The sequence below is a fragment of the Pelodiscus sinensis genome, chromosome 9, assembly GCF_049634645.1.
Source record: "Pelodiscus sinensis isolate JC-2024 chromosome 9, ASM4963464v1, whole genome shotgun sequence".
In the NCBI taxonomy this organism is placed as follows: Eukaryota; Metazoa; Chordata; order Testudines; family Trionychidae; genus Pelodiscus; species Pelodiscus sinensis.
In genome coordinates, this window is record NC_134719.1 from 39,779,991 (window position 1) to 39,924,169 (window position 144,179).

The 144,179-nt window shown below is 43.5% G+C and overlaps 1 protein-coding gene across 1 annotated transcript; it reads left to right on the top strand.

The window, feature by feature from the left end:
- Positions 1–24,522: 24,522 nt before the first annotated feature.
- LOC142830640 (uncharacterized) lies at positions 24,523–87,383 on the top strand. Its single transcript, XM_075937117.1, has 4 exons — positions 24,523–25,383; positions 25,579–25,763; positions 72,994–73,127; positions 87,212–87,383. The coding sequence occupies exons 1-4, from the start codon at positions 24,834–24,836 to the stop codon at positions 87,381–87,383; spliced, it is 1,041 nt and encodes a 346-aa protein (XP_075793232.1). The 5' UTR covers positions 24,523–24,833.
- The last annotated feature ends 56,796 nt before the right edge of the window (positions 87,384–144,179 follow it).

The window sequence follows — 144,179 nt, forward strand, 5'->3', positions numbered from 1 at the left end:
GGGGGAGACAAGAAAACAATTTTTCAGATCATTCCCATATCCAGGGCTTTTGTAATTGATCCACAACAACTGGCAACAATTTGAAAGTGCTTGGGGAAGTAAGTGGTAGATCAACTTGTTTGGCAGAAATTAAATTGCTATTTTTAAGCCTTTCAGTATTTCTCAGTTGTATGCTTGGAAAATGGTCAGCCTGTGACACCTTCCAATATCAGTTTACACAATGGTACAAATTGCTATTGTTTCTATGACAGCTCATAGCTTTTTCATTTCCTAAAATCAGATTTTGCTAGCTATGTTACATATTAGTGGGAAGATGGCAAACCTTGTGTATTTAAAAGTTTGTACACTACTGAAACATTTCAAATTCCTCAACCTGTTTTCCTTTCACATATGCTTTACTGTAATGTTTCTTAGCAAGCTATAAAGCAGCTGAAGTAGTACAGCATAGGGTTGGCTTTAAAGAAAAACACGACTGAAAAAGATACAAGATCAGCTTTTCTTTCAGCATCCAAGCCAGCTCAAATGTTACTTTGAATAACAACTCTGGACAAAAAACAGCTGTTCTTAACTACACCATCTCTTTCCTCACTTTTACCTCTAGGTAGTTGCAAATACTTTGAACACCTGATGTTTTACCTTCTCCTCTAATTTCCTCCTGTATGTCCATTCACTACGTGCACCAAAATTATCCTCAGCAATGATTCTTATTGGCCAAGTCTCATGTCCTCTTCTCCAGCCTCAACTTCCTTGATCCTTTTAATATACTTTGATATTTTCTATTCTCCTCTGATCTTTTTCCTCCAATGACCTCCATACTGTTTATTTGCTTCAATCGACTCTTAGCACCTTATTTGAGAGTTCCTCCTCCTTCTTGCTCTTCCTTTCTCTCTGGCTACGTCTACACTATGGGTTTTGCTGGAAGAGGCAATGCAAATGAAACGCTGATTAACATCTTCTCATACTTCATTTGCTTCATTTGCATAATCTCTTCCGATCTGTTTTTGTGCAAAAACATGCAGTGTGAACATTTCCGTTTTGTGCAAAAACCCCTTTTTGTGCAAAATCCTTATGCCTCTCAGGGGGCATAAGGGCCTGAGAGGCATAAGGATCTTGTGCAAAAAGGAGTTTTTGCGCAAAACGGAAATGTCCACACTGCTTGTTTTTGTTCAAAAGCCCCTTGCACAAAAACGGATTGGAAAAGATTATGTAAATGAAGCATGAAAAAATGCTAATCAGCGCTTCATTTGCATTGCCTCTTCTGGCAAAACCCGTAGGCTACGTCTACACTGGCATGATTTTCCAGAAATGCTTTTAACGGAAAAGGTTTTCTGATAAAAGTATTTCCGGAAAAGTGCGTCTAGATTGGCAGGATGCTTTTCCGGAAAAGCACTTTTTCCGGAAAAGTGTCCGTGGCCAATCTAGATGCGCTTTTCCGCAAAAAAGCCCCGATCGTCATTTTTGCGATCAGGGCTTTTTTGCGGAAAACACTACTGTGCTGTCTACACTGGCCCTTTTCCGGAACAGTTTTCCGGAAAAAGACTTTTGCCCAAACAGGAGCAGCATAGTTTTTCTGAAAAAGCACTGATGATTTTACATTAGATCGTCAGTGCTTTTGCGGAAATTCAAGCGGCCAGTGTAGACAGCTGGCAAGTTTTTCTGGAAAAGCGGCTGATTTTCCGGAATAACTTGCCAGTGTAGACACAGCTGTAGTGTAGATGTAGCCTCAATGCCAAACAATGGATTACTAAAGATTATATAGGGTGCCAATGGGCTGAGAGAAGTGATGGGGTGGGAGTTCCTGAGCCCCTGGATAGGTTCTAGCAGCAAGACATAATGAGCACAATAAGCCAATCGTCTAAAAGATTATATAATTGCTCCTCCCATGGTTCAGATTTACATGTATGCTAATAAACAGGTGTTATGGCTCAAGTGTCATTTTTGCAGTAAATAGGTTAAATCCTGATTCCAGGTTCATAGAAATAATGGGTGGCATCTCCCAGACAAGTTTGCTCACAGGTACATTCCTCTGTGGTCTTAAAACAAAGAGAACAATATATACATTGGCAATTGTATATATTTATCAATGTACCCATTTGGACTGGATTGGCATCTGTGAGGGATGGATATATTTATTCATGCTGGCATGCTGGCCCTCTCCTCTCCCCGACTGCTGGCTGGTATGTGGGGAGGATACACTGCTATCTCCTCCTGAACTTGTGAGACAGACTTTCAAGGCCACTCTCTAAGAGTTATGTGTCTATAATTCGCGATAAGGCCCCAACCACTGTCAACCTGGGGTTCTGCTGTCTCAGCTTGTTTCATGCCTAGTTGTACAAACAAGGCCTGTCTTCTGCTTAGCTCTGTTTCCTTTTAGCCATGTGTTGTCTGTTGTTAGCCAGGCCTCAGACCAGGCCCATCCAGTTTAGGCATATGTGAAAGATTCTTAACAGAGACTATGGTCAAGATCTTACATACTCATTATTGGGATTTTGGCCCTTCAACCATTGTGGACGCCCCAGCTGCTAATCCAAATAGTAAAGAACATTGTCCCCAGCCCAGCCATGAACAAATAATAATCCGTAGTAAGCAGAACCTATCTGTAGTTCTCCTTTTGTGTTCTATATCGTCAGTTTGAATTTTAAGTTGTCAGGGGCAAGGGCTATCTGCTACAGTGCTAAACACACTATTTGTGCATAATAAATTGCTACGTGATGTTAATACACAGTTATTCACTTAATCCTGTGCTTTTCAGAAAGCAGCCTTTTTATCTTGTAGCTTCATCATTTGGGTGTTCTGTACTTATCAAAGCCCTTCCAAATTGAAAACTAAAATCAAAGCTGCTCTCCCTTGGATTCTTTTAAACAAGCACTTTTTATTAAAACTTGCCTCTCTGCTATATTCATCGGCCAAACTGGACAGTCCCTATGTAAAAGAATAAATGGACACAAATCAGATATTAGGAATGGCAATATACAAAAACCTGTAGGAGGACATTTCAATCTCCCTGGACACACAGTAGCAGATCTAAAAGTAGCCATCCTGCAGCACAATAACTTCAAGACCAGACTTCAAAGAAAAACTGCTGAGCTACAGTTCATCTGCACATTTGACACCATTAGTTCAGGATTAAACAAAGACTGTGAATGGCTAGCCAAGCACAAAATCAGTTTCTCCTCTCTTGGAATTCACACCTCCACATCAGCTTCTAGAAGTGGGCCTCACCCTTCCTGACTGAATTTACCTCGTTATCTCTCACCTGCATATTTATACCTGCCTCTGGAAATTTCCACAACATGCATCTGACGAAATGGGTCTTGGCCCACGAAAGCTTATGCTCCAATACAACTGTTAGTCTATAAGGTGCCACAGGACTCCTTGTCGCTTTTATTAAAACCTGGTGATAGTGCAAATATAAATGAGTGAATCAAATTAATATCCAGTGTAACTGTCCTGAAATCAATGCACATGAAAATGTAGTCAAAGTTACACTAAATTTGACCAAACATATTTAGTATACTCTTAATCACAAATGGTGCTAAATGCATTACATTGTGTACTATCCTTTGTGTAATACAAAACTGGACTGTTATTGGTATATACCTGTGTATACAAAGATACACAATTAGTATTCTATAGACAGTGGCGATCCAGAGCTGAAATATCCACCTGTTCATTAGGCACTTGTCCATAAAGGCACTTCTGTCCAGTCACTGAAATTCAGATCAGGTATTTGCAGATGGAATCAATCAACGTCTCTCCTGTTTGGGGAAGGGCAAAGAGCTTTTATACATTTGAAAATGTATAAAAATGTATACTGGGTCCTGCTGTGAGGACTGGGGACTGGACTCGATGACTTCTCAAGGTCCCTTCCAGTTCTAGTGTTCTATGACTCTATGAGTCTATGAAAAGGTTCTCACTGATTTGGAAATCTTTCAGCTTAGGTGTCCTATCCATTGCATGATGCAGTGCATGGAAAAAAAGGTATAAATTGCACTCCGGTAAAGGAATGGACAGACTACTTATGAGGAACAATATTCTATTGTGCTGCTTTCTTGTAGAGAGGGATAGTATGATGGTGAGTAAATGTGCATGCATGTGCTGTAGTGGAAAGCATTGGCCTGAGGCAGTGCAGCACATCTTTCCACAGAGAGAATATGGTTCAGTCCAGGGGAGCCAACAGCCACACTGGGCCCTTGGGCAAGATATGGGTGGAGGGGTCTGGCTTCATGATCCTGGAAGGGGCAGGGCTTCGAGTGGAAGGGGTGGGGCAGAGAGCATGCTGCACCGTCCCTCCCACAACCCTCAGTGCTGCATGGAGTTCCAAAGGGTCTGTGATTCCAGGTGCCACTGCTGCTACAGTAGCATCTGTGTTGGCTGGAGGCCCGAGCCCTTTAAAATCACTAGGCCCTGAGACAACTGCCTCTTGGTTCCCCTCCCCTTTCTCATTGGTGGGCTTGGTCCACTAGGTAGGGCACTATACACAGATCAATGGATTCTGTACTCATCAATCACCAATTTTCAGATGAGATTAATAGTTCCATGTGATATTAATACATTAGGTCAAAATAATGAAATATCATATAAACTAAACTCAGCTAGCAACATAATAAGTGCTTCTGGAATATTTGTAAAATAGCAATTATGCTGTTAAGTTTTTGGTTTTTTTAAAGAAGTGATTGCTAGTGGGAGTTGGGCTTAGGAATGCTCTAATGCTGTAGTGTTTGTAACATTTATTTGTTATGTAGTTAGCTAGGTAGGATTAATCTGTGATCCATCAGTCGCAGGTGTAGGGTCAAATTATGGTTGCTCCTGCACGGAGATGAGATAGGCAGAAGAAGGGTAGGGAGATGTTTCTTCCTCAGCATACTCATATGGAAGTCTGCCAAAACATGACTGTTTGCACTCCTGGAGCCTGATCTAAGTCTACCGAAGTCAATGGGCATCTTTCCATTAATTTTAATTGTTTTTTTTGGTCAGATCCTGGAACCCAATAGCAGGGATGTCAACGTGCTGCACACTCAAAGAGTGCATTACCTTACAATGACAGGTGTCAGGAGACTTGTGGTATAGCTACTGCAAGTCCCAGCTCTTCACAGCCAGTAGCTTCTGCTGCTCTTGAGGCCTACTCTGATCTGCCTGAAGATGAGTGCTGTGTGGCGCTCATAAGCTTGTGTCTTTCACTATGTTGGTGATCACCCTCCTTGTCTCACTGTTCTGCATGGGCATAGCACTTCAAGACATTTTATTGCTTAGTCTTTATACTTCCTCACTCAACAATTTCCCACAGCTCTAAGAGGATTTGAGCCTGCAGCTCTCTTAGGCTTCTTTGGCAATGGCCTGCTTAGCAGGAACACAGCTTTTGTGGTAAAATGCTTGACATTTCTTGTTCACTAAAAACCTCTGTTTGCTTGAGGCTCTGGACAGCCATTCATGTTGAATCTTTGCTTCAGCCCTGGGAAGGCATGGTCCTAACTCACTGATGAGCCACCTAGGTAGGCCACATGAGTGTCCCTTCTTCATCTCTGTGGGCCTCAAGATTGTTATAACCAAGACAGTCTCCCGGGAGAGGGTAGTGTTGGTAACTGTACTAGCATGCCTAGAATTTGCCCGTTGTGCTGACTGAACTGTATCAGCGCTTTGACTGAACGCAGAGGAAGCGCGCAGCTCTCACAGTCAATGTTGTGTGCAGTCAGCACACACTTTGCTTCATGTGCCTTTGCTTTATGTGTGTGTCATTTTACTAGTATCAGTAGGGAAAATCCTATGTGGATGGAAACTAACAGAATCTGGCAACCCTGCATGTGGGCAACACTAAACAATGTCCTGTGGGTTCTCTCTAAGGGTATGTCTAGACTACAGGGTTTTGTCGACAGAAGTTTTGTCAACAGATACTGTCGACAAAGCTTCTGTCAACAAAGAGCATCTAGACTATATCCAGTTCTGTCAATAAAGCAAGTCGCTTTGTCGACATAACAGTGTGGACGCAAAAGACAGTGTAGATGCAATAATGCCTTCTATCGACAGAACTCTGTCAACAAAAGGCATTATTCCTCGTAGAATGAGGTTTACATACGTTGACAAAACTGCTGAGTTTTGTCGACGTTATGTCGACATAACTCAAAGGCAGTGTGGACACAGGTATAATTTTGTTGACAAAAGTCCACTTTTGTCGACAAAACCCTGTAGTCTAGACACACCCTTATAGCCCACATATGCCCTATGGGCTGCAGGTTACCCACTACTATGCTAGACCCACATTTCAAATCAGATTTTTAAAAAAATATATATAAATAGTGTTTTCCTCCTGAACGAGAAGCTAACTTTGACTTTCAATGATAGCTGAGTGACTAAGTGAGAGGCTGTTTTGAACATCCCACCTTAATCTCTCATTTCAGCTAATATGTAAATTATTTAATTTCAGTATAATGATCCCATTGTTGCCAAACTTTGCTAGTTCCCACAGAGATCAAAGTAATTATTCAACTGACAAGAATTTAGCATTAAATATGTATAATGTTAAAACTTTGTTAAATGTAAACTTAATGGTCCCAAATGACAGGGCTTATTGTACTCTACAACTGCCTCATTATGAAAATTGTCACCTGAATTTGGCATTTACCATTTCACTTCATAAAATCTTGTTTGGCCCTTTTATCATCCTAAATAATTCCACTACTTTCTTGTGGCTTACACCATTCATATACTTATACAGTTATTTGACTACACATAACTGTTTTTAGCCAAGCCACAGAATATATAGTTAAACCAGTCCCTCTCAAGTCCCTAATAATTTTTGGGTCAGTCTTGTGGAAGACTGCTGAGCACCACTCAAATTCCACTGAAGCTAGGATAAACTGAGTTTCAGCCTTGCACAGGCCCTTTTAGGAAGCCTTTTTTGATTTTCTTCCAATTTATTCATAACCACTCAGAGTTAATATGGTATCTAGGTGCATTTCCTCCTTGCTCATGTACTATCCTTACATGTGCAGTCCAAACCTGTACTGATTTCTTTTGTTACCATATTTTCCAAAGTCATGTTTGATTTGCTCTCTGTGGTCACATAGGGTGTGTCTATACTAGCCCGCTAGTTCGAACTAGGGAGGCTAATGTAGGCATTCGAAGTTGCAAATCAATCCCGGGATTTAAATATCCTGTGCTTGATTTGCATCTTCCCGGCCGGTTGCCATTTTTGAAATTTACAAGTCCGGACTAACTGCCTGCGTCTACATGTGGCAGGGATCCGGTATTTCGAATTAAAGCCCCTAAATCGAACTAGCTGTTAAACCTGCTTGCAGGACTAGGGGGCTAGTGTAGACATACCCATATAGTTTATTTCAGCATTATCATTTTTCCGGTTTCTTTCTTCACACCAGATACGGTAGTTTACATTTCCCCAAGTGCCTCAGTCTCAGTTTCATGGAATTATTTGTGCTTCCTGTTCCATCTGATTTGACTTGGGAGCTAGTGACTAGGGTTAGGGTTAGGGTTAGGGTTAGGGTTTGACTTGGGAGCTAGTGACTATCTGAGCCAGGATTTGACCTTTAAGGGCACACTTCTACACAGAGTTTAACTTGCCCACTGTTTAAAATAACAATGTGTTATGAAGGTATAGAGCAATTTATTTCATTTGTCTTTCTCTGATACATGAAAAAAATACATTTCAAAGAAAGAAAAATAAACTACTACAAAGAAAAATAAACTACCTTTTAATGCAATTAAAACTTCAAAGATATCACCCAGAAAACATTTTTTGCTGCTATGTCAGCAAATTTCAAAAAGATATCCTCTGACAGGCAGAGGGATTGATAGAAAGGGAATTATCAGGCAAAATGTAGTTATAGTTAAAAAAGGGTGTGATAGTAAGCACAGTGATTGAAACACAAAGCAAGCAAAAGGAAACTAAAGCAGTTTTCCTGACTGCATCCTAGAACTGTAAATCTCATGAATTCAAACATATGCAAATAATCCAAATATACTTTTGTGCAAGTAGATAGGCCATCTCTGTGACCCTTCCCTCCCTTGAGAAAATTTTCAAGTGCTGTGACAGCACTTGAATTTGCTTATAGATCATATAAAAACAAGGAACGTTATAATTAGGAAGTGCAGGCTCGGGAGGGAAAGGTCAGACGACATACTAAAAATATCACTTACTATACAGTGAATTGAACAAAAATGCTGATGTAAGAAATATTGATTAAATCTGGTGCTTCAAATCCCTGCTAATGCCATAAAATTTAATGAGTTGCAAAATAAAGTCACGAACAAAAAGGTAAACCGCTGGAAGAGCAGCTACAGCGATTCTATAATTAAGGCAAACCCTAAAACCATAGGTTGGCTTTTTCTAGTCAGAATCATTAGGGACTAAACAGCAAATCTCCCTCCCCCCATACTAAAATTGCTGTAGTTTCCCTGGCCATTTTATTTTATTTTATTTTATTTTATTTTATTTTATTTTTGTGAAGGACTGATGGACCTGGACAAGAAAATCTTCAGGTTAGCCACAAGTCAGACATGGCATGGATACTGGCTAAATGATCTTCACTGTGGTAGAGCAGCAAGCTGTGGCCCTAATTAGCAGGGACTAAGTAGGACTTAGGTGGTGATACAGAATCCCAGCAGTGCCTCTGTGGACACCACCACTATGTGGCTTTTAAAAAAATACGGACATTACCGACAGTATTACTACCACTAACACATTTAACAACTGACTATTGGCCAATAATGACAAAGATCATATCTGAACTGGTAACAATGCCCAGTGAAATCCATGTATAGTATAACCAGCTCAATGCCACACCCTCTTCTCACCCACAGTATAGGGAATGTGCTAGACGTGAGTGGCCTGGGGAAGGGGCCTGGGTGTCATTGTTGGTGCAAATTAAAGCAGCCATGAGGCTGCTCTAACTTATGTTGAGGCAATACAGGATTGGACCCAGGATCTTAAAAAGGAAGGAGGGTCAGGAGGTGAAGGAAGGAAACTCCACACTATGGCGTTGTCTACACTATGTTTTTTTTGTGGAAGAGGCAATGCATTAGCATTTTCTCATGCTTCATTTGCATAATCTCTTCTGATTAGTTTTGGACAAGAGGTTTTTGTGCTAAAATAAACAGTGTGGACGTGTCCATTTTGTGCAAAACCCTCTTTTTGCACAAGATCCTTATGCCTCTATTTTTCAGGCATAAGTATCTTGCACAAAAAGGTTTTTTTGTGCAAAATAGACCCATCCACACTGCTTATTTTTGCACAAAAACCTTTTGCGCAAAACGGATTGGAAGATATTATGCAAATGAAGCACAAGAAAATGCTAATGAGCGCTTCATTTGCATTGCTTCTTTCGCAAAAAGTTCATAGTATAGACATAGAAATGTTTATAGTGACTTCTTGACTGCTGAGATTGCCGATAGCACAGAATACTTGCTTTAAGTCATCACTGGCTAAGCAAAATTCAACATTATCCACCATTTGGTTATAATATGCCTCGCGATTTTGGAGTGCCAGGGTGTTAAATTTTTGCTATAGCTGGTTACAATTGCACTTATTGCCATGCTGGTGAGCTGTGGCCTTCAATGTAATTATCTGGAAGGTCTCTTTTAATGGGATTTTAAAAATCACTCCCTTTTAACAATCTAGGACATTAGTAGCACAGGAATGGAAAGTTATTAGTTTATAAACGTACAGAATACATTCACGGCCCTAAGCCATCTATTTTGTGTTTTGCAGTGGAAAAGGTACAGAATTTATTCCCAATTCTATTACTGGAAACCCTCTAGTGTGACAGAGTCCACAGTAAGCATAGATCTGGTGTAGCCAATTCCAAATGCATGAGGCAGGGAGGACAAGTAACTCAAGCTTGGTGGTATGGTCGTCTTTTGCTCTGATAGTAGATAGTCCATTGGAGATTGTTGCAAGAGGGAGCAGATTAAAGCAGCCCCTATGCTGGAAGCAGGGCCAGATGGAGAACCTCTGATCTGTACCCTTTTAGTATTTTGAATGTTACACACTCCACCACATGTCAACAGGTTTTGCTCTAGGGAATTACATGAAGATTCAGGGAATGGAATCTACTCCCAGCCGCTGACAGAATTATGGGCAACTTCTCAATCTCTTTGTAGCCTCCTCCATTCCAGCCCTATGCTGGAACAGGTGCGATGAGTCTTGCTCAGGGGTGGGCAATAATTTTTATAAGGGGACCACTTCACAAATTTTGATATGTGGTCACAGGTTGGCTCCACCCCCTGGAAGGGGCGAGGCCTTGGGTGGAAGGACTGAGACTGGGGGTGAAAGAGAGAGAAAAAGGAGTGTGTGACTGTGAAAGACAGACACTTTGTGTGAGAGACAGACTTTGTGACACAGATTTAGTGTGTGTGGCACAGAAATGGGAGAGTGTGTGTGGCACAGTGACTGTGTGTGTGTTGTACAGTGACAGTGCAGCACAGACTGGTGTGTATGACAGTGACGCAGAGTGTATCTGCTGACAGCTGCTGGATAACTTTTTGAGAGAAGCAACACTCTGTCTCTTTAAGACAGGGAAAGCTGTCCTGCTTTGTGGTTGCCACCCTCCCACACTCTGCAGAGACGGATTATGGGGGGAAGTCTGTGTGTGTGAGAGAGAGCACTGAAATCTTAGAAACTCTGCAATCCTCTTAAGACAGGCGCTCCTCTGAGTCACTGACCACCCTTGCTTCAGATTGGAGCAGTTTTGCTATGTGTCACCTTCCCTCTGACCTCTGGGATACAGGGGCAGGGGGACACCCTGACTTCAGCACTTTCCTCCCCTCTTCTCTCCTCCAGTCTACACAGCTTGCAGGAGAATCCTGGGAGCAGGTCAGCTGCAGGATGGAGCTAGGTGCAGCTGAACACGCACTGAGAGCTGTAAGTTTGCACCTCTGCTAATCAGCTGAGTAGAGGTGGATTGTGCTCACCTCTGCACTTGCTCAACCTCCAGTTTGTAGTGATTGGATAAATGTGACATCAAGACCCAATGGACCTGCCCTCATCCACTCCAGTAGACCCTCTGTCTTTGCCTATGCAGAGCCCAGCCCATTGCAGATCAGGGGTTTAGACACTTTTAAGCTTAATCTCGAACCACTCAGCCACTTAGAAGTGCCAAGATTCCTCTGTGATGGGGTTCTCTAGCAGCCCCCTGTACTCTATAGTTCTGGGCCCTTTAAATCACCACCAGAGCCCCAGGCGGCATACTCTGGGCAGTGCTGAAGAACTGGCGGGAAGAGGCTAGCCCCAGCCCCAGCCCTTCTGCCTGAGGCCCCACCTCTTATGGGAGTGCCTAGCCAGGCTCCCTCCCTCATCATGCCCAGGAGCCTGGCAATTCTTGTGCCTCTCCTGTTCACTCCTAGGGTATGTCTACACTAGCCCCCTAGTTCGAACTAGGGTGGCTAATGTAGGCATTCGAACTTGCAAATGAAGCCTGGGATTTAAATATCCTGGGCTTCAGTTGTATGTTCCCGGGCGGGCGCCATTTTTAAATCTCCTTAGTTCGAACTGGCTGCCCGCGTCTACATGTGGCAGTCAGAAGTTAATCCGAACTAAATCCTTAGTTCGGACTAACTGTTACACCTCATTGCAGGAGGAGTAACAGTTAATCCAAACTAAGGACTTAGTTCAGATTAATTTCTGACTGCCGCATGTAGCCACGGGCAGTCAGTTCGAACTAAGGGGATTTAAAAATGGCGGCGCACGGGAACATGTAAATGAAGCCCAGGATATTTAAATCCTGGGCTTCATTTGCAAGTTCAAATGCCTACATTAGCCACCCTAGTTTGAACTAGGGGGCTAATGTAGACATACCCCTATTATGTTACTCCCACATTCAGAAACCAAAATGATTGACTGAATTTTAAAACTCTTATTATTTTGAACGTTTACTCTTGACACTAGTTTCCTTTATTCTTTTGCAACATATGGTAAGTGGTTTTCAAAACTCCACAGCCTCATAGACTCAAAGCTCATCATTGCTGTGCAGTTTCTGTGATTAGACACAAAGCTTTCAGCATGCATCATTCATAAGAGGAGATCTTCTGCATAACAAAATTTTTCCTTTCATGCATACATGAAGTCTTAAGATGAAATCACACCAAACAAATGTGTCCAGAAGTGGGGCCTCATTGTGCATGACTACAAGACCCAAGAAATGTGCAGCTATGCACAGCTATACTAAGAAGTTTTAAAAAGGTGTGCTGACTCTTTAGAAGTAAAGATAACTAATAGTAAACTGCAATTTACCAGTGCTGATGGCTAGTACTTATGTGCTGCTGGCCAGATTACCATGGCATGTACACCAGAATAATCTGGATCATGACCATTAAAGATTCATTTTGGATGTGAAAATTTGGATCAGGGTACTCTTTTGCTATATTGTGAAGACTTTGGATTTTCAGAAGTCTATAGAAAGGTGCACCACATAATGTCTTCAAAGCTAGTAAAAATGCTTGATGATCGGAAGTGATGCTACCTGAAAGAGTGCTGAAAGTGAAGCTGAACTTTAATTATAATTGGCTTTTCAGCATTGCCCTTCGTGAAATTGCATCTTTTCAGAAATCTTAGTTGCCTATACTTTAGCACAGCACTCCATCCTATAACCAGGAGAAAAAGATCAGGGAGAGACATGAACCAAAGCTGCTCTTTGCCACCTCACGAATTCTTACTTTTTGGAACCCAGACAGCAGAAGAGACACAAGTGGTAAAAACTGATCTTCTCACACCAGCCTCTTTTACAGGCCAGTACCAATATTAAGGAAAGGGGGAAAGTGTGCTGAACTTAGTTCACATTTCTCAGAGGGGTAGCCGTGTTAGTCTGAATCTGCAAAAGCGGCGAGGAGTCCTGTGGCACCTTATAGACTAACTGAAGTGTTGGAGATAAGATTTCGTGGGCAAAGACCCACTTCGTCAGATGCATGTAGTGGAAATTTCCAGAGGCAGATATAAATATGCAGGCCAGAATCAGGCTGGAGATGACGAGGTGGATCCAATCAGGGAGGATGAGGCCCACTTCTAGTAGCTTATCTGGAGGTGTGAATTCCAAGAGAGGAGAAGCTGCTTTTGTAGTTAGCGAGCTATTCACAGTCTTTGTTTAATCCTGAGTTGATTGTGTCAAACTTGAAGATGTACTGTAGCTCAGCAGTTTCTCTTTGAAGTCTGGTCCTGAAGTTTTTTTGCTGCAGGATGGCTACCTTTAGATCTGCAATCGTATGTCCAGGGAGATTGAAGTGTTCCCCTACAGGTTTTTGTATGTTGCCATTCCTAATATCTGATTAGTGTCCATTGATTCTTTTACGTAGGGACTGTCCAGTTTGGCCGATGTATATAGCAGTGGGGCATTGTTGACACATGATGGCATATATTATGTTAGTAGATGTGCAGGAGAATGAACCAGTGACAGTATGGCTGATCTGGTTAGTTCACATGAAAAACCACAAACATCACCGGATGGGGAGCAGAGAGGAAGTTCATTGAAATAATGATCCTTTTCACTTGAAAAATTTGTGTACCTTAGAAAATCTCAGTAAACTCCTGGGTATGGAATTTGTAAAAGAGCCTGAAACTAGACAGACTGCATGTGGTTTGGGATTTCAGCGTGCAGATTTTATGCAGCACGTAGTTTTCATTATAATTTTTCTAGACTATGTCTTCAGTCTGCAAACAGGAGTTAAGTCACCAGTCTACATCTGCTGCCCCAAAAGTGTTCTTATTCTGACATCAATTTAAATCTGCCGATTCACCCGATAACTTCTTTGATTTATCTTATTTTCTCTGCCTTATGGCTGCTTATGTGAGTGCACAATAGTTTGGTAAAGAATTCAGGGATCCTCTCGTTTGTCCAGATTCAAGTTTCCCCCCGGACTCCTGTACAGATAGCAATAAGAATTTTGGTATTTGTACTTTAGGGCACAAACAAAGGAGAATCCATACTTACAGTGACATTAAAACGCCACAAATGGGGCAGGGTGTGGATATGCCTTTGACATCATTCCACATTCTGTATTGTCTGTTGGCCCAGTTCAGCCAGATGCTGAGTCCCTTGCTCAAAAGGGAGTGGGAAGGTCTTACTGCCTCACAGAAGGTTCTCTGAAGCTTACAGGCTCAGGTTTCATAGCTCTTATATCATGGTCAACGTACAGAATTTGCATCTGTGTCACTAGAAGACAGACTTTAAGAGCAATACAATATGTGTCCCAAGTCAGAAGTCAAGTATATTAGATATTTTGAACATAAACAAAGTGGCTGTCCTGGCAAAAAATATATTGCACTTGAACAGATTCAGAGCAATACCTGCCCCCCGGCTCCACTCTTAATGTTTACATTAACAGAAGAACTGTATAGTGATTATTGATTTTAATGTGTAGAGCTCATTATAGTGTAGGTTAAGTGGAAGTAATAGGTGTGTTTATACATTTCCCATTACCTAGCATTTATCCTTACTCAGATTATTTCCTTAAAGCCATTTGTTATGGCTGTCCTCCAATTATGTTAAAATCAGGACATATCCAAAATTCCACTCTATTTCTCAATCAAACCCCTAGGTTACATTGCACTAAATGTAGCTAAGTCTGCAACCAGCTAAACTATCATTATGTGATGATAAAACTATTTGTACTGTCAAAAAGTTCAGTGCTGGCTTCATTTAGAAATGCATCTATAAAAAGCTGTTAAAAAAGGCAAAACTCACTAAAAAATGAAGTAAGTATAAAGTAACGCATGATCAGAAAAAGCCAAACAAATGTCACATTCAGATATAGTATTCTCATGGGTAACTAGAAAGCTGCCTCTAGCTGTAAGTCAAAAGCAATAAAATAAGAGCTGTGAAAAATATTACGATTTGCTACTGATTTCCTAATTAGGAATTAGGAATGGCTCAAAATGATGATTTCTTCATTATACTTCATTAGAAAAAAAATCACACATGAATTAGCTCATAATTGCACTTTAATTACAACCACTTGTTTGTAAAATAGTTCTGAAACTGATGATCTGTGACACTGTCTACACGCAGAGCTTCATCTCCAAAAACACTGAAGTAAACTGTTACTCTTCATTATATCAATTCTACATACATAAAATACTGAGTTTTGGTGCTACTGCTTTTATAGAATTGGAACACACCATCCCAATGCAAAAGATTCAGTCTACTGTATCATTTCCAGAGAGATAAGAGGGTAGAAATCAGGAAGCAAATTAATTAAAAAAGTGCATATGAAAGGCCAGACTGCATTAGACTCCAATCCAATCTGATTATGGAAGGGATTAAAGTGAGATTTCCAGTGCTAAGAGAAATTCAATATGGGCTTTGTAAGCACTAGCCCTTTCATACTGCACTGTATGAAGCAATCAATTACAGACTCAGAGTTGTTACAATAACAAGATTCCAGAGACACATAGAGATGCTGGGAAGATTGGCCTCTTTTCCCAGCCCCACTCATAACATTCATCAAGATTACAAATGTTTACCCCTTTAAACATGGCAGGGACCAGTATTCATTGACTTCGGTGGCCCTACCATATAACTTTTTGTTTTTAATACTAATTAAATGGAAATAAAATATGTCAACGAAACAACTATAGAACAAATAGAACCAGTAACTTTATCTAGGATGGAAGTTAGGATATAGAACTTGAACTCTGAACAGAGAGGGTGACCAATTGGTCTTTCATTGAACACCTGCCAACAATCGACTTTCTGAACTTCAGTGGCTTTCTGAGCATGTCACTTGTTCTCAAAACAGTTCCTTCTAAAGTGGCCTGTTTGGTCATTAAGCTGTTTGCCACTCCTTGTGTTGAGGGGGCATGTGTTCTTTCCGACAACCAACAAGCACCATCTCAGCAGCCTGCTGGATGACTTTAGGAAACAGTGCTGTTTCTTAGGCGTTGTTAGATGGCTGTCTTTGCCTCTGCCAATGTGACTTTCAGGGCAGTTGTGACACATGCCCACAGTGTAGATAAAATAGTCAATAAACTGCCAGATTACCAGTCGGCTGTGTCTAGACTGCATCCCTTTTCCATAAAAGGGATGCAAATTAGACACATCGCAATAGCAAATGAAGCGGGGATTTAAATCCCCCCCGCTTCATTTGCATAAACATGGCTGCCGCTTTTTTCCGGCTCGGAGCTTTGCCGGAAAAAAGCGCCAGTCTAGACGCGGATCTTTCAGAAAATAAAGCCTTTTCCGAAAGATCCCTTATTCCTCTTAAAATAAGGACTGAGAACTGAATCCAGAGACAGGGCTGAAGACACCAACTAGAGCACAGCAATAGGCCTGTTGGATCTTTGTTACCCCAGAAGGAGTTCTTCCATCTGCCTATTAGCTGTGTGCCCTAGCTGGAGGGCTGAGCCTCTGAAGATATACCTGACAAAGGCAATGGACGGCATGGGGCACAGAGAGTAGAGAAAGGAAGAAGGATTACACTCAGGCACCAGCAGGTACTCGTGAGGTGAATGCAACCAGACAGGCTTTCTTGCAGGCATAGTTTCAGTGGCTTCGTTTGTCCCTTTTTGCCTAAGATTTAATTTCCTTCTGATGCTGTGCTAACATGACACCCGGGAGCACTGGCTTTATTCCCTGGCCCCAGCATCATTATAATCATTGAACACTGTGTAACCATATTAGTTCCACTGTCTCTAAGTCCTCTGCAGGCAGAACCTGGAATTGGCTAGAGTCAGCATTATGTCAAAGAATGTTCCTTGCTATTCTTCATTTTTTCCCCTTTAAACTCAACTCTTCTGGAGACATCTTCCCATTGGGTTCAACGGATCTTCATAGGCTCCTATTGCCCGAGTGATTACTGAAACATCGCTCAAGATTTACACCTATATGCATAAGACCTACTATTTCTCATCACCTAGCCAGTCAACATGCACAGTTTGTTAGGAAACAATCTCTAGAGAGCATAATTAATTTCTTCTTAATCTGGGAATGTGGATAAGTGAGTCATCAGCTTATAACACAAGACTCAGCTTTGTGTCAGTGACAATTAGAAATTGCTCTGGCTTGTCAGGAGTTAAGAACTAACCAACTAAACGGTGGTTAGTAACCAGACTGGTGTATGATCTGTTGTTCTTTACGGGATTTTATTTGAGTATTTATGTGTGTGAGGAATTTTCCTTCTAGTTTCTCTCAGGGCATGTCTAGACTACATGGCTCCATCAACGGAGCCATGTAAACTAGTTTACCCGACATAGTCAATGAAGCGGGGATTTAAATAATCCCTGCTTTATTAAAAAAAATGGCTGCCGCGCTTTGCCGGCATGAGGCATAAGGGAGCGGTCAACAAAGGCTTCCCTTGTTGACCGATCCGCATCTAGACTGCTGCGCTGTGCCAGATCAGCTGATTGTCGGCACAGTACGGTGGCTATATTTTATTTTAATGAAGCGGGGATTATTTAAATCCCCGCTTCATTGACTATGTCGGGTAAACTAGTTTACATGGCTCCACTGATGGAGCCATGTAGTCTAGAAATACCCTCATATCCAATCCCTAATCATCTCCAGTTTGATTTTCCACTATATTTTTAATTTGGGATTCTGGACAGATTTAAGCAGTGAAGTCTCCACATATTAATCCTACCACTGAAATGCTGACAATCAGTTCTTTTTAGATAAATCCTTAGACAAACAAAAATGCTCTAGAAATTGTTTTGGGAAGCTTTGGGATTTGTATTTGTCATGGTTATGAGGGACGGCCAGCAGCCTGGGGACTAAGGGGTTAACTGTATCTAGCCAGGTAGCAGTCAGCCAATAGAAATGCAGATAGGGATTTCAAACTGAGACAAAGGAATTTTTGGGTTTTCCATCCTTTGTCTCTAGGCTGGTTTGCTCTAGATACTGAGGGAGACAGAAGACATGTCTCTCTCTAAGAAAAAGACTCTTCATAATGTGTAAGTAGGGTAAAGTTTAGATACATCCATTGGCTACATCTACATTGGCCCCCTTTCCGGAAGGGGCATGGTAATTTTTGAAATTGCAATAGGGAAATGTGCGGGGGATTTAAATATCCCCCGCGGCATTTAAATAAAAATGTCCGCCGCTTTTTTCCGGCTTTTAGAAAAGCCGGAAAAGAGCGTCTACACTGGCCCCAATCCTCCGGAAAAAAAGCCCTTTTCCGGAGGATCTTATTCCTACTTCAAAGTAGGAATAAGCGCTTTTTCCGGAGGATCGGGGCCAGTGTAGACGCTCTTTTCCGGCTTTTCTAAAAGCCGGAAAAAAGCGGCGGACATTTTTATTTAAATGCCGCGGGGGATATTTAAATCCCCTGCGCATTTCCCTATTGCGATTTCAAAAATTACCATGCCCCTTCCGGAAAGGGGGCCAATGTAGACGAGCCCATTATGTTTTATTGTTTTCTGTTGTGGGACTTTGGATCTGATATCTGTGCTGTTAGAAATGGGTTTTCCTCTTTTTTGTATCTACGTTTTGGACCAAGGGAATTACCATGAGTATATTAAGTGGAGACTTTTTCGATCTAGTCATTATGCTTGTTAACAGGAGTACTGTTTTGATAACAAAAGTTCTTTCTTTTTTTATTAACCTGTCATTGGTTCAGTTCTGTGTCCTGGAAAATCTGTGGGATCTGCATGCCTCTGACTAGGGGATAGCAGCCATAGATTGCAGTTTGTATTTTCTTTTTTCTTTTTCAAGCTCTTTGGGGAAAAGAGCTTGGGGTGCTCTGGGGTTGGTTTCAAGTGTCCACCCTTGTTTGTGAGTTCAAAAGCACTTCATGATGGCAGCAGATTTTTGTCCCCAAAATCTAGGTTTTTAGGATTTTGCGGGGAAGTTTTATACCAAAGCCTGGAGAGATAAGGTTTTGGGGGACATTTGCAGGCCCCCCACTTCTGCATTTATCATGCCAGAGTAGGGAATCAGCCCATGACAGTATTATACAAAAGGTCAGACTAGATCTCAATGGTCCCTTCTAGCTTTGGAATCTATGGGTACATCTACACAGCAATTTCAAAATAACTAGTGTTATTTTGAAATAACTTAACCCATGTCTACACAGCAGGCAGTTATTTCAAAATAATGTTGAAATACTGTTAAGCTGGAGGACTTCTTACTCCAACTCCTGTAGCCCTCACTGTACGAGGAGTAAGGGAAGTCGGAGAAAGAGTGCTCTATTTCGAAATAAGTGCTCCCAATTTCAAAATAAGTTATTTCGAAATAAGCTACATAATTGATGTAGCTCAATTTGCGTAGCTTATTTTGAGTTAAGACTTGCTGTGTAGATGCACCCTTTGAAACAAACTCTGCAACTTCCTTTCTGAAATCCTGGTTGTAGTTGTATTCTTTCAAGTTTTTCACATTCAGGAGAATTGTTCTCTGTGCTAGCAATACTCATGAGAATTGTACTAAGCTCTGCAGGGGTCATGTTTCTATCAGACTGTAAGTGGTATGAGCTTGTAAGCATTTTAAAACAGGTTATGGGATGTGGAAAGCATTATGAGATGGAGAAAGTGCTAAGGTGGGAACTTGAGCCCTAGATCCCAGAAATCCCATGGCAAAATCACTGGTATGCCACAAAGCTCTGTGAAAATGTCCTACAAGGCACTGAACTGGATAGCAGAACAGGGCACACTAGGATATCTACCCATGGTGCACTGCATTTTACATTGATGAAGCATGTGTGATGAGTACATACAGTGCAGATGCAAGCATGCATGTGCCCAAACAATATGCAAAAATTGGTGGCTGTACATCAATGTAACTTGCATCAACTGAACCTTGTCATGTAGATATGGCCTAAGGCAGAGCAAGAAAGCCAAGAAAACAGTCTGTCAGCTGGAGAAGCCCCAACTGGTGCTGGGATGGCGATGCTGGCTGGAAGAAATTTGGGATTGATCCCTTTAGTTTTGATTCCTCCTTCATTCAGAGAAGCAAGACTTTATACAGTCATTGTAAACAAGACTGCATCAAAGAAAATGTCAGATTCCATCACATTTTACTCCCAGTTGGAACATCATCGAATAGGTAGGGTTACCACATTCAAAATGCAAAAAACTATGCATTCCTTCCCTATCCCACAAGGCAAGGCTGCTGCAACCCCACCCACAGTGCAACTCTGCAACCCCCCTCTCCCAACAACCACCGCTTGTAGTAAGACATATAGATAAGACTGATAATATAGCATACCCTTCACTTTTACATGACCCAAATCCTCTCAGACATGTACAGTTTGCTTGCATGTTGGTGGGCAGACACCTACTGTATTTTCAGTGTTTTTGATCTGTTATCATTTAAGCTGCAGAAGTGGGAAACACCACAGCATTTCTAGCTGGACACAAACTTAGCACTAGCTATCCCAGGCTGTGTCTACATTGGCAAGATTTTGTGCAAATGCGGCTGCTTTTGAGCAAAATCTTGCCACCTGTCTACACTGGCCGCAAGTACTTGCGCAAGAACACTGACATTCTAATGTAGGAAATCAGTGCCTCTTGCACAAATACTCTGACATCCCCGCTCAGGGATAAGCCCTCTTGCGCAACTGTTCTTGCGCAAGAGGCCAGTGTAGACAGGCAACATTAATTTCTTGTGCTAGAAAGCCTGATGGCTAAAATGGCCATCGGAGCTTTCTTGCACAAGAGACTGTCTGCACTGGCACGGATGCTTTTGCGGAAAAGCAAATGCCAGTGTAGAAGCTCTCTTGTGCAAAATTCTTTAATGCAAAAACTCTTGCGTTAAAAGTATTTGCGCAAAATCATGCCAGTGTAGAAGTAGCCCCAGTGTATTGTGATGAAAATGCAAATAAATCCCAGCAGATGAATTATTTTTCTAGTAACCGGCAAATCCATACAAAAACCATCCAGGCAAACCAAATACCAGTCAGATGGCAATCCTACCCAAAACGCAACATTTTGAGTAACTACTTGGGTGAAGAAAGGGGGAACACTACACATGTGTATATAAGTAACATTCACAGTGTTTTGGAGAAATGTGGTTTTGCAAAAGACACTGTTGACAGGTAAGTGTGATGCTGTGTTAGACTATAAATATTCCACTGTAGGATGATGATGAGAAGTAATCCTTTGTGCACCTGTACACCAAATGCACATTATGTTAACTCCAAGCTCTTTTTGACATAGCTCTGATATGGGAGGGTATGTCTACACTAGCTCGGTAGTTTTGAACTAGGTAGGCAAATGAGGGCAACCGGAGTTGCAAATGAAGCCCGGGATTTAAATATCCTGGGCTTCATTTTTATCTTCCCGGGCGCTGCCATTTTAAAATCCCCTTTAGTCCGAATTCCATGCCCGCGGCTACACGTGGCACGGAGTAGGTAGTTCGAATTAGGATCTCTAATTTGAACTACCGGTACACCTTGTTCCACGCGGAGTAACGGTAGTTCGATTAGAGATCCTAATTCTAACTACCTACTCCGTGCCGTGTGTAGCCGCAGGCACAGGGTTCGAACTAATAGGGATTTAAAAATGGTGGCACCCGGGAAGATGCAAATGAAGCCCAGGATATTTAAATCTTGGGCTTCATTTGCAACTCCGGTTGCCCTCATTTGCCTACCTAGCTCGAACTACCGAGCTAGTGTTGGCATACCCGGAGGTATTATGGAAGTTGCCTCAAGAGAGCACACTAGCACTTGCATTTGTTGTAAAGTCAGAGCTGCACAGTGGCAAATATGATCTCTTGCTCTTTGGGGACATGATGAACGTCATACCCTCTCCCCATGGGAGCTGAAGGCAGTGTTTTGGGATAGCCCATTTCTGCAAAATAGTTTTAAAAAATGCAGGAAGCCTGATTCCATGGAGGCGGAACATCAATTCACTCATATAGCAAGTCCTTTCATTTTTATAACTGGCAAAATAAGATTGCCTCAAGCCACTACCAGTGAACATGTAGTGATATATAAGGATCTTATATTTATTGAAAAGTCAGTGGGTAGTCTGTTTCCAAGAGTATAATACATAAACCTAAGGATTTCTTCTACTACAAGACAGCTATTGTCTTCTTAGCTGCTCATTTTCAAAGTTTGCCACTAAAATAGCAACATTTTCCTTTTTACATAATCCATCATGGTTCATGATGCTCACTCACATTTTTGTGCTGACATCTCCTGTAATCTGCAAGTATGTTCCCCAGATAAGTTGCTTTTCCATGAACACAGAGCTAACTAAGCTCTATCTGCTTTGCAAAGTTATACCATTCAGACAAGACACAGGAACCCAGCTATATTTTACAATCCTGAAGAATTTATAGTCCTTTTACAAACACTGCTTCATTCAAAAAGAACATGTGACCAGATCCTAAACTAGTGAAAATTAGTACAGGTTGAACCTCTGTTAACCAGGACGCTGTTGTTTGGCAACATCTGTGATCCGGCAGAACCACGGATGTTCCAGGACCAGAAAGTCCTGGTGGAAGGCTGGCAGTTGGGCTCCCCAAGGCTGGTCTGCCTGGCTTAGCAGGGAAGGGGAGGAGGAGAACTGACAGGGTAGTAGAGCTGGCAGGGGAAGGAATGCAGTCAGGAGGCCAGTGGCTGGTCCAGGGCTGGGGGAGGGGGACGTAGCATGCGGGAGCCAGATATGACCTCTCCTGCTCTGGCAAAATCCTTCATCCAGGACCAGTCAGGGATGTCCCACCTATAGTGTAATCAACGGGGTATGACAATTTATACCAGTTGAGGATCTGGCCTCAAATGTGAAAAAGAATACTCTGTTCAATATAAGACTATTGTTGCATGTTGGGAGCTGTGTGGAGAGAGCTAATTTTGATTATGCTGTGAATAGTGAAGACAAAGCCTGCAGTGTTCAGATTAACACTAATATAAAATGGAGCTGTTTGAACTGTTTTATGGATATAAGAAATTGTCTTTTTTTGGTTAGCACACCATTTGCCAACCAGTCCTGATTTCTGCAAATATCTTTGTTCCTCACAAATCACAGCTGAATAGTTTCAACAAAAATTTGAATCCTGCTGGCAGGGGTGGATGAGAGTGCCGCGGGGCCCCAGGCAGCACAATTTCGCGGGGCCCTCCCCCCTTGACACGGCGCATGCACGGGGCTTCTGCAAGCGCAGGGCCCAGGGCAGCTGCCCCGCTCGCCCTGCCCCAAATCCGCCGCTGCCTGCTGGTTGTCTATGAATGGTTTAGTTTGAATATTAACATTGTATGGGATTGGATCAGCTCAAAATCACGGCTTAAGTTTTTAAACATGATTATTAATTTTGGCTGCTCAGTTCTTAGAGGGGCCTGATTTTCAGAGGGCAAATGTTGAGGTCTTTTAAGGAATGACCTATTGGGTATTCAAAACCTGGGTAGCAACTGACCTGAAAACATATATATAGAAATATTGCTTGTTTAAAAATTGCAACTTTTGAGACTTATCAATATTTTCATAAATGAGTAACTTACATTATTGCAACTCATGAAACAAATGCACCATTTTCCTTACAGAAGTGTATTAGAAAGGATTAAACAACTAATAACTCCATCTATCATAGTTTTTTTCTTAGCATTTTCCTTGATTTGATGGACATGGGATCAAAGAGATTGTTTTCCTAAAAACTGCTGGCATCTGACATCTCAAAGCTTGGTTCTCATGCAACTAGAGATGGGTCTGAAAATTGTGTATCTCCGGGGTGCTCATAAAGTTTGGCGCAGGCCCATCTCTACTGGGAAATTCTTCCCTCCTCCTCACTTGCTTCATCTCTATTTGGGGTTGGTGACTTTTACAGCCTTCTTCTAAACATCATGATTGTATACATCACAGTTGTGCAAAATGGTCTAAGGTTCACTGATATCAGGCCCACACATGAGTCTTCAGCCTCTCTTTTGGTCATTTTCCATCCACAATTATTGCAAGGGCCATCCTATCAATGTAACTTAGGTGTTTGCTGGATATAGCCTTCTCTATATAGCCTAGACTTCTGCAATTTATCTTCAGTTGGGACAATCCACATTAGCCCTTTCACAACCACATTTTTTAATCATGAAGTATCCAACTATTTGACCATTTCACAGGATTCTGTGTGTTACCATTTCAAATATCTGATTTGTGTCTATTAATCCTTTATCATAGAGACTGTTCAGTTTGGCCAATATACATGGAAGAGGGGCATTGCTGGCACTTGATGGCAAGACTGATGACCTGGAAGCAACCCTCAAGGGTATATTAAGAGGATATTGAAATGGTAAATAGGGCCATGCCTTCTAGATTATCAAAGCCATATTAAGTAGACTCAAATCTTTAACATGTTTGCCTGTGTTGTTAGAGAATCAAGAAGAGATGTTAATTGTATTTGTCTGTGTTTACTTACATCTTGTTAGGAGTTTAACAATGTGTTCTAGTTAGCTTGTAGATGCTAAAATCCTGACTCTGAATTTTAATCTTCATTACAGTATTCTATTGATTCACAGATGTAAGATTCTGTGGGAACTAATAGTATTTCCATTGTTTTCAGCTTCATTATCTGATGTAGTGAACTCTCTTAGGGTATGTCTACACTACAAAGTTAGTTCGAACTAACGGACGTTAGTTCGAACTAACTTTCCTAGGCGCTACACTAGCGCTCCGTTAGTTCGAACTTAATTCGAACTAACGGAGCGCTTAGTTCGAACTAGGTAAACCTCATTTTACGAGGACTAACGCCTAGTTCGAACTAGCTAGTTCGAACTAAGGGCTGTGTAGCCCTTTAGTTCGAACTAGTGGGAGGCTAAGGCTTCCCAGGTTTCCCTGGTGGCCACTCTGGCCAACACCAGGGAAACTCTATTGCCCCCCTCCCGGCCCCGGAGCCCTTAAAGGGCCACGGGCTGGCTACTCACTTTGTGCCAGTTGCAAGGCTGCAAGCACCCGTGCCTGCACAGCCTGCACCTGCCACACAATGAGCCAGCCATCCGAGGGTTCCCAGCCCTCCACTGCTCCCCACGACCAGCCTGGCGGCTCCCGGGAGCCTGCCCGGGGGCGCAAAAGGCGGGCGCCCGCCTGGTCAAGTGCGGAGATCGTGGACCTCATCGAGGTTTGGGGGGAAGCCTCCAATGTCCACGATCTCCGCACTAGCCACCGGAACGCGGCCGTCTATGGACGCATGGCTGCCAGTCTGGCCGCCAGGGGCCACCAGCGCAGCCGGGAGCAGGTGCGCTGCAAAATTAAGGACTTGCGGCAGTCCTACTCCCGGGCCTGCCTGCCAGGGGCTGACCCGGAGGCCTGCCCCCACTTCCATGCCCTGGACCGCATCCTGGGGCCTCATGCCGTCCCTGCCCCCCGGGACGTGATTGACCCCGGGGCAGAGGGACCGCTCCTGGAGACGGAGGAGGAGGAGGAGGGCTCTGAGAGCCAGGAGCCTGCCGCCAGCCTTCCCAGGACCCGGGACCCCCGAGGCACCCCACAGAGCCGCTCGCCTGCATCATCAGAGGCCGGGGAGGCGTCCACCTGTGAGTACCCTCGTGTTCCCCTTATGTGTACGGGGGGCTGAGGCGAGAGGGAGCCCCGGGACCGTGCGCCTGGGCCTTGCCCACCACGGAGCAGCAGCTGGGGATCCTGCAGGGGCCCTGGCCTTGCAGAGGGGAGCTGGGTTTCACACACCTGGGCCCCTGGGGTAATTGACCGCTGGTCTTCTTGCACCACAGCTGCAGCACCGGGGCCTGCAGGGCGCACCACACCGCCTGCAGCAGCCGCCCGCGCCCGGGCAAGCAGGACAGCCAGGAACCAGGAGGACTACCAGAGGCGGCATCTCCGGTTCCTGGACCGACAGCTCCGTCTCCAGGACCACTGGGTCCAGGAGGACCTCAGGCTGCGCCAGAGGAGTCTGGAGGCCCTGGAGGAGCAGGGCCGTGCCCTGCGAGGCCACCTCCAGAGCCTGCTGGACCGCTTTCCATTTCCTCCTCCCCCTGCTCCCCCTCTTGCTCCCCCTCTTGCTCCCCCTGCTCCCCCTCTTTCTCCCCCTCTTGCTCCCCCTGCTCCCCCTGCTCCTCCTGCTTCCGCTCCTGCTTCCTCCACACCCCCTGTCCTCTCTGCCCCCCCCTCCACAACCATTCCCCACCGACGCCCCCGGACCCGCAGTGTGGCGAGACGGGAGAGGCAGCCGGACTCCCACCCCTGAGCTTTCCTTTCCCTTCCTCCCTTCCCTCCCCTCCCCTTCCAGCTCCCTTGTCCCAGGTTTCCCCCTCCCTTCTCCCACCTTCATTCCTCCCTCCCCCACCCCAGTTCTCTGAAATAAACAGACGTTTTTGTTTGAAAACCAGGTGTCTTTATTGTACAGTAGATAGGGAGGGGAAAGGGGAAGGGGGGGGTAGGGTGGAAGAAGGCCCCGGTGGGGCATGCAGGGAGAGGTCAGTCCTCCTCCTCCTCCACCTGGAAGCTCTCCCGCAGGGCTTCCCGGATCCGGATGGCCCCCCGCTGGGCTTCCCGGACGGCGGCGGTGCGGGGCTGACCGTAGTGTCCAGCCATGCGGTCAGCCTCAGCCATCCAGGCTGGCAAGAAAGCCTCCCCCTTCCGCTCACACAAATTGTGGAGCACACAACATGCCGCCACCACGGGAGGGATGTTGTGCTCGGCCAGGTCCAGACGGGTGAGGAGGCATCGAAAGCGGGCTTTCAGTCGCCCGAAGGCCCCCTCCACCACGATGCGGGCCCTGCTCAGCCTGTTATTGAAGGCCTGGCGGGAGGGATTGAGGTGCCCCGTGTAGGGCTTCATGAGCCACGGCTGCAGTGGGTAGGCGGCATCCCCCACCAGGCAGACGGGCATGTCCACGTCCCCGACCCTGATGTGGCGGTCGGGGAAGAAGGTCCCGTCCTGCAGCCGCTGGCACACGGAGGAGTTCCGGTACACCCGTGCGTCGTGTGCTTTGCCGGACCAGCCCACATTGATGTCCGTGAACTGTCCCCGGTGGTCACACACGGCCTGCAGGATGACGGAGAAGTACCCCTTTCTGTTGACGTACCGGGACGCCTGGTGTTCCGGGGCACGGATGGGGATGTGCGTCCCGTCGATGGCCCCCCCGCAGTTGGGGAAGCCGAGGGCGCCGAATCCCCGGATGACGGCGTCCGGGTCGGCGAGGCGGACCACCCTGCGGAGCAGCACCCGGTTGATGGCCTTGACCACCTGCGGAGAGAGACACAGCAAAGCGTCAATCAGTGGGGCGCCCGGGTGGCTGGGAGCGTGCGTGCCCTGGCAGTGCCCCGCGCCCCACTCCCGGAAGCAACCCCCCTGGCGGCGTGTAGTACGGCCGGGACAGCCCGACCTCTCCGGTGCGGGGCGCCTTCGCCTCCTCCCGCCCCCCCCCTTTGTCCCTGGGGTGGCCCATCCCCTCCTCGCAGCCCCCCTCCCCCCCGGCTCGGTGGCCGACGAGCGCCGTACCTGCATGAGCACTGCTCCGACAGTGGATCTCCCCACGCCGAACTGGTTCCCGACGGATCGGTAGCTGTCCGGCGTGGAGAGCTTCCAGAGGGCGATGGCCACCCGCTTCTGGAGGGGGATGGCGGGCCTCATGCGAGTGTCCCTTCTTTGCAGGGCAGGGGCGAGCCACTCGCAGAGCTCCAGGAAGGTGTCCCTCCTCATCCTAAAGTTCTGGGTCCACTGTCGGTCGTCCCAGTGCTCCAGGACGATGCGGTCCCACCAGTCGCTGCTGGTGTCCAGACGCCAGATGCGGCGGGGCACGCCGGTGCCGGGGCGCCGCCGCGGCTCCTCCACGGCCCCCAGGACGGCCAGGTGGAGAGGCAGGGGGCTGACGTTCCCCAGGTGGTGCCAGGCAGCCTCGAGCCATTGGTGGCAGGCTTGCAGCAGCAAGTCCAGAACGTGCACCAGAAGGTGCAGGGCGAGCCGTGGCTCCATGTTGCCACCTGCGGCGGTCCCCCCCGAAGGGAAGCACCGACACAGACGGGCACAGAGACCGATGCTTTGCTGTCCCTCGGCGAGGTTGGCAAGCAAGCAGGGAAAGCTGAGAACCGGCTGTCCAGGGGGGTCCCTTTAAGCACGAGCCTCAGATAGCCTCAGACAGCAGCCACACAAAGCAACTGCTGACCTGATGCCCTGCCAGAACCGGTTTCAGCTGCCCTTAAATGCCCCCCTGCGTCCAATCAGTGTGGACGCGCTAGTTCGAACTAGCAAAACGCTAGTTCGAACTAGTTTTTAGTTCTAGATGCGCTAGTTCGAACTAGCTTAGTTCGAATTAACTAATTCGAACTAAGTTAGTTCGAACTAGCGCTGTAGTGTAGACGTACCCTTAGTCATTTGAATGGCCTTTGCTGAATGCATTGTCTCAGAAAGGACCCAGTAAATAGAGATCAAATGGTCAGCTCACTTTCATCAAAGACCATCTGGTGGGATTACCTGACAGCATTCCACTTGCTTCTTCTATAAATAAAGCTTTGGGCCTGATTCTTTTATCTCAGATCTGCTTAAACTTTGACAGGGAAGGTATACAACACAAGACCAAGATCTCCAGGTTTACTCTGGAATTTTCATGGAAGTTTTTGAACAAACTGCACCTGGACTGCCTATTGGACTATAACTTTTGAATTCCAGAAAGACCTATAAATCAGCAACCTCATCATCTCTGCCATGAAGCTAATCCCTAGGACTTTATACATATTTATGTGTATAATGATCTCTGAACCATTGTAACTCTCTTACTTTTATGGATATATTTTAAATTTAGTTAACAAGGATAAACATGTATTTGGGTGAGATCTGGAATATTCATTGACCTGGGGGGCAATGGATCAGGGTCTTTTGGGACTGGTGGAATTTTAAGCATTATGAATAAGGTTTTCAATAATCCCTCACTATATTAGTATTAGCTGTCTAGATGGGAACCAAAGGCTGTACTGTGTAAAGGAGATGGTATTTACTTCTGGTTAGCCACGGGTATTACAGAAGTTGTTGCTACTGGCTTGAGTGAATCTAATTGTGGAATAAATCCCCAATCTTTGGGGCTTGTTTGCCCTAATTCTTGCAGTTTATCCAGAGTTGGCATTCTCAGCATGGCCCGTCCAAGCAGCGCCATCATACTAGCATATATTGGAGATTCTCTTCAGTACCATCAACAGTTCACCTGAGCATATCCATGGGATAACAACTATCCAGACCTGATACATTTTGGTTTGACATGTGGGTTTTCCTCCTCTTAAAGGAACTATTGAACCCTATCTGCTCCACCAAGACTTTCTTTAAGGGGACCTTGCAGGTGTGGTATTTTATAGAGGTAGCCACCTCATCACACCACTAAGATACTACCATTTAGTCCATGACTGGTTCTTGGAAATGTGCAGCAGTCCTGAATCTGTGGATATACCGCTATCTACCATCCAGGGATGTACCTCATGAAGTTGGTTGCTCCATCACAGAAGCATAATGTTGGGAAACAAAGACTAAAACCATACTAAACCCATGAAGAAACTTGGTTAAAATGTAACTAATTCCAAGATAAGTATTCTTGGTGACTACAATTTCCTGGGTGAGACATACAAGAAATGGTTCAAACACTGAGTAAAGATTAAGGACTTTGTACATCAATTCAGTATTTCATATGTCATTTATGAGTTGCAAGAAAACTGACATTGTAAGTCCCTTGCCCTAGGAATAAGAGGGTAGCTATATTCTGCAAGTGTGGCTGCTGCTGGATCAGTTTCTAGGTTAAAGTTAGTTTAAGGTATAGGTCACTTAAAAGAATATCACCACTTTCTCTAGATAGTACAAGCACAATGCATCAGCAAAGGAATGATCAATTATAAAATTAACAGAAATTATTTGTTTTGGTACCATGTATCTAGTTCTTGCGATGTAATGGAAAAATGACTGTGTATTAAACAAAAGACCCCCTGCAATTGGAATTATGGTTTGAGTATTAGCTTTTGAAATCATTTTGTCAATTGCAGATATATAAACCAAAGATTAATGTTTTTAATAACCAGTCATTTTACTGTATTAATTTAGAGCAATGCTAGTCAATTATGGCATAATGGCAGAAATGCCTCTGTTAAGGTCTCAGCTGAGTTGCCATTATGAACTCAATTTTATTTTTGTTACCTCTAAAGTCATCCAAAGAGCCATGGAAATAGCAGATTGAATCTGGGGCATAGATACAGTTCACATTTGATAGAAAATGTCTGTAGGTGATTCCTGAAGAATGATATCATAACTTATGGAGATTTTCACTTGAGCTCAGAGAGATCATTTATTTGCAGCTTTTGCCAAAAGGCAGAGGAAGAAAAATTACATGTAATTTGCTGGCTCTGAGCTAATGTCTTGGACCCAATCCTTGCCTATGGCTCACTTAGAAAAAGCACAAGTTTGGGGCTACTGTGCAAAGTTGACAAAGTCAGTGAAACTTCTTGTGTAAGGGTTGCCAGCTGAGAGAAGATTGTAGAACTAGGTGTTAATCTACAAATGCAAGTAAGAAAACTCTCAGAATACTCTCTCTGGTAGGCCTAGGGCTTCATTTACTATTTTAACCGGGTTCTGTTACCACAAAAAACCCAACCAACCAAACTAAAACAAACCCTACACCTTGGAAAACTTATCCCACTTCCATGAATAAATTCTGATTTGCAGCTATGCCATCATTATTGATCTCTCCAACCTTCCTAAGCCATAGAAGAAATCGTGCTTGCTCCTGAGGGTGTTATCCATGTCCTCTAATAAACAGCCTACACATAATCACTCAGATGCCATTCACAATACTTTGCAGAAAAGCTAGTCTGAAAAGAATACTGTTGCTTTATAGTGGCTTTGAAGTCAATGGGAATTTTTCCATTATAAATGGTACTGAAGAGTGTGTTTGTGCCTCAAGCCTCTATGTATTAATAATGAGGTGAAGCTGATTCAGAGGATGGTATTATTAACTGCTATTATTGAAACAAGCTTATAGCACTTTGACACTTTGATTAAAGTTTTGAGGCCTATAGATAAGATACTGATCCACACTTGAACAAAACGTTAAATCAGTCACTACATTTAGTAAGTACATGTATCCACTGAAGTCAAGCACACATTTTGTGAGAAAGAGCAACCCTTTCATTGTACAGTAAAACTCCAATAGTCTGGCATCCAATAGTCCGGCATTCCTGATAGTCCGGCATCAAAATGGCAAGAGCCTAGTGAGTGACCTTCGGCAAAAAATGAATCACAAGGTAACAGTGGCAGCAGCTGAACTGAGCAAAAAGGGTAAAAAAGGGTTAAAAAAACTAAAACATTACAGTATACTGTATACAGTATATACATAACCAGTTTATAGTACCTCTTGATACTCCGGCATATCTGATAATCTGGCACCACCTAGGTCCCATAGGTTCCGGATTATCGGAAGCCTACTGTATTTAACTGTACCACCTCTATCTTGAATTCTTGGTTTTTCAGGTTAGGTGGCACGGATACATATTTGTTTAATATCCACACAGAGCTTTCCTGTATACAGGTTATTGATTCTCTGTTCAGCTCATAGGGTATGTCTAGACTATAGGGTTTTGTTGACAAAAGTGGACTTTTTTGACAAAACTATATCTGCGTCTACACTGCCGCTGAGTTCTGTCGTCAGTAAGTTGACAGAACGCGGCAGTTTTGTCGACAGCGGTAAACCTCATTCTATGAGGAATAATGCCTTTTTTCGACAGAGTTATGTCAAAAAAAGGCGCTATTGCATCCACACTGTGCTTTTTCAAAAGAGAGCATCTAGACTCTCTGTCAAAAAAGCGACTTGCTTTGTCGACAGAACTGGCTGTAGTCTAGACGCTCTTTTTTGACAGAAGCTTTGTCGATAGTATCTGTCAACAAAGAATCTGTCGACAAAAGACTGCAGTCTAGATATATCCATAGTAACACTATTAGGGTATGTCTACACTACCCTCCTAGTTCGAACTAGCGGGGTAATGTAGGCATACCGCACTTGCAAATGAAGCCCGGGATTTGAATTTCCTGGGCTTCATTTGCATAAGCGGGGAGCCGCCATTTTTAAAACCCCGCTGGTTCGAACCCCATGCAGCGCGGCTACACGGGGCTCGAACTAGGTAGTTCGGACTAGGATTCCCACGAGGTGTACCGGTAGTTCGGAATAGGAATCCTAGTCCGAACTACCTAGTTCGAGCCCCGTGTAGCTGCGCTGCACAGGGTTCGAACCAGCGGGGTTTTAAAAATGGCGGCTCCCCGCTTATGCAAATGAAGCCCGGGAAATTCAAATCCCGGGCTTCATTTGCAAGTGCGGTATGCCTACATTACCCCGCTAGTTCGAACTAGCGGGGTAGTGTAGACATACCCTTAGGGTATGTCTACACTACAAAGTTAGTTCGAACTAACTTAGTTCGAATTAGTTAATTCGAACTAAGCTAATTCGAACTAACGCATCTAGAACTAAAAACTAGTTCGAATTAGCGTTTTGCTAATTCGAACTAGCATGTCCACATTGAGTGGACCCTGAACAGGGCTTAAGGATGGCCGGAAGCAGCGCCGGCAGGGCATCATAGGAGGACTTAGAGCGTGGAGATGCTGTCTCAGGCTAGCCGAAGGCTGTGTTTAAAGGGACCCGACCCCCACCCTGGACAGACAGTTCTCAGGGGTGCCCCGCTTGAAAACCAGTCCTTGCTTGGAGTGCCCGGAGTGCCGCCAGCCTGGTCCCGGGAAGAGGGGGAGGGCTGGGGGACATCGGGTGGGTGGCTCTGTGCCGTGCCAGGTGCAGGGTCTGCTGGCTGGGTGCTGGCAGGCTTGCACCTGGCACCGGCACCGTAGCCAGCCCGTGCCCCTTTAAGGGGTCCGGGGCCAGGAGGGGGGCAATAGAGTTTCCCTGGTGTTGGCCAGAGTGGCCACCAGGGAAACCTGGGGAGGGCTAGCCTCCCACTAGTTCGAATTAAGGGGCTACACACCCCTTAATTCGAACTAGTAAGTTCGAACTAGGCTTAATCCTCGTAAAATGAGGTTTTCCTAGTTCGAATAAGCGCTCCGCTAGTTCGATTTAAATTCAAACTAGCGGAGCGCTAGTGTAGCGCCTATGAATGTTAGTTCGAACTAACGTCCGTTAGTTCGAACTAACATTGTAGTGTAGACATACCCTTACTTACTGGTTGAAATAACTCTAACCTTGCAACCTTTTATTCCTTCTATGCACAGCTTCTGTACTTTCAAGAGAGTTATAGTCCTGCCAGAGGCTGGATCAACAGCTCATCCAAACTAAAGGATCTCTCTGCCCTATCTCCTTCTACAGGTTTTTAGATAAATTGCCAGAGAAGCCCATTCAATTTCCATAAGTGTTCTAAATTCCTTAATACATGTTCCGGACTCACCATTAATGATTCAAGCTGAAGTTACTGGACCAGACTCTCAGCTAGTGCAATCTGCATAGTTTCTGTAATCTGCAGTGAAGCTATACTGATTTCTACCAGCTGACAGTCTAGCTCAATTAACTTTTTCCTCCTAGGAAGCAGGCGATTGCCATTTTGCCATTAAAACAGCCCTCATTTGGTTATCTGATCTTTTGACTTCAGCAGTGTTGCTGCAAGCTCACATATTAAGTCATATTCATTCAGCAGCTTGTCATTTTGTCTCTTGGCCCGTACTTGGTCTGATACACTTATCAGAAGTCTCACAATTATTCCCATTCAAGCCATCACTCGGATTTTATGTGACAGTCACCAACCTTCCAGAAGAGTGGCTGGAGTTCTCCTTTGCACTCTTCACTGTCACTCCTTCCTTGGCTTGATTGGACACTGTCGAGTGATACCAGACATTTCTTCAACCCAGAGACTATTCACATGCCAACAAAGCAAGAGGCTAGCATTGGCAATCAAACTGAATCAATGCTGAAGACAAGGTTTGGTATTACGAGGTCTTATACGATGTGGACCTCATTTTAACATGGTCTGGTCCCGCCAGGAACTGCTGAAATTAGCCTGCAATGCATTTAAAACGGTCTTTAATGCAGTTTAGCAAGGTGAAATAAAGAGGTGCTGATGCCATGAGACCAGTCAGGTTGCCATAGAGATCACCACCATGTGGTCCATAGTCCACTGTCGGGGAATCTCTACACTACAATGTGATAGCAGCTTGCATTTTACATATGTGAATCTAGACCAGGGGTGGGGAAGGCAGCCTCCATGGGCTGGATCTGGTCTGCCGAACTCTTTGATTCAGCCTGCGGCTGCTCTGCCAATCCCCCGCTCCCAGGCCAATCAAGACCCAGGGATGGGAGAGTGTGCAAAGTTTCCTTCCCCCTGCCAGGGGTGCATGGGACCAGAGGGAACTGCCAGCTGTTCAAGATGCCATGTGCACCTGGGCAGGGGCAGGGGCAGGGAGTAAAGTAAAGTCGGGTCTGTGGGCAGGGAGCATGCAAAATCTCCTGGTCCCGCCCTTTCTGCATGAGGCCCTGCAACTTTTGGGGTGGCTTCCAACCACTTCTGAAATTCATGAAGTGGCTCCCCTTCAAAAATTATTGCTCACCCCTGATTAAACCCATATCACTGTTCTCGATCCCAACTCATGTATAATTCAAAACTAACCCTTTTCCATGTTGTGTTTTTCAGCATTTCCTGTGATCCCTTGAATGTTTACCTAAGCATATAGAATTCCGTATCTTTATAGTATTAATGCAGTTAAGTCACAATACTTATTTTTAAGGTAACCCTCTCAGGGAGATGATCTGGAATCAGAAGGAGTTACTTTGGTGGATTAACACCCTGACCTGGCTTTGGAAACTGATCTAAGTTTATTTTTAACCTGACTGTAAAACTTAATGTTTATTGATGTCCTGCTACCAGATCTTTAAAAAATATTGCATGTTCAGTGCTTTTAGTCTTGCTGTGACCTCTGGGATGAAATCAGGGGTCATCACACAATTTTTCTGTTTCAACTCTATTACAGAAATAGTCTCTTCTGAGGCAGCTCTTAGCAGCCCTATCTCTGACAGCAGACCATTCACTTTCCTGTTTTATAGCTTTTCTTCTATATGCCCTAGTCTCTACTTTTTCATCACCTGTGTCTAAGCTGTTAATTATGTTGACCTTTTGCTGTTCAGATGGCTACATGGATTGCAGCAATCACAAACCTTCCTCTGCTGCTGCATAGTGTTCTCATTATATTCATAAAGCCATCACATTATATGGGGCTATTTTCAAAACAATACACATTCAGCCAGTTCAGCAGAACTGAATACAGCTTTCCATGATAATATTATTAAATCCTGAAGTGCTACTGATCTCATCAGAAAGTGTCCTTCTCTCATGTGTCAATCACTCCTGTTTTATTGCATTCTTACATAGCCTCTTGCCATCCAACTGCTAGTTATTTTCATGTGACAGAGCACAATGGCTCTGGTTACAAGGAAAGCTTGTGAGGGATTGTAGTTTGTGCGCAAGCTAAAAGTTCATACACAGTATCTCAAGTCTCCATTTCACATTCCCTCAAATTAATATAGCCTATAAATCTTTCCTCCCTAGGAAGTATTCACCTGACACATGCTTGAAGGTTTCTTCTCATTTATTATGCACTAGGCTATTGATCCCTTTTCTGCTGGAGCTGGTTCTTGTTATTGATCTCATTTTGTTCAGAAACAGAGTTCATTTAAAGTTTATCAAAGTTTTAGCGCATTTGAAAAGTATATCTTGTTCTGCACAATCAGGAATGTTGAAATACAGCAAAATGAAGATGGTGACTTTTTCTGTACACACAGTAATGGCAGGAAATTGTTTTCATGTTGCTTCTTCTAATGAAAAACCATTCTTTAAGGGCTGTGGCCTAAATGGGGCTATTCCCAGAGACCTCCGATAATTTTTTAAAATGAATTGAAGGCTTTTGCATTCTAGGCATAGAGTGTATTGCTGTTAAAAGCAGTTGACAGCATAGCTTGGGTATTTTCTAGTGCAGTGCAGCCATTTCACTTGTAATGTGTTCATTAGAGCTTGCCAGGACAGAAAGTTTCACTCCTATTAAAAAAAAATTAGAGTTCTGAAAATAATTCTCATTCCAAATCCAGTGGAAAGGTCAAAGAATTTACATGGTTAATAGGAGGGGAATTTCGGAAACATTGTGTTTCAGAAACAGTGCTCCGAATGCCCAGGCAGTGGAAAATGGTGTTTCCAAAATGCAAGAGGGTCAGAATCCACTGTTCTCCAGCTGCCTGCATGGATCCCCAAAATATATGATTCTACAGCAATCCACCAGGTGGGAAACTGAGCCAGTTGTCTGAGGAGCTGGCCATCCAGGAAACTGTGGAGCCAGCCATCCTCACTGCCAGCCAGTGAACTATGGTGTCATGCAGCATAAATCCCCTGGAAAAATCATGGAAGCCCCACTTCCTTGGCAGCCCACCATGTGGGCTATAGGAACCAGGAGTCCCAGACAACTTGACAGCCTGCCAAGTGGGGATAGTTGGGGAAGTGGATAGCTTAGTGTCTGGAATCTGGCATCCCCTCTAAGAGTACGTCTACACAGCAGAGCTAAAGTTGAATTAAGCTATGCAACTTGAGCTACATCAATTGCGTAGCTTAAGTCGAAACATCTTAATTCAGGTTTTGGCGCAGTCTACGCAGCAAGAAGTCAAAGGAAGAGTGCTCTTCCTTTGACTTCCCTTCCTCCTCATGAAATGAGGGTTACCAGGAGTTGGAGTAAGAAGTCCTTCAGGGTAACATTATTTTGAAATAAAGGCTTGTAGTGTAGATGTGCACGATGTTATTTCAGAATAATGCCGCTGTGTAGATGTATCCTAAGTGGGCTAGTGAGGATTCCAGGGAGCCAGGTGAGCTGGCAGGAAACCAGGCAGATCAGCCAGCTAGTGTGGTTTTGGTAGAAAGTTTAAACATGAAGCCCCTGGAATGTTTTAGTTTTCTGATGGAAAACTGTTCTGTTGGAAGATGTTCAGCTAGTTCTGGGATTCATCTCAAGCAGAGAATCTCTTCATTTTTAACTTATGGCCACACTCCACCTTGTGACCCAATCAGGAACTGCAGTCATTTGGGGGACAGGGAACATTGGGATTTGACTCTCAATCCCTGGAGGGTGCAGGGCTATTTCCACATACACTCTAATTCCCCTGTGACGCTAGGTGGTTGACTCCCGGCTCCTTTGGGATTGTATATGGAGAGCCATGCCTTGAAAGTTCAATCTGTGCATCCGATGTTGCAGTAGAAAATTTAAGTATGATTTAAGTAGAATGATAAATCTAAACAAAGTATCTTTTCCATTCACTAACTAGCCATTGTCTTATCCTGTATCCTGTACTCAGCACTGGAGTAGGTGTAAAATGTCAGCTACTCATTTTTCCCTCTAACTCTACAGTATCAATAAACGTTTACATATTCAGTGATGAATAAAAGATGTTTTTCCTCTGGCTGGGAGTACACCAAGATATGAAATGCTGAAAAACACTTGCCAGAACACATTGCATTATAAAGGGACTGAAATAAGATCTCAGTTATAATCACATAACTCCAGTTATTTTCAGTGACGTTACCCCAGCTTAGAATGGTGGAAAATGAGAAGAATCAGGCCTTGAAGGTCTGAAGATAAAACAGTCTTGAACTTCAATGGACTCTTTGACTCTTACAAAGATTCTTCCTATGGCAGCACTGCACGGAATCAAGTTTTTATGATTTTTCCCAGCTATTCAATACACATTTCTCTGGCTAGGTCTGGACTGCAGGCTTCTTTCGGAAGAAGCTTTTCTGCAAGAGCTCTTCTGAAAAAACTTCTTCCAAAAGAGAGCGTCTACATCTTTTTTGAAAGATAGCATCCACACTGAATGGAAGCTATCTCACATTTAAGCTGTGATTACTATGGAGGGAGTGGCCACCAAGGCACCTGTGCTTTTTTCCTCTTTCCTCTTCTTTCAAAAGAACTCCCTCTTCCCTGTCCACACATGCCTCTTTCCGAAAGAGCTCTTTTGGAAAAAGGCTTCTTCCTCATAGAAAGAGGTTTACCAATGTCGGAAAAACCCCTCTGTTCTTTTGATTTTTTTTTTGAAAGAACGTGATTGCAGTGTGGATGTAAGTGAAGTTTTTTCTGAAAAACTCTGCAGTGTAGACATACCTTCTGTCTGTCCCAGGCAAGTGCAAGACTAGGGAGGTTATCCAGGGTTACTGGTTGAAGCCATTAGACTTTGGCATCTAGAAAAAAAATCAGTTCAGATTTTTGACTGAAAGTTATTTGGAACAGAGGGTGCCACCCCATCCCCCTTTCACACACCGTTTGTTCAATGCTCCCTCCCCATACAGACATGGTCCCGATCCATGTGGGCTCCTCCATGCTATATTGATATAAATAAACAATCAAGCCATGAATCTGGGCACAAAGAAAAGTGCATCTGGTTGCTTATCCTATATGGTAGTCTCTAAATATCTCAGAAGCTCCACACAGATGTCAGATTCCATTCAAGATATACATTGGACTAGATCAGTACAAGTGTAGTGGGTCAAGATAAAAGTATATTGGCAGAGCTCTGTGATGCAGTTTGTACACTGCCTGTCTGGGTTACATATAGCTCTAGTAATTCGCAATTAGTAAAGGGGAAAGAGTCAAAGTCTTGCACCATTTATTTTGGCAAATAAACCCCAGAACTGGGGAGGTGCAAGGGTGGAACAGAGAGATGTGAGTTAATGAAAGCAACAAAAACCTCAGCAGCTCATGACTGCCTGCAAAACTGCTTCTAGTCACCACCCCTCCCAACAACACTCAATACCTTTTCTTGCTTTACTTTATTTAAAACAGATCTTACTGCACAGGCAGATCCACTGACGCTAAAGGAACCACATGGATAGTGAGGTGCTACTATATCAAGATAAGTATAAGAACCTGGTGTTAAACAGTCAAGGTCAGCTATGTCTGTTTTCTTCTGTTTCATGGATAGTTCTGGATGTTACTTATAAGTGTAACCCTTCAGCTAGGCCGAGTTAATAGCAGGAAGGGCTGGGTTCAGTACCCAACAACGTAATGCAACACTAGCTCAAGCCCCCACCCAGTGACCTGGGAAATCTTACACACCTCCCGGGCACCTCAAAGAGGCAATTCTTCACCTTTCGTAAGCACAGAGCCTTGGTATAGCAGCAAATCATTAATAAAATGAGGTAAGTGACATCAGCCTTAAATTGGGAAAACACCACAACTAGGATTCATAGACCAAACAACGAGCAAAGACCCACACCCAGCCAAGAAACACCCAAAGTCCCCAAGAGTCCAACATCCCAAGGGTACATCTACACTGGCATGATTTTGCGCAAGAACTCTTTTCCGGAAGAGTTCTTGTGCAAAAACTCTTCCAGAAGAGAGCGTCTACACTGGCATGGGCCTTTGCGCAAGAGATTTGCTTTTGTGCAAGAGCATCCATGCCAGTGTAGATGCTCTCTTGTGCAAGAAAGCTCTGATGGCCATTTTAACCATAGGGCTTTCTTGCGCAAAAAATTCATGTTGCCTGTCTACACTGGCCTCTTGCGCAAGAACAGTTGTGCAAGAGGGCTTATTCCTGAGTGGGAGCATCTTAGTTCTTGCGCAAGAAGCACTGATTTCATACATTAGAATATTAGTGTTCTTGTGCAAGAACTCGTGGCCAGTGTAGACAGGCAGCAAGTTTTTGCGCAAAAGCAGCAGCTTTTGCACAAAATCACGCCAATGTAGACTCAGCCCAAGAGTCTCTTGAGTCCAGCAGCCCAAAAATCACCCAAAGTCCAACACCCCAAAAGTCTCGGTCCTGGATCAGTGCCACTCCAGGGTTCAAAAGTTTACCTGCAGGGTTCTTACCTCCCAACCTGGGTGGAACGGAGGGGGTGGGGGATTGATATGCCTTACGTGGTCCACTGATGGCCTCGCCTCTCCGCAGGGCTCTGCTGCTGCCTTTAACACGAGTCACTCCACCAGCTGTCCCACGAACTGCCCTGCTCTGCCTCTCCATCTCGTTCCACTCCACTGGTCACCCACTGGTCGTTCCCAAAGCTGCTCTGTTGGCTGCCAGCCACTGATCCTACCAGCCACCTGCGGGTCTTTCCCACCAGCCACTCTGCAGTCTGCCTGCCGCCGCTCCTACCGGTCGTTCCCGCCAGCTGCTCTGCTAAGGAAGCCTCAGAGATGGGAGGAAGGCTAAGGAAATTGTTAGATTGGAGCTGTTTCAAGCCCTCAGTTAAAACCTGAGGGCAAAGAAGAAAACTAGTTGTAGAGAGAGCAGCCTGGACAAACCTCATTCAGTAGTAACCTTCACTTTTTCTCCTGGTAAGAAATTAAATACCTTCTATGAAACCTTGGTGCACTTTTACTAGTGGCCAAATACAGGGTTTGGTCCTGTTCTCATTGAAGTCAATGGCAGTCAAAGCTACCAATGACTATAGTGGAACAGAATCATATTTTATACATTGTTTCCCCACAAAGGTTCACAGCCAGTGACTAGTTCACAAATATGTACAAAATCAGTACAAAGATAACCTTGAAAAGAAAAGAAAAGAAATGGTTGGAAACATGGCTCCTAATTCAGTAGGATCATTGCTCATAGTCAACTCATACTGCTAATTCCCTTTGAATTCCATATTTACAAATTATGTTGCTATTATTTGTCTCCAAACTTTAAATGCAGAGCTATGGTAAATTTGTGTGTGGTTATCACTCCATCACACAACAAATGAAAGTGTGAAAGGAGCACTTAAGGCGCTGGGTTATCATGTTGAACGACACAATGCTTAGAAGTAAATAAAGTGCCTCTACAAACCCCGATATTTACTTTACCATTAGCATTTGAAGGTGTGTGTTTTAAACACACACACAACATGTTGCCCCATTATTATCAAATGAAAAAGAAAATGGTCTGCATGAATATAGGCACAGTAATGCCTGAATCAAGTAAAATACATTTAATAAGATTAGAGAACTACTGAACTTTATGATGAGTACATTGACTCATCCCTTAATACCCTTCTATAACTCAATACGTTACATAAATATCCTCAGCTAGAAGAGAGAAGTTCAATTCTTTGTCTGCTGGGAGAAATATCAGACTATCAATTTGTCAGTAGTCATTTGTATCATTCTTGGCATCAAAGTAGTTGTGACTCAAAACTATTTCTTTTAGGGCCACTTTTCGTTTGATTCCTTGAAGTAACATCACAGGCTAATGTTGGGTATATCTACAGAGGTGCACTTAGGGATTCCAAATTGTAGTTCCTGTGCACTGTTCCTCAGCTAAAAGTGGTACCTTTCCTCCAAATACACCAATAAAGCACAAAGCACCACAGTGCATCAGATCTATTATTTCAGGTAATTTTTGTCTGACTAGAGAAGAAAAAGGTTTCATCAGATGTGGTAGATAATAGTTTATGATTCTATATTTAGTGGTGATACATTTCCTGTTAACCTTGCTTCTTTTATGAACTAAAATCTGATTTAGAAATTGCTTCCTATATCAGTACTGCCTATCTGCATTTCTATTATGAAGCAGTTTATTAAGATTGGGGTGATGTATAGAAAGGAAGGGTACTATAAATAGTCTATAACAATACTAGAAGAAGAGTAAGATGAAAGATCCTGATACAACTATCTTAAAATATGTTAAGAGCTGTAATAAAGAGGATAGTGATCAACTGTTCTTATGTCCACTGAAGGTAAAACAAGTAGAAATGGGCTACATCTGAAGCAAGAGATCTTTAGTCTAGGTCTACACTAATGTGAACTCAGATACATTGCTCACAGATGTGAAAAATCCACATCGCTAAGCAACATGGGTAAATGGACCCTAATGCCTGGTGTAGACAGCACTAGTTGATGGAAGCTTCTGTCAGCCTAGCTACTGACTCTCAGGGTGATGAATTACCTGTGCTGATGGGAGAAGCCCTTCTGTCAGTAAAGGTATTGTCTACACTGAAGTGCTCCAGCGGCACAGCAACACCTCTGCAGGGTAGACACACCCTCAGATTATATACAGGCTGGACGGGATCCAGCACCTTTGGGACCTAATCAGTCCTGAACAAGGGAATTCACTGGACCAGGGGAGGTTCCCTGTCACCAGCCTCCCAGGCACCTGCCAGCTCCATTCCTGGCCCCAGCTGGCCCCCACTGCCTTCAGCCAGCTGTGCTGCTGGACCCCTCAACCTCAGAACTCCTACCTGCGCTGCTGGACCCTTTTGCCACAGCGCTTGCCATGCCACCTGAGCCCCCTGCTGCAGGGCTCCTTGCGATGCCTGAGCCCCTGCTGCACTCCGGGCCAACAGGTGCACCAGGAACCTGGAGGACTACCAGCGGTGGCACCTGTGGTTACTGGAGCACCAGCTCCGCACCCAGGACCACTGGGTCCAGAAGGACCTGTGGGTGTGGCAACGGAGCTTGGAGGCGCTGGAGGAGCAGGGCAGTGCCCTCAGAGATCACCTCCAGACCTTGGTGGACAGGTCCCTGCCTCTTCCTGCTCCAGCCCCTGCGGCCACCCCAGCTCTCACTCCTCCTCCCACCCCTGCTCCCCCTCCCGCTTCCTTCGCACTCCCCATCCCTCCTGCCCCACCCTCCACACTCACTCCCCCCCGACACCCCCACACCCACAGTGCTGTGATACAAGAGAGCCAGCAGGGAGAGCCCCAACCCTGAGCTTTCCCTTCCCTTCCTCCCCTTCCAGCTCCCTCCTCTCAGGTTTCCCCCTCCCCTCTCTCACCCTCCCACCTCCCCAGTTATATAAAATAAAAAGAGATTTTTGTTGGCAAAACAGGTGTCTTTATTTGACATTAGGAAGGGGGGTTAGGGAGGGGACAGGGGAAGGAGGGGAGGGTGGAAGAAGGCCCCAGTGGGGCATGCAGGGAGAGTTCAGTCCTCCTCCATATGGAAGCTCTCCTGCAGGGCTTCCTGGATCTGGATGGCCCCCCGCTGGGTCTCCTGGATGGCGGTGGTGCGGGGCTGCGCGTACTGGCCAGCCATGCAGTCAGCCTCAGCCATCCAGGCTGACAGGAAAGCTTCCCCCTTCCATTCACATAAATTGTGCAGCACACAACATACTGCCACCACGGGAGGGATATTGTGCTCAGCGAGGTTGAGGTGGGTGAGGAGGCATCTAAATCGGGCTTTCACGTGTCCGAAGGTCCTGGTGAGCCTGGCATTGAAGGCCTGCCGGGAGGAGTTGAGGTGCCCCGTGTAGGGCTTCATCAGCCAGGGCTGTAGGGGATAGGCCGCATCTCCCACCAGGAAGACGGGCATGTCCATGTCCCGACTCTGATGTGGTGGTTGAGGAAAAAGGTCCCGGCCTGCAGCCTCTGGCACACAGAGGAGTTGTAGAACACCCTGGCGTCATGTGCCTTGCCAGACTAGCCCACATTAATGTCCGTGAACTGGCCCCAGTGGTCAGACATGGCCTGCAGGAGTACGGAGAAGTACTCCTTGCGGTTGGTGTACTGGGAGGCCTGGTGTTCCAGGGCATGGATGGGGATGTGTGTCCTGTCAATGGCCCCCCCGCAGTTGGGGAAGCCGAGGGCGCCAAACCCCTGGATGACCACCCTGCGGAGCAGCACCCGGTTGATGGCCTTGACCACCTGCAGAGAGAGACAGCAAACTGCAAATCACTGGGGCGCCCGGGGTGGCTGGGAGCGTTCGTTCCCTGGCACTGCCCTGCTCCCCACTCCTGGAAACAAACCCCGCTGCAATCTTGGCCGCCGTGGGTGGCGTGTAGTATGGCCGGGACAGACCAAACCCTCGCCTCCTCCCCCCCCCCGTTTTCCCTGGGATGGCCTATTCCCTCCTTGCAGCCAGATGTGGCGGGGCACGCTGGCATCCGGGCACTGCTGTGGCTCCTCCACGGCCCCCAGGGAGGCCAGAGGGAGAGCCATAGGGCTGATGTGCACTAGATGGAGCCAGGCAGCTTCCAGCCATTGCTGGCGGGCTTGCAGCAGCAAGTCCAAAAACTGGAGCAGCATGCCCAGAGCGAGCTCTGGCTCCATGGTGCCAACTGTGGCAGTGTCCCCAATGGGAACCACCAACACAGGCAGGCAGAGGAAACTGCTTTGCTGTCCCTTGGAGAGATAGGCAAGCAAGCGGAACAGCTGAGAACTGGCTGTCCAGGGGGGTCCCTTTAAGCACGAGCCTCAGATAGCCTCAGACAGCAGCCACACAAAGCAACTACTGATGCTCTGCTGGAACTGGTTTCAGCTGCCCTTAAATGCGACCCAGCGTCCAATTAGTGTGGACATGCTATTTCGAATGAGCAAAATGCTAATTTGAATTAGTTTTTGGGTCTAGATGCATAATTTCAAATTAGCTTATTTAACTAATTTGAAATAAGTTAGTTCAAATTAGTGGTGTAGTGCAGACATACCCTGTCTTATTGGACCAACTTCTGTTGGTAAGAGAGAGGGTATGTCTACACTACCCCGCTAGTTCGAACTACCGGGGTAATGTATTCATACCGAACTTGCTAATGAAGCCCGGGATTTGAATTTCCCGGGCTTCATTAGCATAAAGCCGGCGCCGCCATTTTTAAAAGCCGGCTAGTGCGAACCCCGTGCTCATGGGGTCTGGTATCTTTTGAATCAACTAGCATTGGTCACTGTTAGAGGCCTGGTTTACACTAGGGGATAAGGTTGAATTAAGATGCAGAACTTTAGCTATGTTAATTGTGTAACATAAGTCAAAGTATCTTAACTCAAATTTTGGCGCCATCCAAACTGCAGGATGTCGAAGGGAGCACACTCTCCCTTTGACTTCCCTTATTCCTCATAGAAGCAGGAGTTATCAGCATTGCTGGGAGTGCCCTCTCAATTCAAATGAGCATGTCTTCATTAGATCCACTAGTTTGAACCCCGGAAGATCGACTGTGACAGCTTCGATCCTATCCGAAGTGTAGACGTGGTCAGAGAAACTAACTGAATTAGGAATTTGAGCTCATATAGCAATTCTTGTGTTTTCATGTTTAAAAGACTAGCTTTGATCATATTGAGACCAACCTAGTAGTTTTTATGAGACCATTAAATCAGAATGTGTGTGCAAAAAAAGATGCCAACACTTCTTTGGCTGCCTGCAGAAGCAGATATAACAGTGTTTAAGCTTTTTGATACCAGGAACTGGCTTTTTCCCTTTTTAAACTGTCTCAGGGAAATCTCAGGTACTGGCACCAGTACAAAGACAGGTAATTGAGAAACCACTGATATATAGCATGTTTGATAAGCTATGAAATTTACTCAAAAAACCCAAACAATGGTAGATATACTGCTTGTCAGAAAAGGAAGGGTTCTTGCTTTTCTTCAGTCTGTATTCCTTTCATTTTCCTGAAAACTAGTTTGCACCTTCTGTGGACAATATAAATGACTGTTGCTTGGCTGGTAAAGTCAGAAGAAGTACTTCAATCTGTTTCAGAAAAGGACAAGAAAAGAGAGCAGCATGGTAACAAATCACCAATTACCCTTACTAATTTATCATGAAAAATTGCCACTAAACAACTCATCTTTATTCATGTTACATGTTTGTTTATTATGCCTTGCAGCTCCCAGGAAAAAAAATATAAACTACAAAAAAAGAGTCCAGTTTGATTTGCCGTCTCTCTTGTGTAAAGCCCAGATAGGTTGTTCACTGTCCTTTTTTAAGGGGTTACAGATAACAAACATGCAATGGTCAGAATGGATCTCCAACATTATTGTAAATGGCATGCATTATCTGGTCCATAACAGCATAGTTTGCATCAGCTCCTTGGTTTTTGCTTTGCAGCAGCATTCTATCATTTCATATTTGCTGCATACTCCATCAAGCTAATAAAGCAGCTGTTTATTATGCATGACCTGCTCTGTTGTGTGACTGACTGATAACTGCAGCATTTTAAAGCTTAGCACTATATTATTAGACCTGCTGCCAGGGTCTCAATTATATTCCAGAAAATGTTTCCTGTCATTGAACCTTTAGAAGAATGTTAATTTTTAAAATTTTTTTTATTTCTTTTTGGGTCACAGCAAACTTGCATGATGCTGAGTGTCAAAATCTGTCACAGCCAGGAGCTAACTATGTAGTGTTCAGATGAGATGGGTTTGGACACAAAACAAATCAAGAAAGCACATGCTTCATGATACTATATTACTCTATTTGCACTGGCCAGGGAACTCATTAGAACTTAGCTCTATTGCAACAAGGAATTTGAACTAGCTTTGAGGTATCTTTTGTTAGAAAAATTGTTACCATAGGCAGCTAGTAAAATCTTATTTAGGGATTACAGAAATCTACCAAATGATGTACGAGGGGATGGGTTCCTTTCCTGGGAAATTTCAGTTTGTTTGGTGCCTTCTCATGCATTCCAAAGGCATAATATTGGCTATCCAGAAGCATTCACATGAGAGAGAGTTAAGAGGCAATTTTGTCAGGGGCTGGTTTAGGGGTATCCAAAAATTAGGGAATTCTATGAGACTTCATTTTTACCATTGTATCGCTCCTTCCTCCTGCACCCTGCAACAGAAGCATGATTTGTAATTATCTAATAGAATCTGATTATTTCAAGTACAGTTTTGTTCTGATCACTTAATCCACACTTCTTTTTAAAGTTACCTTAAAGTATCACATCACCAATAGTAGTGAAAGCCACCCCTCCATTATTAAACTGGGGTATCTCTACACTACCCTCCTAGTTCGAACTAGGAGGGTAATGTAGGCATACCGCAATTGCAAATGAAGCCCGGGATTTGAATTTCCCGGGCTTCATTTGCATAAACTGGGTGCCACCATTTTTAAATCCCTGCTCGTTTGAACTCCGTGCCGCGCGGCTACACACGGCACGAACTAGGTAGTTCGAACTAGGCTTCCTAGTCCGATCTACCGTTACTCCTCATGGAATGAGGAATAACGGTAGTTCGGACTAGGAAGCCTAGTCCGAACTACCTAGTTCGTGCTGCGTGTAGCCGTGCGGCACGGGGTTCGAACGAGCAGGGATTTAAAAATGGCGACGCCCAGTTTATGCAAATGAAGCCCGGGAAATTCAAATCCCGGGCTTCATTTGCAATTGCGGTATGCCTACATTACCCGCTAGTTCGAACTAGTGGGGTAGTGTAGACATATCCCTGTTCTCCTTAAAGTTTAAATGACATAGGGCCTTCTTAACCAGGAGAGCTTTCCTGTGTCAACAGAAGTGCTTGCCCTTGGGTACAGAGAAGAGGGGCTGGCTGGCAGAGAATTAGCATAGCATGGAAAAGGCCCGTGACAGGAGCTGCACTATGCAAGTGTGGGAAGTAGAGCCCTCGGTAGTAGACTTATTGGGGAACGGAAGGTCTTTTGTCCCTGCTGTGGGGCAATCCCTCGTCCTTCAGGATATGTCTATACCGCAGAGTTATTTCAAAATAACTTTCCTAGCGTCTACACAGCCATTCCGTTATTTGGAAATTAATTCGAAATAGCGAAGAGCTTATTTTGAAATTGGTAAACCTCATTCCATGAGGAATAGTGACAATTTTGAAATGCTATTTCGAATTAAGTGCTGTGTAGACACTTATTTTGAAGTAGGGGGCCTCCAACCCTTCCCAGGGTGCCCTGCTGGCCGCCCTAGCCAAAAGGCAACTTCTGACCTGATGCCGTGCCGGAACTGGTTCCAACCAGCCTTAAATGCGATTCAACATCCACACAGTGTGGACGTGCTATTTGAAGTAGAAAAATGCTATTTTGAAATGCATTTTGTGTGTAGACGCGTTATTTCAAAATAAGCTATTACGAATTAACTAAATAATAGCTTATTTCAAAATAACACTGTAGTATAGACATACCCTCACTGATTACATTCTCAACAGGATTCAGAAATGCTGAGCAGAATAGACAAAGGTAGATTGATGCCAGACAACTGTTCAGTCAGCGTTATGTCCAAGCGCTAAAGCAGAGCAGTAGACTACACCATAAGAATATACATATCAAGTAGATTTTTTCCCCATATAAGATGAGCAGACCAACATTTGAATTAGGTAGGATGAAATATTTGAGCTATTCAATGATTTTGCACTTGCCACCCTAGTATTAGAGCGCAGCACAAATTCAAAGAGTAATCACACGAAGGACATCATGCACATGGACACAACCCCGCTGTGATGGGGCGGCTCCACCCCGCACTTGGGGAAGCCCTGAACCCCGAGCCAGAGAGCCAAGGGGGGAGGGGCAGGAAGTGACGGAGGTGCGGCGGAACGGCCCGGTAGGGAAGCGGCCGGGGCAGAGAGCGGCAGCGGAGCGAGAGGCATGGTGCACCCACCACTGGAGCCAACTGCGGATAACATCACCCGCAGCATCATGCTGGGGATGCCAAGAGGCGGGGATGGAGACGCGGGGGGGATGATGTCCCCAGGTGCACCGGCGGGGAGCTTAAAAAGGCGTGGGGAAGAGGAAGGAGGGACAGATGCCCGGCTAGAGGACTCAGACCGGGGAACGGCAGCGGTGAGTCTTGGCCCCAATCCAGTGAGCCAGAACTAGGTCCGGGGATGGGGGGAAGAAGTAGCCCAGGGCAGGGCTGTGGAACCCATGAGTGGAGAGATTAGGGGTTACGGTACTCTCCGCTGAGCAGGGATAGAATTCCCTGCCATAGGGCCCTGGGCTGGGGCTTGAAGAAAGGGTGGGCCCGAGCCCTCTTCCCCCATCGCTGAGGCGATTCGAGGACCCTGGCTGGAGTTAAGCCAAAGGGTGCTCGCCTGCCCATCCAGGCACCAGAATTACGAGGGTTGATGCAACCATAACCTACAAACATTGAGACTAAGCTCCAGGACGTGAGGAGCCAAGGGGACTGGGTCCACGGTTGGCAGTATCGTGGGACCACTGGACCCCTGGGGAGAGGGGAGACTTGTTACACCCGTGCTCTGGGTGTCCCTAAGCCTCTGACTGCCAGAAGCTGGGCCTGGATCACTCTAAGTCAGTGGTCGCCAACCTTTTTAAGCACGAGATCACTTTTTGAATTTAAGTGTAATTCAAGATTTACCTCAAACCCAAATACCCTTGTCCGGCCTCCTTTGCGCCCTTTCTCTGAGGCCCCGCTCCTGCTCACTCCATAATCCCTCTGTCCCCTATCGTCCCTCACTTTCACCAGGCTGGGGCAGAGGGATGGGATGAAGGCTCCGGCCCTGGATTAAGGGATTTGAAGTGTGAGAGGGGCTCTGAGCTGAGCTTGGGGCAGGCAGTTGGAGTGCTGAAGGAGGTTCTAGGTGCAGGCTTTGGTAGGGTGTTTGCATGCAGGGGCGCTTGGGGCTAGGGCAGGGGTTTGGGGTGCAGGAGGGGGTTCATGACTGGGTTAGGGTTTCAGGATGTGGGCTCCAGCTGGGCACTGCTTACTGCAGGTGGCTCTTGGGTAGTGGTGCAGTGGGGCTAAGGCAGGCTCGCCCCTACCCTGGCTCTGCACCACTCCCAAAAGTAGCCAGCAAACTCCCTCCCAAGTCCTGTTGTGCCCCCTCTCTGTTCTGAGGAGAATGGATACAGAGTCGGAGAGGGGCACCTTGACATCAGCTCCTGCCTTTCCCTCCCCTGTCCTGCCCAGTGAGCAGGCGGCTCCTAAGGGGACAGCTCCAAAGCCAAGGGCAGGAGATGAGCAGATGAAGTGCTGGCACTTGATAGCCTCTTGGCCAAACCAGTTAGGTTCACCTGTCAGAGGCTCCAAGATCTACCGGTAGATCCGGATCTACTGGTTGGTGACCACTGCTCTAAGTGCTCTCTTCTGTTTATTCCCTCTGAAGCATCTAGCAGCTGCCACTCTCAGAAGTAGCTGGGCCCTTTGTTAGATGTGCCATCAGTCTGACCCAGTGTTGCCGCTTATGTTCAAACACAAAGTAGTTTCCCATGTTTCTTTATCCTCATCGCCCAGTTTAATGACATGTCTTGGAAACCTCCAGCCAGGGCAGAGTCCCTCAAGAGCAGAATCTGTAAATAGATGACAGCCCTTGCACAGGCAGATACTCTTTGCTTTCAACATCCGTGTGAGGATGTCAGATTTGGCCCAATGGCTCTGTGTGACACTTACTCGAATAAGATAGCAGGATACTATTCACGGTCAATAAAATAGCCCAGTCCATCCATCACTATAAACATGGACAAGAGAATAAGTCAAAGGCCAAGTGTCTCAAAAGTGCCTTATATTCAGAAAGTGCTTTCTGCAGAGATGGCTTTCCTACATTTTTCTTGTATTGTGATAAATTATGCATTTTTACGTTGTTGCTCATTTTCATCTAATATTGCTGTAGGAATTGTGTGCATCTTTGATGTATAACATTCTCTGGTATTCTTTTTGTCGCAAGCTATTGTTTGGGTTTTAAAAATCAGAGAAGGTAGTAACAACACTGTATTTTCCTCAGTTTCCCCAGGAGGGAGGATATAATAGAACCTGTTACCACATAAATACTCCTTTGTGGCCAGAGGGTCTTCTGCATGCCCTGTTCTTGTTTAACCCTTCATTAGAGCTTCTTAAACAAACTTTCTAGTCTCTTTCAATGACAGCCCTCCTTATGGTCTTTATTATTATATTAACTAAGCTCTGAAAACCAACACAAAAGAACATTCTTCCACCCTGGCTTAGGCAGTGTAAACATCTCCTCCCTGAGAAACTGTTCCTTCTTCATGGACCACGGCAGGAGACACTCTCTCTTTCCCTCCAGCTGTCTTAATGCAGGAGCCCCATCTCTACAGCCTTTTACCTGGGATCACTGGGCTCAACCCACCAGGTGTAACTGATCTTGTAATTAGGACTGGCTTAGCCCCAGGCTTTCTAGCCCATGGGCAAACCAAATAATTAATGGGGAAATATATTAATTATTGAGTCTGTTTGAAAAGTAGCTAGAAGCATACTCTTCCATCTGTGGGAGAAGGTAAAAATGGGAAAGAGCCTGGCAGTGTCTAGACTGGCACGTTTTTCCGCAAAAGCAGCTGCTTTTGCGGAAAAACTTGCCAGCTGTCTACACTGGCCACTTGAATTTCCGCAAGAACACTGACGATCTCATGTAAGAAATCAGTGCTTCTTGCGGAATTACTATGCTGTTCCTGTTCGGACAAAAGTCCTTTTGTGCAATAGCTTTTGCGCAAAAAGGCCAGTGTAGACAGCTCAGATTTGTTTTGTGCAAAAAAGCCCCGATGGCAAAAATGGCGATCGGGGCTTTTTTGCGCAAAAGCGCATCTAGAATGGCACGGACGCTTTTCCCCAAAAAGTGCTTTTGCGGAAAAGCGTCTGTGCCAATCTAGACACTCTTTTCTGCAAATGCTTTTAACGGAAAACTTTTCCGTTAAAAGCATTTGTGGAAAATCATACCAGTCTAGACGTAGCCCCTCTGTTTTACTACTTCAGTGTCTTGCCTGGTATCCATCCCTTCCTGAGATCATCCTTCTTGACTGGTATCCATTCCTCCCTGAGATCATTTATGGCTGGGGCACCATAGATACATTCACAAAATGTAGTAAACTTTTCTCTTCTCATGATGAGCAGAACCACACACAGGTCATGCCAATTATATTCAAAGCTCTGGTTTCTATGCCTTTGTTTCAATTGTAATAGGAGTGATTCCATTTGTAGTCAGTTATGTGCCACACTCTGTACAATACATAGATAAAGATGGTCTCTGCGCCCCCGCCCCCGAGATTTTGTAATCTAGGTGCCAGACAGACATAGGGTAACAAAACAATACTAGACATCGTTATAAGATGCTGTTACAGCATCTCAGCTGCTTAATCATTGCAAGTTTTGTAGGCATTGCAGCAGAGGAGAATTTGAAGGAGTCTTGAAGAATAATGAGTCTGTGCGTATTTACTTTATTAAATGTGAGTATTTCATAATAGTAACGAAGTATCATAAGGATTTTGAAAAAAAGGTGGTTAAAAAACTCAAAATAGAATTCAAATAGGCTGCGTCTAGACTGGCATGATTTTGCGGAAATACTTTTAACGGAAAAGTTTTTCCTTTAAAAATATTTCCGCAAAAGCGCGTCTAGATTGGCACGGATGCTTTTGCGCAAAAGCATTCGTGCCAATCTAGACTCACTTTTGCGCAAAAAAGGGCCATTTTAGCCATCGGGCTTTCTTGCGCAAAAAATTAAGGTGCCTGTCTACACTGGCCCTCTTGTGCAAGTATTCTTGCGCAAGAGGGCTCATCCCTGAACGGGAGCGTGACAGTATTTGTGCAAGAAGCACTGATTTTGTACATTACAAAGTCAGTGCTCTTGCACAAATTCAAGCGGCCAGTGTAGATAGCTGGGAAGTTTTTGCTTTTGCGCAAAATCATGCCAGTCTAGACCCACCCATACACTTAGGCCTAACTTTGTTTGATCAGAGTGCTCATTACTAATATATGGAAAAACCTATTGGGTTATCTAATCCATCTCCCCACTTTGGAAGTTGACACTGGAATATGTTCCGAATGTGACTGTATGGATTATAATCTTCTCCTATAGTCAGAGTGTTCATCTTTCCAAATAGTGAAGTAATTATTTTGTCTTTATAATCTGAAACATTATCCCAGAACTCAGCAAAGTTTGAAGACTGAAAAGTTATATAGTGGGACAAAAGATTATCATCAAATACCATTTAGATCACTGACTTTTTCACATCCCAAGTGTTACTCACTTATTTTTCCTAAATACTAGATGTTTGCTTTTGACTTTGAGCCTTTTGAGTTTCATGTTAACAATTGCTGGAAAACAACTAGGAGGACAAGACATTTAAAGAAAAAAATTGAATACCCAGATTTTCACATATTCAGCTGGTTTGAGGAACTAAGGTTATTTGAAGAATACTAAGAGCTGCCAACTCTTACTAGAATTGATTCATTGCCTTTGCAATAATTTATTTACTATTTAATGCCTTGTTCTCCCTACCTTCCCCCACCAGGTTTTCATTACCCATCTTTTGGATTTTTCCCTCTTTTTTCCCTCCCCCATCAGATTACTCCCACAATAATATTTTGTCCATTCTGTACTCAAGTTCCAACACATGCTGTCTTTATGCCATATAATTCAGAACTATTTCAAAATCTATTTTTACTTACATATACACAACTGGAGAAGTATTTATCCTATACATCAGGTTTATTTAAACCAGGGTTTCAGTCCAGTGACTTTAGGATAGGTAGCCAATGTTCAGTCCACAAAACTTCTTTCTGCCTCCTCTCTGAACTTCTTTCTATTAGGCTTTCTCCTAGCCATCAAGAGGCTTCCTTTTTCTCACAGGTCCCTTACGTTCCAACTATCAGAAAAGTGACTATAGAATGTTTTCTTTCCACCCTATTCCATTCCATACTTCCTCTGTTTATAACATTACACAGCCCTTCCCTCCAGCTCCAGCTGGGTGGGTCATTAATTAGGTCTGGTCCAGCCTCTAGGTGGGCCAAGTTTGCTGAATCATATTAGGTCTTTGTTCCATTCTATGTGGTAGCTCCCGCCCCCCTCATCACAGATGGCTTTGTTAAAACAAGGGACTGGCACTCAGCAAACCTCTGCCCCAGACTCCCTGTGTGAGTTAAGATGGTTCCTCTTCTGAAAAACAGAGATAATATTGCCTTTCTTCTGCTCTTCATAAATCACATTAAAAGCTCTTTGTGGTGGGCACTTTTACTTGCTATGTATTTGTACAGTGTCTAGCATAGTAGGACATGATTTCAAATGGGGCCTATAGACACATATTTAATACTACTAATAACAACAATAAACTACTTAAAATATTAAGGGTAGAGGATAATCTATACCTGTGGTCCCCAAAACGTTGTACCTTGCACTTCCCTTATTCTACCTCCAGAGCTAAGGCCAGGAGCAGGACTGTAATCTGGGAGAGAGGGTAGAGATGCAGACACAGGGGCTGAGGCTGGGGTCACAGATGGGGATTGCGGCAAAGCCGGGAGCAGAGCCTCAGATCCCCGGCAGTCAGAGCCCCAGGGCACAGAGCCATCAGCAGGAGTACTTGGTGTGGGACTGGGAGCTGGGACCAGCAACCAGGGTGAAGAGAAGAGCTGGTGGCATCTCTCTCTGTCCCCTGTTGGAGCTGGGCTGAGCCCTACCCATGCCCCTCATAACATTCCTCAGCATGCCCCACAATTTGGGGACCTTTGATCTATACTGGGGGTGGACAACCATTTCAAACCAAAGAGCCAAACTACATCGAAATTCAGAACAAGTAGTCAACAAAGAGCCAGTTTAAGAATGCTCATTTGCATGACTGAAAATACACAACTTAATATTATTGATAATTGACATGATGATTAATAATAGCACAAATGAAACATTGTACTCACAGACTTTATTTAATGGGACTTCTGCTGCTGCATCTTTTCACACATTTCTTCAAAGTTTACGTAATAACTGGTCAAATTCAGCTTCATGCACGCCTTCAGGAGGCAATCTTCTGTCAGTCTTGAGCGCAATTTACCTTTGATGTAATTCAAATGAGACAAAGCCTACTCACACACATAGGTGGAGCCAAACATTGAAAGTAAGGCAAGCTGACATTCCGCATGGTGTTGCAGGTGACAGGAAGTTCATTCCAAGTTTTCAGAATTAGATGATCATTGTTCTCCAGTTTCTTCATGTCATCCCACTTGTGCAATTTTGCCAATTCTGCACGTTGTCAAGCAAGGCATTCTAAATCAGAATTCAGCTGGACGATTTTTTCCACCCAGATATGGGTCTCCTTGAAATCTGCTATTTTCCATTTCCAAAATGCTGACTGAGATGCCTGGAATAACTGTCAAATCCAGTTCTTCAATGGATGCTTTGTGTGAATGAATCATTTATTTAAACAGAGCATGGTGTTTGCAAAAGTCAACAAAATAAGACTTGAATGCCATCATGAGCTCAGAAACAAACTGGCAAGCTGCTGCAAATCAAGGCTGTTACTTGGATTTTCTCTCTGACACAAATCATGAAACATTTGTAATATTTCAAAATGTGCCAGTCTGCCCATCTCAATATCTTAGATGAAGACAGCCAGTTTTGACTCAGATCCATACACTGCCTGCAACAGAGTCAGGACTGTATTTCCTGGCTTTTGTAGCTTAAGGTTCAACTCATTCAATGACCAGTAATGTTGACGAGATACTAACACTTGAGCAACCAGTCACAGTCTAAAAGCTCGGGTTGTTTGACACCCTTCATATCCAAAAATGACTTAATCTCATTAATGCAGGAGGCAAAACGAGACAAAACTTTGCTGCGACATAACCAGTGAACATTGCTGTGCATTATTAGCTTGGGGTATTCAGAATTTACTTCCTTGAACAACCAGTCCCATTACATTTCCGAGTTCGGTTCTACAAGATTGTGCACAAAGTGCCTCCTGATGCACAATGCAATGAAAGTTCAAAAGCAGGCAGTTTAACTATTCTGACAAAAGAGGGAATCCCCTGTGTTTGCCTCCCATGTTAGGAGCACTGTCCATATACACAATCACAAGATGATCCAACTGTATTTCTTTCTCATTTACAAAGGTCATCACAGTTTTAAGGCTGTCTTCACCCCTTGTTTGATTTTTCATTGGTAATATCTCAATCATTTCTTTGTGTATAGCATTTCCACACATATATCATCCCAGTATATACAAGTGATTAGGGTCACATATGTTGATTGTCTCGTCCAAAGAAAACACATATAAGTAGCTATATTCAAATTTTGCATTTGTTCCTTGTTGATTTGATGGGCCATTTTCATAGCTCTGTCATGAACTATTTTTGCAGATAATGGCATGTCTAGAATTTTCTGTAAGATTTTGTCCTTGCTGTGAAACTCATCAAATAGTTCATGACCAATTTTTAGCATGTATCTCTTCATGTAATCCTGGTCAACAAAAGGCTTCCCCTCTTGAATAACGCTGTATGAGCCTGCAAAACTTGCAGAGTTTAAGCTCCCACCTTTTTTTGACCATGTCCCAGGCTATTTTGCCCAATGTTCATTTTTCGCGGCTGCTCCTCACAGGCCTTTTTTCGTGTGCCAAACTCGGTGTATTTTGTAGCAAATGCTACATGTTTTGTCATGAAATGCCATTCTAACTTTGAGTTCTCTTTTGTTGGAGGACAGCTCACCTTATAAATGAGACAGTGTGGGGCTGCATAGCTAGCTACACATGCATACAAGTCTGTCTGCTCCCTTTGAAAAAATCCAATACTCGTCATCTTTCTTCCTCTTCACTATTTTTGCTATTGGGGGCCACAGAGTTCACCATCATGTATGATGTCAAAAAGATTTCTCGACCACTCAAATAAAAAGAGAATATGTACAACCACCCCAGTGAGTGAATGGTTGTTAAAATGCATAGTTAAAAGTGAAATAGACACAAAGAAGACCATCTTGAAATGTGTAATTATGTGATTTTAAATGTTTGAATTTACTTTTCATTTTAATTCAAAATGTTGTATGTGTTTTGGGAATGACAAAAGAGCCATATTTGGTTCCATACTGAGCCATATTTGGCTCTAGAGCCATAGGTTGCAGATCCCTGATCTATACAAAACAAAGAAATTCTAAGTAGTTTCTTGCATCCCATTAACTCAGCCTATCTTGCCCACGTATTATTACAAACGTTAATCCGATTGCTACAGTTCTCACGCAGGAATAATCCTCACTCTTTTGAGAAATCCCATGAATCCTGGTCAAATCCTAAATTCCTTATTCAGCCATTATTTCTGTGAGCTTCAATGTGAATTTTGCCTTAGTAAAGACTTGAGGATTAGGCCTAAAGCAGGGTACTGCTTGCCTGTGAAGAGAGTATTAGTGTAAGCAGGGTCAGGACAATTAAGAGTTACTTTCCTTTGAAGGTGGATGAAGGGTTGGGTGTTAAAATAGAGTGATAGACTTAACTCTGAGGTCTTGTTTTCACTGCTAAACAGGTGCATTTTTTTAACCTCAGAGTCAGTAATGTACATGAGCTATTCTGAGGTAAAACCATAGTGAAGACCAGTCACTTCATTTTATCATAATGTAAACTTGCCACGTTGAAACCCAAAAGGGTATATAGTTCTGTTCACCCGGTAAAAGAAACAGATGGTAAAAGTAAAATCCCTACTCTTCACTGTGTTTTTACCACATAACTCATGCATGTGAGTTACCCTCAGGTAAAAAACAAGGCACTTTTCTTTTTAAGCCATGAAGACAAGGCCTGAGCTTCTGCACTTTTGTCACTTTGAGTCAAAACCTTAATGTTACTTTAATGTAGGTTGTTTGATGGCGTTTACTAGACATATGCTCACAGTCACTGCACAATCTATTCTCCTTGCCAAGACCACAAATGCTCAGACTGCAAGCAGTAAAGAATGAATGACTGCTTTTTACAATTCTAAGAGCTGTAAAAAAGATAAATAAGACCTGGTAAACAATTTTAAGCACTCATTTACACATACTTTTAGTCTGTGTGTGAGAGGTCTCTCCCTCCCTATGTACGTTTATAGCTATACATATATTAATATGTTCCATCTGAAAGCACGGCCAGCATTTTAAACATGTATTTACATTCCCATATTCAATCTGATATACTAATATCTGAAATGATATTAAATTAATTTTAGTGTGGGTAACAGCTGAAGCAGGCTTTTGACATGCTATGATCACTGGATTTTTCATACATCAGTACTTTGAGAGCATACAAGGCTTTCTTACTTGGTCATAAAATGGAATAGAAATCCTATATTATATTTTAGGATTAGTTTCAAGGTTTCATTAAATGTTAATGTCACCTTTATCCGAAGTGGGTGCATCTTGCAATATATTTATAGCGGTAACAGCACCATGATATTTGTATTCCAATCAATACCTATAGTCAGTAACTCCAATCTGGCTTGGGCTGCTGCAGAGAAAGCAGCACTGACAGCAGGCTATAAGAAAGACTGGCTTGGGACACTGCAAGATAAAAAGCTTCAGGCTGTTAAGGTGTTTGGCCCTGGAGTATTACAGAGGAGAACAAGACCTAGAGCTTTGAGAGAGCTTTGTTTCATAGTGTGCGCAATGAGTAAATGAAACAACTAAGAAAGAAAGAGGTTTTTAGTCACAAACAAACAAGACACATTTTCCTTCTGTTTCTATATCTACAAAACCAAACTGGACCATTCAAAATAAAGTGAGTTGTTGTTTCCAGGGTGAGAAAAGAAATCCATACTAAAGAAAATGAATAGACAAAAAGAGTTCACTACAATGGGAGTAGCTGTCAGGTTTCATACATTTAAATTCCTGCTCCCAATATTGATTAACATTTTATCCATACAAATATGTAAGACAGCCATGCATTGTGCGAAAACAATGGCTTGGTGAATTGCAGGCTATATCCATCCATAAACATAAAATGCTCTACAAGAACAACATGGAAAACAAATCACGCATTGCATCATTATATTCATTAAACCGTTATACAAATTCTGCTTAATGCCCCTACCTCAAAAGAGCGCATAGAACAGTTAGCCTTTAAAGACTTAAGAGGTATATGCTCTGCTTGAGATGCATACATAACTTCCATTAGTGTCAGTGGAAGTGGACTTATGCACTGAAAGGGGGAATAGATACTGAAGATGCTAGTTTATATTAAAATGACCAACAACATGCCTGATTTATGCTTTAAAATGGAATAAATTAGAATCAGTGTTCACTTGGGGAAAAAATCTAAAACATTTCTTGAAGCCACAGCATTGGAGTCACAGATCCATTGCTCTGGAACTGCTCTGTCTGAAGCCAGTCAGGACTCTGGATAGCGTGACTTCCCTCAGGGCATTCTGTCAAGGCAAGGAGTCTCTTCAGCTTGAGGGTAATGGACGAAGGGACAGGTGTATCCTGGAGGTGAATGCATGGCTGCACAGATGATGTCAATGGGAGGACTTCAGCTTCCTTGACCACGTTCTGGGAAGGAGGACTGCTGAGAAAATATAGGGCCTTCTGACCAGTGCCTTTGTGCACTGACTTATCAACTTAGGGAGAAAGTCTTTAAACTAGGTTCAAAGGGGACAGACAAAAAAATCCCACCCATAAGCACAAAAAGGCAACCTTAAAAGAAGGCTAGATTGTAGAGGAGGCAGTGGGCATGGAGAATTACAAATGGGTCATTGGAGTAACAAGAGGGAAATGAATCTGCTCAACATCTTAGATGCCTATACACAAATACGAGAAGTATGGGAACAAGAAGTAGCAGTATTAGTGCTGTGACGGACCCAGACCAGCTGGCTGTCACACTCTAATGGAGGGCAGATATGTTGGGCTCTGGGTGAACAGTTTCCTTCCACCCTTAGTAAACAGGGCTGAGCCTGCTGCAGCATAATCAGGCAGGAACCCAGGGCCAATTAAGAGCTTGCCAGAGGCAGCAGGCTAGTCAGAGCACCTGTAGCCCATTAAGGCCTTGGGCTTGTTTATCAGGTCTCCTTGCAGGGAGGACAGGAGCTTAAGATCTGTGAGTGAGAATGTGTACATTGGGTGAAAGCTGTGGTTTGCAAGCAAGGCAGAGTGCTGTGGAGGAGCAGGATGGACTTGCTCACCTACTAGAGAATAGGTACTGGGAGGGATTGTTTGGGTAAGTAGCCCAGAAAAGAAGCTACCAGATTGGCAGTAGCTGAAACCCTGTCTGCTGCTGTTGCCTTAGGGTTCCTGGGCCACTACCTAGAGTAGTGGATGGGCCCGGTTCCTCCCCAACCGTCCCCACACCACTACAGAGACTTTCCCTGACAGGAGAGAGTAAGTTTCACCCCAAATTGGCGTATCCTATGAAGATTATGGCTCCGTAGGGTGTGATCTTTGCCTCTAGAAAAGAAGAGTATGAGCGGAGGGTCATAGCAAGCCTCTGAGGCAAACACTATCCACCAGAAGCAGGACCCTCAGGGCATGGCCAGAGTTTTGCCACAGAACATAATCTAAATTATTATTTAATTGACATTGCAGAGTGGGTGGGGTAAATCTCATGGCTGATATAGTAGTAGAGAGAGGTATATCTTGGTTCCGGAAGGGCAAACAGGAAAAATGAGGGTATAATGCATTATATACCAAGTATATATACAATTGGTCTGAAAGCCACAGGGATGTGAGAGACATACAGTTGCAAGTCATTGTGTAAAGCTAAAAGGAGAACAAATAGAGGTGATACCATTATAGAGATCTGCTATCGATTGGGAAGCTGACAAACTTGCTGGGTCCCAGAACAAGGTGGGAGCGGGGGGCATGGCTCTGTACTCCAGGAAGGGATGAGGCCTTGGGCAGAAGGGGCATGGCTAGAGCCAGCCCTCTGCCGTACCCTCACCTCACTGGGCCCCTGCCCAGACAGGTGACCAGAGTGTACCACCTGGGGCTCAAGTGGTGATTTGAAGGACCAGGGCTCCAGTTGCCAATGCTGTTGCAGTACCAGAGGATAGCGAACAAGACCTGATAGTAAACGGGGACTTAAACTATTCACATCTCTGTGGTAAAGGTAATATGACAAAGCCCAATAACTTCTTGGAATGTAATCAGAACAACATTTAGTTTCAGAAAGTGGATTCAGTAAGCAGGGATACTTGATTCTGATCAATTGGGAAGAATTGGTTTCAGATCTGAAGGTGGAAGGCAATTCGGGTAAAAATGATCTGAAAATGGTACATTTCATGTTTCTGAGGAAAGAGAAAGGGTAGGAAAGTTAATATTATGGATTTTTTTAAAAAAGCAGATAAACTCAGAGAACTTGTAGGGAAGATCTCCTGAGAAGAGAAATCTCAGGGTAAAGGACTTCAGAAAAGCTGGCATTTTGTTAAAAACACTATGTTGAAAGCATAATTGCAGACTATCTAATCAGAAATCAAAATAAAAATAGTAAGAGGCTAATTAGGTTTTATCACGAGACTTTAATAATCTGAAAATAAAAAAGGAATCTCAGAAGAGAGGTAGACATGGATGAATTGCTAAGGGGGAGTACAAAAGGACAACACAACCATATAAGGACAAAATCAGAAAGGCTAAGACAAAAATCAGACATATCTAGTAGAAAGGGACATAAATGTTCATAAAAAGAGATTCATTAAAAACAATTAGGAGCAAGAGAAAGATGAAAAAAAGTATAGGTCCTTTACTTAGTGGGGAAGGAGATAATACCTGATGACATCAAGAAGGCTGAGGTATTTAATGCCAGTTTGGCTTCAGTCTTCACTAGAAAGGCTAATGGTGTCCAGAAACTCAACACAGGGAATTTAGGAAGGTACAGAAGCTAAAACAGGGAAAAAAGAGCTTAAAGAATATTTAGATAAGTTAGATCTATTCACATTGGTAGACTCTGCTGAAGTTCATCCTAGGGCACTTAATAGGAACTACTGAAGCAATCTCAAAACTATTAGCTATTATCTTTGAGAACTCACATAGAACAGGTGAGGTCCCAGAGGACAAGAGAAGGGCAACCATAGTATCTATCTTTTAAAGGGAAACAAAGAGGACTGGGGAATTATAGACCTTTCAGGCTAACTTTGATAGTAGGAAAGATATTGGAAAAAGTTATTAAACAATCAATTTGTAAGATCCTAGGGGAAGATAGTTATAAATAATAGCCAACATGGATTTGTTAAGAACAAATCATGCCGAATCAATCTAAGTTCCTACTTTGACAGACTTACTGGCCTAATACAGGTGAGGGAGCAGTAGACATGATTTACTGGCCTAATGCAGGTGGAGGAGCAGTAGACATCATGATTTTTAGTAAGGATTTTGGCATAATCCCACATGATATACTCATAAGTAAACCAGGGAAATGTGATCTAGATGAAATTAACATAAGGTGGCTGCATAAATGCTTGAAAGACCATATTTAATGGTTTCTGTCAAAGTGGGAAGGTATAGCTAGTGAGGTTTCAAAGGGGTCAGTTCTGGGTCTGGTACTTTTCAATATTGTTATTAATGACTTTGAGAATGGAGTGGAAAGTATGCTTATAAAATTTGTGTTTGACGCCAAGTTGGGTGGGGATAGGGGTTGTTACAAGCACTTTAGAGGACAAGACTAGAATTCAAAACTACTTTGAAATATTAGAGAATTGGTCTGAAATTGGCAAGATTAAATTCAATAAGGATAAGTGCACAGTATTACACTTAGGAAGGAAAAATCAAATGCACAACTACAAAATAGGGCATAAATGGATAGATGATCGTGCCACTGAAAAATATGTGGGGGTTAGAGTGGATCACAAATTGAATATGAGTCAACAATGTGAGGCAGCTGCAAAAAGGCTAATATAATTCCAGGGTATATTAAAAAGATGTAATACATAAGACATGAGGGGCAATTGATCTGATCTACTTAGCACCAGTGAGACCTGAGCTGTAATACCATGTCCAGTTCTAGCACCACATTTTAGGAAAGATGTGAATAAACTGGATACAGTCCAGATGATAGCAACAAAAATGGGAAAAGGTTTGAAAAATATATCGTAAGGAAAGATTAAAAAGGGCATGTTTAGCCTTGAGAAAAGAAAATTGAAGGAGAGACCTAAAACAGTCTTCAAATATGTTTAGAGCTATTATAGGAGACAGTGATCAATTGTTCTTTATGTCCAGTGAAGATAGGACAGGAAGTAATGGGTTTAATATGCAGCAAGGAAGATTTAGGTTAAGATATTGGGAAAAAACTTTCTAACTCTAAAGGTAGCTAAGTTTTGAAATAAGCTTCCAAGTAAGGCTGTAGAATCCCTGTCCTGGAAGTTTTTAAGAACAAGTTAGACAAACAGCTGCCAGGGATGGTTTAGATTTACTTCGTCCTGTCTCAGCACAAGGGACTGGAGTTTTGAGGTTCCTTCCAACCCTACATTTTTGTGAGTAATAAAATAAAATAATACCACTACCACCGCCACATTTGGATTCTATATCACCTTTTCTCCATGGATCTCAAGATGCTGTTGCAACATTAGCAAATTTATCCACACATCACTTTGGTAAAGTAGGAGGAAGTATAATTTATACCATTTTACAATGGGGGGAATTGAGGCATAGCATTGCTTAGTGTCACGTGAGAAGTCTCTGGTACTCTCAGGAGTAGGACCCAGATCTCATTATTCCCATTTTAATGCCTTAACTACTGACACCAGATTGTTGGATACAAAGAGAACTTGCAATTTTTCTGGCTGTCTAGCTGTAAGGCCTTGTTTCCATGGCACAGTGGATTGACACTGCAGCGACCGATCCACAGGTGGTTGATTTATCATGTCTGCTTAGACACAATAAATCAATCTCTGAGTGCTCTCCCGTAAACTCCGGTACTCTACCAGGATGAGAAGAGTAGTTGGAGTCAACAGGAGAACAGCTCCCTCTAACCTTACTGCGAGGAAGACACTGTGATAAGTATATTGTCTTCAGCTATGCATAGGGTAAGTCGATAAGGTCTAAGATTAAACACTGCTCAGCTGTTTAGTATCATCACATATTGTCTCTGTAAATCAAAGCCTGGGACACCACTTACTCGATATAATATGTACATACAAAACACAATTTCCCCTCAGTTTTTGCATGCAAAATATATAAGATAAAATTAAAAGTAAAGTTAGAGTTGCTCCCTTTCTAAAAAATATGGAGCCTATAAATTAACCCATTTATTGCCTTTAGATAAAAGGATAATGCTCCCAACCGAAAGTATAGGGCTTGTTAAAATATTAACTGTACTCACAGCTACATGGCAAAACAATAATAGAGCAAATTCTGCCCTTAGTTACCCCTGTGTGGCTTCACTAGGCACTGCTGCAGGATAACAGGGCAGAATTTAACTCTCACTGTAAGGAAAACTACAAATAAAAAAAGAATCATGAAACCTTTTTAACAGCAGCAAAATGCAGCGGCAGAGTATTCGACTTGGAAGAGCATGTGCAGAATTAACAATACACACATATTTTGCTTGAAAGTTTCTAAAATTCCAGTAGATGGCAGTGAGTAACAGTGAGAAATTGGAATGCTGCATAGTAAAGATAATTTCTATCAGTGAAACTAAAAGGATACTAGATTCATTTAGGAACTAAATGGCACAGATGTGGCAGGTACATGAAGGCACCTAAACAAACGAAATACATTTTTCACAGGCTGATGGCTTCTAAGTCAGCCTTAGAAGGTGACATTTTCTTGATCCCTATATTGCCTCTTTGCATCTTTTCATTGGGCAGGCACCACAGCTTTATGCCATGATGCAGCACCGTGAGGGCAGGGATTATTAGTTTTACAATATAGAAAACAATTCACTGTGTTACATTAATAAAAATGCAGAATGTGTTTTTAGATTGCTCATTTTGCATATAACTCTCTTTCCTGGAGGACATAATGAATTGAAGTGGGTATGCAATTTAATTCATTACAGCTGTCAAAAGGTAAGCAGTGCTGCATTTGATTTGTTTCTGTGCCTCTTGCAGGTTGGCGTGGAGGTGCTAGTCATTACACTTCATTTTGTGAACTACCCAGGTGTTGAAAACAAATAAAAGAAAAGGTTACAGGGTAGAGTGGGAGCAGAGCTCGTTTTCTATAGATGTGAATAGCATGATGGAAGAAAGAGCAGAGTTATATACCAGCTAGTCCCTAGTGCACTGATGCAAAGGTTAACTCCTTTGTCTAATTAGACTACACCAGCAGTAAAATCCAAATCTGAATGCATTCACTGTCATCCCAATACAGTATGTCTTTGCTAGGAAAGTGGAAGTGAGCTACTTTTAGAAGTAATTATACCGAACCATCTACAGTCCCATTCCTTAACAAAAAATTGTGTAAAATCCATTTTTCCTGCTAATAACATCCATGTAGTTTGATGCTTAATAAGACCTATCTTGTCCGACATCAGGACAAGTCAGCAAAAATAAGTCTGTGTACCTGAGTCCTAGTTTCTGGCATTACCCTGAGTCACCAGTAAAGTTCTGCATCTGTTGGAAGATACTAGAATACAAAATCTTATTACAAAAAAGGAGTTTGTAGTAGGATATCTAAAGTCCAAAACCCAGGCAAGGGGAATAAGCGTCCTATACAAAATAAAGTGTATGTAACTTTCCAGTCTCACCTACTACATTAAAAGTGAGATTATGTTCATATGCTTAATTGCTTGATGATGCACTAATGTTTCTTTTTCCCATAATCGAGAATTATAGTAGCCAACTAGCATCAAGGAAGGAGTGAGTATAGGACAGCTTTGCAGAGGCTATCCTAGTGCTTCATATTAAAATAAGACTAAATAACTCTTAAGTTTTGGACCATAAACTGATTGCCCTAGAGGTCAAGAAGGATCTTTTTCATTGTACAGCAGTGCAGAATAGATTAAGTATGTTTTTCTGACGCATCAGGTATTGCTAGTTCTGGAGACAGAATACCAAACTTTATGGACTGATGGTCTGATCCGGCATGGCTAATCCTATGTTGCTATTTCCCTTGCATTTTTTTGTAACAGATTTTATTATAATGTTTATGTGATAAAATGGGCACAGCTGGTACATTCCTAACCTGCTTAGAGCACATCCTTTACTGAGCAATAATAAAAGTGAATCAGAGTGAATGGACAGCACAACCATTAAAGCAATAGCAAAACCTGTTTTGGATTTGGAATGCAATGAATTCAGACAGATCACTTAACTTCTTGGGTATGTTAGGAATGTCATCAGGTACATTTTTCACAGATATCTAACACTGTCAAGCCTAATAAACTTTTATTTGCTGTGCTGTTTCCCTGTGTTGACTGTTATTCCTTTTTGTTTATAGCCCAGTGGGTTATACAAGTTGTTATATATCTTGTTAGGTCCAAAATACGTTAGAAGCAGGTTGATGAGCTTTTTTTACAACGTTGTTGTTTTTTCACACATGCCCTTTCTTATGGTAGTGCAATTGATTGGGCCTTCATCCAATACTGTAGTTTCCATCATAGGTGTAAACTTCTCACTCCCCCCCACACCCAATCTTGGCCCTGACCCCATTCCATCCCTTCCCCTAAGCACTTACCCCTGCCATTCCTTTTTCCCACCTCCCTCCACTCTTCCCATTCCCTCCTGGAGCATGAATGCCATGAATCAGCTGTTTGTGGCACTTTGGAAGTGCTGGAGGGAAGGGACAGAGTAGGCAAGTGCAGGGCTGCTGGTGCACTAAAGGCATGGGCAAAGCAGGGGAGCTTGGTACAGGTAGGTGCTCTGCACCCACTCATTTTTTCCTGTGGTTGCTCCAATCGTGGAGCAGACAGAGCAATCACCTGTGATTTACATTTGCGTCATCCAGAGCATGATGAGCTTCTTTTTGGCCAGGAGCAGGACCCATGTATTCCTGGCCTGTATGCTGCAACATGCAAACCTAACTTCTCTGGGAATCTGAAAGGCTTGCAGCAGTACAAATTGAGTGCAAAATCATTTCAGAACACCTGGTTCAAATTAAATGTATCTAAACCATACACATAAGTGTGCATCAAGTGTAACACTTATATGGAACTTTGTTCTGTGGTGGCATCACACCCCGTAACAATTTGCATAATAAGTTGGATTTAGGGATTGCAAATGAGATAGCTGCTGCCTCATGTGAGATGCGGTAGAAACATAATGAGATACAATCTCTCTCCAAAATGTTTACAGTCTACAAAACAGGTAACAGGTGAGGTGGTGTGTGAGGGGAATTGTTATAATTTTGATGTGACAGATGGAGAACTTAGACACAAGAAAAAGTTGTTGCTTGCCCAAGGTGACACAGAAAGTCTGTGGCAGAACCAAAACCAGACTCCTGAGCCCTAATCCAGTGTCTTAACCACAAGTTCATCTTGTTGCATAAATATGATTGCTACCAAGGGGTAATGATGCATTCAGGAAGAGCAGACATTCCCAGTTAGTATTCCGCCGAAGAAAATTCATGTAAAACTGAACAAATATGTGCCAAGTCTCCATGCTATAGATTTGGCAAAGACTGATACAATACCTTTTTACACCAAATGTGGAGAATCCTTCTTTATTTCCTGATACTGAGGGTAGCAATTTGCAAGAAACTAGATTGATATTGTTTTGGGCAAAGGGAATTAAGTCCAGAACACACAGCTTTTAAATCAGATAGAACTGGCAAAACAGAATCTTCTTTAGTACCAAGTAAAGTAAAGAAATAGAAATCAGAGAAGGAATTGCCCTGCTGTCTTGTCAGAATCTGAACAAGGGCAAAGATTTGAAAAAGACACAAGTATTAATGTGCTGACTTGAACATCCCTTCTTTAGTACCAAGTAAAGTAAAGAAATAGAAATCAGAGAAGGAATTGCCCTGCTGTCTTGTCAGAATCTGAACAAGGGCAAAGATTTGAAAAAGACACAAGTATTAATGTGCTGACTTGAACATCCCTTAAATATTACACTCCACAGCCATTAGAACATTTTGTAATTACAGGGATTCTGGTTTTGCTATATGTGTAAACTCACTGTCAAATTCAATAGTGGGTTTAAATCAGTCTAAGTCTGGAAGGAATCTAAATTAGAGTGACTTGCAGCTTCTTCTGTCTCACTCAGTTTATAAATTATATCCGCCTGGACTCCCTCTGGTTTATTTAAACTCTCACCCACCTACCAATATGTAATTTACGTTACTTGTCTCAAGTGATCTTTGAATATCATCCACTTAGTCTAGCTACTTATAGGGAGTCCACATTAGTTTAGTTTAATGCATATGTTGGGGGCTAGAAGAGAAAGTGCATCAAGAAAAGTAGCCAAAAAGAGGTTTGTAATGAAGTAGGCCATCAAAGTGGCCCTGATCCTCATCTGGTATAAACTGGCAAGATTCTACTAAAGTCAAGGCAGCTATGCCAGCTCACAGAAATTGAGGATTTACCCCCGCCCCCTTACACGAGCATCTATCTCTTCTGACTTCTCAGTATTTAGATTATGCCCACTCAGAGTACCTTGCTCTCAGCATTGGTAAATGGGTATAAGATGTTTTAAAGGAATCTAACAATAGAAGGAAGTCTAATATAAGGGAATTTAAGTTGGACTAATTTACATTACTTACAAATCACCTCTGAATTTGGCCTGGTCTATTCTCACTTTCATGTCCTATATAACTTTTAATTCAGCATGTTGATATTTTCTCAGTAAACTAGAATAGTATATAAAGGAAAAAGAGAAAATTTGATCACACCAAGGCAAATTTCCTTTTATTTACACCACTGTGAATCTAGAATTCACCAGGTAAGTGAATGAAGTTACTCCATGTTTCTGCTAGTGCAACTGAGAACAGAATTTGACCACTTTACGCAGATAAGGGACAATGACTTATGTGAAATTCAAACCTGCTGTGATATTCTTGGGGGTTTGAAATCTGTTACGAGAGCCAGGTTTTTTCATGTGAGTAGGAGAAATGGCAGGCTTTGTCACTGAATTGTAAGATGGAGATATAAAATTCAACATCTCATGGTTTATATACTTCAGATTAAAATCAGGATTTGAATTCTTTAATGTTTAAACAGTGTGTGAGTTGGGTTGGTGCCTCTCTGCTCCCACTGTAATCAGCAGGAATTTTGCCCCTGACTTCTTTGGAAGCAGATTGAAGTCCCATGTTTGCTATTTCTGTGACCTCTTGGAAGCTGGGTGAGATGTGGAATTTCTGAGAAAGCTGCAGCTTTTAGTCCACCCCATGCTAGCTGGCTGATGGATTGGCATGAGAAAAAGCGCTGCATTTTGGCAAGGTGATGAATGCTACTAGAAAAAGTAGTGAGCCAAGAGAAAATAACCAGGATGGAAAGCCAAACAATAATCCACACCTTACTCCAGGAGATATACTACTGTAATTTCCTACAGACGGAACAATTCTGTTTATAGTTAATAAAGTAAAATGAGTAATTAAATAGGGTGTAACAGCATGTCGTTTAGTCTAATGTTAACATGGACACTTCTTGAAATAGCCATTGACATTATGAAAGTTTCAATATGGTTCCAACATCTCAAATTTGAGAGATAAAAATACCCCCAACTAATCATGAATTCCTAAAATAAAATATTTTAAAATAGTGGACAAATGACTATTTTAAAAAATGAGAAAAGTGTCATCATATATGCTGTGAAACCACATATGGCATAATTTCAATCTGTGAGAGAGATTCAGATTGCTTGTAATAAAACATAAGCTAAATGGTGGTATTGTTCCAAAAGTGGGATTTAGCGGTCTGCCTAGAAAAATACTAGCTTGTATGTTTTTCTGTCTCCTATTGCTTTGAATGGAGAAAGAAGCCAAAAGCCCCATTTTCAATATTGATAGAAATGTAGCCATGTTATTCTGGTGTAGCTGAAACAAAATACAGGACTATGTAGCACTTTAAAGACTAACAAGATGGTTTATTAGATGATGAGCTTTCGTGGGCCAGACCCACTTCTTCAGATCAAATAGTGGAAGAAAATAGTCACAACCATATATACCAAAGGATACAATTAAAAAAATGAACACATATGAAAAGGACAAATCACATTGCAGAACAGAAGGGGGATGCGGGGGGGGGGGGGGGGGCGGGGAAGGGGAAAGGTAAATGACTGTGAGCTAATGGTATTGGAGGTGGGGAAAGGTAAATGTCTGTGAGCTAATGGTATTAGAGGTGATAATTGGGGAAGCTATCTTTGTAATGGGTAAGATAGCTAGGGTCTTTGTTGAGACCCACGCGTAGAGTGTCAAATTTTAGCATGAATGACAGTTCAGAGAATTCCCTTTCAAGTGCAGATTTAAAAGGCTTCTGAAGCAGGATGCAGGTAATTAAGTCGTTGAGACAGTGTCCTTTCTGGTTGAAATGGCAAGAAACTGTTTTTTCTTTGTGATCCTTTCTAATATCTGTTTTGTGGGCATTGATCCTTTGGCGAAGTGTCTGAGACGTTTGTCCAATGTACATAGCAGACGGACACTTTCGGCACATTATAGCATAAATTATATTTCTGGATGCGCAGGAATATGTATTCTTGATCTTATAACTCACTTGGTTAGGTCCAATAATGGTATCAGCAGAGTGAATATGTGGGCAAAGCGGGCAATGGAGTTTGTTGCAAGGGAAGGTACCAGGGTTGGTATTAGTGTGGTATGTCCTGTGGTTGTTGGTAAGAATCATCTTGAGGTCAGGTGGTTGTCTATAGGAGACTATGGGTCTGTCTCCCAGAGCCTGTTGGAGTTTAGTATCCTGTTCCAGTATAGGCTGTAGTTTATTGAAATGTGTTGGACAGGTTTAAGTTGGGGGCTGTAGGTGATGACAAGTTGTGTTCTATTGTTGGTTTTCTTGGGTCTGTCTGAAAGTAATACCATTAGCTCACAGACATTTACCTTTCCCGGCCTCCCCTGCATCGCCCTTCTGTTCTGAAATTTGATTTGTCCTTTTCATATGTGTTCATTTTTTTAATTGTATCCTTTGGTATATATGGTTGTGACTATTTTCTTCCACTATTTGATCTGAGGAAGTGGGTCTGGCCCACGAAAGCTCATCATCTAATAAACCATCTTGTTAGTCTTTAAAGTGCTACATACCATTTTCAATATGTCTTTCAATTTACAACTCTCTTGAAGCTGGGTAGAAATGAGGGACTCACCCTTTTGATTGTCAGTTTTCTATGAAAAAACATTGGAATAATAATAAAAATGTGTATTGTAGTAGCACAGGTTGAAAATTACTCAGTATTTTAAAATATGCATTTTCAACATGCATAATTCATTAGATTGAACAGAAAAATGCCATATTTTAAAAATGCATAAATCAGTACTAGAAGGCACATGGTATCACGCCACTAACAAGAAAATGTCCTGATCTTCTTCAAGGAGACTTTGAAATTGAAGCACCAGTGTTTTTCCAATACATTATAAGGCTGAAAGCAAAATCTTTGTTCCATTGTCCTTTTCAGTATCACATGCAAACCATCCAATGGAAACTATAATACAAAGCATTATCTATGGTCATTAAGGGTATGTCTACACTACCCCGCTAGTTCGAACTAGCGGGGTAATGTAGGCATACCGCACTTGCAAATGAAGCCCGGGATTTGAATTTCCCGGGCTTCATTTGCATAAACTGGGCGCCGCCATTTTTAAAACCCCGCTGGTTCGAACCCCGTGCCACGCGGCTACACGTGGCACGAACTAGGAAGTTCGGAGTAGGCTTCCTAGTCTGAACTACCGTTACTCCTCATTCCTCATTCAGGGCACTCCAGGCACTCCTGCTTTGCTGTCCCTCATCGAGTTAGACAAGCAAGTGGGGAACCCTGAGAACTGTCTGTCTGGGGTGGGGGTTGGGTCCCTTTAAGCACAGCCCTCGGCTAGCCTGAGGCAGCAGCTCCACACTCTAAGTCCTAACCTGATGCCCTGCTGGCACTGCTTCCGGCCAGCCTTAACTTCGGTTCAGGGTCCACTCAATGTGGACATGCTATTTCGAATTAGCAAAACGCTAATTCGAACTAGTTTTTAGGTCTAGATGCACTAGTTCGAATTAGCTTATTTCGAATTAACTAATTCAAATTAAGTTAGTTCGAATTAGTGCTGTAGTGTAGACATACCCGAATGGTAAACAATAGTGAGATATGATTTTGACAATTTGGGTTTGAAACACAGGCCCAACCCAAATATGTACCCTGGCAATAAAAAAATAATACAACTCCAAACAAAATACTGCAGGTACAACACTGTTTCAAGATATTTGGTAGGCAGTACGTGGAATGACACCATTGTTGCAGGCAACTGGTGGACCCTGGCTGTCAAATCACTCCTTAGTGAGAGATTAACAGGATCTGCTGGTGCTGAGGAGAGGCCTTGCTCTGTGATCATCTGAGGGTGAAGTATCAAACCAAGGGCAAGCAAATTTCTTTGGAAATGATATTAAGATGTAAAGATGCAGTTAAGTACAATTACAGCTCTTAATGCTGATGTCGTCTTTTCCTTTGCTGGGGATAATCATCCTGATGGCTGTGCTGGTTTCTAGTCCATGTTGCCGCACAAATATAACAATGACATGGCTATGCAAGGGGTCTAGGCTAACAACCAGGCCTCCCTCTGACCTGGAAGAGGAAGGATCCTCTAAGAACCCTTGGTGGGCGGCCCAGCCCCACCCACAGGAAGCAGGGAGGTGGGATCCAGGGTATAATAGCTCAGCACTCAGTTGAAGCCCGATGGCAGAACAGGCCAGATGCTTGGTCCTAGTTCCTGCAGAGACGGGCCCAGCCATGCTGGTCCCCACGGGAGGACTGGGTTGGGCTGACAGAACCCCCTGCCAGATCCCAGCGACTGGCCCGGACCCCGGAGACTGCAGCCACGGCCCAAGGATCCGCCAAGGCCTCCAGGACCTCTGCTGGAACCTAATGACTGGGGGCGGGCAATCAGCTTCATGCAGCTGTCACCCACAAGCACTGCCATCCCAGTGCCCATTGGCCAATTCCAACCCATTGGAAGTGTGGAGCTGGTCATTGGGGAGGGTGGGGGGAGAGGGGAATATTGTGCAGAGCCCTGTGGCCCCCCCACCTAGGAGCTGGGCCTGTTGCCGGTCACTTCCAGAGTGCAGCACAGTGTCAGAAACGATTGGGACTAGCCCAGTGGTTTTTCAAAGAAAGGGTCATAACCCAGCCTTAGCCAGGCAGCACCACTGAGTGGACTTTTAACGGCCCGGTCAGCAATGCTGACCAGAATGACTAGAGTCCCTGGGAGGCTGAGCAAGATAACCCAATGCCTTACATTCCATGACTCCGTACTGCGTCACAACTCACACTTTGAAAACCACCGACTTAGAAGACCTGTTGATTTTAAAAGGATTAATTGTTCACTCTGGCTGTGTCTACACTGGGACACTTATTCTGGAAAATCAGCCGCTTTTCCGGAATAAGCTGCGAGCTGTCTACACTGGCCACTTGAATTTCCGGAAAAGCAACGATGCTCTACTGTACAAAATCAGCCGCTATTCTGGAAAAGCTACGCTGCTCCCGCTCGGGCATAAGTCCTTATTCCAGAAAAGCTTTTCCGGAAAAGGGCCAGTGTAGACAGCTTTTCTGGAAAAGCAGAAGAAACGGAAAAAAGCAGTTTGGACGCCGCGAGACCCCGTAGGAGCCCTGGACTTCCTGCTAACCCGAGCTCTTAAAGAGCTCGGAGGCTGCTGGGCGCCCGTGGCAGGAGCCTGCTGGAGACCCTGCTGCTTCAGCTCTGCCACGTGCCGCTGTGCTGCCCAACAGCCACCTCTCAGCCCAGCATGGCAGCTCTGGGTGGTGAGCCACCTGCACCCGCAGAGGAGGAAGCCCCCAGGGGCCGTAAACGCCGGGCCCCATCCTGGACCTGTGGCAGGAGGAGGAGGCCCTGCTGTCCCGCCGCCGTAATGCGGACCTTTACAGGCGGCTGGCACAGAACCTGGCGCAGCAGGGACCCCCCGGCCGCAACTGCGAGCAGGTGCGCTCAAAGGTTAAAGAACTTCAGCTGGGGTATGTGCGGGCCACTGAGGGTAGGGGGGCAGGACCCGATGCCTGCCCCTATTATAACCGGCTGAATTCTTTTCTGGGCCAGCCAGCCAGAAGCCCCAGCTATCCCCGTGGACACCTGCCAGCGCCCTCCCATCAACCGTCCCACCGAGCCAGGGGAGGGAGAGGACAGCGCCAGCGCGTCCGGCGGTGAGGAGGCCAGCATAGCCACCGCCCAGCAGGCCCCCTCCAGCAGCTCTTCCAAGGCTGAGGCCAGGGAGGAACCCACTGGTGAGTTTGTGCTGTTTGCACTCCCAAAGGGTGGGGGGTGGAGGTGGGGGGGAGCCAGGTGCCCGGAGGGAGGACGGGGAGAGGACGTCACTCAGGCCACGTGAGCTGCATGCTGCATAGCATGAGGCAGCAAGCAGCACGTGCAACCACGTGCAGCCTGGTGACCAAGCGGCACGTGGCCGCGGCAGGCAGCTGCAGGGCACGCCTGGGACCGTGCTGCTCACACACATTCGGCGGGACCAGGGGAAAGGGTGGATGCCGGCTGGAACCGGCCAGGGCCCCAGGGACTCAGCCCAGAGCCCGCAGCTCTGCCAAGGGTGCAGCACGGAGAACAGCATACTGTCCCATGCCTTGCTGTGAGGCACAGCCAGCTGCTATTGGGTACACCGCAGTGTCACGGTCCTGTGACCGTGGACCCCCACCGAGCCCCTCGCCTGCTCCCGGTGCCTTGGCTGCCTCCCCGAGGGAAGTCTCCACTGTGGCCACACATGTCCCTGGGCTTGCGGGAGGGATAGCGGGAGGGAGAAGGGCCCCTGAGTTTTGCTGCAAGGATGGAACATCCCCCCACCCAGTCACTCTTCTGGTTCCATCCAGGAGATATCCCATGCAAGGGGATCTGAGAGCCCAGACCGCCTCTGCCAGATGTGCTCCCAGGCACTGCGTGGGGATGCATCTTGCTCCCTGTCAAACACCAGTGATTAGCCCAAAGCTTTTCACAGTCTCCACCGGCAGGGAGTTCCACAGGTGAACGCAGCACAAGCACCCTCCCGCCGTCCACGGGGCCAGGATACAGACCGGTGCTTACAATACTGGAGGGAGGACCCTACTCCAGGGGCGGTTCTCCTTGCAAACATACAACACGGGGGCAGTAGGGGAACCGAGTGGGCCCAAGCCACACAACTGTGGGGTCACTTGGGCTCAGGGGTGGAGGGCATGTGGTGTGGGGACAGTGGATGGCCTGCCTGACTGACCCATCCTTTCTTGTCTTCCCTGCAGCGGGACCGAGCACAAGACCCTCGACTCCAGCAGCAGCGGCACCCCCAGCTGGCCAACCCCGGAGGCACAGGCTCCGACAGAGGGACCAGCTGCTTCGCCGGCACGTAACGCCGTGGAGGCAATCCAGGCCTCCATCACTGAGCGGGTGCAGGGGGACCTGCAGTGGCTGTAGGAGGGCTGGGCTGCCTTCCTGGTCGAGTGCTGAGGGATGCGCGCCACTATGGACACGCTGACAGCACATGTTGTGCATGCCATTCATTATGGCATGGGCGGAGCCCAGGCCCCCACCATCCCTCCCATAGCACAGCCCATGCCCCCTCCTATCCCTGTTCCTATCCCAGCTCCTGCCCCTGTTCCTGCCCCTCCTCCTATCCCAGCTCCTGCCCCTGTTCCTGCCCCTCCTCCTATCCCAGCTCCTGCCCCTGCCCCTGCTCCTGCTCCTGAGCCTGCCCACCTCCCCGGCCACCTCTGCGTGCAGCCTGCCCCGACGCGGTCTGCCCAGCGTGGGCAGGCCGGCCCCCAGAGGAGCACTCGCAGGGGCCGCCCGTCCCAGTAACTGCCCACCCATCCTGTCCCAGTTGAAAGTCTCCCCCCCCGTCCCAGTTGAAGGTCTCCCCCCCCCCTTGTAAATAAACAGTTCTCTATTTTGCTGTTCATTCCTGTGTTGGTAATTGTGTAACTCTAGTTAGTGTAAGAAATGATGTGGGATGCCAAGTAGCCACTTAACTTTAACATGGTTGCAAACTGTGGACAACAAAATCTGTACTCTATCACTGGGGGGGCCCTTCTTAAGTGGTCAGTGGTTTGTGGTGCATAAATAAATACTGAGACTTTTCAGTAAAATGTAAACCACAAACTATATTTACATAGCTAACAAACTATATTTACATAGCTAACAAGAACGGTTACAAGATGCACACTACAGTTAAGTGATAGAAATGTAGCCGTGTTAGTCTGGGGTAGCTGAAGCAAAATGCAGGACAATGTAGCACTTTAAAGACTAACAAGATGGTTTATTAGATGATGAGCTTTCGTGGGCCAGACCCACTTCCTCAGATCAAATAGTGGAAGAAAATAGTCACAACCATATATACCAAAGGATACAATTAAAAAAAAAATGAACACATATGAAATTGTTCACTTTCAGTCCTTTGGGTACGATGTCCATCTTCTTGCACTTGGATAGAAAGATGATGTCTGTCTGTATCTGTGCAAGTTTCTACAGTTAATTAAACATAGTCTAGGCTCAGGGAGGACGATTGATGGTGTTGCTGGCCACCTCAATCCTTTGGTCCTTCCGGGCCTCAGGAGAGGAACAGCCAGGAGATCCCTCGACGGAAGATGACTGGAATCAGGTATGCTGACTTCAGCCTTCCGCACGAACCCCGAATCCTCGTGGCTGTTCTTCGGGACAGGCGATGGTGGCCTAAACCCTAGCCTAAGCTAAAAAGAAAAACCCTAGCTAAGCCCGACGCACCCGACGAACAGTCTCGATGACGGCCGATGTGCTTTAACCCGATGCTTTACAATTGGGGGGGAGGTAAGGGGAAGGGGTGGGGAAGGATAGGGGCTTGTCCTACTATCGGGCTTGAGCAAACATGTCTCTGATGCGCACCGCATCCTGGTGCGCCTGGTGGACGGCAGCTGTGTCGGGCTGTTCCAAGGTCTGTGCCTCAGCTGCCATCCATGCAGGGAGGAAGGCCTCCCCACTGCGCTCCACAATGTTGTGGAGCACGCAGCACGCGACCAGGACCTCCGTTGCATTCTGCTCACCCATCTCGAGACGGGTGAGCAAGCAACGGAAGCGGGCTTTTAAACGTCCAAACGCCAGCTCCACTGGGTTTTGGGCCCGGTTGAGGCGGTCGTTGAACTGGGCCCGGTTCTGGTCCGGCTGCCCCGTGTAGGGCCGCATTAGCCAGGGCATCAGGGAGTAGGCCACGTCCCTGACGACGCAGATGGGCATAGGCACATCCCCGACAGTCAAGTCTCGCCGGGGGAAGTAGGTGCCCGCCTCCAACCTGCGAAACAGTCCAGAGTTCCAGAGGATGTGGGTGTCGTGTGCCCGGCCGGACCAGCCCCCGTAAATGTCCACGAAGTGGCCCCGGTGGTCCACGAGGGCCTGCAGAATGATGGAGCAGTACCCCTTGCGGTTCATGAAATGGCCCGCTCAATGCTCCGGGGCCCGGATGGGGATGTGGGTGGCATCCAGGGCTCCCCCGCAGTTGGGGAACCCGAGGGCAGCGAAGCCGGCCATGGTATCATCCACGTCGTGCAGGCGGATGATTCGCGGGAGCAGGATGTCGTTGATGGCGTGGACGACCTGCAGAAGGGTGCAGAGAAACACAAGGGAACGCATCACATACGGCAGGGGTGAGTGTGCGCTCCCTTGGGCCCCCCCCCTTGATTCCCTCTGTCCTCTCTCTCTCTTACACACACACACACACACATACAAACACACACCCCAGGGCCCCCCTCGCCGCACACCCCCCCCACCGGGCCTGTGCAAGGGAGGGACGGCCCAAACCCCTGGGCGACCCAGCCGGGAGTCTTGGCTGTCCCTGGGCCTGGAGTGCAGCACCCTCCCCCCCATCCCACTCCCCCACTTACCTCCATGACGATCACTCCGACGGTTGATCTTCCCACCCCGAACTGCTGGGCCACCGAGCGGTAGCTGTCCGGTGTGGCCAGCTTCCAGAGCGCGATGGCTACCATCTTCTTCACGGGGATGGGTGCCCTCAGCCGGGTGGTGGCTCTATGCAGTGCGGGGGTGAGCCAGGTGCACAGCTGCAGGAAGGTCCGCTTTCTCATCCAGAAATTCCGGATCCACTGGTGGTCGTCCCAGAGTCCGAGGACCACCCAGTCCCATCAGTCGGTGCTGCTGTCCAAACTCCTGACGGGCCTGTCTACAGTCGGGTGCTGATGCCACACGGTTGCCACAGCCTCCCTGGTGAGGCAGTCAAGGCTATCTTTGCCTCCTGGTCCATGAACAGCAGGGCACCGGCCTGCAGCACGAGCCGCAGGCACCTGTCCGACCAGGCACATGGCCACCCACGGCTCCATAGCAGACAGAGCAGGGCAGACAAAACAAAACTCACAGAAAAGCAGTTGGGGGCCAAAGGGTGGTGTCCCCAAAGCTCAGAGGGCAACCACCAAACCTGCTAAGGGTGTCAGTCCCTGGCAGTGGCCCCAAGGCACGGGAGCAGGAGACCAATGGCTGTCCAGCGAGACCCCCTTAAGCACGTGTCTGAACGGCGGTCTGGCCCCGCCCCCGGAAAGGTCTGGTGGCCTTTGCCCTCTTCAAAATGGCTCCGGGCTTCTGCTTTTCCGGAAAAGCGTGCCGCCAATGTAGACACTCCTTTTCCGGAAAAACTGAAAACAGAATAGTATTCCGTTTTAAGCATTTCTGGAAAAAGGTGCCAGTGTAGAGACAGCCCACATGTGTGAGGAAATGGGGAAAAACTTTAAATATCCAAAACCAAAGGATTAGCTGAATCTTATTAGAATATATTTTCTGTTGTTCATAGTCTTGGCCTGTCTGCTACCTTGTTAAAAAGAATAAGTGGGTTGCAGCTGTGTGTTTTCAAATAATTAGTATTGCTGCTTGGTGTGAAGGATTCAGTCAAGTTCAGCATGATGGTTGCCAATCAGTGTTGGCTTATAGCCCACTGATGTGCTGTTGCAAGTGACATTGTCAAGAGCTCATTTATTGGACCACTGCTCCTGTAAGTGATTGTCGACTAGGAGATTATATGAGGGTGTTTACAGAGACAAGGTGACTTGGGTTTCTCAGTCTTTTTGATTTCTGAGGATACTGCCAATGACCTATTAAGGCCAGTATCAGTTTGATGGTTGCTCTGTTGTTTTGAACTGATATGAGCCACATGATCTGAGAGGCCTGACTGGGTGCTGTAATTGACAACATTAACTCTCTGCTGCAATTTGCTTATTTATTTGCAGATGAATGTCTATGTTGATTAGTTTTAGGAGGAATTTGATGTCTCACATTTCGGCAAGAGGCTTTTTTCTATAGTTAATTATAGAATTATAATTGCCAATTAAGTGATAAGCCACAATGGGGCTTGTATTCCTGGGCCACTGGTGCATGCCCTAAATATGTTGTGAGGCATAAGGCCAAAGGCCATGAAGTGCATCAATGTCATTGGTATGAGCACTCTGATATGGCTTATTGCTACTGTAGGTTTTTATTTTTAAATTACATGTAAAAATAATTGAAAGACTTTGCATGGGGGGGAAGGAGGATTTTATGCAATACATAGTAGAAATGTAAGGAGAAAGAGAAAGAATAATCCTGAAGTTCTCTCTCTTCCTTCCTTCCTTCCTTCACCTGGACCCTTCCTCCATCTTTACATGAATCAAGATATTCTTTGCACTTCAGTAATGCCACTTTCAGTCTAATTCTGTTGCAGAAGTGGAAGTGCTGAGTAGCTGACAGATTTGGTTATAAAATGTCAGAAATTAAGGTAGCTGGAAGGGTCTCCTCACTCACAGAAGGCAAGTTGTATTATATTGATACGTTTTCAAACATACCCTGCTCTGTCAGATTCCTTATTTTGACATTTGTTAGTTTGTCTTTCCACAAAACATATAATATCTTCCTCAGCCATCTGTGATGGTCAGCTTCCAATTTCTTTGTTAGCCACAGTCATTGGTCAAATCTTGGCTCTGTACAATGGCATATAATATGATTTTTAGTTTGATCAGATGTTTTCATTCTATCCAAAGTGGTGTTTGTTTCCCTTCTGTGCACTATCACTTTCTCACAAGAAAATGCCTGAGTTCTTTTTCTGCCTTAGAGAATGTGAAATCCTAAATACACTAAAATCAATATAATCCCTTCAGAACTGAATAGATGGTATCATTTCTATTACAAGGTTAACTCTTTATGTCTAGATTATGTTAGATGCATTCTTATTCTCTTTCTTATTGGACTAGAGTGGCAGAGTGCCAGTTTGTGTATTATTAAAATATCCAGGAACCTGATTTGGGACCCAAGTCTAATAGAAATTACCAAGAAAGATTAGTTCCTTTCTAAAACCTTGTGTCAAACATTCAAGGTTGCCCTGCTCTGTTGGATTTTGAAATATCACAGCATGTTGAAATTAATGGTGTCTCACATAGTTTCACTGATTTTGACAAGGCTAGAGTATTCTCATCCTCAAGAAGAACAGTCAAATCAGCATCTGTTAGTCTAACTGTGCAGACTAAGAAGAGAAGACTAGCAGTTCATATATACTGAATAGCAGCACCACAAATGCTTTAGTTTATGTTTTTCTTTTGCTGTTAAAACAACCTTTGGAGTTAAAACATATATCCTATTTCTTAAAATACTATTAACAGAAGAAAAGATGAGAAGTGTCTAATTATATAAGCCCCTTCATGTTCATATTAGCCTTGATCCAAAGGCCAGAAAAGTCAGAAGAAAAATTCCAACTGATTTTAATGGGTTTTTCATCAGGCCCACTGGTTATATAAATATTTTGCTCTAAAAATACTTCTAAAAATCTACTTTCCTCCTATGCTCATATCTTTCTCTACAGATCTCCACATTAACACAGCCTGGTATCTCCCTTACACAATGTTTCTCAAAGTGAGCCCAGGCCCTCTTTGAGAAAGCTGCTAACAGGCCACTCACATTTGTTTACCTACTGACTCTGCAGCCACAGAGCGTCCTGTCTTCCATTGGCTCTGGTTCACCTTTTGCAGCCAAGGGGAGCTGCAAGGCACTGTGGCTGCAGAGCTGTTAAGTAAATACAGTAAACTGGAACAGCCCATTAGCAGCTTTCTCAAAGTTGGCCTACAGCTCACTTTGAGAAACACTGCCCTAACATTCTCTAGAATAGAAGTGAAAGATAAACAGCACCTCAGATATTTTGTTAAAAATACTGGCTTTTCCCTTTCCCTCTCTCTTTTCTGTCAGCCTTCTAACTATCAGCTCCCTACTCTGATTTTTTTTATCGTATTCCCTAGTTTATTTTTGACTTCTTATTCACAGCTACAATTAGTCACATATAAGAAAGTGCTCATTCATTTTAGGTGACAAATTCGAGGAACTGTCTCAGATTGAGGTGTCAGTAGAAGAGGTTTTGGAACAAATTGATAAACTTAACAGTAACAAGTCACCAGGACCAGATGGCATTCACCCAAGAGTTCTGAAGGAACTCAAATGTGAAACTGCAGAATAACTAATTTTGGTTTGTAACCTATCCTTTCAGTCATCTTCTGTACCTAATGACCAGAGGATAGCTAATGTGATGCTATTTTTAAAAAGGGCTCCAGGGGTCATCCTGGCAATTACAGACTGGTAAATCTAGTTTCAGTACCAGGTAAAATGGTTGAAACAATATTTAAGAACAGAATTTTTAGACACATAGATGAACATAATTTGTTGGGGGAAAAGTCAACCTGGATTCTGTAAAGGGAAAGCTTTCTTACCAGGCTACAAGAGTTATTTGAGGGGTTCAGTAACAGTGTTCCTTCTAACCTGTGTGGCAGCATAGCTTCACAGGTGATTAATCAGCCCTGCTCAGTCACAGGCTCAGGCCTCTGTGCAGGAAGCTGATTGACTGAGCAGGGCTGATTAATCACCTGTGAAGATAGTTAAGTCCAAAGTAGACTGTGAAGAACTTCAAAAAGATCTCAGAAAAGTAGGTAACTGGGAAACAAAATGGCAGAGGAATTTTACTGTTGACAAATGCAAAGTAATGTATATTAGAAAACATAATCCCAACTATATGTATAAAATGATGGGGGACTACATTAGCTGTGACCAATCAAGAGACAGATCTTGGAGTCATTGTGGTTAGGTCTCTGAAAACATTCACTCAATATGCAGTAGCAGTCAAAAAATCAAACAGAATGTTAGGAATCATTACTAATCTTTCCTCATTTGGCAGAGTCAGATTAGAAAAAACAAGATTAAGGAGGGATATGATTGCAGTTTGAAATCATGACTGGTGTGGAGAAAGTAAATAAGGAAAATTATGTCCTTGTTCTCATAACACAAGAAGTAGGGGTTACCAAATGAAATTAATATATAGCAGGTTTAAAACAAACAAGACAAATGTTATCACAACACATAGTCAATGTGTAGAACTTCTTGCCAGAGGATATTGTGAAGGACAGGTCTTTAACAGGGTTTAAAAAAGAGCTAGAAAAATTAACGGAGGATAGCTCCATATATGGCTCTTAGCCAGCATGGAGAATTGTGTCCCTAGCTTCTGTTTGTCAGAAGCTGGGCATGGGCCACAGGGGATGCATCATTTGATGACTACCTGTTCTATTCATTCCCACTGGGACACCTGGCACTGGCCACTGTCAGAAGACAGGATACTGGGCTAGATGGACCTTTGGAAGTTATATATAGAGGAACTTTGGAAGACAGATGCAAGAACAGAATGCCATTTTGGCAACTATCACCTGAGCAGATCTTGAAATCACAAAGTAATGGGTCCTTCAGGCAAAGGGGTTGATGTCTCTGAGAACTGAATATTTATTGGTGAGAACATCTTAGGCAAAGTTTGTAATTTGCTGAAATTAAGTTCTAACCTTAGAAGACTATTTTTGCTATTGTTTACCTGTAATTTTCTATCTTTTCCTCTTATTGTTGGTATCACTTAAATCTATGCCTTTTGGATTAATAAGATTGTTCTTCTTTGAGTAATAACCAACACATTACTGAGAGTTTAATAAGTATTTGGCAAATCACAGTTAAATTAATGAGCTGATGTTTACTCTCTACATAAAGGAACAATAAACTTAACTTCTGTTAGCATTTCTGGAGATGGTGACTACTACAGGAGAAAGTTTTGAGGAAATGGGGTACTGTGGGTATTCCTGTACAAGGAAGGTGGCATATGACTTGCATACTTATGTGAGCCATAGAAGTACAGCATTTAAGACACCTAAAGGTGCAGGGCAGGTGATGATATAACCCCTTACTGATTTGGAGTGAACCTCAGAACTGTGAAGCTTATGCAAATCAGTGTATCTCCATTAACTTCACAGTAGCTATGTCAGTTTATACCAGTTAAGGATCTAGTCCATGGAATGTTTCTATATATGTGTGTTTTGGCGAAGCAAAGGCTTGAGAGGGGACACATGCAGGGAATGGGGTATGTGTGTCTGTATTTGGGAATTGCTCACTAAAGTTCTGATGGTACAAGGTGCTCCATGCAGATGAATCTCAGTGTCCAAGTTGGGCCCTATTCATACCAGTAGGCTCAGACTCCACCTCTGTGGAACCCATTGTTGGATTGGGACCTACACATGTGTCTTCATGACAGAGTTATCCTGGGCTGTTTCTTGGGTATTAGCCCAATTTCCTCTACTGTCCTCACACAAAAGCATTTTATCTCACTTTGCAGGGGTATTTTTACACTACAGCGCTAATTCGAACTAACTTAGTTCGAATTAGTTAATTCGAACGAAGCTAATTCGAACTAACGCATCCAGACTAAAAAACGAGTTCGAATTAGCGTTTTCCTAATTCAAACGAGCACGTCCACACAGAGTGGACCCTGAACCGGGGTTAAGGATGGCCGGAAGCAGTGCCGTCAGGGCATCAGATGAGGAGTTAGAGCGTGGATCTGCTGTCTCAGGCTAGCCGAGGGCTGTGCTTAAAGGGACCCGACCCCCACCCCAGACAGACAATTCTCAGGGGTGCCCCGCTTGCAAAGCAGTGCTGACTTGGATTGCCCGGAGTACCCACACTGGGCACATCATAGCACTCGGCCATCAGACCGGCTGCACTTGCCGCAGGCTGCCATCTGGGGAGAGGGGGCAATTGGGGGGCTGCAGGAGAGCTTCCACCCCCAGAAGCCCACAGAGCCAGCCCAGTCCTCCCCATCGGGGGCTTGTAACCCATTCCTCCCTCACCTCCTTCCACTTACCCTTCCCTAGCCCCCCTTCCGGATGTACAAAATAAAGGACAATTGTGTTCAAAAATAGAATCTCTCTTTATTGAACAAAACTGGGGAAGACTGGGAAAAGGAGGTGGGAGAGGGGAAGAGAGAGGGTGGGAGAGGGGAGGGCAACTACAATGATGAGGGGTTTGGAACAGGTCCCATATGAAGAGAGGCTAAACAGACTGGGACTTTTCAGCTTAGAAAAGAGGAGACTGAGGGGGGATAGGATAGAGGTCTATAAAAGCATGAGTGGGGTGGAGAGGGTGCATCAAGAAAAGTTCTTCATTAGTTCCCATAATAGAAGGTCTAGAGGACACCAAAGGAAGGGAATGGGTAGCAGGCTTCAAACTAGTAACAGAAAGTCGTTCTTCACAAAGCAAAGAGTCAACCTGTGGAACTCCTTGCTGCAGGAGTCTGTGAAGGCTAGAACTAGAACAGAGTTTAAAGAGAAGTGAGATAAAGTGATGGAGGTTGGGTCCATGGAGTGGTATTAGCCAGGGGGTAGGAGAGGTGTCCCTGCCCAAAGTTTGTGGAAGGCTGGAGAGGGATGGCACGAGACAAATGGCTTGGTCACTGTCTTTGGTCCATCCCCTCCAGGGTCCCTAGGGTTGGCCACTGTCGGCAGACAGGCTACTGGGCTAGACGGACCTTTGGTCTGACCCAGTACGGCCATTGTAAGCTCAGGGCTCAGGGTCGGGGGTCTCAGTGGACCCCCTTGATTTTCATGCACACCTGCTCCTGGGTGGCCAGGCTGGCAGCTCTCCTGCCCTCGATGGCCACTTTCCTGTGCCTAGTGCAGAGGTCATGGACGAGGTCCACGATGTCCGCACTAGACCAGGCGGTGCCCGCCTCTTGCGGTCCCAGGCAAGCTCCCGGGAGCCGCCAGCCTGGTCCCGGGAAGAGGGGGAGGGCTGGGGGGCATCGGGTGGGTGGCTCGAGCCGTGCCAGGTGCAGGGTCTGCTGGCTGGGTGCTGGCAGGCTTGCACCTGGCACGGGCATTGTAGCCAGCCCGTGCCCCTTTAAGGGGTCCGGGGCCAGGAGGGCGGCAGTAGAGTTTCCCTGGTGTTGGCCAGAGTGGCCACCAGGGAAAGCTGGGGAGGGCTAGCCTCCCACTAGTTCGAATTAAGGGGCTACACACCCCTTAATTCAAACTAGTAAGTTCGAACTAGGCTTAGCCCTTGTAGAATGAGGTTTACCTAGTTCGAACTAAGCGCTCCGCTAGTTCAAATTAAGTTCGAAGTAGCGGAGCGCTTGTGTAGCGTCTATCAAAGTTAATTCGAACTAACATCCGTTAGTTCGAATTAACTTTGTAGTGTAGACATACCCAAAGTGAGTTAAGCCCAGGTTAGTTTATTCAGCTGTGGGTGTAGGTTAGAGCTTTGCTTCTGCTTTACCTTGGGCTAGCACCTATCTACACTGTAGTGAAGAGAAAGAACGTATCGGCACAAAGGACTGTGGGAAATGCCCCCAGTCATAAGAGGAGTGCAGAAACAGTGATGTCATAGTAAATTGAATATTGTCTGCTCACACCTGGGTTAGGCTTCCCTTGCTGCCAATATTCAGCTTTAGAGGGAAGACCCAACTTAAAGGTCCATATTTTCACCCATCAATGCCAGTAAGGATGTAGTTAGAATTGCCAAATTCCCAACTGGACACCATGCACTGCAAAGGCCATTCGATTGGGAAAGTAGGTGGCCCTTGTAGCCACAGATTTCAACTGGAGCAAGATTAGCCCTCAAAACCAGGGAAAAGAGTGTGATGGATAACTATTCATCAAAACCTAATTTATTATAAAATTTCCATGTTTAGAGGTAATTGCAGTCTGTAAATGATGTTCAAACATTGTCAGGAAGGGGGCATTTATCAACCACAATCTTTTCCCTGACAGAAATGGTGAAAGTGAATTTGTATACTGTATAATACACTTCCGAAAAGGACACATTGCAGCAAAGAAACAGATGGTCAGAACCTGGTAGGTGAGCACTACTGTGAAAATGTCATCTGTGCCAGTGTAACAAAAAGAAAAAAGAACGCTCCATGAGAAGTGCAGTGGTGCATGCAGAGGCATGGTAAAACCTTCACTTGAGAATCAGTCTGTGCATTTTGGAACTTGGGCTCTTTTTGAAATGAGAGCCCATTTCAGACTACCTTTACTTCTGAATAACATTTTTCACATATTGCAGGACTTACAGGGATTAAACACTGCCTTACAAGCATAGGCTTAAGGAGGGTAACAAAGGTTATTTACCACATTTTCATGAAGTGGCAGAAAGGTGCTGTGCTTAGTATGCATTTTAAATTATTTTATTTTATGTTGTCTAAGCCCTGGACTACGCTAAGACTTTATTTTGAAATAACCCTCACTAACGTAAAATTTATAAGTGGCAAGTCCACACTACCAAGCCCATTATTTTGAAATAACAGACTGCTTAATTAAAAATCTTTTTGTCAGGAATAACGCTAATTCCAAAATAGTTATTTTGAAATAACTGTAGTATGGATGCTCCACTGCAGCTATTTTGAAATAATTACTCCCCTGAGTAATTTGAACTAATTACTCTCCTGTGCTTTGTGGGGCTCTAAGTCCAATGTAGCACATCCACATTAACAGAGCCTGCCTTGGACCAATTTTGAGGCTTCCTCATAGCGTGCACATGCTAATTCGAATTTGTTGAATTGGGAGTTAGGTCAAATTTAGTAATTTCAAAATAATTTCCTAGTGTAGACATGGCCGTAATGACTAAAGGACAAAATTATTTTGTAGTAAATTGATGAATAGCCATGACCAACATTTTATGTCCTACTGAAATAAGTCATCAGTTTATAAAATATCCTCAGTGTCTAATATGCGATCTTTTCACTGCCTTAGCTAATATTCCATAAATTAAAACTCAGCCTAGCCTCTGACTTTCTCTGAAAATATCTGAACACTTTGCAGGCTACTTTAAGTTAGAGTCCAGTTGGTCTTTGAATGTTAAGTTACATGGACTTCAAAATGGTAGTGGATGATACCAACAGGTGATTATTTAGATTTCCTCTTTTTAACATTGTTATTGCCTTTAGGACTAAGCACAACAGGGGGAGACTGACAATGAGGAAGTGGGTGCTATATGTTTAGGAAAGTACTGCAAAATCAGACTCTTTCCTGCTCTGCGAAACACATCCACTTTTTCATAGCTTGGTATCTTAAGATGTTTTGGAAGATCTATGAATACTTGATGAAAATAGTGAAGGTATCATGAACTGCTCCTTTTCTTTAAGTGGTATGCAGATTTTAATTGATGTTCAAATCTTTTTTGTTGATTTAAAAAACAGTATCTCTTTGCTTGACTTTCATTTGCTTGTATTATATACTTAAGTGCAGTGCTTTTTTTGTTAAAAAAAAAAAAATGGTGCCGGTGCTCCAGGGGAAAAATTGTTGAGCTCTGACTGGAGGGTTGGTGATGAGGTGTACACTCTAGACAAGGCCTGAATGGTGGCAGGTGGGCCAATTAATTACTCAAGTTGCATCTGGAGGAAGGGCCAGGGAGCAATGAGGACTAATTCAGCTGGACAGGAATAGGAGTAGCCTATATATAGCCCAGAAGCAGTGAGCAGAAGGGGATTACAGAAGAAGAGACTGCAATTAGACACATTAGTACTATGCACAATTGGTTGGCAATGTGCAACATCACTACCATGGCGAGCATTGACTCACAGAACAATGCACTATGGGTAGTGATTCCACAGTCCCTGCTGCCCATTTGAATTCTGGGCTAGGCTCCCAATGTATCACAGGTGGTTTGGGGGTACATGTCCTCAGTCTCCCATGATGCATTTACCTCCCTCCTCTTTGCCACCTTGAAAGAAATGGCAAATAATCATTCTGTGACTTTATTTTCTGGGTTATCTATGCAGACATCATAACACTGTAAACATGAACCCTGCTCAGCTGTACATTGCTGTTGTGAGTATTGCAAATACCTCACGCATTATCCTGCAGTATGTACAGAGTATAGCCAGGAACTGCCAGGGCAAGGAAGAAAGTGAGGAGGCCACCTACATAGACCAGCTGGAAACCATTGAATAAAGCAATTGGCATATGCTGGTGCCATCTGGGCATGTTGACACAGTGGAATGCTGATTCTGGTCCCAGGAAACAAGTATAGGCTGATGGGGACAGCATAGTGATAGTTCCATGGGAGCTTGCAATGCCAGATTGCTACTGGTCAGTTGGGAAGCAATTCTGAATGGTAAAATCTATTCTGGGGGACTGCTATGATCCAAGTAGCCAGCCAGTAATCCTTCTTCTAGGAAAGCTAATGACTCTGGGGAATGTGTAAGACATAGTGGATGGCTTCATTATGATGGGGTTCCCTAACTGTAATGGGGCAATAGATGGAATACATATTCTTATCTTGGCTCCAGAGAACCATGCCAAAGAGTACATAAAACACAAGGGGTTCTTCTCAATGGTGTTGCAGGCACTGGTGGATCATAAGGGCTGTTTCACCAACACCAATGTGGTATGGTCAGGAAAGGTGTATGTCACGCTCATCTTTAGGAACTCTGGTCTCTTCAGAAAGTTGCAAGAAGGAACTTTCTCCTGGAAAATTACTGTTGGAGACGTTGAAAAGCCAATAGGTTTCCTTGGACTCCCAGCCTGTCCCTTGCTCCTGTAGCTCATGAAGCCATACACAGGCACCCTGGACAACAGTGAGGAGCAGTTAAACTATAGGCTGAGCAAGTGCAGAATGGTGGTAGAATGTGCCTTTGAAAATTTAAAAGGGCATTGGCACAACTTACTGACTAGTTAGACCTCAGTGAAAGCCACATTCCCACTGTTGTTGCTGCTTGCTGTGTACTCCATATCTGGGAAAATAAAAGGGAAAGTTTCTTCAGGTGGTGGAAGGTTGAGGCAGACTAGTTATGAGCAGCTGGACAGCAGAGTAATAAGAAAAGCACGCTGAGGCGCTTTGTTATCACAGAGTCAAGGAAAACTTGTTTCATGAATGACCAGCTACTGATGTGACATGTATGTGTGGTGTTCTCCCCGCTCCCTCTACCCCCAACCACAGTTGGCACAGTGAATAAAGATCCTGTTGTTCTGGATCTATGGATTTTTATTTACGCTAAGAAATACTGGACACAGGCACCACTGAATAGTAAAAGAAACATGAGTGTAATAAGAGTCTGATACATAGCTGGGGGAGGAAGGATAAGGCCACATAGCTTATTACAATCACTCTGTATAGCAATCAAAGTAGTGAGAAAGACAGCCTTCAGTATGAATCATCCTGGGGCTTCCCTCTGGCTGTCCTCCCCTGCACTCTAGGAAATCTGGAAGAGGAGGATATGGAACCTGGTGAAGAAGGCAAGTGGGTTAGCAATGGGTGCAGCAGGATTCTATAGTCTAGTTACCTTTCCTGCAAGTCTACCGGACACCTCATCTGTTCTTGTGCAAAAACTTGCAGAGTATCCACACTGCATGCGTGTTCTTATGCAAGTAAATTTACAGTAAAGCATTGGAAAACAGGGCTTCTTGTGCAAGGGTTATTCTTCTCCTCATGAGGAATAAGCCCTCTTGCGCAAGAAGACAGTATGGACAGGCAACAGGGGTTTCTTGTGCAAGAAAGCACTATGGCTAAAATGGCTATCAGAGCTTTCTTGCACAAGAGAGTGTCCACACTGCCATGGATGCTCTTGCGCAAAAGCACATCTCTTCCACAAAAGCACATGGCAGTGTGGACGCACTCTTGTGGAAGACTTTTTGCACAAGAACTCTTGTGTAAAACAGTTCTTGTGCAAGAAGCCTGCAGTGTAGACGTAGCCCATGACTTTTCAAAGATAATGGCCAAAGGCTCCGCAATGACATTTGCCAACTCCTTCAGTACCCTTGGATGCATTAAATCCAGCCCCATGGATTTGTGTATGTTTAGCTTTTCTAAATAGTTCCTAACCTGTTCTTTCCCCAACAAGGGCTGTCCATGTCCTTCCCATAGTGCGTTGCCTAATGCATAAGTCTGGGAGCTGACCTCGTCTGTGAAGACAGACGCAAAGAAAGCATTGAATACTTCAGCTTTTCCCACATCATCTATCACTAAGGGTGTGTCTAGACTACAAGGCTCCATCGACAGAGCCATGTAAACTTGTTTACCCAACAGTCAATGAAGCGGGGATTTAAATAATCCCCGCTTCATTAAAATAAAAATGGCTGGCTCACAATCAGCTGATCCGGCACAGCGCGGCAGTCTAGACGTGGATCGGTCGACAAGGGAAGCCTTTGTCGACCGCTCCCTTATGCCTCGTGAAACGAGGTTTACAGGAGCGGCTGACAAAGGCTTCCCTTGTTGACCAATCCGCGTCTAGACTGCCGCGCTGTGCCAGATCAGCTGATTGTCAGCACAGCATGGTGGCCATTTTTATTTTAATGAAGCGGGGATTATTTAAATCCCCACTTCATTGACTATGTTGGGTAAATTAGTTTACATGGTTCTGTCGATGGAGCCATGAAATCTAGACACACCTTAGGTTACCTCACTCATCCACTAAGGGCCCCCATTCTCTCTCTGATCACCCTCTTATTGCTAACATGCCTATTGAAACTTTTCTTATTATCCTTCTCATCCCTTGCTAGCTGCAATTCCAGTTGTGCTTTCGCCTTCCTGATAACTCCCCTGCATTCTCGAGCAATATATTTATACTCCTTCCTAGTCATCTGTCCAAGTTTCCACTTCTTATAAGCTTCCTTTTTGTGTTTAAGCTCACCAAGGATTCCCTCGGTAAGACAATCTTATCGCCTACCATATTTGCTTTTCTTACTGTGCATTGGGATGGTTTGTTCCTGTGCCTTCAATAAGGTTTCTTTAAAATACTGCCAGCTCTCATGGACTCCTTTTCCCTTCATGTAAGCATCCCAGGGAACCCTACCCATCAGTTCTCTGAGGGAGTCAAAGTCTGCTTTTCTAAAATCCTAGGTGTGTATTTTGCTACTCTCCTTTCTTTCTTCAGCCAGGATCATGAAATCTACCATCTCATGATCACTGCTTCCCAGGTTGTCACCCACCACTTTCCCCTACTAGTTCCTCCCTGTTTGTGAGCAGCAGGTCAATCTGCACATGACCCTGGTTGGTTCCTTCAGCACTTGTACCAAGAAGTTATCCCCAACATTCTGTAAACTTTCTGGATTGTCTGTGTACTGCTATACTGGTCTCCCAACAGATGTCAAGGTGATTAAAGTCCCCCATGAGAACCAAATTGACCTAATTTGACTTATTTTGACCTAATGTAATAGTTTAGACCAGGGCTCAGGGGAAGAGAAATAAGTAGGATGCTATTCAGGTATATAGCAGTAAGAATCAGAACTGTGTAGTCCTTGATTGCTTGCTGTAGGGTCCCTGGGCTAGAACACAGTGTGGAGACCAGTCTGGGTTTCCCTATCAGCAGTGAAAGAGAAGTCTGCTTGGGCCACTGGGTTCTAGGAAACTTTGATATGCACCCCCCCTCTCCTGGAAGGAGAAACTACAGTCACCTGGCTGGAGAGCTAAGCCACTAAGAGGGAATTATTGCATTCCAAGAAAAAGATGGAACATGCACTTTCAGGAGAGGCAGAGTTAATCCCCAGCTGTGGCCACAAGTGAGCACTCTAGTTTTGAGTAGAGCATCCTATGATAGGCATATGGTGTTTGGATTTTTCCTTCTCACACATTTAGCCAAAGTGTCATTAGGAATGCAACATAGAGACCAGTTTATAAACAGTGATTGCAAGAAATGTGGTGTTGCCTTGCTTGTCCTAGTAGTGGAGCCTGCGTTTTGGTCCATTTTTCCAGTGGTGGTAGAGTATCCTGGGTGCATGAAACATATAATCAATGAAATGCTATATTTATTGCTGGGAGCAGGTTATTTCACAGCACATGGCACTGGATGGATGGAGTTAGGATTACCAGCCAAAATGACACAGCTGCCATGCTTGTGTTCACAATGGCGAGAAATTGCTAAAGAAAGTACCTTCTGAGCCAGCCATCTTGTCTTTTCTGTTTTCTTACAGTAGGAAGGCATTGAACAGGCTTTTCAAGTTCCAGGTAATATATCCCTCACTTGTCCACCTGGCACGGACAGGGCTTAGACTATTTTCCTACCAAACTTGATATTTTAGAAATTCTTTTCATGCCAGTACTCCAGCTAAGCATATGGAGTTGCTTATTCTCAGTCATAGTAGACTGTAATTTATTTGCATTAATCAGTGCTATACCTATCTCTATGTGGTATGAACAATAGAAAGGGGTAATGAGGCATGATGTTTACTTTGATGAATTTTGTAGGAATACTCATCTTGGGAAGAAATGAACTGAAACCTATGGTCTTCTCTCAGGGAGCACCTATTAATGCATTTCACTGAATTTGCTTTTTTGTTTTTCCTTTTCTAGGAGAGACCTTTTTTTTTCTTCCTTTGGTCAATTGAGTATGGCACAAGGGTAATAACAAGTCTAATAGATGCTGTAAACCACCATTTTTTTAATGCATAATGTAATTGAGTCAGAATATAGTGTCTATACTGATGGAGTCCCTAGTGCTTTAACGGCTGAAATTATGATTAGAAAGTTCCAGATAATGCTGACTTCTAATACATTAAACCACAACATTATACAGTTTTCCTTCTATTGCACACTCACTTTTTCTTTTGAATTATGCAGCGCCTTCTTAAATCGTTTAATGTTACTCTGGAATAGAATTCAAAGCTGCAAGAGGACTTTATCATTTTTGTGGAAACATATACAGACTAAATTTGCAGTGGAGCTATATGACTAATATTTCCTCCAAACATCTCTCATGCGAAACTCTCCATTTAAACTAGCATTCTCTGGCAGAAGGGTGACTGGAAAGACAACATTTCTGTTATTAGCCAACCGTTACTGAACAGAATGTAAAACAGAATCCAGCTAATATTCTATGTGCTGAAAGTGAGCTACTGTAACTTCCACTGACTCCACTACAAAGTCTGAAGACTCTTCATAGATAGTAGTGGATTGCAGAAATTGCTTTTAAAAGCACCAAAGGCCCCATAACTTTTTATCAGTGATGCGTGAGGGAAATGTTGTGCTCTCATATTTAAGAAAAAAGCTCATACATTATAGCTAGCTGCCAAGATCCATATATATTCACATATATTTTAAAGGGGTAAAGGATAATTTTAAAAATATGTTTTGCCTCTCTTAGCTGGTTGAAGTATGCATAGGCACTGACTCCATGGGTGATCTGAGGCTGGAGTTCCTAAGGGCACGAAGCTCCCCTCTTTGCCCCCTTCCCTTGTTCCCCTCATGCGCTGGTGGCCCCATTTTTACCAACTCATCCTGCCCTGCTAGCACTTGTGCAAATCAGCTGTTCATGGCATTCAGGCTCTGGGAGGGATGGTGAGGAGCAGGTACTGATTTGTGCAGTCATTATTCAGGCCAAGTTTCCTTTGGGGAGTCAAAGGGAGTCTAGATTAACAGCACTAGGATCAGGCCCATAAACCTTAATTTAAAATTCTTTGGTAAAGAGAACAGGAGATCTGAAGTGGGCAGAAATCTGGTGCCTGTATCTTTCCTAGTGTATTTTCAGTTTTAATGTCCGAAATCACAGAAAAGCAATCAGAAGCTAAAGGCAACACACATGTGCTATATACCGTATACTGAAAGAATTTAGAGAGCCAAAGCCTGGCTGAAGCCAACCCTAGGCCAGAGCTAAGTGGTTCAGTCAGATTCTGTGTCATGGAAGTCTTCAAACTATGTGATTATGATGGTCCCTATGTGATTATGACAAAGTGTATGAGTCTGAGGCCATCTGCTCCCCATGCTTAAGGTCTAATTTAATGGCTGTGCTGGAGGTGAAACATGGCGGGGGCATGCCGAATCATGCACCTCCCCTCATTTGCTGCTTGCTTTCTGCTGGACATACTCACATGTACTGAGCATGCTTAAGATCATCTTCTGAAGCTACTGCCCTCACTGTGACCCACCACTATTGGCAGGCATGGGTTGGCACTGGTCTCTCCTGTACCAAGAACCTGGAAAATAACTTTAAGGAGGCACTTTATCTGCAGAGCCCTTCCTCAAGAAATATTTCCATGGCTGGTTGATAATCACTTTCTGTCAAAACGCAAGACGATTTCTTCTTCCAGCTTTTGCTCCTGCATTCCACAAGCTCTCTTCAGTGCCTGGGATGTTTTTACATGCTTACAAAGAAACTTACCAGACTGATGTATTTTTGGGGCTACTGTACACAGCACATACTTAGGGTGTCTAGCTGTTCCAATTTTTAATAGGGACAATCTTGATACTGTATTTGGGGCTTTGTGTTATATATGTGCCTATTATCTCTACTCCACCACCCTGATTTTTTTTTAACAATTTGAAATCAAGTTGCTCTACATACACTGCAATTTCTGAATCCCTGGCAATGCCTGCAGTAGGTCTTCTTCATCTTTTAATAGTTATTTTAACAAAGGAAAAAGAGGAAGCATAGAATCAGAATACTAGGACTGGAAGGGACCTCGAGAGGTCATTGAGTCCAGTCCCTTGCCCTCATGGCAGGACCAAACACTGTCTAGAGCATCCCTGATAGACATTTATCTAACCTATTCTTAAATATCACCAGAGATGGGGATTCTACAACCTCCCTGGGCAATTTATTCCAGTGTTTGACTACCCTGACAGTTAGGAACTTTTTCCTAATGTCCAACCTAAACCGCCCTTGCTGCAGTTTAAGCCCATTGCTTCTTGTTCTATCCTCAGAGGCCAAGATGAACACCCTTTTAGATATCTGAAAACTGCTATCATGTCCCCCCTCAATCTTCTCTTTTCTAAACAAACCCAGTTCCTTCAGCCTTCCCTCATAGGTCATGTTCTCTAGACCTTTAATCATTCTCGTTGCTCTTCTCTGGGCCCTCTCCAATTTCTCCACATCTTTCTTGAAATGCGGTGCCCAGAACTGGACACAATACTCCAGTTGAAGCCTAACCAGCGCAGAGTAGAGCGGAAGAATGACTTCTCGTGTCTTGCTCACAACACACCTGTTAATACATCCCAGAATCATGTTTGCTTTCTTTGCAACAGCATCACACTGCTGACTCATATTTAACTTGTGGTCCACTATAACCCCTAGATCCCTTTCTGCCATACTCCTTCCCAGACCATCGTTTCCCATTCTGTATGTGTGAAACTGATTGTTCCTTCCTAAGTGGAGCACTTTGCATTTGTCTTTATTAAATAGGATGAAGTTTATCTCAGACCATTTCTCCAATTTGTCCAGGTCACTTTGAATTATGACCATATCCTCCAGATTAGTCGCAATCCCTCCCAACTTGGTATCATGTGCAAACTTAATAAGCGTACTTTCTATACCAATATCTAAAACGTTGATGAAGATATTGAACAGAGCCAGTCCCAAAACAGACCCCTGCAGAATCCCACTTGTTATGCCTTTCCAGCAGGATTGTGAACCATTAATAACTACTCTCTGAGTACGGTTATCCAGCCAGTTATGCACCCACCTTATAGTAGCCCCATCTAAGTTGTATTTGCCTAGTTTATTGATAAGAATATCATGCGAGACTGTATCAAACGCCTTACTAAAGTCTAGGTATACCACATCCACCGCTTCTCCCTTATCCACAAGAGTTGTTATCCTATTAAAGAAAGCTATCAGATTGGTTTGACATGATTTGTTCTTTTCAAATCCATGCTGGCTGTTCCCTATCACCTTGCCACTTTCCAAGTGTTTATAGATGATTTCCTTAATTACTTGCTCCATTGTCTTCTCTGACACAGAAGTTAAACTAACTGGTCTGTAGTTTCCTGGATTGTTCTTATTTCCCTTTTTATAGATGGGCACTATATTTGCCCTTTTCCAGTCTTCTGGAATCTCTCCTGTCTCCCATGATTTTCCAAAGATGATAGCTAGAAGCTCAGATACATCCTCTATTAGCTCCTTGAGTATTCTAGGATGCATTTCATCAGGCTCCAGTGACTTGCAGGCATCTAACTTTTCTAGGTGATTTTTAACTTGTTCTTTTTTTATTTTACCTTCTAAAATTACCCCCTTTCCACTAGCATTCACTATGTTAGGCATTCCTAAAGACTTCTCGGTAAAGACCAAAACAAAGAAGTCACTGAGCATCTCTGCCATTTCCAAGTTTCCTGTTACTGTTTCTCCCTCTTCACTGACCAGTGGGCCTACCCTCTCCTTTGTCTTCCTCTTGCTTCTAATGTATTTATAAAATGTCTTCTTGTTTCCCTTTATTTCTGAAGCTAGTTAGAGCTCATTCTGTGCCTTTGCCTTTCTAATCTTGCCCCTGCATTCCTGTGTTGTTTGCCTATATTCATTCTTTGTAATTTTGTCCTACTTTCCATTTTTTATATGACCCCTTTTTATTTTTAGATCATTCAAGATCTCGTGGTTAAGCCAAGGCTGTCTTTTGCCATATTTTCTATCTTTCCGACACATTGGAATAGCTTGCTTTTGGGCCCTTAACAATGTTCCTTTGAAAAACTGCCAACTCTCCTCAGTTGTTTTTCCTCTCAGTCTTGATTCCCATGGGACCTTACCTATCAGATCTCTGAGCTTACCAAAATCCGCCTTCCCGAAATCCATTGTCTCTATTTTGCTGTTCTCCCTTCTATCCTTCCTTAGAATTATGAACTCTATGATTTCATAATCACTTTCACCCAACCTACCTTCCACTTTCAAATTCTCAACCAGTTCCTCCCTATTTGTTAGGATCAAATCTAGAACAGCTTTCTCCCTGGTAGCTTTTTCAACCTTCTATAGTAAAAAGTTGTCTCCAATGCAGTCCAAGAACTTATTGGATAGTCTGTGCCCTGCAGTGTTATTTTCCCAACATATCTGGATAGTTGAAGTCCCCCATCACCACCAAATCTTGGGCTTTGGATGATTTTGTTAGTTTAAAAAAAAAAGCCTCATTCACTTCTTCCACCTGGGTAGGTGGCCTATAGTAGACTCCTAGCATGACATCACCTTTGTTTTTAATCCCTTTTAACCTAACCCAGAGACTCTCAACATTTCCGTCTCCTATGTCCATCTCCACCTCACTCCAGGTATGTTCATTTTTAATATATAAGGCAACACCTCCTTCCTTTTTTCCCTGTCTATCCTTCCTGAGCAAGCTGTACCCTTCTATACAAACATTCCAATCATGTGTATTATCCCACCAAGTTTCTGTGATGCCAACAGTGTCATAATTGTACTTATTTATTAGCACTTCCAGTTCTTCCTGCTTATTTCCCATACTTCTCGCATTTGTATATAGGCATCTAAGATCCTGATTTGACCTTGCCTCCCAATTTTGCCCTGACCCTCCTTTCTCTCTGCTATTGTAGCCCACACTCCCTCCCATTTCTGACCCATCTCCCAGGTCTCCATGTTCTCCACTTACCTGTGGGCTTTGCTCACCTGTCCCCGTCGAACCTAGTTTAAAGCCCTCCTCACTAGGTTAGCCATTCTGTATCCCCCTTCTCAAAAGGTGGATGCCATCCCTGCTTAGCAGTCCTTCCTGGAATATCACCCCATGGTCGAGGAAGCCAAAGCCCTCCTGGTGACACCATCTTCGCATGGGCTGGCAGGCAATGTATGACCTCTGGTGACGTTTAATTTTATGGGATGGTTTTCTCAGCACTTTCAGTCTCAGAATTCATTCTGTAAGAGAGCAGTACCCAAGGGATATTAGCCAGAACAGCACCAGCAGTGCTGATAGTTTCTCTAATTCACATTTAGTTGGAATTTAAGTGTATATTAAAGATAGGATGTGAAATAGGTGGTTAAAGCCAGTAAAATTAAGTCAGTGACTATTATCTCTGAACAATGCAGAACACTCAAACAATGACAATACAATTAGAATTTTTCTATTCTGTTTGGGTAGGAGATTTGCCTTGATGCTATTAAGGCTGCTGGTGAAGCTGTAGTGGAAAGAAAATGAAATGCATGCCCAATCTGATTGCTTTTCAAAATCAAAATAACAGTGTATATATTTCTTCCATAACGTTGTGCTAAGGAGAGGACCTATTGATTCTGCAGAGCCACTGTTGTTAGTTGTAATGATCTATGAAATTAGTGGAGAAAATAACCCTTTGCAGTACCGCGAGATACTTTTCAATTACTGGTGTTCCTCTGCCATATACGGTGAAATGTAACTGGGAAACTGTAAAAGCCACAAATAAAACTTCTGGATTTGAACACCCTTCGATCTTGAGGAGAATGGGAGTGTTCACGTGAACCCCAAATGACTCACGTTTTACAACTAGCCCAGATCTCTATAATGGACCAAACCAAAGCCCTGGATGTGAACAAGACCTGAATTTGGGGGGTGAATGAAATCCAGCTCAAGTGCTGAATTTTGCAGTTTAGATCTGGCCCTATTACATATTCCACTCAGTCACAAAACCAAAGAGCTCTCAAGTACTGACAGGCCCAGACTGTATGTTGGAGAGTCTTGCATTGGATGCTTCTTCCGCTGGGTTGTGTTATCATTTGAAAGAAATTTGGTTGCTAACTATCTGAAAGAGATTTTATTTCTGTCATTATTAGATATTGTTAGTTATACTTCAGAGGCCCTGATCAGTACTGGGACCCCTTTGTAGCAGGCACTGTGTGCATACATAACAAAGTTCTAGCTTCAGAAATCTTACATTAAGTATCAGAGGACTGATAACAAATGGATGCAACAAACAGATGGAGAGTGCACAAAGTAACAGAGAGACAATTATGATAAATGTAATAAGCATCAGTCACAGTACACCAGCTGCCCAGCCATTGCCAATCTGACTTGAACTATACTGTCCTGTGAAAAATGTTTTATTATTTTCGGATCCAATTCCACAATACTTGCTCATCTGAGCAGTCGCATTGATTTCAACAGTGGTAGTCAGATGAATAAGATTTGCTCATATGAGCAAGAGTGGCAGGTTTAAACTTACAATACTGAGAAAATTCCAATACCTATTAAATCGCCTCTCAAATTCACATAATCAACCCTATCGAGCAATAGTAGGAGAGTTAGTACATAGATTTCTAGTCCTACCAGGAAGGAAACAAAAGTGTAGGGCTACAGAATGTATGCTCATTCTGGAAACAACCATGATTTGCTGAGCTCCACTATACCACCTGCTGTGTTTATTTTGTTTACTCTTTGGAAATTGGCTTTCTTCTAGCACTGACAGCAGTACAGCTTGCAACACTTTTAGTAATTCTAATTGTTTTTTGAAATGCCTAAAAATAAGCCCTGTATTTTCAAAGAATCTGCTTTCAAACCAAGATAGTAAGACCACCTCTATTAATGTAAGTTCCAAGGTAAGAAGCAGGTCTGTGGGAGCTAGGACTTGATTTGTCCATTCCACTACACTGGTTTGGGGATCATGTAGCTCCACTGAATTCAGAAGCGGCATAAAACTTTTGTAACATGGTAGAGGATCAGAACTTCAAAATCTACAATTGTTACCCCCAAAATATCCTCACTGGAGACCACCCAGGGTTACACTAGTATGGATTTATTTCCACTAGGTAAAACTAAAGAGGAGAGAGCAGCCACCAAAGGTTTTTAAACTAAGGAAGATATAAAGCTATTTCTCTCACACACACAAACAAGTAAGGACACACCCCTCCATTCATTCCTGCCCTCAGGCACTCACACACTTACACAGGCATATGGGTTGCAGAAGGAGCCAAGGCATGGTGGTTCTGGAATGTCGGTCTGCTCATCATGGCTGGGGAAGCTGGTCAGGAGAGACACTGGCTGTAGAGAGGAGTTTCTCAGGCACAGGGGAAGAAAGAGAGAGTCTCACATGTGCTCCCTCTCCTTAAATAGTGTCTAACTGGCTCCTGTGACTCATTCACCGCATCATCAGGGAGCATGCCCAGACTTCCCTTTATCCAGCAAAAGCAGCCGTCTGTGATGCCTCATCACCATGTGCTCCATTGTTCCCAGTCTTCTTCAAACACAAACACTCTCACACTGTTTAGGATAGTCAAGACAGAAGCAGACTGTGAGGGACTCCAAGAAGATCTCACCAAACTGAGTGATTGGGCAACAAAATGGCAAATGAAATTTAATGTGGATAAGTGTAATGTAATGCACATCGGGAAAAATAACCCCAACTATACGTACAGTATGATGGGGGCAAATTTGGCTACGACAAATCAGGAAAGAGATCTTGGAGTTATCGTGGACAGTTCTCTGAAAACTTCTACAGCGTGCAGCGGTGGTCAAAAAGGCAAACAGGATGCTAGGAACTATTAGGAAAGGGATAGAAAATAAGACCCAGAATATCTTACTGCCCCTGTATAAAACTATGGTACGCCCACATCTTGAATACTGTGTACAGATGTGGTCTCCTCACCTCAAAAAAGATATTTTGGCCTTGGAAAGGGTTCAGAAAAGGGCAACTAAAATGATTAGGGGTTTGGAACGGGTCCCATATGAGGAGAGGTTAAAGCGACTGGGACTTTTCAGTTTGGAAAAGAGGAGACTGAGGGGGGATATGATAGAGGTATATAAAATCATGAGTGGTGTGGAGAGGGCCGATAAAGAAAAGTTATTTATTAGTTCCCTAAATAGAAGAACTAGAGGACACCAAATGAAATTAATGGGTAGCAGGTGTAAAACTAATAAAGGAAAGTTCTTCTTCACACAGGGTGTAGTCAGCCTGTGGAACGCCTTGCCAGAGGAGGCTGTGAAGGCTAGGACTATAATAGAGTTTAAAGAGAAGCTAGATAATTTCATGGAGGTTAGGTCCATAAAAGGCTATTAGGGGATAAAATGGTGTCCTTGGCCTCTGTCTGTCAGAGGCTGGAGAAGGATGATGGCAGGAGACAAATCGCTTGATCATTGTCTTCGGTCCACCCTCTCTGGGGCACCTGGTGCTGGCCACTGTCAGTAGACAGGATACTGGGCTAGATGGACTGTTGGTCTGACCCAGTACGGCCGTTTTTATGTTCTTATGAGAATGCAGTTTAGAGCAAGTTACAAGCAAGGTGGCTGAGAGTTACAAAGATTACAAAGTTGCAGCTTACAGTAAATTTCTGAGAATTACAAAGATTACAGAGTTTTACAAAGATCATAATGAGTTCCAAGGATTGATAAAGATCACAATGAGTTGCAGTTTAAGACCTTAGACCTTGCGTATAGTTTCAGAAAATACATGTTTATAAATCAAGTAAGCTCAGGCAAACAAAAATCACAAGAAGTTTGGACTTCATAGAACCAAAAGACTCATAGGCTTAAAATAATCTTTGAATATGATTCACTTCATGACATTCACTTCATCCGTGACCTAAAACAGTGGTCCCCAACACGGAGCCTGTGGGTGCCATGGCATCTGCCAGGCCATTTATGTGCACCTGCCTAGAGACCAGGGCCAGCCTGAGCCATTCTTGCGCCCCGGGCCCCAGGCACCTGGCGCATGCGTGGCCCCTGCCCCGGGCATATGGCACATGTGCGGTTCCATCCCCAGGCGCACGGTGCATGCACGGCCCCTGGCTCGGGTGCACGGTGCATGCGCAGCGCCACCCCCGGGCACGCGGCTGAGAGCCTGGCAGCCCAATAAGGTTGGGGACCACTGACCTAAAACAACTAGGTACTTTCATTCTGCCAGATGAAAGCAAGACTACTTCCCTAATCTCACCTGAACCACAACCGCAGGCAGCCATCCCGTTCAGTATAGAAGCAGTGTATTGAAAAACTTCCCACATATTCAACGTTCTCCATATCTATTGTGAGCACCAATAAAAATTCTTGCTGAAATGATCCCAAAGCAAACTGGTCTCGTTTTACACTCTAACACACCTATTCTGCACATCTCTACTGAAGCACCTTATGTGAGGTTTATAAAAGTCATCTAGTGTCAGAGGGGTAGCCGTGTTAGTCTGAATCTGCAAAAGCGGCGAGGAGTCCTGTGGCACCTTATAGACTAACTGCAGTGTAGGAGCATAAGCTTTCGTGGGCAAAGACCCACTTCGTCAGATGCATGTAGTGGAAATTTCCAGAGGCAGGTATAAATATGCAGGCCAGAATCAGGCTGGAGATGATGAGGTGGATCCAATCAGGGAGGATGAGGCCCACTTCTAGTAGCTGATCTGGAGGTGTGAATTCCAAGAGAGCAGAAGCTGCTTTTGTAGTTAGCGAGCCATTCACAGTCTTTGTTTAATCCAGAGTTGATTGTGTCAAACTTGAAGATGTACTGTAGCTCAGCAGTTTCTCTTTGAAGTCTGATAGAAATGTAGCCGTGTTAGTCTGGGGTAGTTGAAGCAAAATGCAGGACAATGTAGCACTTTAAAGACTAACAAGATGGTTTATTAGATGATGAGCTCATCATCTAATAAACCATCTTGTTAGTCTTTAAAGTGCTACATTGTCCTGCATTTTTCTTTGAAGTCTGGTCCTGAAGGTTTTTTTGCTGCAGGATGGCTACCTTTAGATCTGCAATTGTGTGTCCAGGAAGATTGAAGTGTTCCCCTGCAGGTTTTTGTATGTTGCCATTCCTAATATCAGATTTGTGTCCATTGATTCTTTTATGTAGGGACTGTCCAGTTTGGCCGATGTATATAGCAGTGGGGCATTGTTGGCACATGATGGCATATATTATGTTAGTAGATGTGCAGGAGAATGTACCTGTGACAGTATGGCTGATCTGGTTAGGTTCTGTGATGGTGTTGCTGGTGTATATATGTGGGCAGAGTTGGCACCGAGGTTTGTTGCAAGGATTGGTTCCTGAGTTCGAGTTATTATGGTGTGGTGTGTAGTTGCTGGTGAGAATATGCTTCAGGTTGGCGGGTTGACTGTGGGCAAGGACCAGCCTACCTCCCAAGGCCTGTGAAAGTGAGGGATCATTGTCCAGGATGGGTTGTAGATCACTAATGATGCGTTGGAGAGGTTTTAGCTGGGGACTGTAGGTGATGGCCAGTGGTGTTCTGTTGGTTTCTTTCTTGGGCTTGTCCCGTAGCAGGAGGCTTCTGGGTACATGTCTGGCTCTGTCAATCTGTCTCCTCACTTTCTCGTGTGGGTATTGCAGTTTGCAGAATGCTTGTTGAAGATCTTGTAGGTGTAGGTCTCTTGTCTGTTTACAGCCAAGCACTGAGGTACAACCGCATATGCTCCAAACCCTCAGACAAAAACTTCAGGACCAGACTTCAAAGAGAAACTGCTGAGCTACAGCTCGCTAACTACAAAAGCAGCTTCTGCTCTCTTGGAATTCACACCTCCAGATCAGCTACTAGAAGTGGGCCTCATCCTCCTTGATTGGATCCACCTCATCATCTCCAGCCTGATCCTGGCCTGCATATTTATACCTGCCTCTGGAAATTTCCACTACATGCATCTGACGAAGTGGGTCTTTGCCCACGAAAGCTTATGCTCCTACACTGCAGTTAGTCTAGAAGGTGCCACAGGACTCCTCGCCGCTTTTTCAAAAGTTATCTAGAAAGCTATCACCAAGTCAATTTTAAGACTGACTTGTGGGAAGTCCTACATTCCCTTCTTAGATGAAGAATGTGCAGACTCCTCAAGCAATGTGAAGGAAGTGGCAATCTAGACCTCACAACACATCATTCAGATGACATGAACACATCTATACGAGCAAGATGGGGGCAAGTTAGCCTGGAACGAAATATCATACCATCTGTTTGAAAAGCCTGGGCACTAATCAGAAAATGTGGAATTGCTCTATTCCTCCCCACTCATCTGGCAAATGTTACACAGGTGAACAAGAACAAGTGTGAAAGTGTTGACATGTTGGCAATACCTTTCACCGCAGATTAAATAGAAAGGGCAATGAAAAGAGGTAAAGCCTGTGGCTTTGGTAACATCTCCCCAACATTCTTGAAGAACCTGGGAAAAACTAAAATGCAGGACAATGTAGCACTTTAAAGACTAACAAGATGGTTTATTAGATGATGAGCTTTCGTGGGCCAGACCCACTTCCTCAGATCAAATAGTGGAAGAAAGTAGTCACAACCATATATACCAAAGGATACAATTTAAAAAAATGAACAAATATGAAAAGGACAAATCACATTGCAGAACAGAAGGAGGATGCGGGGGGGTGGGAAGGGGGAGGAAGGAAGGTAAGTGTCTGTGAATTGCTGATATTAAAGGTAGGGAGAGTGGGATGTTTGTGAGTTAATGGTATTACAGGTGATAATTGGGGAAACTGTCTTGATAATGGGTGAGAAAGTTCAAAGACTTGTTAAGTCCCTGGTGGTAAGTGTCGAATTTTAACATGAATGACAGTTCAGAGGATTCCCTTTCAAGTGCAGATGTAAAAGGTCTTTGTAGCAGAATGCAGGTGGCTAAGTCATTTAGAGAGTGTCCTTTCTGGTTAAAGTGGCAAGAAACTGTTTTCTCTTTGTGATCTTGTCTAATATCTGTTTTGTGGGCATTAATCCTTTGGCGAAGTGTCTGAGATGTTTGTCCAATGTACATAGCAGACGGACACTTTCGGCACATGATAGCGTAGATTATATTTCTGGATGCGCAGGAATATGTGTTCTTGATCTTATAACTCACTTGGTTAGGTCCAATAATGGTATCAGCAGAATGAATATGTGGACAAAGCTGGCAACGGGGTTTGTTGCAAGGGAAGGTACCAGGGTTGGTATTAGTGTGGTATGTCCTGTGGTGGTTGGTAAGAATCATCTTGAGGTTAGGTGGTTGTCTATAGGAGACTATGGGTCTGTCTCCCAGAGCCTCTTTGAGTATGGTATCCTGTTCCAATATAGGCTGTAGTTTCTTGATAATGTGTTGGACAGGTTTAAGTTGGGGGTTGTAGGTGATGACAAGTGGTGTTCTATTGTTGGTTTTCTTGGGTCTGTCTTGAAGTAGATGGTTTCTAGGTATTCGTCTGGCTCTTTCAATTTGCTTTTTTGTTTCTCTGGGTGGGTAGTTGAGATTTATAAATGCTTGGTAGAGATCCTGAAGCTTCTGGTCTCTGTCAGTGGGGTTAGAGCAGATGCGGTTGTATCGAAGGGCTTGGCTATAGACGATGGATCGTGTGGTGTGTTCTGGATGGGAGCTGGATGCATGTAGGTAACTGTATGAGTCAGTGGGTTTTCTGTAGAGAGTGGTGTCTAATTTTCCATTGTTGATTTGTACGGTGGTGTCCAGGAAGTGGATCTCTCGTGTAGAATGGTCCAGGCTGAGGTTGATGGTGGGGTGTAGGTTGTTGAAATCTCTGTGGAATATCTCCAGTGTTTCTTGGCCATGTGTCCAGATCATAAAGATGTCATCGATGTACCGTAGGTAGAGGAGGGGTGAAAGGGGACGGGAGTTGAGGAAACGTTGTTCTAGGTCAGCCATAAAGATGTTAGCATACTGTGGGGCCATGCGTGTACCCATGGCTGTGCCGCTGATCTGGAGGTATAAGTTGTTCTCAAACCGGAAATAATTGTGGGTGAGAACAAAGTTACATAGGTCTGCTATCAGGTTGGCAGTAGTGTCCTCTGGGATAGTGTTTCTAATTGCTTGTAATCCGTCTTCATGTGGGATGTTGGTATATAGAGCTTCTACATCCATGGTGGCAAGGATGGTATTATTGGGGAGGTTATCGATGTTTTGTAATTTCCTTAGGAAGTCAGTAGTGTCTCGGAGATAGCTGGGGGTATTGGTTACGAAGGGTTTGAGAAGAGTGTCTACATAGCTGGATAGACCAGTAGTGAGCGTGCCAATACCAGAGATGATGGGACGTCCGGGGTGCCCAGGTTTATGGATCTTGGGAAGTAGATAGAACAATCCTGGTCGGGGGTCAGAAGGTGATTCTGTGAGGATTTGTTCCCGAGTAGCTGTGGGGAGGCTTTTAAGGAGACAGTGTAGTTTCTTTTGGTAGTCCAAGGTGGGATCAGAGGGGAGAGGTTTGTAAAATGTGGTGTTCGAGAGTTGTCTGGTTGCCTCCTGGTTATAGTCGGCCTTATTCATAATGACCACAGCACCCCCTTTGTCAGCTGGTTTGATTACAATGTCCAGGTTGTTTTTGAGACTCTGGATGGCATGGTGTTCAGCGCGGCTAAGATTGTGTGTCGCTTGTTGTCGTTTGTGAATAATGTCAGTCTGTGCGTTGTTGCGGAAGCTGTGTATATAGAAATCCAGATTGTAATTCCGACCGTCAGGGGGAGTCCATATAGAATTATTTTTCCTTTGGTGTTGGTAGGGGGGATCTGGTAGATCAGATTGATGTTCAGTGGTGGTTTGGAAATATTCTCGGAGACGGAGGCGGCGAAAAAAAGCCTCAAGGTCACCACAAAATTGTATCCAGTTTGTGGGGGACGTGGGGCAGAAAGAGAGACCCCGGGACAAGACAGACTCTTCTGCTGGATTGAGTTTGTAGCTGGAGAGGTTAACAATATTATTCGGTGGGTTGAGGCAGTTGCTGTTGTAGCCAGTGGTATGGAGCAGGTTAGAAAATTTATTGTCTTTTCTTTGTTGTAGGGAATAGAAGTGTGTATAGTAGATTTCTTGTCTGGTGGAACAAAAGTCTTGCAAGGTGTCAGTCGGTGTGGATGTTTGTCTTGAGATGAGACGATCTAAGTTAGAAATGTCATTCTTGATGGTTTTCTGTTTCTTGTATAAAATACTTATCAGGTGGTTTCTTAATTTCTTGGATAGTGTGAGGCAGAGTCTTTCACTGTAGTCAGTGAAGTATGTTGATCTTAGTGGATTGTTCACTTTCAGTCCTTTGGGTACGATGTCCATTTTCTTGCACTTGGATAGAAAGATGATGTCTGTCTGTATCTGTGCGAGTTTCTTCATATGGTTGATGGATTTCCATTCCAAACGGCTAAATGTAGTGCCTTGCATGTAGAATAGTGATAGAAATGTAGCCGTGTTAGTCTGGGGTAGTTGAAGCAAAATGCAGGACAATGTAGCACTTTAAAGACTAACAAGATGGTTTATTAGATGATGAGCTTTCGTGGGCCAGACCCACTTCCTCAGATCAAATAGTGGAAGAAAGTAGTCACAACCATATATACCAAAGGATACAATTTAAAAAAATGAACAAATATGAAAAGGACAAATCACATTGCAGAACAGAAGGAGGATGCGGGGGGGTGGGAAGGGGGAGGAAGGAAGGTAAGTGTCTGTGAATTGCTGATATTAAAGGTAGGGAGAGTGGGATGTTTGTGAGTTAATGGTATTACAGGTGATAATTGGGGAAACTGTCTTGATAATGGGTGAGAAAGTTCAAAGACTTGTTAAGTCCCTGGTGGTAAGTGTCGAATTTTAACATGAATGACAGTTCAGAGGATTCCCTTTCAAGTGCAGATGTAAAAGGTCTTTGTAGCAGAATGCAGGTGGCTAAGTCATTTAGAGAGTTTCCTTTCTGGTTAAAGTGGCAAGAAACTGTTTTCTCTTTGTGATCTTGTCTAATATCTGTTTTGTGGGCATTAATCCTTTGGCGAAGTGTCTGAGATGTTTGTCCAATGTACATAGCAGACGGACACTTTCGGCACATGATAGCGTAGATTATATTTCTGGATGCGCAGGAATATGTGTTCTTGATCTTATAACTCACTTGGTTAGGTCCAATAATGGTATCAGCAGAATGAATATGTGGACAAAGCTGGCAACGGGGTTTGTTGCAAGGGAAGGTACCAGGGTTGGTATTAGTGTGGTATGTCCTGTGGTGGTTGGTAAGAATCATCTTGAGGTTAGGTGGTTGTCTATAGGAGACTATGGGTCTGTCTCCCAGAGCCTCTTTGAGTATGGTATCCTGTTCCAATATAGGCTGTAGTTTCTTGATAATGTGTTGGACAGGTTTAAGTTGGGGGTTGTAGGTGATGACAAGTGGTGTTCTATTGTTGGTTTTCTTGGGTCTGTCTTGAAGTAGATGGTTTCTAGGTATTCGTCTGGCTCTTTCAATTTGCTTTTTTGTTTCTCTGGGTGGGTAGTTGAGATTTATAAATGCTTGGTAGAGATCCTGAAGCTTCTGGTCTCTGTCAGTGGGGTTAGAGCAGATGCGGTTGTATCGAAGGGCTTGGCTATAGACGATGGATCGTGTGGTGTGTTCTGGATGGGAGCTGGATGCATGTAGGTAACTGTATGAGTCAGTGGGTTTTCTGTAGAGAGTGGTGTCTAATTTTCCATTGTTGATTTGTACGGTGGTGTCCAGGAAGTGGATCTCTCGTGTAGAATGGTCCAGGCTGAGGTTGATGGTGGGGTGTAGGTTGTTGAAATCTCTGTGGAATATCTCCAGTGTTTCTTGGCCATGTGTCCAGATCATAAAGATGTCATCGATGTACCGTAGGTAGAGGAGGGGTGAAAGGGGACGGGAGTTGAGGAAACGTTGTTCTAGGTCAGCCATAAAGATGTTAGCATACTGTGGGGCCATGCGTGTACCCATGGCTGTGCCGCTGATCTGGAGGTATAAGTTGTTCTCAAACCGGAAATAATTGTGGGTGAGAACAAAGTTACATAGGTCTGCTATCAGGTTGGCAGTAGTGTCCTCTGGGATAGTGTTTCTAATTGCTTGTAATCCGTCTTCATGTGGGATGTTGGTATATAGAGCTTCTACATCCATGGTGGCAAGGATGGTATTATTGGGGAGGTTATCGATGTTTTGTAATTTCCTTAGGAAGTCAGTAGTGTCTCGGAGATAGCTGGGGGTATTGGTTACGAAGGGTTTGAGAAGAGTGTCTACATAGCTGGATAGACCAGTAGTGAGCGTGCCAATACCAGAGATGATGGGACGTCCGGGGTGCCCAGGTTTATGGATCTTGGGAAGTAGATAGAACAATCCTGGTCGGGGGTCAGAAGGTGATTCTGTGAGGATTTGTTCCCGAGTAGCTGTGGGGAGGCTTTTAAGGAGACAGTGTAGTTTCTTTTGGTAGTCCAAGGTGGGATCAGAGGGGAGAGGTTTGTAAAATGTGGTGTTCGAGAGTTGTCTGGTTGCCTCCTGGTTATAGTCGGCCTTATTCATAATGACCACAGCACCCCCTTTGTCAGCTGGTTTGATTACAATGTCCAGGTTGTTTTTGAGACTCTGGATGGCATGGTGTTCAGCGCGGCTAAGATTGTGTGTCGCTTGTTGTCGTTTGTGAATAATGTCAGTCTGTGCGTTGTTGCGGAAGCTGTGTATATAGAAATCCAGATTGTAATTCCGACCGTCAGGGGGAGTCCATATAGAATTATTTTTCCTTTGGTGTTGGTAGGGGGGATCTGGTAGATCAGATTGATGTTCAGTGGTGGTTTGGAAATATTCTCGGAGACGGAGGCGGCGAAAAAAAGCCTCAAGGTCACCACAAAATTGTATCCAGTTTGTGGGGGACGTGGGGCAGAAAGAGAGACCCCGGGACAAGACAGACTCTTCTGCTGGATTGAGTTTGTAGCTGGAGAGGTTAACAATATTATTCGGTGGGTTGAGGCAGTTGCTGTTGTAGCCAGTGGTATGGAGCAGGTTAGAAAATTTATTGTCTTTTCTTTGTTGTAGGGAATAGAAGTGTGTATAGTAGATTTCTTGTCTGGTGGAACAAAAGTCTTGCAAGGTGTCAGTCGGTGTGGATGTTTGTCTTGAGATGAGACGATCTAAGTTAGAAATGTCATTCTTGATGGTTTTCTGTTTCTTGTATAAAATACTTATCAGGTGGTTTCTTAATTTCTTGGATAGTGTGAGGCAGAGTCTTTCACTGTAGTCAGTGAAGTATGTTGATCTTAGTGGATTGTTCACTTTCAGTCCTTTGGGTACGATGTCCATTTTCTTGCACTTGGATAGAAAGATGATGTCTGTCTGTATCTGTGCGAGTTTCTTCATATGGTTGATGGATTTCCATTCCAAACGGCTAAATGTAGTGCCTTGCATGTAGAATAGTGATAGAAATGTAGCCGTGTTAGTCTGGGGTAGTTGAAGCAAAATGCAGGACAATGTAGCACTTTAAAGACTAACAAGATGGTTTATTAGATGATGAGCTTTCGTGGGCCAGACCCACTTCCTCAGATCAAATAGTGGAAGAAAGTAGTCACAACCATATATACCAAAGGATACAATTTAAAAAAATGAACAAATATGAAAAGGACAAATCACATTGCAGAACAGAAGGAGGATGCGGGGGGGTGGGAAGGGGGAGGAAGGAAGGTAAGTGTCTGGGAAAAACTAGAAGCCAATGGTTAGTCATTTTTCAGTCTAGAGTGATCCAGGAGAATAAACTATCTAAGATTTGGCACAGAATTAAAATAATCGCCTTGCTAAATCTTGAGAGAGTCTACTGATTTGTAACAAGTTGACACCTCGCTTTTTTGGGTAAGCTGCATGTACAAATGACTTGAAAGCCTGTCAGGCAGACAGCAGGCATGCTAACCCTAACCCTAGTCCTGACTGTACAGGCTTATTGTACAAGCTGTCAATGGTATTACTGAAATGGGTTGACTTGGACTGCTACTGAGATCACTATTTCCAAGTTTCACTTGACTGGACAAACCCTCCTCCTGAAAACAAAACAAAACAAACCACGACCACCACCATCAAAGAACCACAGCTCCTGCAGAACAACCATCTACCTCAGGACTCAGTTCTAGCACTAACGTGTCTCAACCTCATCACAAACAGGGCCGGCTCTAGGCACTAGCAAATAAAGGCGGCACATTTCCAGGGGTGGCGTTTCCAGGTAAGCAGTCGCCCCAGGCAATGCCCGGCCCTGCCCCGCCCTGCCCCATCCCGCCGATTTTAAAGAGCCGCAGAAGCTCAGCTCTGGCTTCGTGTCCTCGGGAGCTGGCTGCAGAGAGTGGCGTGGCCACGCTCCGCCCCACCCCACTGGCTCCAGTCCTATCGTGGCCCCAGCTTCCTTCGCCGGCAAGAGACCACTCCCTGCCAGCAGCCCGGATCGCTGAGCTCGCCCCACCCTGCCCTGCGCCCCTCTGGCTCTGTGCAGCCCATGTTGCCCCTGTGCCTCACACCCTGCTCTCCTGGAACTTGGTCCTCCTGCTCTCCCTGTTCCCTGCGACTCTCTGGCTCTGTGCCACCCTTGCACCCTGCTCCCCCCTCTGCAGCCCACTGCCCCATTTCCCTGCACCCCTCTGGATCTGTGCCCCCCATTCTCCATACTGCCCCTGGACCCCAATACCTCTGCCCTTCCCATTCCCCGTGTCCCATTCCCATGCCTCCCCTACACCCCGCACCCTGTTCCTCCCAATCCTTGCATCCCTCTGGCTCTGCGCCTCCCATTCCCCATGCCACCCTTGTACCCCCCCACTGTTCCCCACACCCTTCTGGCTCTGCACACACCAGTCCCCCTGCTTCCCCCAGTCCACACGCCCCTCTGGCTCTGTGCATCCCATTCCCCACGGTGAACCCTGCTCCCCCGGTTCCCCATGTCTCTCTGGCTCGGTGCTGTCCCTGCACCCTGCTCCCCCTGTGGGTTGGTAGTGAGGGGTGCTTGTTCAGAAGGAGGGGCTGAACAGGGCAGGGAAAAGGCTGTTGTGACCCAGCAGCGAGTGAAAGGGGAGGGGGAGTTTACTTGAAGCACCTTTGTCTTTATGGAAAAAATACAATTAAAATTATATTTGCTATTTATAGGGCTAAAATGCCGGGACAAAAATGAAAATGCAAACAAACAAACAAAATTGCAAAGTGCAAACATGTGTAAAAGCCAACAAAAAAAGTGGGGGGCAGCCAAAAAGTTTTTTGCTTGGGGCAGCAAAAAACCTAGAACTGGTCCTGATCACAACTGACCTTCCTAATACTACTGCCAGCCATTTTATCTGTGCTGTAAAGGAGCAGAATTTCTGTCAGCAGTAAAGGGCCAGAATTTCAGACATCTAGAAGATGCTCTGAATGCTAACAATTGAAGAGGTGGCATGGACCTTAAACCTAGCACCAAACAGTCTGACATCTTCTTGAATGGACATGACCCAAAGGCTGCATCTTTGACTTTCAAGGAACATCTGACAAAGATCTCACTGAAAAGATAAACAAGAAACAATCCGATCAACAAACTAGTGGTTCTACCTGGAAAGCCAGTTCACAGATACAAAGAAATTTGGGGCTTGCCTTGCATTGTTAAGTCGCCGATTATTGCTCCTTGGTGTGACTCAGCTTTTTTTTGCATAGGACAGAAATTCAGCTGAATTAAACCATGCATATAACAGGCACCATGGGACTGTCTACCTGTTCTGTCCAACATTACTCTTCCTGACATCAGGCCTTGAAGAATTTTCTCCTTACGATGTAAGACATGCCACAGCCACCCCATTTGAAGAAGCATTTAGTCCAGCAAGCCATTATTTTAGCTGGAGGCATCTTGTTTGGACAATTCTCCTCTGGGTGGCATGCTGGGTGGCAAGAACATGTTTTAAACATAGCCAATGATTTTCTAGTAATAGATCCTAGGGTATGTCTACACAGCAACATCATTTCAAAATAACGAACGTTATTTCAAAGTAACTTAGTCTGCATCTACACAGCAGGCAGTTGTTTCGAAATAATGTCGAAAAACTGTCAAGCTGAAGGACTTCTTACTCCAATTCCTGTAACCCTCATTGTATGAGAAGTAAGAGAAGTTGGAGGAAGAGTGCACTATTTCAAAATAAGGGCGGTGTAGACAATTTTGAAATAAAGCTATTTTGAAATAAGATACGCAACTGACGTAGCTCAATTTGCGTAGCTTATTTCTAGTTAAGCCCTGCTGTGTAGACGCACCTCCTAGTTTTGACCATCCAAGTCATCTTTAAGTAAGCCCAATTGCTTCAAATATAGTGATCAGATATGCAGCTAAGGACTATAAGTGAGGCCTTCGTGACTCTTCCTGTTGCCACTGTTTCCAGTGTGAAGATGCATGTTACATATGGTCAGGCTGTTTTCATCAGCAAGGGTTGCTCAGTTTCCTCAAGGACTTCCACAATTTACTTTCCTCGGTGACTGAATGATTAGGATACGGCATGTCTACACTGGGGAGTTATTTCGAAATAACAAGGCAAGCATCCACACTACCAAGCCTGTTATTTCAAAAGAATGGGCTTGTTATTTCAAAATAATAATGCCTGCTTGTGAAGAGGAATAAGCTTATTTCAAAATAGTTATTTTGGGAGATATTATTTTGAAATAAATTATTTTGAAATAACTTGGGAGTGTTAGGCACAGCCTTAGAGTAATAAGCTTCATTTGACCCACTGTGCAGATGCATTCACAAACACATTTTTATATATAGAATGCATATTTTAAGAAAATCTACCTGTGTTTCTCACCCCAGAACGTTTTGATTACTAAAGGTGGATATAATGATCAAAATAGCAAGCGTTCAAAAAAAATCTCAGTTGTGAAGGATCCTTCTAGATCCTTGAAGACCAAATTTTTTTGGTGACTCCAGGAATATATGCCATAAATTAGGTTGGACAGAGGCAATCCTATATATCCAGCTAAACTGTGGCTACAAAATGGAGGTCATATATAATCTTTCAAAATACCAGATGAACTCAAGGCTTTTCTTGCTTCCTGAAAGAATAACGTAAGGATCAGATTATGATCTGATCTACACAACTATTCAACTGAGATTATAATGCTGCCCACAATTTTCTTAATCATGAGAAGAGGAAAATTAACAGGTAGATGCCCAGAATGTGAGAACCTTTGAGCAACACCAGTTTATTGTAATCCCTCCAAGAACTATAATCTAAATTTCTAACTGTAGCATATGTCAAAGAATAACCAAGAAAGACAGATTATAAAGTTTTTGCTTCAATATGACAATTTTATAGATGAGAGCCTTTTCTTCTGTATTAACTTCCCTGACTGATGTGGGTGCTAGAAGACATTTGACCCATGCCAAGAACAATTAGCCAAACAGCTGAGAGAATGTGATGATAAATTGCTCTTTCAAGTAGTGGTTTTGTAACTTGAAATGAATCTTAACTGAATGACAATCTTAATTCTTCAAGTACTAGCTGGAAATAAAGGCTTTAACTGCTTTGCATATTCAGTACACACACACACATACAAAACACAGCAGTAATGATACATGTGTATACAGGTTTGATTCAAATCACTATTTAGCACACGGGGGACCATAAATCCCTCTCTACTGACTCCAGTACCTACATCATGCAGAACAGATGTTATTTTCTTTCTTTTGTTCTCTCCAGGTTTGTTATACACTATGGAATATTTTGATTTTTTTTATTCACGATATTCATCCCAAATGATTCCCTTTGTAAATTCATGTTCTTTTTTGTTTCTCAGTAGCTTTGTTTCATTGCTGTAATGAATTCCCCTGGTGCAAACTGTCATTAATGTAATTTTTATCTACAAGAAAATGTGTATAGCCTTGGTGAGATCTGCTTGTGGAGTTTCCAATGACTCAAGCAAGTCTTAAATTGTTATTTAATTAAACACAGCAAAGAGAAAGAAAATGAGAGAGACAAACATATTCTTGAAGGGAGAACTGCTCATTTTTGTTCAGCAGTTTAGGTCTAGCTGAAAGTGAAGGGTTAGAAAATCCAGCAAATAAGTGTCCTTCAGTTCAGCATGTTCCTAACAAGCTGCCACATTATAAAGTTTCTCTGTATTTTTCTGTTACTACTTACCCTGAAATGCAGTAATTGGTCTGAGAGGAGTCTTGAAGTACGTCATATTTATTTTATGCTGGACTATTCTGACCGAAAAATGTAAATTTGATCATGCTAAACCATTTGTGAAGATTGTCCATGCTGCACTTAGTCCTCCTTCAGAGTCAACTTTAAGTACATTCAGGCACCAAATCACACCGAGGTGTCATATGAAAAACAGTAGGGTGTTCACAAATCCAGTTCTGCCTTCCCATTACTCAGACAATAGAAGAAACCTTATAAAAAAAGGTAATTTCAAATAAAGAAGCAGGGAATAATTCAGATTGGAAGAGGGGCCACCTTCTTCCAAAGTGCTTCAAAATGGATTCCTTGAGGATCCCCTCCATGACTTTTCTGGGGTCTGTAGTTCCCTGGATTATCCGTCTTCCCTTTTTTAAAGATGGGCACTACATTTGCCTTTTTCCAATCATCTGGGACCTCTCCCGATCTCCACAAGTTTTCAAAGATAATGGCCAAAGGCTCTGCAATGATATTTGCCAACTCCCTCAGTACCCTCGGACGCATTAAATCCAGACCCATAGATTTGTGTATGTCTAGCTTTTCTAAATAGTTCTTAACCTGTTCTTTCTCCAGCAAGGGCTGCCCACCTCCTTCCCATACTGCATTGCCTAGTGTAGTAGTCTGGGAGCTGACCTTGTCTATGAAGACAGGGGCAAAAAACGCATTGAGTACTTCAGCTTTTACCGCATCATCTGTCACCAAGTTACCTCCCTCATCCAGTAAGGGCCCCACACCCTCACTGATTGCCTTCTTATTGCTAACATGCCTGTAGATACCTTTCTTGTTACCCTTCACATCCCTTACTAGCTGCAATTCCAGTTGTGCTTTCGCCTTCCTGCATTCTTGAGCAATATATTTATACTCCTCCCTAGACATCTGTCCAATTTCCATTTCCTATAAGCTTCCTATTTTTGTTTAAGCTCACCAAGGATTTCCCTGGTAAACTAATCTGGTCGCCTACCATATTTACTTTTCTTACTGTGCATTGGGATTGTTTGTTCCTGTGCCTTCAGTAAGGCTTCTTTAAAATACTGCCAGCTCTCCTGGACTCCTTTCCCCTTCATCTTAGCCTCTCAGAATAGCTTTTGAAATAGCATGAAATAGCTTATTTCAAAATAGCTCGTCTACACTGCAGGGAAGCCTCACAATTAGTCTGAGGCAGTTTTCACTAATGTAGACCTGCTATCTTGATTTAGAGCCCTAGGAGGCACTGGGGAGGAATAACTTAGAATGGCCCTGGTGAGGCCATGGTACATGAGGCTTTGGTACAGCTCACAGCAAAGCAAGCCCATGATATACGCCGTGGTTCCCCACCCCAGGTAACAGTGATTTACACTGAGTTTATTAATAAGCAAAAGTGATTTTATTAAGAATAAGAAATAGTATTTAAGTGGTTGCAAATAGTAGCAGACAGATCAAAGTAAGTTAATAAGCAGAATTAAACAAAGCATGCCAGCTAAGTCTAATAGTCTAAGAAATTTGTTATGTGCAATTTCATTCCTTAACAGTACTTCTAATAAACTTTTCTCACAGCTGGAAAGGGTCCCAGTTGGATCTGATTGTTCCTCCTGTTCACTCCGAGATGTTTCCAGCAGTCATCTTGGCCTGTGCTGGTTTGTTTACCTAAAGGGTCTGTAGCCATGGACCCTCATGACTCCCATTGGCTCTGGTTCCTCTGACTCCCCTTGGCTGGAAATGGTGACATGACTACGGACCCTTTATGTAAACAATGCAGAATTGGCCTGCTAGTGGCTTTGCTAGCAACATAGTGCTGCCTGTGACCCACTTTGAGAAACACTGCCATAGTTCAATAAAGAATAAAATAAAGTCCAATAAAATCTTAGTATTTACTCCTCATACTTTTTTCTTTTAAATGTTCTGAATGAACTTAATGGAGTCATGAAAGTGAGGGGTTACTAGCACTAAATATAGTAATCTATAGCATCCTTACATACAGCTTAGAGCCCATGGCAAACAAAGGTTCATCTGTATTAATAGTTAGTACATCTGAGTACTGATTTGCAATATCCTTCAATTCCAGCTCTGGGCTTTGCCTGAATAATGATGTGAGATGCATCAAAATAGTTTAGTGATATCTAAGATAAATCTATCATACATTTACACAAATGTCCTTCATGACTTTGAAATGAATGTCAAAGATTCAGTCAAAACTGAATGCCTTACATTTTGCTCCTATATTTAGGCATCTCCAGTATATTTGAAAAATCTTGGCCTACATCTTCAAAGGTAACAGGCTATTTAACAATTGCACTGTCAATCATCTCATTTGTCATTCTTTTAAAATATGTTCATAGCTTGGTTCCATTTTGTGTGAGCAATCGCCTAGTTCTTTCTTCACGGGCTTGCTGTTTCTGCTGTGTCACTTCCTTGGTCTGCATGTTGGGACTGCATGCTTTTATCTACAACTACAATCTTTGATTGTGGAATTTAATTTGCATTTTTATTACAGGTACAGAATAACTGTTCTTTAAAAAAAATATAAACTAAGGAGGTATTTGTTTGGCTTGGGTTATTAATATTTGATTGGATTTATTTTTAAAGTGACTTTGTTCAATGCCCTGGAATGCTTGCATAAAGGATGCTTTATAATGTAAATTTGATTTGATTGATAGTTCTGTAGAAGCTAGACACATTTGGCACTGATTTCAAAGTCACTCATCCTAAAGTGAAACCACAGCAGACAAAAAAAACCCCAACCAAACAAACAAAAAAACCAAACCACCCAAAACCAACCCCCCCCCCCCCAACGCTGTTAGTCTTTTTGTGTGCTTGTTTGGGAGTATATGAAGATGAGACATTTATATTTTTATCACTCTTTTCATTGCTTCGTTACTAACAAGAAAGTCACATCCTTTATTCAACACCTTGTCAGAAGAAAAAGACTTTGTTGCTTTTTTACAAAAGTGCTGCATTGTCCTGCATATCAGCAACACATTTAATTTCACTACCCATTCATACAGCTGCACTGATATCACGTTAAAACACACACAAAGTAAAGAGTATATTATTGGAGAAAGCTATTAGGCATGTGAAGTGCATGAAGGAAATAATGTAGAGTTTTCTACCTTGCCCCTTTTATAGAATTTAAAAGGGGCCCTTCTATCTCTTTCACTTCTATTTCCCCGTGTTTTTCTGATTATTCTGTATCTTGGTGTGAGTTACACTTGTTTACGATCATAACTGATCACAATGAGTCAAAAAAATTAAGTGTAATGAAAAGCAGGAAATAACATAGCCAGTTCCATTCTCACAAGCCTTACAAGGTCATCAACTTGAGTGCTCCTGCTGTTGTTGCTCTGGCTTATGCTGTTCCTGGACACTCTATTACTAGGACACTTCATGAACAGTAGCAGAATGTACCACTAGCAACTGGCAAAATAGCAATTGTGAGCAGCAACAGTGATGGTGTTGGGAAGTTGTCCATTGTGTATAAAAGCATACAAATACGATATAATTATATACAAATGCACATAGCATAAGCCATGAAGAACCATAAGGAGACATTTTACTGAATGATCGAAGTAATGATATAATGTGTAAAACTGACCAAATGGTATGGATCTGCTGTAACTTATACACTAGTACAGTGGTTCTCAAACTTTTTTGGCTCTGGAGCCCTTTACATGCGTAAAAATTTATGCAGCAAGCCAATGGTCCACTGATTGTATGTGTTGTACGTATCGATGTTTCCAGTTTGTCAACCTCGCGGAGCCCCTGGAGATGTCTTGCGGAACCCTGGGGCTCCGTGGAGCACAGTTTGAGAAACACTGCACTAGTAAGACAGAGAAAGCACAGGAGAAATGGAGCAGTGACACTGATACATGTCTTTTCCAGCACTCACAAACGACAAAATTGCCAATGAGATGATTAGTACAATTTGGACCTCTCTGGTCCGTTGTCTTCAGGACCTGACTGGTCCCAAATGAGGGAATTTGTCAGACAAAGAGGTCCCTTGCTACCAGTCCCCCAGCCCACCGCCCCCTGCTGGGCTGCTGTGGTGATGTGTCCCTGGCTCTGGCCCCATACCGCTTCCTGAAGGGAATAGAATGAGACGTTTCTAGCCTAACACTAAGGTACTTTCAATCTCAGGTTTCTATACTTTAAAAGGGAATTTAATTACTTAAGACATGTCGGAAAAATATTATCAAACATGCAGCATTAGCCTCCATTTCCTTTTTCCTTTTCATATTTCACCTAATCACACCAAAATTAATTGGAACCAAATCCTGGATGCTTCTCAGGCAAAGGTCTAAAACAAAGAATATGTAAATGTAGGGCTGAATAATGTCTGCATGATTGGTCCCTAGAGAATAAGGTGTTAAGATTCAATGTGGGAAAGAAGGCTTGGGAATCTCAAAAGAAACCACAGTTAAGGTGTAGGAAACTCTCTGTGAGGAAGAGAAATTATAGGAACAAGAAGTAACCAGCTTCTCTTCCCTAGAGACTGCTTAATGATCTGAGGTGGAGGACGATCAAGAAGGGGAGGTGGTGGAGGAAACACCTTGTATTAGAAATAGAAAAGAGGGAAGCACTCCCACATAAATGCTGTTTTAGGAAGAGGCCAGACAACAGATCTTATCTACAGCCTGGAGCAGTGCTGCTGGTGCAGGGATCATTTACAGGTCTGCTGATTTGATTTTTGTTGTGTCTGTTTTCTCAATATTTCCTCATTTCACTTCAGGATTGCTTGTGATAATTTCTTTTTCTCCTCTTTTTTTTTATGCTATGGTGAAGAGGAGGACACAAAACAGCAGGGGAAAGATTTCTCATTTGCCCACAATTCTAGCTTCCTCTGCATAATAGCTCTTGATTACTTCCTCTCTGTAGTATGGCCCGGCATCCTTCCCCAGAGTGCTGATCTTGTTTTAGCAGTTGTAGCTAGTAGGGCTTTTTGCACTTCTACTGTGTCAGTTCCGAGAAATCTGCAAATTTAATAGAGGAAGAAGAGTTTTCCTTGCTGCTGTTTTCAAGGTTATTTGGCAGACGGAAGTTTTCCTTTTCAGTAAGTTAAATATCTTCACAAGCTTCATTTGATAAAATGGAGTTTCATGAGATATTGTAGAAGACGCGGTTGTCTCTATTACTAAGACAACTGAAATTTGGAAAATAACTTCTTTGCAGGTCCTTGCTTAAATTTGAATTCCCATCGAAATAAGTGAAAACAGGATTCCTCAATAAACTGTTATTAATTCAGTCCAATTCCCATTTATGTCACTGGGCCAAATTCTCTGCTCATAGGCCCAGGAACTTTGGGAAGGGAGGGAAGCTGCAGCACTCCCAGGTTTCGTGTAGGAATTTATTTCCAGCCCCATATGAGAAGTCCCAACAGCCGGAACCAGTCTTGGCCCCTTCAGCCATCTGGGTTCTCTCCCCACCTCCTGGAGACAGGACCCTGCTCTCGACCCCAGCTGGGGGCAGGCAAAGACAGGGGTAAGTGGGCTAGCCTTCAGTACCTCCACTATTAAAAGTGTCCAATACCACTGTCTCTGCTGGTGGCATAACTTTATCATCATCCATGCAGAGTTATGTCAGTAGAGGATTTGGGCCACTGAGGTTTTTTGATATTGACATTTAGAGTAAGCAGGATAAGAAACTGTAGCTCTGATTCTCCATTGCATTGTACAGATATATGTAGGACATGTGTTCATGTTTGCTAGGAAAACATACATATTACTCAATACATAGGGGTATGTCTAGACTCCATGCCTCTGCCGACCGAGGCATGGAAATTAGACATACCGACATTGTCAGTGAAGCAGGGATTTAAATATCCCCGCTTCATTAGAATAAAAATGGCCGCCGCATTGTGCCGGCTCAGCTGTTTGTCGGCACGAAGCGGCAGTCAAGACTGGGATCGGTCGGCAAGGAAAGCCTTTGCTGACCGATCCTGTAAACCTCGTTGTACAAGGCATAGGGATCAATCAGCAAATGCTTTCCTTGCTAACCGATCCCCGTCTTGACTGCTGCTTCGTGCCGACAAACAGCTGAGCCAGCCCAACGCGGTGGCCATTTTTATTCTAATGAAGCAGGGGATATTTAAATCCCTGCTTCATTGACTATGTCGGTATGTCTAATTTACATGCCTCGGTAGGTAGAGGCATGTAGTCTAGACATACCCATGGAGAAAAATAATCAGGAACAATGACAAGAACAAACTAAGGGCATGTATAGATGGGGTTTAAATGATACCGGAAACCCTCGCCAATTATGCTGGATATATTCCTGACATGGCTGCAAATGGCAAAATCTATGAATTCAGGTGGTGGGACCCCCACAGTGAGCTCTAGGGGTGTGAATGGTTAACCAGTTAACTGGTGGGGGCTAGAGCAGCTCCCTGTCTGCTGTGGGCAGGGTGCTGCTCCAGCCCTGTGGGGCCTGCCGTGGGCAGGTGCACTCCAGTCTGTCTGTTACAGCCACTGTCCATGATGGGCTTACCCCAGGCAAACTGTAGGGGGAGGCTCCTTCAGGCCAGCCAGGCTGGAGAGGCCCCCCCCCCCCCCGTCCACCTTCCCTTTAACTGGCTAATTGGTTAGACATTTAAATAGGATTTTACATTCCTAATGATGTCAAATGGGATGGGATTTTACATCCCTTCTGCCATGGTGAGTATAGGAGAAGGTGGGGCGGGAAGGGGGGCTGATTGCTCCTGTCATCCCACTATAGGCCACCCTGAGGCCTGATCCTCTCCCCCTCAGCCTGGGGGATAGGGTATAATGGGGGAAGAGGGCAGGGTGCTGGCAGGAAGGGGCTGGGCTTGAGGAGGGGTGGATCTGCAAATACGTGAAATTGAAGATCTCCTGTACTAAGCCCCGTTTGAAGACACTTGCCTACATCCTGCAACGCAAATCATCACAGAATACTAGCTCAACATGCTTAATGAACTTCAGAGTATTCATTCAAAATGAACTGATTTTGATTTGAATGGAGTTTGGTTTAAGGTTTATGTACATTCAACACTTGCTACTCTAGCAGTGCTGAAACTGCTATCCTACACGGATTTGTGGGAGACCACTACTACCCATCTGTTTACCTGTGTGCACTTCACTACTTCAGGTTGACCAGATGTCCCTCTCCCATTTAAAACAGGGATCAGGGCCAGAATGTACCCATTTGTGACTGGATTGTAATATATCAGCCTTGCTGTGGTATTACACCAGAAGCCTTACAATATCTCTTCCATAGCCCTTTGGAGCCATGCTGAGACCCTGAATTGCTTCACCATCAGAAGAGAAGCATCAGGGCAGCAAGCTGTTGTGGCTAGTCATCGGAATAAAGATTTTTTTGTTGTTGACATTGCTAAGCAGATTTCTGAGAGTCCACACCGGGACCCTGATGAGTACAGGATAAAGGAGTAACAGTTGAAGAGAATGTACATTAAACTGCAGGATGCCAGGAAACAGGTTTGGCAATAGAAATGTGACCTGTCCAATGAGGGGCTGGACAAGATTTTGATCAACTACACTATTACCTAACCCAAAAGAGTAGTGGATCTTCCAGGATGAGCTGCAGGACTCATTGGGGGATGAATACAAATAGGGCAATGAAGAGCTGGTCCCAGAAAACCCACATATCTTCCAGATTCAGGTCCCTAGTGTTGGCCTGGTAGAAGATGAGCCAAATTCCTAGTAAAAAATCCAGTCCATGTCATATGGCTGTACTAGCTTCTGTTACATGTACCATATAGTCATAGATACTGTAGACGGATGTGCTCTGGGACCGTTTAAGTCTCTAGCTCCCATTACCCTCCCTTTCTCCCCAGTTGCCTATGCTGTCTATTCATGCCTGTTCACTTCAACCCCTTCTTTATTTTCAAAATGGCACCAATGCCTTTGGCCAGCAATTGGCCTCTGTCTCATGCTAATTTTCTTACAACAGACCATTTTCAAACCCATGTCATGGAGGGCGTCTACACCCATCTACCTATTTTCCTTTCCCCTCCCTGCATCTGTCTTGCTCAGCGGATGCCCTCCTATTCACCACCAGCCATGTTCGCCAACTCACAATGGGAGCAGATTGCATGGCACAGTCGCAGAAATGCATCCCTTTCCCACTGTGGCAGACTTAAACAATGTATACTTCACCAGTATATTGAACCAAAGGCTACAGGAAAATACATTTTTAAAATATTTTTACTGTGTATGAAGGAGATCCTGGGCATTGCATGCCCCACATGTAAAGTTTACAGCTCTCTGACCCTGTAACAGACATTATTACAGAAAAAGAGTTTTTCTTAGGAATAGCAAATCTCTTAATAGCTTTTCACAGGCTTACATAGAGAAAGACTGATAATAGTGAATGCTTCAGACAATCATTGCAGAACCCTGTCTGTCTTTCTCTGAACTTTTGCATGTCTGCATGGGAGATAAAGCAGAATCCAAGATGAGAAATTGCTTGATTTTTTGTTCTTCTGTATACTGTGTGGGATAGTTTCATAGGCATTCCCTAGATTAAAGCTCATAACTCCCTTCCACTCCTGCAGAGCTTCTCAGGAGACCATTTTGCTGCTTTGACCTTTTCCTTTTTGAATAAGATCATTCTCTGTCTCTAGTCACCTACCTCAGTGTAAAGTCATGGAGAGTCAGGACAGCCAAAAGGGGATGTACAAAGGACTGTTCTCCAGAAGTCCCCCATTAACCTCTCAGAAACAGGGTGTGTCTAGACTACATGCCTCCTTCGACGGAGGCATGTAGATTAGCCAGATCGGAAGAGGGAAATGAAGCCGCGATTAAAATAATCGCGGCTTCATTTAAATTTAAATGGCTGCCCCGATCTGCCGATCAGCTGTTTGTCGGCAGATCGGGGGAGTCTGGACGCGATGCCCCGACAAAGAAGCCTTTCTTCATCGACACAGGTAAGCCTTGTGAAACCAGGTTTACCTGTGTCGATGAAGAAAGGCTTCTTTGTCGGGGCATCGCGTCCAGACTCCCCCGATCTGCCGACAAACAGCTGATCGGCAGATCGGGGCAGCCATTTAAATTTAAATGAAGCCGCGATTATTTTAATCGCGGCTTCATTTCCCTCTTCCGATCTGGCTAATCTACATGCCTCCGTCGAAGGAGGCATGTAGTCTAGACACACCCACAGAATAAGCAAAACTGCAAACCCAAACTGGGAACGTAAATTTGAATCCTTCAAGATACAATGGCAAAGCCAAATAGCATATACAGCACTGGCCAAACAAAAATCCCAACACAGCCCTCCTCCTACAGACACTATGGCTACGTCTACAATGGCATGATCTTGCACAAAAACTTTTTTGTGGAAGAGTTCTTGTGCAAAAACTCTTCCAGAAGAGAGCGTCTACACTGGCATGTGCTTTTGAGCAAGAGATGTGCTTTTGCGCAAGAGCATCCATGCCAATGTAGAAGCTCTCTTGCGCAAACCATGGCCATTTTAACCATAGGGCTTTCTTGTGCAAGTAATTCATGTTGCCTGTCTACACTGGCCTCTTGTGCAAGAACAGTTGTGCAAGAGGGCTTATTCCTGAGTGGGAGCATCATATTCTTGTGCAAGAAGCACTGATTTCATACATTAGAACATCAGTATTCTTGTGCAAGAACTCACAGCCAGTGTAGACAGGCAGCAATGTAGACACAGCCTATTTATGTCAGAGGTGCCCCCAACACTGGACCACATGACAGTGCTATAGCTTTTCTGGCTATGACAGAGGCCACAATAATCACTGTGTTTCTTTCTACCCCCACAGCACCAGACACTCAAAGACAAGGTCTTTATCAGTGACTGACTTGGTCACTGAGGTATGGTGGAGGGAATTTGGAATAAAATGTATGCACATCTCATGGTAAGTTCCCAATCACTCCAAATAACAATGGAGTGATAAAGCTGTACTTGGGGTTGGGGATGGGTGGTGTAGTAGTGGTAGAGGAAGGAAAATAGAGCTTTCCAGAAACATTGATGGAGTGTTTATTTACAACAATCGGGAAACTGGCCCAGGATCCTTTTTTGCAATAAATTATTTATGCACATGTGACAATGCGCAGTTCAACAGACAAGCTACGATCATGAGATAAGATTCTCAGATGATGAATCAGCAGCACTCTGACTTCCATGAAGCTACATGGGTTTACAGCAGCTGAGGATCTAGCCCAAGGAGTCCACTAAAAGCTTTTTAATGCATTCTGATGACTGTTAGGTTATTTTCTATGTCTACTTCCCTTAAACTTACAGCATGTGGCAATGCTTGCTAGAAAAAACACAATAAAGGAACCTAAATGAATTTTATTTGTCTCTTGTTTTTTCCACAGCTCTGTGTTTTTCATTTTCAGTCCTTTATTTCCAACTTATTCTCTTTCTCTTTATACCATTTTCTCTCTCCTTCATCTCCTCCTCTTTTCTGTGTTTCTCTCCTTTCCTTTCTTCAGAAAAACCTCTTCTTCTCCATCCTGATTGCTTGTCTCCCTCCCCCCCCCCCCCCACCTCCTGCCTCAACTCTTTTGTTATCTCCCCATTCAGGGACAAGCAAACATGGACTTTGCAGGCTTCAAATATAGTCCCTGATTACTTTTTGATGTCTCCTGGCAATGATCTATTAAAATGATAATGAAACTCACCCCCACCCCAAATGTTCAGAGCATTCTATATTGTCCAAGGTAAATAATCTGAGTACTTCTCGCCTGTGCTCATGTTTGGCTTTAGACATAATCGTCAGCTGTCCTAGTCTACAGGTACTCACATTATCTTACTGTAAATCAAACATTTAATCCTACAAATCATTTGTAGAATCTGTAACTTGACTTGGTATATAAAATATCCTAATCTACCACATAATATGAATAGTGTGAAACCGATCAATTTATGGTATGTCTTTTTGGATGACTAGGGATGACCCAAAAGTAATAAGAAAAGATCAAATGCAAATAGGGAATCACTAATATGCTGAAAATATTACTAATAGGGAATGAACCTCTTAAATCATGAAAATGAAATGATAGATTCACCAAATCTATAGATCTTTCCTCAGAATATATTTTATTAGCTAACAAAAACACATGACAGGAAATCACTTACGTTCACCATGGTAGCGTTGAATGTAAACAAAACTAGCACTCATTTTTAAAACTCTTTTGAACTGAGGGAGGTTTCATTCATCCTTTCTTCTTGCTACTGAAGAGCTTCTCCTTGCTTCAGGAATGTTTTGGAGTGTCCACCCTTTGCAACAGGTCATGAGCTTTTGTGGGCACAATCCACTTCTTGAGATGAGTGGAGCAAGAGGCACAGACGGGCACAGAAACCCCCAAATTTTTGAGTGCCCTGGCAGGTTAAAATATTCCCCAGCAAGTTTCTGTGTGTTACCATGTCCACGCAAGTGATCCACTTCCTTGACACTACAGTACAAGTAAACGTTAGTCACATTTCCACCACCTTATACCGGAAACCTACCGATTGTTATACCTACATACATGCCTTTAGCTTCCATTCAGGACTAATCACACGATCAGTTGTTTACAGCCAGGCCCTAAGATACAACTGGATTTGTTTCAGTTCCACAGACAGAGACAAACAGCTACAGAACTTCTACCCGGTATTCTTAAAACTTAAATACCCACCTAGGGAAGTGAAAGAACAGATTGACAGAGCCAGATGAGTACCTAGGCATCAGCTTCTTCAAGATAGGCCCAACAAACAAAATAACAAAATATTGCTAGTCATCACCTACAACCCCAACTTAAACACCTCGGCTGTGTCTACATTGGCACCCTTTTCCGGAAAAGGGATGCTAATGAGACAAGTCGGAATTGCAAATATCCCCCGTGGCATTTGCATGAACATGGCTGCTGCTTTTTTCCGGCTCGGGGCTTTGCTGGGGAAAAGCACCAGTCTAGACGGGATCTTTCGGAAAATAAAGCCTTTTCCGGAAGATCCCTTATTCCTGATTTTAAGAGGATTAAGGGATCTTCCGGAAAAGGGTTTATTGTCCGAAAGATCCCGTATAGACTGGCGTTTTTCTCCGGCAAACCCCGAGCCGGAAAAAAGTGGCAACCATGTTCATGCAAATGCCGCGGGGGATATGTCGACAAAACTATACCTGTGTCTACACTACCGCTGAGTTCTGTCGACATAACGTCGACAGAACTCAGCAGTTTTGTCGACGCTGGTAAACCTCATTTTACGAGGCATAACACCTTCTGTCGACAGAGTTCTGTCGACAGAAGGTGTTATTGCATGTAGGGTTGTGTCTAGACTACAGGGTTTTGTCGACAAAGCAGCTTGCTTTGTCGACAGAACTGAATGTAGTCTAGACGCGCTTTGTCGACAGAAGCTTTGTCGACAGTATCTGTCGACAAAACTTCTGTCGACAAAACCCTGTAGTCTAGACGTACCCCTATTGTGATCTATGCCATCAAATGCCAACAATGCTCCTCTGCCCTGTACATTTGCCAAACTGGACAGTCTTTGTTACAAAGGATTAATGGACACAAATCAGATATTTGAAATGGTAGCACACAGAAACCTGTTGGAGAATATTTTAACCCTGCAGGGGCACTCATTTATGGATTTTAAAGTATCCATTCTTTAGTAGAATATTTTCAGGAACCAACAAGAGAGAGAGGCTGCAGAATGTGCCTTCATATGCAAATTTGACATGTTTTCCCAGGCACTGAACAAAGACATTAACTGGATGGGCTATTATGTTCAACACCCAAATGACATCAAAAGCTTTGTATCAGACACTTACAACCCACTCTATTAGCCTCATTTTGCACTACCACTATAATTGACAGTTTTTTTTCTCCTTCCCCTCTCCTCTCCTTTTCTGCTTTAAATTTTGGGGTTTCTGTGCCTCTTCCTCTACTTATCTGAAGAAGTGGGTTGTGCCCACGAAAGCTCATGATCCTATATATATATCTATATATATATTTATATTTAGTTAGTTAGTTAGTCTCTAAGGTGCTACAGGATCACTTGTTTTATAAGTTTTTTTTAAAGTTACAGACTAACATAGCTACCCCTCTGAGACTCTGCACTAGGTGTCAGCATAGTGAAAAGATCCAACTGCCTCAATACTCAGCTCTATTTCTGTAATTTAGATTTTCTAATTTGCAGGTTCTCCTATTTTTTATATCCTAGACTCATGTGAAACTTTGAAACATCAAGTAGTTTAAACAGGATGGAGAGGCTCCTGAAATTGGGAAGGGCTAAGTTATGGAACAATTCCTGTTTGGTCCAAACTAGTTCTTGTGTATTGATTACCAAGCTGCTTAAGAACGTTACACAGTTCTGAACTGAAATTGAATAATGGCTTGTCTTCCACCCTTAGTCTCTCTGGCTAATAATGTATACAATATTGAAGAGACAGCTATACAGGAGGACAGTATTTTTGCTGTGTCCTCCATGTTCCTAAGAGCGCCATATCAGGGGGTATGTCTACACTAGCCCCCTAGTTCAAACAAGGGAGGCTAATGTAGGCATTCAAAGTTGCAAATGAAGCCCGGGATTTAAATATGCTTCATTTGCATCTTCCCGGGTGCCGAAATTTTTAAATGTCCCTTAGTCCAAACTCCGTGCCCACGGCTACACGCAGCACGGAGTAGGTAGTTGGAATTAGGATCTCTAATTCGAACTACCGGTACACCTCGTTCCTTTTTTCCTTTGGTACAAGCTCTGTGGAGAGAGAAAGACCTCATCAGGACTCCTGGGTTCTACCTCGGCTCTGGGTGGGGAGTGAGGTGTGGTGGGTTACAGCAGAGTGTAAATATATCTGAGTTCTATATAAGAACATCAGAATTGGCCACACTGGGTCAGACCAATGGTCCATCTAGCCCAGTATACTGTCTTTCAACAGTGGTCAGTGACAAGGGCTTCAGATGGAATGAACAGAAGAGGCAATTATTAAGTAATCCATCCCCTGTTACCCATTCCCAGCATCCCTGCCCATGCTGACTAATAGCTATTGATGGACCTATACTCTTAGAATGTTTTTCATTATTATTGGAACTATGTTATAGCTCTGGCCTCCCCTGGCAAAAAGTTCCACAGGTTGACAACGAAGAAATAATTTCTTTTTTTTTAAATCTTCTGTCTATATATTTCATTGGGTGACCTTCTTGTCTTATGTGAAGGAATAAATAATATTTCCCTATTCAATGTTTCCATGCTATTCTTGATTTTATAGACTTCTACATCTCTACCTTTTAGTCATCTCTTTTCAAAGCTGAAAAGTCCGAATCTTTTTAATCTCTCCTCATAAGGAAGCTGTTTCTTACCCCATGTCATTTCTGTTACCCTTTCCAATAGATCTTTTTTTAGATGGATCGACCAGATCTTCATGCAGCATTCAGAATGTGGGGGATACCATGCATTTATATAGAGGTAATATAGGATTTACTGTCTTACTATCTTTACTGTTCCTTTCCTAGTTATTCCCAATAGCCTGTTACCATTTTTAATTGTAACTGCACATTGACGAGGTGCTTTTAGGGCACTATCACAATGACTTTGACCCCATCATTTTGTATGTATAGTTGGGAATATATTTTGCCATGTGCATTACTTTGCATTTATAATCACTGAATTCCATCTGCCATTGTGTAGTGAGATCCCTGTGTAACTCTTTGCAGTCAGCTTTGGACTTAATTACTGTAAGTAATTTTATATCACTTGGAAATGTTGCCACTTCACTGTTTACCCTCTTTTCCAGATCATTTATGAATAAGTTGAACAGCACTTGTCCCAAACCAGACCCCTGGAACGCACCACTATTTAACTCTCTCCATTCTACCAACACTTATTCCTACCATTTGTTTCCTATATCTTAAGTGGAGTTCCTGGCAATGTTTCCATGACCATCTAAGGATCCTTCAGTTAATTTAATGACAAGGCTTATATTATCTTAATCACTCTGCCTACCTCTGTTTCTAAACAAATTCCTTGTCCCAAAAGCAAAGCTGGGAGCAGCACAAGCTCAATTGCAGTTAAAAGCTGTGTCTGGGCTCTGGCATGTGCTTTAAGCAGACCTCAGGTATGAAATTCAGAGGTTCAGAGTTGGGTGTGTGTGTCTACAGGCCCTGCTACCTAAATGGCACCCTGTTCAGTACTGAGTTTTAGAGAGTCTAATCATATTGACCTATATATAAAATCTAGAGAGTAATAATACGTTGGCCTCAGTAAAGATACTTATGTACTTCATATATCATCTTCACACTTCTTGGCTCAGAATGCTCTGCCCTTGTGCAATTGACTAGTTCTTAACCCATTTAAGGAGAGTGAATTGTGTATGCTTCATGGCTGTATGTGCCCAAACCTCAAGTCCCTACTAAAGTTAAACTTCCAATGGAGAAGGGGGAGAAACAGGATTTAACATGAGTACAGAGTTTAAGCCTTGGCAGTTTGTACTACTTTATTCTATGATAGTGTGTCAAATGCCTTTTTGAGACTTAAGCTGATTATGTCTCCTCCTTTATCTCTTTCTATTCTCCCTGCTATATTTTAAAGATTCTACCAGATTCCACAGCCAAGATTTATTCTCTTATGAAACCATGCTGACTGGTTTTTATCACCTCATATTTCTCCAGATGCTTTGTGATTTCATCCCCTATTAATTTCTTTAATATCTTGCCTACTATTGACCACTGAGCATAATTTATTGGCTCCACCATCATCCATTTTGTAAAGATTGAAGTTGTGCTTGCTTCTCTCCAGAGACTGCTAAAAAATGCAAATGGATAAACATTATTCGGCCACCTATTTGTGGATTCGATGGTGGGTTTTTTTGTGATGCTGGGGCTTTGCCTATCTTCAGATATTTTAACTTAGTAAAATTCTTCAAACTATTGTTATTAACCTTTTCTTCCTCCCTGACTTTATTTCTATTTTTAGTATTTTTTTCTAGTTTCCCTCATGAATACTTTACCCATATCGTTATGCTGTGTAATTAAACTCTCTCCAATGTTCCTTAGGCATTGTCTAAATTAAATTTGCTGCAATGTAACTAATTCAATTTATTACACTACTAATATTGATGCACAAAGCAGAGTTTTAATCAATGACCTAAAAGAGGATTTGACATAAATTTCCTTGGCTGAAAAGTTAATGTATTGATACAATACTGCCTCGTACCTCATTCTGATTTTTCAAACAATGTTCATAGACTACAGTCTATCATCACAATAGTAAAAACCACCCAAATCATTGCTGCTTATTTGACTTGGGAGAAATGATTCCTACATATATATTGTTTTGTATAGTATTTCAATGGCATAAAGCTTCTAAAAAAGGGGGGGAGGTTATTTCATTGTGACACTTTTATAATCCTCACTAATGAAATATCTCAAATCCAAATTCTGTAAATTCTGATTATTTCATTTTGGGGTAAGCCATCCTGATTGTGGTAACGCATTATAATGCAGAATATATTTCCTGGGAATTAAATTAACTCACATTGGAATTATAGTCATTGCTGAAACTATCATTACTAATCGTACAAAAAGTACAAGCATTCCCACTTCCACCTTCACACTTTTACAAGGGACTCTTTCTGGTTTCATGTTTTGAGCTGATTGTAAAAGGCGCTTTGTGAATTGAGAACAACTTTTAAAATATGCTGCATTAACTTTTCATTGCAGTCCCATGTCTTATCTTCTTACTCTGATGATTTAGCCCAGATGCTGCTGCTGAGTTCATGATAAAAAATTAAAATAGTACACAATTATTTTTAGCCAGCAGGGCTGTACTGTGTTGATCATCCAGATTCAATCCTAGGAGCAGAGGAAACTCATGGGTAGACAGTAATACTCTGCTTGAGCCATATGTAAATGCCATCTATTCATCTCTAATGCATTCTCAAATATGAACAACCCTATCTTACACAGTTAATTCAGTGTGTGCTTAAAACATCAAGAAAAGGAAAAAATGAAGCTGCTATTCTACTTACATACTTCAGGGAATTGAGCTTGTTTTAAACTAATTAATTTGGAGATTCTGCAAAGGTGTCATATGACCTCTATATTCTGAGTGGGCAGGGCAGAGGAGCCAGGCCAGCAGTGAATGGGTACCTTGAGGAGCATCTCATGGCAGCCAGGTTCCTCAGGCAGGGGCTGGCTCCAGGGCGTGTTGCCTGCCAATGCCAGGCTCCTTTGGGTGAGAGACAAGAACACGTTAGGGGTGCAACATGGTAGAGCTGTGCTACTTACCCTGCCTGGGGAGTGCCTGACCCTGCAAAGGCAGCCTAACCCAGGAAGGTCTGTCAGGCTGCCAGCCAGGGCCCTGGCTCCCACAGCATGAAGAGGCAGGGACCTGAGTGGCTCCCACATTGGAGCTGCCAGCTTCGAAAAAGTTTCCATACTAAATAGAAGGCAAAAATCAGAGGGAAGGGGGGGAGGGGGGACATTACCTTGCCTTCCCCCTAATCTCCACCTCAGGGTTTCTGTTTCCTGTAAACTACTAGATAACAAAGAAGTAGGTCATGCTGTGCTATTTGAAGTTTAAAAATAGACACTAGATGTTATAATTTCACAGCAGAGACTCTCACCATAGCTCCAGGTATATTATTTGGTGAATATAGGTTAACACAGCAGCACTGATCAAAATACAAATATTGGTGGAATTCCATGACCGCCAGCAGATTTTATAGGTAAAAAGTTGCAATATACCAGCATCATCAGATTAAACACTTTGACCCACCTTCTCAACTATTCTGTTAGGCACCATCTTTGTACCTCTTGAACTCTGAGGCCTGGCAAGGCCTGCATGGCAGGGGCTATTTGCCCAATAGTCTTCCTGGGAGCAACCTGGAAGTCTTCCTGGGAAGTGGCAGAAAGGGGGATAAAAGGAAGGAGCCTCAGCTCTGTCCCTTTTACTTGCTACTGGACTCTCTGTGGTAAGTAAATTACTCTTCCCTTAGAAGAAGGGGGAAGCCTGGAGGTAATTTACCTCCTGGTTTCACCCTTCTGAGCCACACTGCAGGTCAGGGCTAATATTGTGTGGCAGTGTTTGCACAGCCTTAAGCAAGAGGTTCTGCACAATCTTCCCATTGTGACTGCAGCTGCAGGAAGGTAGATCAGAGGAAACCCCCTTGCTGTTCTTTTCTGCAAACAAATAGCATGGGAGATAGTGGAGAAGGATGAAGGGCAGCTCTCTCACACCACTTGCCAGCCCGGGTATGTCTACACTACCCCGCTAGTTCGAACTAGCGGGGTAATGTATGCATACCGCACTTGCTAATGAAGCCCGGGATTTGAATTTCCCGGGCTTCATTAGCATAAGCGGGGAGCCGCCATTTTTAAATCCCCGCTGCTTCGAACCCCGTGTAGCGCGGCTACACGGGGCTCGAACTAGGTAGTTCGGACTAGGGTCCTATTCCGAACTACCGGTACTCCTCGTGAAACGAGGTGTACCGGTAGTTCGGAATAGGCACCCTAGTCCGAACTACCTAGTTCGAGCCCCGTGTAGCCGCGCTACACGGGGTTCGAAGCAGCGGGGATTTAAAAATGGCGGCTCCCCGCTTATGCTAATGAAGCCCGGGAAATTCAAATCCCGGGCTTCATTAGCAAGTGCGGTATGCATACATTACCCCGCTAGTTCGAACTAGCGGGGTAGTGTAGACATACCCCCAGTGAGTCCCAGGGGAGATAAACCATCCCAGGAAAAGTGAGGAAGTAACTTTACCCAAGTCTGTAGAGCAACCAGGGAGTGAAAGGTTTATGATGCAGGGTTTGTCTACATTGACGGGGGGAGGGGAGGCGGGAAGTGTGTTCTTAATTTGGGTTAAGATAGCTGTGAAGACACGTTAACTCATTTTTAACTCGGGTTAGCTTAGCAGTTTTAGGTTTTAACTAGAGCTGCTAACCAAAGTTAAAAACAGAGTTGCCATATCTTAATTACTACTTGAACTCAATTTTGCTGGTATGTGTTGGCTAATCTGAGTTTAGAACATTTATTTCCTTTTTTTTAAGGGTATACAACTATCTTCAGATGTGCCCCTAGGATAATCAGCTATGCATCAAACCTTACTCACATCAGCTTGTGTAAAGTCGTAATCGAGCCTATATTAGCAGATAAAGAACTTCTCATTAATAGGGTTTAATCCTTCCCCACTTTTTTAAAACTAAGGACTGAGGTCCAAATCCTTCTTTAACTTGTACATGTAGCCACATTGATATCAGTTCCCCTAGCTAGATGAATAAGGCAAGGAGGATTTTGCCCAAAGCAACTGAATATGTCCAGGCTTTACTTATGAAATAGACACACATGCTGGTCAAAGAAGATGATGATGGAAACTGGGAACACAGAACCTAGTAAGGAAAGGGTACAAGAACATGGGGCAGTAATCATCACGGTAGAAGAGAAAAATGCAGCTCTGTGTCACAGAAATAAAAAATACAAGCCAATTTTCAGAGGGTTTGAGCTCTTCTATCTTGTATTTCTATCTGATACACTTTGAGGATTGTTTAAACGCTGTCACTATCAACAAATGAGTATTTCTACAAGAGAAATAAACCAGTCAGGACTTACAAAAGGTACATAAATAAAAATCCCATAAACAGCTAACAAATAATCAGGCATTTTGTTTGAGTCATTCTGGAATCATTGTTTGTTTCATTATGTACAAGGTCCTTTAATACTTGGTTGCTCAGCGTTAGTGGTTTTCATCTCTCTTCTTTCTCATAAATTACTTTTTGAGATTGCTATGCTTCTTCCTTTGTTGTTCAGGGGCCACTGGGAATTGGAGTAGAAGGTGGTAACTAAATCAGTGCAGCTCTGGACATGTCTGTGTCAAGCTCTGGCTAAGAAATATTCTGATTCAAGCAGCATTAGAGAAACTCATCATAGGACACCATATTACATTATGAAACAAGCCTCTCATTTTAGAAAATGTTGACTAGGCACAAAACATTAAAATTTATGGGCTAAAATCAGTGAACAGAATTTCTTAACATTATATTGTGAAAGAAACCGTTGAATGCCAATACACAATGCATGGAGGTTGAAAATAGTTGACTGAACCTTCTTTCTTGTTTTGGATACAAATTTTGATCCAATCCATAGTTCAGGTTTCCCATTGTTGACCTCCAACTTTCAATATAGTCAAATGATTTCTGTCTTCTGAGAAATTGAGCATGCTTCTGATTTGAACTGAATGTTCCCCAGAGAAAGCTCTTTCAAGCTATAAAAGGAAATTAAGGAGTCATGGGGTGACACACAAAATACAGTTAAGGTATGCCTACATTGATTGCATGCTTATTTTGAAATAAGCTATTCTGGAATAGTTATTCCAAAAATAGCTTATTTAGAAATAGCACATCTACACTGCAGGGAAGCCTCAAAATTAGTCCAATTCAGTTTCCCTAATGTAGACATAGTATCTTGATTTAGAACCAGGAGGCACTGGGGAGGAATAACTTAGAATGGCCCTGGTGAGGGGCTGTTTTGAAATAGCCACAGTGGAGCATCTACACACACCTTATATCAAAATAGCTATTTTGGAAGAGGTGTTATTTCTTGTAGAATGAGGTTTACAGATTTTGGAATAAGCCGTCCATTATTTAAAATTTATTTCAAAATAATGGAATGGCTATGTAAGTGCTCCCATTGTTATTTCAAAATAATGCTAGTTAACTCAAAATAACGGTGCAGTGTAGATGCACCGTTATGGAGTAGGAGTTGACTAAGTGATGGAAGATAAAAAGTAGGGATAAACAGCCTATTTTCAAGATGGCTAAATGTTTAACAGAAGAGTGATCATCTATTTCTGTCCTGGTACTACTGTTCAGTACATTTATTGTGGATCTTGAAAAGCAGATTGAATGCTGAACTGGCATAGTTTGCAGCTGACAAAATTGCTTGTTAAGTCTATGTAAAACCTTGGAAAGTCAGAAGGACTAAACTGGGCTAGGTGAATGGGCAGCGTGAGGGCAGGAGAAAATATTTCGGCAAATACAAAGAAATACCATTCATACCCATTTCTTAGTTTTAGATTAACCCTTGGAAGGGCTGATAACATGATCTGCAGATCTGAAACTACTTAAACTATTGGTCAAAATGCACAGGAATGGACTGAATACTGGGTCATAGACAGCAGTTAACTAGGGGCTATGAAGGACTTGTTCCGCTCCCTGTTTCTAGGTTGAGCAGAATTCCTTCTCCTATGTTCCCATGAACACAAAACCTGTAAGGCCCATCAGGTTACTGGTTTTGCATATTGAACTGGGATTTGGTGCTTGTAGAAGTCGAAACACACAATATTGTGGTAAAGCGACCTGGTTGTATAGGTAGGTAGTATCTTCAAATGTGGTTGTAATGGCATGGCATTCACCTCCTATGAGTGCCCCTGCCTGGCCAAGTGCATGTTCCTGCACTCTCCTATTTGAAGCCAAAAGCCTCGTTGATAACTCAGGACTCCAGTAGTGTGAAATACTGTGTGAAATACTCAACCCCCTTCTTGGACAAACCTTTAACAGTGGCCCATTTTGATGTCCTCTATAGAGTCTCTCAGTTTGTTCCCCACTCAGAGAGTGTGATACTTTCAGGGCTTTCCTTCCTGGAGACAGTTCCTTGACTCTAGCTCATGGCTTTACCTCAGTTTAACATAGTCCACAATAGCTTTCCCCACAGAGCTCTCCCTCAGTCAGTCAGCCACCCCGTTTTCACTCCTGGAAATCCCCAGCACCATTGAGCTGCTTCTGGTCCTGAAGCTCCTTTTATAGGCCTTCCTGGCCTCTGACTATCTGCTTCATTCACTGCCACGCTTGCAGCTTGGAGGACTGCTCTCTGGTTTCTCTGGAGTAGGATGTGGAAGGACTGTGGGGTCTCTGGTGGAGGCCTCAGGGTCTGGTCCACTCCATCATACTGGCCTGTGTCTAGACTGGCAAGTTTTTCAGCAAAAGCAGCTGCTTTTGTGGAAAAACTTGCCAGCTGTCTACACTGGCTGCTTGAATTTCCGCAAGAACACTGACGATCTCATGTAAGAAATCAGTGCTATCCATTCACATTGGCTGTGTCTACACTGCACCCCTTTTCCAGAAAAGGGATGCAGATGAGACAAGTCGGAATTGCAAATGAAGCGGGGGATTTAAATATCCCCTTCTTAATTTGTATAAACATGGCTGCCGCTTTTTTCCGGCTCGGGGCTTTGCCGGAGAAAAGCGCCAGTCTAGACGGGATCTTTCGGAAAATAAAGCCTTTTCCGAAAGGTTCCTTATTCCTGATTTTAAGAGGAATAAGGGACCTTTCGGAAAAGGCTTTATTTTCCGAAAGATCCTGTCTAGACTGGCGCTTTTCTCCGGCAAAGCCCCGAGCCAGAAAAAAGCGGCAGCCATGTTTATACAAAGAAAGTGGGGGATATTTAAATCCCCCGCTTCATTTGCAATTCCAACTTGTCTCATTGTCAGCCAACGGTCAGGGCAGTGTGTGTGTGTGTGTTTCCGAGAAAAGGTTTAACGTCCGTGTCTTTACTGCTAGGACTGGGGTCCCATCGCAGAGGGTAGCCAGCAGGCCAACAGACGCCCCTTTATAGGAAGAGCTTATTACACCTCAGATTTTAGCTGCTAGAATGCAAGATTCCTTCGCAGCGGGCAGCCTGGGAAAGATTGAGAGGTGCCCCAACGGATCTGCCACCTGGGACTGACAGAAATCCAAATGCCCAAGCTCTTCCTATGCCTGTCCTTTTTGAACGGCTGAAGTTCTTTTAAATTGTGCTTGGTTCTGTTACAGCAACTGAAGGAGTCAGGTTAAAGCTTAAACAGTTACAGGTTTATTAAAAAGACTTATAAAAGCATATGGTTAAAATGGCTATTGCCCTATTTCTTAACTGCTAGCAAATATAGATTTTAAAAAAATAATTACAAAGAAAATAAAGATAGAAAATAGAAATAATGGTACCAAGTGACAGCTTAATCTTTAAAGAGCTCTAAGTCTATGTGTACACTTAAGACAAAGGACCACATCCAGGTACAATTTTTACCCCTTTGTGTGCCTCTCGACTCCAGCGTGTCAGGCCAGGGCCAGTCTCTCGATTCCTAGGAAAGACAAATACGAGGTGGGCGTCCCCTTGGAACCTCTGGAGATCAAACACCTAACCCGACCAGCAGATAGATGGTAGATTGCCACTCAGAGTAAATGTACTGCTGGACCCATCTTTATACCCCTGGGGGCCCTAATCCACTTTCTTATCTAAGAGGCCAAATTGTACTGGTCCGTTTTGTGGCGCCAGTTCTTACAAGCGAGTTTCAAGTTAATTTACACTTGCAAGAGAGGAAGATAGCTAAATTAGGAGTGCCGGATATTCTTTTACTGGGCGAGAGATTCCTCCCCCTGTGGACAGCTGTGTGTTCGTATCAATATGGGTTTGAGTCAAGGACAGCCTTGAGTCCTTGGCAGCCTCTTGGTCAGCAATTGGAATATCTCTGTTTACAGCCATTCACGGTCACAGCAGCCTGGGCCTTCTGCTCTGTGTGCCCTGCATGCTCCAGGCAAGCAAAAATGGATGTTACAAGGGGGGTTCCTGTCTGGCTACACTCATCTGCATCCCTTTTCTGGAAAAAGGGTGCAGTGTAGACATAGCCATCGAGTAGGGAAATGGTGTACAATAAAACACCATTTTTTTCCTACAAGATACACCAGGGAAGTAAAGTCAGGCAATGTTTATGAAAGGTAAAAATAAATTATCATTGACATTGTATAATGGATAAGAGACAGTTAACAAGGAATCCCAAAACAAAAACAAAAGGGCTGTGTCTAGACTGGCCAGTTTTTCTGGAAAATCAGCCACTTTTCCGGAAAAACTTGCCAGCTGTCTACACTGGCCGCTTGAATTTCCGCAAAAGCACTGACTACCTACTGTAAGAAATCAGTGCTTTTTGCTGAAATACTATGCTGCTCCCGTTCGGGCAAAAGTCCTTTTGTGCAAAACTATTGCGCAAAAGGGCCAGTATAGACAGCTGAGATTTGTTTTCTGCCAAAAAGCCCCGATCGCGAAAATGGCGATCAGGGCTTTTTTGCGGAAAAGCGCGTCTAGATTGGCCAGGGATGCTTTTCCACAAAAAGTGCTTTTGTGGAAAAGTGTCCGTGCCAATCTAGACGCTCTTTTCCGCAAATGCTTTTAATGGAAAACTTTTCCGTTAAAAGCATTTCTGGAAAATCATGCCAGTCTAGACGTAGCCCTGGTGTTTAAGAGGTAGCAACTAATCCAATTATCAGGTATCCAGACTTTCAGTCTGGTAATTCAGAGGTCCATTGATAGTAGTGGGATTTGTGCCTGACTGAAGACCGCAGAAGTGGTGCATTAAAAGAAAACAACACTAATAAAATAAATCAAAAGCACAAAATGTATTATTATTATTATTAATAATAATAATAATAATAATAATAATAATAATAATGATAACAATAATAATAACAATAATAATCCCAATTCATAACTGTAGATGTTTTTTAAATGGAATTTTGCATTCAAGAACCTGAGCATTTTGAGAAAAAAAATCACTATTGACTTAAAACTATTGAGTCTTTGCCTTGTGTGAAACATGACTTTCTTCCTTTTTTGGTACTGAATTGAGCTTCTTGTCAAATGGATCATTTCAACAGTGCTCTGATGTGAAGGACTGATGGAGAAGTCTAGCACATTCACAATAATATTGTATGAAAACCAATAAATACAGTATGGCAGTTTTCTGATATAGCACAATTTAGTTATTAATTCTTGCAAGAATCCTAAAGACAGAAAAAATGATTTCAGTGCAAATATATTTAATGATTTGGGTGCATGGAGAATGTCTCCAAGAAAACCTGTGTATTGGCTAAGAAACTACAATTGCTATTCCATGATCCAGAACTGATTTAGAGCAACTAGAGTTTTTTGAGCTTTGGTATTAAGTTCACCAAGATGGGATTTGTGACAGGACTGCAGAAACGGCAGTAACACTTCTAGACATTGGAAGGAGAGTCCCATAATTTGATCTAAAGCTATTCATAATCAGGAAATGAAATTCCATCATTTCTTACATGACACATTTTTTCAGTGGAGAGCCCCAAGTCGCAGAAGCAGCAGCTTCTCTAACCCAATAACATACAGATGTATGGAAGATGATGTAAGATAACATAAATTATGCATAAATTATCATGTAAGTTCTATCCATTCACATCGAGTAGGGAAATGGTGTACAATAAAACACCATTTTTTTCTACACGATATACCAGTCTACACTGGCCACTTGAATTTCCGGAAAAGCACTGACGATCTCATGTAAAATCATCAGTGCTTTTCTGGAAATACTATGCTTCTCCCGTTAGGGCAAAAGTCTTTTTCCGAAAGACTTTTGCCGAAAAGGGCCAGTGTAGGCAGCATAGTACTGTTTTCCGCAAAAAAGCCCCGATCGCGAAAATGGCTTTTGCAGAAAAGCATCCTGCCAATTTAGATGCGCTTTTCCGAAAATGCTTTTAATGGAAAACTTTTCCGTTAAAAGCATTTTCAGAAATACATGCAAGTGTAGACGTAGCCCAGGAGTATATCATGTGAAGGTACCTGTAGTATTTTCTTCCTTCCTTCCTTCTTACAGGGTGCATCTATGACAGAGCACAGTTATTTTGAAATAACAATGCGAGTGTCTACACAGCAATTCTGTTATTTTGAAATAATTTAGAAATAACAGAAGGCTTATTTTGAAATCTGTAAACCTCATTCCATGAGGAATAACACTTATTCTGAAATAGCTATTTTGGTATAGCAGTAGTGTGGGCACTCCATTGCTGTTATTGAGAAATAGCTCCTCCCCAGAGCCATTCAGAGTAATTACTCCTAGTGCCTCCTAAGGCTCTAAATCAAGGTAGTGCACCCACATTAGAGAAGCCTGCCTCGGACTAATTTTGAGGTTTCCCTGTAATGTAGCCATGCTATTTCAAAATAAGCTATTTTGGAAAAAAATCCCAAAATAGCTTATTTCTAAATAAGCGTGCTGTGTAGACGCACCCACAGAGTCCTGTGGTAAGAATATATTCAGTCAAACACACAGCCTCATGAGCACATAATGCAAGTCATAACACCCACCAATCAAATTTATACAGTCCTGATTCTTTTCTAAATTACACCCAGATCAGACTGATGTAACCTTATTAGTGAAGTTACTCCTTATTTACACCAGTGTAAGTGCAGTTAAGCTGTTCTGGATTTCTATAAGTATAAAGGAAAAGAGAAAGAGGCAGGCTTATTTATTTTTAAGAATTTGGGCTAGGACTAGGTTGCAAAGAAGCATGGCAGTTCCATGGTTCACCATCCTTTCTGAGGAGTCAGATGGCCTTAGAAAACCTTTAATTTTTCATTTGACCCTTTGAAGTCCCACTGGAAATAACATTCAGTTCTCTACTGCATTATAGAAATCAATAGAATTTTTTTCCGATTTCAAGTTTTGTCTTTATCAGTTTTCTCCTCCACAGAGGGCTTCAATATTTCCTCCAACTGGTTATGTTTATATCTTTGTCATTTTCCGTGCATCTTCACTATTGTCAGTGAATCTTATCTTTTTGTACTCCCTCCACCCCTCCAGAGTTTATAATTTCCATATATCACTCTGCTGCTTTTCCTGGCAGTTCAATTTCCTTTCCTTTCTTGAACTATGCATGACTCTTGGTTAAATAGAATTTATCTCCCCATTATGAAACTGTCTAAAGCACAATTTTTGACTGGCATCATTGTATTTCATGGATATCTTTTACAGCATCACAACCATATCAAGTTATTTGATCAACTCTATTGTAGCTGTATTTCTTAGGCATTCATAATCAATAAAATCATCGGTAAGTGTGGTGGTGCCTTCCTGGTTCTTGATAAATATTTGTTTTCAAGTATTGTAATCTTCTATGGACCATGTTACAATATTTTCTGGTATTACTTTTGCTGATCAAGAGGTTCTTCTGAGATTTTGTGGTTCATACAAATTATAATAAGAACGTCTGTATAAAGCAAAAGCAAAACTCAAACATGCTTCTAGCAACATTTGCATTTCACGAAACATTTTGCTAGTCTCTTATCGTATTCTGATGTCTCATCTACAAATATTTGAGTGCACAGTGTCCATCACTGCAGCAGTATAAGTATCAGTTACCATATTTGATCATAGATACTCCTGTATCTAAGGCATTCAGCAGAGATCTTTTTTCATACCTATCTTTCCACACAGGCAGTCCCGTTATTTGAGGGCAAGTAGCAGAGCAGCACAAGTCCATAGTTGTAATACAACCCAATGATCCAAGTCTGTTTTACAGGATAATAAATAGGGGAAAGTTTTACATCCCCCAGTAAGGGGGTCCAGGCCCTCCCACTCCAATGGACCCCAGACCAGAGCCCTGTTAGTGGTTTGCTCTAGTCACTGAGTCAGTGGAAAATTCCTGCCACAACACACTGACTCTCCAAAGGTGGCTCACTCACCCTATGGCCATCACTGTCCCTGGACTGCTTCCTGCTTCCAATGTCTCTGTGCACTGGTGAATCTCCATCTCCCCTCCTTCCTTTGGGATTTGGTTACTCCCACTGCTCCTGAATCCTGTGTGGTAGCATCTCGGCATTTGGGCCATCACTGGGGCTTGCAGGGAGTTAGCCAGGCATGTCGTCTCCTTCTGGCTGCCAGCCCCAAATGAGCAGAGTGGCTGTCTTTTATAGCAGTGCAGCATGAGCATGCCCAGTAGGGTAAAGGAGGTGTGGCCTCCTCCACTCTCAAGATGGTGTTAACCTCCTCCTGTTCAGTGCGGGGAGAGTACTCCCCATCACAGAAATATTGAAATATCAGCCTTTTGTTCCAATTTGGAATAAATACAAGTTTTGAAAGGTTGTAATTTCCCATGGAACAGAAATTCCATTTTCCAACTAGCTCCACTATTGACCTTCGTGGAGTGATGTAAAGCCTGAGTAGTTGTGATGGTAAATTGGTATTGTGCTTGGCTTTGAGGCATGACTATCAAAGACGGATGTAGAATGTATGTACATTATTTTCAAACCTGGGACCTAAACCAAGGAAGTAAATCTGTATTTAAGCTGCTACACAAAAATAACATGAGTTTTAGAGGTGTTGAGAACTCACAATTCTGACTTTAGTGGGACCTGCAAGTACCCAACATCACGGAACCACCTCTGCCCCTATTACTTAGGTCTCTAAGCTCTAGGCACCCATATTTGAAAATGTGGGCCCGTATGTGGGGCTTTCAGATTCTACATGTACCTTGCTTCATAGCAAGCAGCATGCATCTAATTAAAAAAAACCCAAACAACACTCCTCACAGCATTGGCAAAATATGCATAGCAGATACTTGGATGAAAAAAGAATACTCTTATCTTCTTAGAGAACGTGTATTGTAGTTGTAGTCAAATTTGTTGAAATCAAACACATTCAAATTGATTTTCCAGCCAACTATGTAGTTTGCTGAATATTCAAAGATGTACTATGTGACTAAAGAGCTTGTGGTTTAGTTTTTTTGTTTGCACTTACGTGATTTTTACATTATACGAGAAATATGTCTTCCTTCCCTGAAGATTCAGATTGAAATTCTGGCCCCACAGAAGACAGTGGCAGTCTTAGTAGCAAATTAGTTGAATATGAAGAAATTGCTTATCCATGTTAATAGTCAATTGGTAGCTGGTTCAATCCCTATGTCACACACAGATATTTACCTAGTTTGGCAATGCTTCTTGCCTAAAAGAAAGCACTTTGCTTTGCATTAGAGTGGGTTAAATGTTAAGCCTAGAATAAGGCTTTGTAGAGTCCAGTTCTCCTAATGTGTACTTCCTTCTTAATACAACCATAAATAAATAATTTTAAAGAAAGAGAGCACTAGAATGAAGAGTAGGCATCAAAGGCCAGATTTTCAATAGATATTTAGGCACCTTAAGGGGCAAGTAAATACTTAAAAAAATCCCCCTGAATGCCTAATCAATGGGAGTTAGGCACGTAGGCTCTTTCAGAGATTTTATTATGTTGCCCATCTGCATCTTGAGGCCTTAAAGATCTTTCAAAATCTGGCCCTAAGTCCATCCACAAGTCAATAAAAGTGAGGAAGCAGGCAAAGAGGAGATCTGAGATCCAACATGTGTCTAAAGTGGGATAGTAATGAAGTACAAATACATCTGGGTACTTCTTCCATGCTACTTTCATGAATGATTTCTTGTCCTTGATTTTTTTGTTTTATTTTCTACTCGGTGTTCATAATTTGATGTTCCTTGCTTAAAATGTCTGTTATCTATCCAGAGTGCCAATGAAATGTTATGTACCTTAAGTGATGAATCACACCAGAAACAAATGAGCACAGTACTAATTTGCAAATTTCACAGACTCACCCCCACAAGTCAAAATTTATTGAGAAAATATTTGGCAAAAACTTGCAGATAATGAAAATGTTAGCAGAAAATTGTAGTTATTTTTCAGACAAAATAAGACTATAAGAAAAAAGGATTATTATTCACAATGAATAATTCAACTAGCTTGAGTTGCAAAATGTTCTTTAGAAAAATTAAAAAAAAAATCACTTTCAACCATCCATTGAAACTTCCCCCCCAGTCCATCCATTTTCATGCATCCCAGTCAACTCTACATATTGGAACTGATATGCAGAAATAAAAAAGTATCTGGTAGTGGGCAGAAGCAGCTAAAGCAGGGGCTACTGCATCCAGGTGATGGGGATAAAACAGGGTTCACACAGGGTCACTCTTTCCCACAGTGCATCTGTGGACCCAGAGCTGTATAGGAGAGACCACACCATCCTGAGGGCACTGGGACCAAGTGGTTTCTTCCCCTCCCCACTGTGTGGGCCAGGGATACAGCTGTAGAGATGAGCCAGCCAGAGAAGTCAGCTTGTATGGACAAAAGCAGTCAAAGCAGGGACCTCTGGACACTGAGAGTACTTTGTACAATTTGGAGAGGGGTTTTTCTGCCTTCTGCGGATGAACTGTTGACTGCAAGTCTCTTGCTCTTCCTTCCCTATTCTTCTCTCAGTCTCCTCACCTCAGATTCATTCCATACCTGCCTCTTTTACTTTCTTCCCCTTCCCATTTAGTTTATTCCCTCCTAATTAATACCAGAGTCAATAAAAAATGGTGGTGAGAAACATCATGTGAGTTCCATCACAAGACTTACGCTGCCTCTGTGTTCTAGCCCTTCTCCCACCTCTGTGTCTGTCTTGTTTATTTAGATCAGCAGTGGGCAGTCTAGGCTAGTGAGTGGCTGCATGCATGGATCTTCTCCATCTCAGTGGTCCTCAAGACTATTAAAATCAAGACAGTCTCTCAAAATAGGGCAGTGTTGCTAATTGTGCTTGAACATCTAGAATTTGCAGAGTGTGCCA

What these genes read in the sequence shown, in the direction of transcription:
- LOC142830640 (XM_075937117.1), top strand. Translation starts at nt 24,834, where the DNA reads ATGAGCCAGCCATCCGAGGGTTCCCAGCCCTCCACTGCTCCCCACGAC. An exon ending in GGCCGGGGAGGCGTCCACCT is followed by an intron (nt 25,384 to 25,578) that starts GTGAGTACCCTC and finishes CTTGCACCACAG; the next exon opens with CTGCAGCACCGGGGCCTGCA. An exon ending in TGCGCCAGAGGAGTCTGGAG is followed by an intron (nt 25,764 to 72,993) that starts GCCCTGGAGGAG and finishes GACCTGTGGCAG; the next exon opens with GAGGAGGAGGCCCTGCTGTC.